This window comes from Aulonocara sp. 'chitande type north' Nkhata Bay, linkage group LG11 (assembly GCF_057382095.1).
Source record: "Aulonocara sp. 'chitande type north' Nkhata Bay isolate Kocher_YH1m ecotype deep benthic linkage group LG11, A_spYH_male_GT1.1, whole genome shotgun sequence".
Taxonomy (NCBI): Eukaryota; Metazoa; Chordata; class Actinopteri; order Cichliformes; family Cichlidae; genus Aulonocara; species Aulonocara sp. 'chitande type north' Nkhata Bay.
The window spans coordinates 33,350,033-33,476,416 of NC_141354.1; the positions used below are offsets into that span (position 1 = coordinate 33,350,033).

Sequence of the window (126,384 nt, forward strand, 5' to 3'; positions counted from 1 at the left end):
TTACGGAAGCGGTTGTGGGATTTATCGGGAAACTAGCGGACGACACAGCAGAAAGAACTATCATCCGAACGTTTCCCAACCAGAAGCCGTGGGTGGATAAAAACATCCGCGACGCTCTGAGATCACGCACAGCTGCCTACAATGAAGGGCTTGTCTCCGGTAATATGGACCTATACAAGGCTGCGTCCTACAACGTGCGCAGCGCGGTCCGAAAGGCAAAGCGGAGCTACGGGGAAAAACTAGAGTCACAGCTACGACAGTGCGACTCTAGGAGCCTGTGGAAAGGACTGCGGACTATAACGGACTATAAACGACCAGCTTCTTCAATGATGAATGCAGATGCTTCACTGGCTGATGAGCTGAACACGTTTTATGCTCGCTTCGACGCCACAGCAATTAAAACAACAAACGGCTGCGCGCGCTCGGAGTGCACCAGTGAAGAAAATGCATTCGTCATCACAGAGCATGCCGTGAGGAACACCTTCAGGAGGGTGAACACCAGGAAGGCAGCAGGACCAGATGCAATCCCTGGCCGGGTCCTTAGAGCCTGCGCTGATCAACTAGCACCGGTGTTCACGGAGATCTTCAACCTCTCCCTGGACCAAGCTGTGGTTCCCACGTGCTTCAAACAGTCCATTATTGTCCCTGTTCCAAAGAAACAACAGCCCGCTTGCCACAATGACTACCGTCCAGTAGCACTGACTTCAATTGTGATGAAGTGTTTTGAAAGACTGATGAGAGATCACATCACTTCTTCACTTCCTGCCACCATCGACTCACTTCCGTTTGCTTACCGGACTAATCGTTCCACAGACGATGCCATATCTCACCTGCTCCACACATCCCTGAGTCACCTGGACACTGGCAGAGGGAATTATGTTAGGATGCTGTTCGTGGACTACAGTTCAGCATTCAACACAATAATTCCCTCTAAGCTTTTCACCAAGTTGACGGATCTAGGACTCAGCTCATCACTGTGTCAGTGGATCCTCAACTTCCTCACAGACAGACCCCAATCAGTGAGGGTGGGAAAACAAGTCTCCCCCTCCATCTCACTCAGCACTGGAGTGCCTCAGGGCTGTGTTTTAAGCCCCCTGCTGTACTCACTGTACACTTATGACTGTGTAGCCACATCCGACACCACCTCCATTGTCAAGTTTGCTGACGACACTGCTGTTGTGGGCCTGATCTCCGACAACATCGAGACGGCCTACCTGGAGGAGATTAGGAACCTGGAGACCTGGTGCCAGGAGAATAACCTCCTCCTAAACATCAGCAAGACTAAGGAGCTGATCGTGGACTTCACTACAAAGCAGGCGAGGAATTACAAACCCCTCATCATCAGTGGCACGCCAGTGGAGAGAGTGGACAGTTTCCGATACCTGGGTGTCCACATCACTCAGGACCTGTCATGGTCCTGCCACATCAACACCCTGGTTAAGAAAGCCCGTCAGCGTCTCTTCTTCCTCAGAAGACTTAGAGACTTCCATGTGCCACTGAAGGTGCTCAAGAACTTCTACTCCTGCACCATCGAGAGCGTCCTGACGTCAAACATCTGCACCTGGTTTGGGAACAGCACCAAGCAGGACAGACGAGATCTGCAAAGGGTGGTGCGCTCGGCAGAACGCATCATTCAATCAGAGCTCCCTGACCTGCTGTCCATCTACACCAAGCGGTGCAAGTCCAAAGCTAGAAAGATTATGATGGACCTCTCCCATCCCAACAATGGACTCTTCTCACTGTTGAGGTCTGGGAAGCGCTTCCGCTCCCTTAAGGCCAAAACAGAGAGAATGAGGAGGAGCTTCTTCCCCCAGGCTATTCGGGGCCTGAACCAGGTGTAGGACTGGACTCTCCCAAACACGTCACCACACGCACCACCACACATTTCCTATAATCCTATAATTCCTATAATTTATAATCCTTATCTTTATAATCTCTTCTGCTATTTGCACATTCTTTACTGTAAATTCCTAAGTTAATTTGTAAATTTTGTAGTAAACTGTAAATTGTAAATATTGTAAAACTTTTCTTCTGTCATTTAATGGTCGGGCATTGTACAGCTACAAGCATTTCACCCCCATGTCATACTGTGTATGGTTGTGTGTGTGTGACAAATAAAATTTGAATTTGAATTTGATACACGGCTCGCCACGACTCGACTCGACCACCTAACGTGCATGGTCATTGTTATAGTATTTTGATATAACTAGTATGCAACACGCTACAGTAAAGATGTTGAAGCGATGATATACCTGCTGCTTGGTCTTTGGCTTTTTGTCAGACTCAGGGATCATGGTGAGGTTTTTTTGAGCTATTTCACTTGTTGCTGGGTTACAAAAATGGTGGTTTGGATTTCTCTAAAGGAGACGCTGTCGTAACTCATGGAGTGATGCCACTGACCAGACAATTGGTGGCATGTTGTCTCACAATGTCCCATTTTAGTACCTGCTTGGATCGCTTTGAACCCTGGCAGTGCAAGTGCTATTTTAATACCTGGTGCCAGGTACTGTGCCCTAAAGGAAAATCCTGAAAACCATGGCGAACCGAGGCAACCTTATTCTAAGCTATGCACTATTTGGTGAAAAGCATGTGATGTTTGCAGTGGTTATCTTCATCTTTGCTTGTGATTGGCAGTTCTGTTTCATTTCCGCATGGACTAAACTACCTTGACGCATAAAAAGCCAATCAGAGGTAACATAATATCTATTATTATATATCTATTGTTATAATCTTCCAATTCAAATTTTTTATAGTAGAAAAGAATACAAGCACGGTGGCACGGTGGTTAGTACCGTTGCCGCACAGCAAGAAGGTCCTGAGTTCAATTCCAACATCAGGCCGGGGTCTTTCTGTGTGGAGTTTGCATGTTCTCCCCGTGTTTGTGTGGGTTCCCTCCGGGTACTCCGGCTTCCTCCCACTGTCCAAAGACATGCAGCTTGTGGGGATAGGTTAATTGGATAATCCAAATTGTCACTAGGTGTGAATGTGCGAGTGAATGTGAGTGCGAATGGTTGTCTGTCCCTGTGTGTTAGCCCTGTGACAGACTGGCGACCTGTCCAGGGTGTACCCCGCCTCTCGCCCTATGACAGCTGGGATAGGCTCCAGCGCCCCCCGCGACCCTGAAAAGGATAAGCGGAAGCAAATGGATGGATGGAGAATACAACCAGCCTATATGCATTAGAAAGTGAACCAAATGATTTTATTGTAGGTTGACCTGTTTTTACCTCACATGGACGCACTTGTCCTGTTGGCAGAGAAAGAGACCGGCACTATAGAAAGATAAGATATATTTCATTCTAACTCCTTTTTTCCAATAAAGAAGTTTGTTTTGGACTCTGCTCAGTAATAGACTAACAAACTCAAAAACAAAAACAACTCGCAGGCAAACAGAATAGAACATAAAAGATATATTTCCAACTACCAAAAAATAAAAAATGCAAAATTACTACATGACAACCACATGAATTACTTGTCAAACGAATGCAGGTACTCACGTTTTATTTAGCACATTTACATTGTGCATATTGCCAGTGGCGTGTCCAGCGGGGTGGTCTGGGGGGGGGGGGCACAGGCCAGTGTACATCACTGTCACAACAGCATTTGTTTTCATTCAAAGTCTTTATGGCTTTAATACCTGGTGGGCCGGTCTCTAGTCAAAATACCCGATTTTCTCTCCCAGTCCAGCCCTGCAGGTTAATACTGGCAGTGTCACCATGCCAGCTGACTGTATTTCATCATCAGCCAGTGTTGTTCTTTATCAATATTACCAAAGTTTATCATAAGCCAGCATAGAAAGTATTTACTTGCTTTCAGGTTTTATTCAAATGTTAGTCTTTTCATTTGTTTCCCCACTTTTTCCTGTTTCAAAATCAAACACCAGTTTGTGAGAAGATTATCTTCTTTTTTTAATAGGCAGATAAAGTTTTACATTGGCATTGGCTAATTTGTCAATTGTTTGTTACAAATGTTCGTATTTTAATATTAAAAAATGTTTTTGCCCAAAACATATGTGCACTATATGTCAGTAAAAATACTATGCAAATATTGATGTCCTTGAATGCTGAGTAAACACTGACAAAGCACTGATTGTATCTCTTGTACTTTATCAACGCAGTATCTAAAAACTTTGCACCGTAGTGGTTAAAATCTCATTCTAATAAGAGTTAAAAGCGCACTCAGTTATTAGATTTATAGGGTTATTGAATTATGGTTAACGGTTGGTAGAATTTTTTTTAAACATTATCTGCCAATTACATCTGCCACCCCTCTCCAAATCTGTGCCCCTACCTGGCCCTCCCAACAAAAATTTTCTAGACACGCCACTGCATATTGCTGAATGAATTTGCTTTTGATCAAAATCTTCAATAAAATTAAAAAAATAAATAAAAGTGGAAAATGACAGACCCTGTGAAATAATCCTGCACATAAGCGTGTTTTTCCCTCAGAAGTTTATTAATTCAGAGAGCAATCATATCGTTATTGTTGTTATTATTGTAGTTTTATTTTCTCTTAATTTTGTTTCATTGCTTGCCATTTTTTAGCTATGTTATAAATTTTGAAAGGTCACTTAGGTGAGATACTCAAAGAGGCTACCTGATATAGGTAAAATGAAATGTGGTCCATTTCTGTTATATAATATTTGATAGTATTTTATGTTAGTTTTTAGTTTAGCATTAGATTTCTCCAGTCGTTGTCATGAGGATGTTTCTAAATTACAGTTTTAATCAGGCTGCACCAAACCACCTCTGCAATGTGGACCACACTCTGGACTCATAATGGGGACTAATAAATTTAGTGTACTGCTAAAGTTTCCAAAATGTCTTGTTCAAATCTATTTTATTTATATAGTGCCAAATCACAACAACGGTTGCCTCAGGGCACTTAATATTGAAAGAGGCTCAGGGAGGGGAAGCCATCTGCCACGACCAGTTCAGGTGAGGGGAAGGAGACATAACAGAGCTAGTGCATGAGGTTTTGGGTTCTGGATCCATTCTCTTGGAGAGGGACACTCCTGTGACAGTGGGTCACAAACCCAGCGACATGACACATCGTTTCACAACCATGCCACATGCACCAGTTGAAGTGGTTGACATGTGAGCTGATAACAGCACCTTAATGATACCAGTGATGGGAACACACCAAACTGCAAGAGATAAAGGGCCATCGGAGTCTAACAATCACATACCTATCACATACCTATCTAAAGTCTGTTCATCAATAAATCCAAATCCATCCATATACAAAAGCACAGAAATAACTTTGTTAACAGCTTTTCTGTTCTATTGAATCATTTGTTTCAGAACGAAAGCATTTAGTTTGTTTAACCACATTTCAAAGATGCACTATTTGATTGAGATCTAGTAACTATAGAGGTCAGGAAAATCAATGTCATGTTCAGGATCCTGTTTAAGATGATTTGAGCTTTGTGACATGGCATATTATCCTGCTGGAAGGAGCCATCAACAAATGGGTCCGCTGTGGTCATAAAGGGATGGCGTTGTCACCAGCAATAATAAAGTAGGCTGGAGTGTTTAAATTATGTTCAGTGGGCACTATCAGGGTCAAAGTGGGCCAAGAGAATTCTGACCCTATCATTCGTATCTCACACCAGGAACTGACACTCATCAGAGCAGACAATGTATTTCCAGTCTTTTATTATCCAACTTTCATGAGTTGGTGCAAACTGCTGTAGTCCATCTGTTTTAAGGTTCAATATGTTCTGCATTCAGAGATGCTGTTCTGAATACCTTCATTGTAATGAGAGTATTTTTGAGTTACCACTGCCTTTTTATCAGCCTAAAGCAGTCTGGCCATTTTCGTGTAATCTCTGGCATCAGTAAACCATTTTAATGCCTTGGATCCAACTTCTGCTCACTGGATATTTTCTTCCAGTACATTAGCAATTTCTGAAATAAGACCTGACCAACTGGCACCAATAACCACACTGCATTAAAATCAGCTGCATTAATAGATCTGTGAAAGAGTTTCTTAATGACATTTACACATTTAATCGTCATTAGAAAGCTAAAAGTACGTGAAGTTCAAAATGCACCATTGGAATATAAGCCTAATTGTTCCTGAAAGCCTCCAAAAATTTGGGGGTTTTTTTAATGACAAATTGATCTATGATGAACGATTCCATTAATCGGATTTTTTTTTACTTATAAGATAAGATAAGATAACCTTTATTAGTCCCACACGTGGGAAATTTGTTTTGTCACAGCAGGAAGTGGACAGTGCAAAAGTTATGAAGCAAAAATTAGAATACAATAAGAATAAATACAGTACACAACTGTACAGAATAGAATAAAATAAAATACTATATACAGTAGAATAAAATAGAATAAAATATACAATAAGATAAAAATAGAATACAAATGCTATATACAACTGAGTAAAAATACAACGATGCCAGAAAAGTATTGCACTTAGTGTTATTGCACATGTGTGGATGTGTGTGTTTGTTCAGTTAAAGTCTTTATTGTGGAGTCTGACAGCAGTAGGGAGGAAAGACCTGCGAAATCTCTCCATCCCACACCGTGGGTGCCGCAGTCTCCCACTGAAGGAGCTGCTCAGTGCTGTCACAGACTGCTGCATGGGGTGGGAAATGTTGTCCAACAGGGATGACAGCTTAGCCGCCATTCTCCTGTCACTCACCACCTCCACTGGGTCCAGAGGGCATCCTAGAACAGAGCTGGCCCTTTGGATCAGCCTGTTCAGTCTCTTCCTGTCCCCGGCAGAGATGCTGCCGCCCCAGCAGACCACACCATAAAAGATAGCAGAAGCCACCACAGAGTCATAGAAGGTCTTCAGGAGTGGGCCCTCCACTCCAAACGACCTGAGTCTCCGCAGCAGGTACAGCCTGCTCTGCCCTTTCCTGTAGAGGGCGTCTGAGTTATGAGTCCAGTCCAGTTTGTTGTTCAGATGAACACCAAGGTACCTGTAGCTGTCCACAGCCTCAATGTCCATACCTTGGATGTTCAGTGGTTGCAGTGGAGAATGCTTGTGCCTGCGGAAGTCTACCACCAGCTCCTTGGTTTTAGTGGCGTTGATCTGGAGGTAGTTCAGCTGGCACCAGTCCACAAAGTCTTGAGTCAGTCCTCTGTACTCCTTATCGTCCCCATCAGTGATGAGGCCAACTATTGCAGAGTCATCAGAAAACTTCTGCAGGAAGCACTGGGTGGAATTGTGGGAGAAGTCTGCAGTGTAGATGGTGAAGAGGAACGGAGCCAGAACCGTTCCCTGTGGGGCCCCCGTACTGCAGACGACCCTGTCCGACACACAGCCCTGAGTCCTCACATACTGTGGTCGGTCGGTGAGGTAGTCCAAAATCCAGGTAGTGAGGTCATGGTCCACTCCAGAGTTCTCCAGCTTGTCCTTCAGAACCGAGGGAAGAATAGTGTTGAAGGCACTGGAGAAATCAAAGAACATGATTCTCACAGTGCTCCCAGCAGTCTCCGGGTGAGCGAGGGAACGATGTAGGAGGTGAATGACGGCATCATCCGCTCCAATGCCAGGCTGGTAGGCAAACTGAAGTGGGTCCAGTGATGAGCTTGTTAGGCGCCGAAGCTGAGCCAGGACCAACCGCTCCAGGGTCTTCATCAGGTGGGATGTCAGAGCCACCGGCCTGTAGCTGTTGAGGTCCTTGGTGCGTGAAGTCTTTGGCACTGGTACAACACAGGAGGTTTTCCAGAGCTGTGGGACTCTTCCCAGCCTCAGGCTCAGGCTGAAGAGGTGCTCCATCACCCCACACAGTTGGTCCGCGCAGGACCTGACGACCCTCGAGCTGATGCCATCTGGGCCCGCTGCCTTCTTGCCATTAATCCTCCTCAGTTCCCTCCTAACCTGGGTGATTGAGAGAGACAGGCTGGAGCCTTGTGTTAAATGTGTGTTGGAAGCTGTTGTTGGGGGTGGGGAGGAGTGAGCAGGGTGAATAGAGGAGGTGTGAAGTGTCTGAGGTGTCAGAGGTGGAACAGCAGCAGTGGGGGTGGGTGAGTCTGCAGCCGATGTTGCAGACTGCCTCATGGCTGAATGAAATCTGTTGAAGAAATGATTCAGTTCATTTGCCCACTTCACATCCCTCCCAGGCAGAGAGTTCTGATGTTTGTGGCCTGAGATGGTTCTGAGGCCTCTCCAGACTTCACCAACGTTGTTTTGCTGAAGCTGGTTCTCCATCTTTTGCCTGTAGCTGTCCTTCCCATTCCTTATCAGTCCACTCAACTCTCTCTGCACCCTTTTCAACTCCTCTTTGTCTTTGGATTTGAAGGCCCTCCTCTTCTGCTTGAGGACAGCTTTAATTTCTGGGGTAATCCAAGGTTTGTTGTTGGAGAAACACCGTACAGTCCTGGTAGGTACGGTGTTATCCACACAGAAATTAATATAGTCAGTAATGCATGTAGTAAGGCTGTCGATGTCCTCTCCGTGGTCGTCACAGATCACCTCCCACACAGTCGACTCAAAACAATCCTTAAGAGCCTCCTCGCTCTCCTCCGACCATCTCTGTACTGTGCGGGTACTGTACTGTTATAGAGCTTTTGATCAATTTGATGTAAAATTATCAGTCCACTTATCTTTCAGATACAAGGACATTTCAAAATGGCCCCAAACTTTGAAGCAAAATTATATTTTGTAAACATCTGATTACATCTTGAGTAATAAGTAGGAGGATATTGCCAAATAACCAGAAAAAACATCAGTGCTGTGGAGAACTGCTTTACTAATTCTTGAAAATGTAATTCACAAGTGAGGAAGTGAAACAAATGTGCATGGGCACAAACCAGTAGGAAGTAACTGGATCGTTTTGAGGAGAATATGAATGTGGTTTCTGATGATTGGTTAGTTGTTGTTCAGCAGAGGCGGAGCTGCATATACATATAAAACACACACAGAAACAACATCAGTAGTTGCGCTTCTCTTTCACTGAATCATCAATTTCCAGGAAGAAGCATCTGCTCAGTCTGGATACTCAAGTAACACATTTCATTTCTTTTCTTGAAACTGATTATCTTTATTATGTTTCTCTATTTTCAGTTTAAATATAGAATTTGTTTTCTTTTTTTTGCTCAATGCTCTTTTTTTGTATCTTTAAACTTAGTAGTAGTTTCAGTGTATAATTTATGATTTTTTTTTTCAATTCAGGCTCACAACAAAACAACTGTAATGTAAAAATATATACATAAACTAATTCATAACTTAAGATTTGAAGAGTAGTAATCCTGTTCAAGGAAAGATCCTATTGAAGCTTGAAAGCCACTTTTTTAATTTATAGAGAATTCCAATGTTTTCATGGTGAGATCAGTGCTTGCTGCTTTAAGTGAATGGGTGATGTACAGGCATATAGTTTGTAGTGGTTTTGGTCACATTAACATTTTTCCCAGTGTCTTTAAAGTGTTTACCACACTGCATTTCACTTCTGACCAACAAAACACCAGTGCACATTTGTGTTTTTTTCTTTCACAAAGTTTCTTTTCCTACAATAACTTTGATCCTAACTATTTCACCTTAAAGGTGGGGCTTAAATACTTTGACACGGGAACCAGTAATAAATTAAATTTGCAATAAAATATTGTTTACTAATAAAATTCCCATCTTTCTTAAATTCAACAGAATGATGAAACTGAATGCTTTCCTTCTGCTACTCCTCCTAGGAATAAGCTCGGTTTCCACTTATCGTAAGTGTGTGAGATATCATAAAAATAAAAACACCCCCTGATTTAGTAAAAAAAAAATAAAAATGCTTTTTTGGGTTATACAACTGGAGAAGTTCTGTTAAATAGCTAGGTGCCATATTATTTAAAATTTTACAAGTGAGTAAAAGAATTTTAAAATCAATACAGATAGAAGCTAGAGTGAAAGGAAAGGTGAAGCAGGTGAACGTAGGCAGAAGAGGGTTAATAAATATGTTAGAGAAAGTCTGAATTGAGCTGCCAGGACAGAGGAACTGAGGAGAACTACAGAGAGGATTCATGGATCCAGTGATGGAGGACATGCAGAGAATTGCATGAGAGGAGGATGTTAGGAATAAGATGAGATCGAAGCAGATAATCCACTTCAACGTCTACTCTGGTGTACCTCGTTATCATTTGGCCGACTGTAACTCGTCCAAAACACAGCTCTTAACTGGAACGTATAAGCGAGATCACATATCTCCCATACTTGCATCATTACATTGGCTACCATATAGTTTTTGAACTATATTTACGATTTAAACACTTGTTGTTAAGACGCTGCATGGAGTAGCTCTTACATATCTCTCTGATCTTCTAACCTGGTATACTCCCACAAGATCTTTAAGGTCTGCAGGCCAAATGCTACTAGTTGTCCCAAGATCCAGATTAAAACACAGAGGAGACCGGACATTTCCGGTGACTGCTCCTAAATTGTCGAACACGTTGCCTTTCATATCAGGACCTCCCCAACACTGGATACTTTAAAAACCCATCTGAAGACCCATTTTTAGTCTCTGGCTTTAAATCAGTATGAGTCTGTTACTACTGTTTTTATTGTCTTATATTTCTGTGATTCTATTCCCTTCCAACTTTATCCTATTTTATGTCTTCTGCTTTGACTATTGTACAGTACTTTGGTCAATAGATGTTGTTTTAAAAGTGCTATATAAATAAACTTGGACTTGAACAAAAGGAAGTTGCTAGTTAACCAGTGTAGGGCAACCCTGCAGCTGTAACACTAGATGCCTCTAGATTTTGTAATATAAATTTGGATTTTTGGAGCTGTGGGTTGCAGGGAAAATTGAAAGATTGTTTTTCTGCTTTCCTGGACTGAACTTTTCTTATTGCAGAATAAATTACAGTCTCCTAGAAGAAGTGACTTTATGAAGCATAATCAAAGCAACAACTTGCATTCACAACCTCTTTTATTTAGTGGCTTATGGAAAGCTATTTTTTAATGTGCAATACTCGCCATTTCAAAAACTCTCTTTGTTTGGATATTACTGTATATTTTATATTCATTGTACATCTCTGATTTGCAGAAAATGTGGCCCTGCGTGGTAAAGCAACTCAATCAACCCGTTTAACTGATAACCCCGTGTCAGCTGCCCACAACGCGATTGATGGAAATCGTAATTCTGAATTTTCGGTTGGGTCTTGCACACACACTAACGAGCAGACGAACCCCTGGTGGAGAGTGGACCTGCTTCAGTCCTACATAATCACATCTGTCACCATCTTCAACAGAGGAGACTGCTGTCAGCACAGACTCAGTGGGCTGGAGATCCACATAGGCAACTCTTTGAACAATGAAGGTTTAGAAAACCCAAAGTGTGTAAATAGAAAGGAGAAACAAATCATCAGCTATACAATGATTCTTTTTTCTTTAATTTTTGCATTTTTACATTTGTAAGCATAAAAAAGTATTGTGGTGTTTACTTCTGCCTTTCTAAAGTAATCACTGGTAGCAGGATTGGTTGCTGCAGGGCTGACTTTGTTAGCTGTCCATACTCGGACCATTGGCATGCTACATAATACTACAACAAACAATTTAATTATAGTACCTGCAATGATTTAACTACTGTAAAAATGCATCCCAACTAAACTTATATAGTACTACAATATCTTGCTGCATTATTATCACGCTGACCATAAAATGTTCTGAAATCTGCTGCTGTGGTAAACTCTGTGTTTCTTTCTCACACTTTCTGTAAGGGTTGGTACAATTTCTGAAGGTCGTACAGGTGAATCCAAATTGACTTTCACCAATCGGGTGGAGGGACGTTATGTAACATTGACCCTGCCTGGTTCAGGTAGGATCCTCACACTCTGCGAAGTTGAAGTCTATGGATACCCTGCTCCAACTGGTGAGAATTTGTGCCATTACATATAATGCTATGGAAAAGTATTTGCCCCCTTCCTGATTTCTTAGAGGTGTTTTGTGTATTGGTCACACTTAAATGTTTCAGATCAGCAAACAAATTTTAATACTGGACAAAGATTACCAAGAACAGCAATCAAGCATTTTGGGATAACTGGATATGACGAACTTTTGCCTACTCTAGGGTTTTCGAGCATGAGGGGCATGTTGAAGGTCATTTTGCAAAGCATCTCAAACTGATTTAAGTTTAGACTAGGCCACTCAAAAACCTTCCATTGTTTTCTGGACTTGTGGTAGTGGTGGTGTGTTTCAAATCATTGTTCTGTAGCATTACCCAATTGTGCTTGAGCTTCATGGCATTGATGTCCAGGCATTCTTCTTCAGGATTTTCTGGACGAAAGCAGAATTTATGGCTCCATCAATTACAGCAAGTCTTGGGGATTATCAAGATATTTTTTTGGCAAACGTTAGATGAACTTTTGTGTTTTGTTTAGTCAGGTGTGGTTTTCACCTCTGAAGTCTCCCATGGATGCCATTTTTGCCCAGTCTCTTTCTTGTTGTTGAACACTGACCTTAGCTGAAGTAAGTGAGGCCTGCAGTTCTGTAGCTGTTTTGTTTAGATCTTTTGTGACCTCCTGGATGAATCTGCGATGAGCTCCTAGAGTAATTTGATGGTTCACTGTTCCAGGTTTTCTCTGTTTGTGGATGATGAACCAGGGTTTGAAGGAGTTTCGTTGCCTTACAAATTATTTTGTAACCCAATTAGGGTTACAACCCTTTATGTAACCCCAGTTTGGTTTGGTTAGGGTTATCACTTTAATAAATTAAATAACTTTTTAAAAATTGCATTTTGTATTGTCTCGGATTATCTTTTGATCTGGAATATTTAAGTAATCTAAGAAATCTGGAAGAGGCCAAATACTTTTTCATGACACTGTGAATAAATGTGGACTGCATGTAGCCTTACCTACAAGCTGTGGTATAAACCACAAAGTTTCAGGCTGATAAGCGGTGCTGCTGCAATAAAGGTTTAATCAATATATATTAATGCAAGCTACAAAATTGGGGAAAAAATCTTTAATTGTTGCACATGTACTGCAGCGCTTCAAGTGACTTAACAAACATGACAAACATCATACTTTTTAAAATTTGTCCTTTTTGCAGATGAGAATCTTGCACTCCAAGGAAAAGCCACACAGTCGTCAAGATATTCATTTGGCATTGCATATAATGCCATAGATGGAAATCGTAACAGCAAATGGGAAGAGGCCTCCTGCACTCTCACAAAAAAATCAATGAGTCCGTGGTGGCGGCTTGATTTGCTCAAAACACATAAAGTGTTTTCTGTTAGTATCGTAAATCAAGATTCTCAACCAGAACGACTCGATGGAGCTGAAATCCGCATTGGAGAATCTCTTGAAAACGATGGCAACAATAATCCCAGGTACTTCACATTTCCCAACTCAACAGAGTTGGGAGTTCGCCTTGTAATCGGAAGGTTGCCGGTTCGAGCCCCGGCTTGGACAGTCTCGGTCGTTGTGTCCTTGGGCAAGACACTTCACCCGTTGCCTACTGGTGGTGGTCAGAGGGCCCGGTGGCGCCAGTGTCCGGCAGCCTCGCCTCTGTCAGTGCGCCCCAGGGTGGCTGTGGCTACATTGTAGCTTGCCATCACCAGTGTGTGAATGTGTGCGTGAATGGGTGGATGACAGGTTGTGTAAAGCGCTTTGGGGTCCTTAGGGACTAGAAAAGCACTATACAAATACAGGCCATTTACCATTCATCATGGCATGTCTTAACAGCTTATACTCTTCTTCTTTCGACTGCTCCCTTTATTGGTCACAGCAGTCAGTGTTGGGAAGGTTACTTTTAAAATGTATTCCACTACAGATTACAGAATACATACCCCAAAATGTAATTTGTGATGTATTCCGTAACTTATCCTGCAAGTTACTCAGTGTGAGTATTGTATTCTGAATATTTTGGATTACTTAATATATTGTCATGCTTTTTACAACTATATGAATATCCTATTGCTCTGTGATTTATTGCTAATACTGAAGGCTGTTCGCCACCAAGCTAACATTGTTAGCTGGCGTTAGCTGAAGTTAGACTGAGGTTAGACTTATTATTTGCAGCTAGCAGGTTGTTAATGCTATCCATCAAGTCTAACAGCCTGCAGTCTATGAACTAACTAACCTGTTGAGAGCAGCTTGGTTCCTGGCAAACAAAGTTTGCATCGTCCATCCCTTTCTTCTTTAAAGCTGAAGTAGTGTCAGAATTTCCACATAAGAAATGCATTTCTGCTCGTTCATAATTAGTGATAATTGGTGATGCAGACAAGACAAACTGAATGAAATGGTGACACCTCCCCACCCTTACTTTTTACTTTTTATCAGGTTATAATTGGAAGCATACTAATATGCTGAGGCAAGTGGGTAATCAGGTCGAAAGTCATAACTAGTCATGATTATAATTGTCATGGTGAGTTTATTTTTGTATAGATGTTAGCATTTAGCCTCACATAATCAACAGTGAGGCTACGGCATAATTCAGGTTTTCAATGAGATTAAAGTGAGAAATTAAAGACTGGAGGAAAAAAACTCACACAATACAGATTTACAAGAAAAACTGATATTTTGTCAGGTTGTAGTCATGAATTTACAAGAAAAAATAATAAAAACATCATCTAGTTTTCATTTTAACAGCATATAGGCATGGTGATGGTCAATGTTTCAATTAATGAAATTATAATAGTGTATGCAGAAGTAATTGAAATAATTCAAGTCAGAGTCAAATGGAAGAGTTGGATCTGAGTGTGCATTAACTATGGCAAACACTCTGAGTGTACATTCATTGTGTGTGTGTTTATCTGACATGCCTGAGATTTGACTCAGTGACTTGATGTGAACTTTTAGGGCCCATTATGAATGTTATATTTGAAACTGAGGCTGAGAGTTGAGTTGTTAAATTCCATGAACAAAACAAGTGTTCTGATCAGAATTAACTAGATCATGTTCTGTTTCTTCTGCCAGGTGTGCCGTGATCACAGGTATTGCAGGAGGTGCTGTTGCTGTTTTCAAGTGCAATGGGACAGAGGGCCGTTACATTAATATCGTCATTCCTAAGAGAAATGAGTTCCTAAGTCTGTGTGAGGTTGAAGTGTATGGCTCGAGACTAGATTAATGCTAAAGCAGCTAAATTTCTCTCTTAAACAAACAAAACAAATCACAGCTTTAATATAATCATGAAAAACAATTGCATCTAATTAAAAAAGCCATAATTTGAACTGCTTTGTTATCCACGATACAGTATAAGTGTTCAGTGATTGTAACATTTTACCAAAGAGTCCTGCAAACACATCAGCTTTAATAGTACTACTTAGCACATATACACAGATAACACTGTATATTAAAAAATGTTCCCATTACTCTTTAGTTAAAACAGCACTTTGTGACAACAATGAAAAACAAACATCAGCCTGCTTATGATGCATTTATTGTCACATGTCGCAATAATAATGTCACAATGTATGTATTTGTTAAGAATGTCTTTACTGAACTTGTGAACTGTGGAAACTTCACTGAAATGAATCATGGTTTTTTCTGTCAGAGAAAAGGAGAACTGATGAAAGGACGTCTCAGTTCTGACTGAACTGTAGAATTTACAGTCATCTGAAAAAAAAAGTATAAGAAAAATGACTTTCCAATTTTTCTTGACAACTAAACATTTGATCCCATCTTTTAATAAATTTGGTATGAATAAACAATATCACAAGTGAATTTATTTTGTTAATAATTTTTTTTCTATTCTGCAAAAAATATAGATACATTTAATATTCGTCTCTGTAAAGACTAAGTACATATTTAGTCTTAGGAACTAGTACGCCTCCGTTTAAGAGAATAACTTTGTTAACTACATCACTGCCGTAGGATAGCTGTCATTTGAATTGTTTCTGTAGTTGTTTTGATTTTTGGTGAAATTACTGAATGCACAATAGATGTAACTATGTCACTGTCAAATTGATATGATGTGATTATATGATGTTCATAATGTGTATCACCTGGCTGAGATCAGACACACACACACACACACACACACACACACACACACACACACACACACACACACACACACACATATATATAAATATAATAGTATCACTAAATCACAAGCTGTTTATCTGTTTTCAGACACCAAGATACAGAAGTCACTGAGTATTTGTAATATGTAATTTGTTAATATTGTATATTAACACCCAGGCAAGTAAAAAAGTACCACTGAGCAGTTTTACTTGATTTGTTCATATTTGGTAACACTACACACGTTAAGGCAGCATCGATGGTAGATGGGTTTAGGATTTCAGAAAAAGTTCCTTTCTACAGCTTGTATCTTGTTCTTTTGGTCACTATGCAAAGTTGATAGTCCCAGGTGAGGTTAGAATTAAACTAGCCACAAAACACTTTCACCTTCTTGCTCAGCTTTCTCTTCATCATGAGAGACACCACAGCTCCGATCTGTCTGTACATCAAGTAACTTGCTTTGAAACCCAGGAAAGGTGAACTCCACACTGTCAAAAAAGAAACGTGTGTCATTTTAGGGAGCATACAACAAATACTTTTTGTTAGGATGCATAATCTGTCTGTTCAGGAGATAAGAGTTGATTCAAGTAATTACTCAGTTTGTTCATTTCATTCAGTTATTTTAATCTGGTTTATAGATTTTTCTTCAGCATGCTAAAAACGGACCTCTTCAAGCCCATTTGAATAAAAAATAAGGTGATATATGAGAAAAGATTATATGAATCAATATTGTTCACTTACAACATTCATTTTTTAATCAATTTAAGGTTAAACAAACAAACAAAAAAGAACTGAAAAGAAAATGTGCTTATCTTCCAAAAACAATTCAAAGTAATCCTACACTTTTGAGCAATAGTGCATGATTAAATCTTGAGTAATAACTGCAAACAGGATATTGCAAAATAACCAGGAAAACATCTGTGTTCTGGCACGCTGGCTGGAAATATAATTCACAAGTATGGAAGTGAAACTGATGTGCATGGGGCACAAACCAGTGGGAAGTAATTGGACAGTGTTGAGAAGGAATATGATATATTTTCTGCTGAGGTAAAGGCAGAAATGCATACAAAAAACAAAAGATAAAAGAAATATCATCAGTAGCAGCTTTTCTGATTCACTGACAGTCCCAAAGGAAACAGTATCTGCTTTGTTCGGATCTTCAGGTAAGACTTTTTATTTCTTGAAAAAATAAAATCTTGATACAAACTTTTCTTGACATAAACCTCCGTGTGCAGATTTCTCTTTTCTCACCGTCTGAATATAGAATGTAGACTGTTACATCGTCAATTTACAGCTGTGAACTTTTCTTTTTCTATTTTGAATTTCTGGTTAAACTTTTTTTGTTGTCAATTGCTTTTAGAGGCCAATCTACTTAAAAAAGAATCGATGCTTAAATCGACAGTTTATTCATGTCAGCATATTTTTTGGCAGCTTTCAACCATCCAATGGGGATTGGAGCATGCAAAGATATTTAGTAGTAGCAGTGCTCACAGAAAAATGCTATTTAGGTTGTTTTATTCAAAGATTTTCACGTGTGTTTTTGCACAAAAGCTTCTCTTAACTGGTGTTGAAAACATAAAATACCTAACAGTTTATTTTCTGTTTCTTTTGAAACCAGAATGATGAAACGGAGTGTTTTCATTTTGCTGCTCCTCCTGAGGACGACTTTGGCTTCTACTTATCGTAAGTGTGATGTTAGAGTCAGTGTGAGATGTGTGTCAGTTATGATTTTGTGTAATGACATCCATCCATCCATCCATCTGTGGAATGCAGTTTGTGGGGTTAAGTTAATTGGTGATTCTAAATTGCCCATAATTGTTGTCTGTCTCTGTTTCTTAGCCATGTGACAGGCTGGCAACCTGTCAATGGTGTACCCCGCCTCTCACCCTATGGTAGCTGGGATAGTCTGCACCCACCCCACCCCCCCACCCCGCCCCGATACACCCACAAAGCCAAGTCCTCTTCATAAAAAGTGTAAATCCAGCAAGCAAACAAACCAAGAACTTCATAGTGCACAACATAGTAGTCTTAGAACTAAAATGCCCCCCAAAGCCCAGAAATGCTTTTTGTATAAACTGTATTTTATTCTTTCTAAGCCCACCTACTGCCCCTTCCCCAACAATCCTATTATCTTTTTGGTATTTAAAATGCCAAAAAGTGTGGACATTAATTTCTAGTCATCTCAGATACACAGCTTCACCCGCCTGACATTCAGCCAACCAACCAGAAGAACGACCTTAAAATGAGGGTGGCTGTAAATGAAGAGGAGCTCAGACAGGTTGTTTCAGAGAGTAGATAAATGGAGGGGCTGCGACGAGGCCTGGCCAACATGTTCTCATCATGTATCAGATACTGTTAACTGTCACCAGTCTCCAATGTCAACATACAACACCATCAGGGAGACTGTGGAGCACATTCTGATTGCAGCGTTGTCTTACTCACTTAATTTACACTTGCTTGTTTCAATGATGCTTTTTACTTTGCTGAAACTTAACTACTAAAAAACTATTTTCTGCCAGATTGAGTGCAAGAGCCAATTAGCCTGAGGTAACAATTACAAAAAACTGTGATAGCAGTGGAACGTTTTGTTTTTGTTGTTGTTTTCATTTGATCTTTTTTATACATTGTAACGGTCTAATTCACAGAAAATCTGGCTACACGTGGTAAAGCAACTCAGTCAACCTGTTACCCGCATGCTAGGGCATCTGCACTTAATGCAATCGATGGAAACCGCAATTCTGACTTTATGGCGGGGTCGTGCACACACACTAATGAACAGACAAATCCCTGGTGGAAAGTGGACCTGCTTCAGTCCTACGTCATCACTTCCATCACCGTCACTAACAGAGGAGACTGCTGTCATGAAAGGCTCAACGGGCTGGAGATCCACATTGGCAACTCTTTGGTCAATGACGGTTTAGATAACCCAATGTAAATATAAACAAATACGTAATTATCAGCAATATTTTGATTCTTTTGTTTTTCTTTTACTCTTTCCTCGGCATTTTTCTCATCTTATCTCTGCAATATTTGGTTATTTGGGGTTTTTCTTTTAAAGATATAAGAAGATAGTCTGCTTATTTATAGCCAACAACACAAAATGACAAGCAAACAAAAACCAGCAATCTTTATATTTATAGGGTTTTTTTGTATATGAATATGTATATATATGGAAAATGTCTGTTACAGATTGTTAAAGGCACAAATAATACTATAAAAATACATCCCAACTTGATTTACGGGGTAAAAAAATCCAATATACTTTTGAGCAGACCTGGATTTGTTGTATTACCATGCTGAAAATTAAATGTTCTGACCTCTGCTGCTGTAAACTATTTAACTCTCACATTTTCTGTTAGGGTTGGTAGAATTTCTCGAATTCGTTTGGGCAAATCCTTCGATCTGACTTTTACCAATCGTGTGGAGGGACGGTATGTAACTTTGACTGTGACCGGTTCACGAAGGATCCTCACACTCTGCGAAGTGGAAGTCTATGGATACCCTACTCCAACTGGTGAGAATATGAGCTATTATATCATTTAATGTGGACAGTAATTAATATATCAGCAAGCTGTGGTATAAACTCAAAATCTTAGGTTGATAAGAGTTAATATCACTTTTTTTTTCACTTGAAACTGAAAAAAAAAAAATCAACTTTTCGCATTATCACAATTTGCTACACGCAACAAACATCACAGTTACTCTTTTGTTCTTTTTTCAGAGGAGAATCTTGCACTCCAAGGAAAAGCCACACAATCCTCACTGTATGCATTTGGCAACGCATTTAATGCCATAGATGGAAATCGTAACAGCAAATGGGAAGATGCCTCCTGCACTCTCACACAGAAATCAATGAGCCCTTGGTGGCGACTTGATCTGCTCAAAACACGTAAAGTGTTTTCTATTAATATAGTAAATCAAGATTCTCTTCCAGAACGACTCAATGGAGCCGAGATCCGCATTGGCGATTCCCTTCGCAACAACGGGAACAACAACTCCAGGTAGCCCGTTTTAGCTATGCCCGTGCTGCATTTCAACACATCTTACAGCTACTGCAGTCTTATTGCTGACAAAAGTAATTCATGCACTTATTTTCTTAACCCCTAGATGCATAAGTGGGTCAAAAATGACCCGCATTCATTTCCTAATAAATTGCATGGGAATGTTTGATTCTTATAAACTATGACTGTCAGGAATATACATTTTTTGGACCACAAACAGTGCCACTCTATATGAAGATTACTTTGCACAGCACTAACAGACAGCATTAATTCAGCATTCAGACAGCGATTCACCTCCCTGTGATGTGTCACTGACAAGCAGCTTGTGCCATGTGTACATGGCATACATTGGGGTAGAGATGTGATGTGATTTGTTAGTCTTCAAAGGACATCCGTGGAGTTCAGTGAGCCAGAACACCACGGACAAATAATTTGTCCTGACTGGGATTAACAAATTAAATTTCTGTTTCCTCTGATAGGTGTGCTGTGATCACAAGCATCGCTGGAGATGTTGTTGCTAAGTTCACATGCAATGGAACGGAAGGCCGCTATGTTAATATTGTCATTCCCGACAGAGAAGAGTTCCTGAGTCTGTGTGAGGTTGAAGTGTACGGCTCTAGGCTGGATTAAGAAAAGAGAAAAACAAACACAAAGCTTGCACACTGCAGACGTTTAATTGGGTATTTATTGCATCTTGCATAGATCAAAACAGTAGATTAATAAATAGAACATTGATTAGTCACTTATGGATCATACATTATAAAAGTATTTGGAAACTTAGAAGAAAAAATGTATGCTAGATTAGAACTGTTACAGTAAAATAATTACTTTGATTCTATGTAAAACATGTTTGTTGTTTGTGTCTACTGACTGTTGATTCAAGTAAAACAATGTGATATTCTAGTACGTGACATTAGTGTGTAATTACAGTACTTTTGATTTTTCGACTTCTCAATTCTCACTGCTGTTGCTTTTTGTTGGATTTTTTGTTTGTTTCATCATAAGCATTTCATATGCTGTAACAATCTCTGCTCCAAGAAAAGTCTGAATTTAATCACTGCAAAAATTACATTATTTTAAAATTCTTGTTGTACTGTCTAATTTTATCGGCTTTAGTCTTGAGCATGACCCCTTTTTTTATGCTGAAATTTCAATGCGGATCATCAAGAATGAGATTACCATACTGGGCTCAGGTTAACAACCACCACATCCGGTGCTGTTGGCCAACAGAGTTGCAGTGGAAACTTGGTAGTGTTGACCAAAGACAAAAGACAAAAGTAAGAAGAACGATGGAAGATGGTTTTGCAGAAAGTGAGTGAGAAGGAAAGGTAGGAGTGTGGGTGTGACAATAGAGACTTTATACAGGAAGATGGAAAGAGCTGGCTGATATGATGGATAGATGACATAACTGTAGAGGTATGGAGATGGACAGTGGACTTTTTAAACAACTTTAACACAATCTGGAAACGTGAGAGGACGCCTGAGGAACAGGAAAGACGTGTGCTGGTGCTGATTGTCAAGAGCACAGCGCTGTACATCACCCTCTTCGCTAGGGATAAGTTTCATGAGCCATGCCATGAAGATATGGGAAAGAGCTGTTGAAGCTCAGTTAAGACGAGAGGTGATGATCAGCAAGCAGTAGTATAGTTTTCTTCCAAGAAAGAGCACTATAGATGGGCTGTTTGTTTTGAGAGAGCTGATGGAGAAGTTTTTGTGGACGTAGGGTAAGAATATGATGATGTACTGCACGAGGAAGAGGAAGGATAGCGGGGCAATGGGCAATGGATGTTCAACCTGCCAGGCAGGAGGAAAAGAGGAAGACGTCAGAGGTGGTTCATAAATTTAGTGAAGTAGAAAACCTGTCACATGTGGCAGGGGAGTGTGGTGGAGAAGAAAATGACTGAAACAATAACATCATACAGTTGCTGCAGATTTGTTGGCTTATGTGTTTCAGTTGGGAAAATGGAGAAGTCACAGTATATGTCATGTTGAAACACCCGGGCAAGTGAAAATGTGCAGCTAGGCATTTTTACTTTTCACTAGAAGTTTGTGGCTTTTCTGGTACTTCTGCATATTTGTGCTTAAGCTGCATTATCAGCTGCTTAACATATTTAACTACTTTTATCTGATTTAAGTTCAGTCTGAACTTTGATCATTGATGGCTCTCTTCTATAATTTCTAATTCCCACTCTAGAACCACATCCACACATTTTCATTAAAAACACTGTTGCTGTTGCCAAAGCCTAGCACATGTACAACTCCAAATATACTGGGCCCAATACTGGAATCAATGATGTCAGTACACATGAGAGGGGCAACAAAGTCTACCAGTAACTGGCACATGAAGTCCATAAATCCTGTAGATTTTCCTCATTGAAATTGCAAAACATGCTCTGGATCCTGTCATGGAAAATATGTGTGTTTAGATTTTTTTTTGTAAAATAACCTCAGGCACAGACCCCTCTATTGAGTGAACATTTTTGAGCATTATTTCATTGTTTCAATGGAAAATGTTTTCATTATGTAGAAAAACAGAAACAGTTATTGGTGCCCTGGAACCTTTATCAATTTTCTGAAAGCTCGAGGCGATCCCGAACTTTTGAACAACAGTGTGTGACGCAAGTACAAGAACAAGGATGTTGCAAAATAATCAGTAAAAAAAAAAAAAATCAAAAAAATCTGCATTACTGTGTTAGAAAGTTAGGTCATGACTGGAAGTGGAACACAGATGCCTGGGAACAAACCACTGGGTCGTGAATAGACAGAGTTGAAGAGGAATATGAGATAAATTTTAATGTTTGGTTTGGTGTGATTCAGCTGAGAGATGAGATGCATTGATAAAAACAAACAGAAATAGCAGCTTTTGTTTCAGGAAAAAGGCAACTGCTTTGTCCGGATCCTCAGGTAACACTTTTCTTTCTTTTATTTATGAAAAGCACAGTTAGAAATGACCATCTGTTACAGACAAAAAGAGGAACTCAATTGTAAGATCACTTTCCAGTATAAATCCCCATCTGTATAGCAACTTATTTTTTTTCTTTGAAAAGAAAACATTGAATGGCAACCTGATTTAACAAATAAATGGTGTCTGCTAGATACTTTACTTCTAGTATTTCTTCAGAGTCTACAAATTGTGCATATTGCTTCCCACCATTTAAGGAAGAAACCTGGAAAAATATTGTTTTAAAGCCTTTGACTCTCACTGACCAGATTCCACAGGGAAAAAAGAGATAGACTTAGCTTATTTCTGAAGAAAGAGTCCTAATGGAATATACTTACAGTAATAACTAATAACTAGGAACTAGAAAGGACTAAATATTGTTTGTTCTCAACAGATATCATCTTTCTTAACCAGAATAATGAAAACAAGTGTTTTCCTTCTGCTGCTCCTCTTAAGAACGAGTTCGACTTCCACTTATCGTAAGTGTGACATGAGAGTAATGTCTTAAATGTTAAAAATGGCGTATCAGCATCATACAAAATGTCCTTTAGCAACAGTCCTTGCCTCAGTAGCTATGAAAATGCCTGCTGCCAAGAGATAATACTCCTGATTTAAAAATCCACAAATGCTTAAGTGGGGGGTTATCACATAATTCAAAGATTTACATAATGCTAATTAACATGAGGCCTTAATGACAAACAAAAAATCACCTATGAGATTGGAAAGTTGTGCAGATGATCTACTAATGTGTGAAAAATGCTGGTGCAGACAGTTTATTTCTATAATATAGCAAAGTACAAAGTACAGGTATTTTCTGTATGTTTTTAATCGCCAGTAAAAAAGACAGGCAATGGGAAAGGAATTTATGCATTCTGATACAGGAGTGAAAAATGAAATCAGAAATCTATGGAAACTATGAGAAATCAGACTACATGCAGATTTAATCCACAGAAGGGTTACGCTATTGCAAACGACTCAACTGAAAACTTTGCAAATCAACAAACTAACTGCATGCGTAGAGAAAAACAGAATATTATTTACTGACACATTCAGAGTGGTCTGCTTGTAGGAGTCTTGTAAAATAATTATACTGACATGCTTGTTCAAAATACATTATAATATCAAATAATGTATCTTTATAATTTGATTGTCTGGACTGCTTAAAGTATTGGTGTTATTTTCTCCAAGACGACTAGTTTTGGACTTTCACAACTCTGGCAGCAAGTGCCTATAAGTAATTCATATACAGTATATTTTGGTTTTTAGAATTGTGTTCTGCATAAAAGTTTGTGGTTTATGTTGTCCTGCTGTAAAAGCTAGACTGACCTTTCTGAAGGTCATACTACAAAACAAACCTGTCTTGCATAAGCTAACTCAGAAAGGAAATAATTATAATACTTTATTAATTCCAGTAGAAATTAGGTCACATAAATAAATACCTCATAACTCATGTGCAACAACTTAGATGCTTGGGCAGTTTTGCTGTCTGTTTGAATGTCTTTCCTATTATTTTATCTTATTTCTGTGACTCCCTAATTCACAGAAAATGTGGCCTTGCGTGGTACAGCAGCCCAGTCGATCTCTGAGGACCACGTCCTCTCAGCTGCCCACAATGCAATTGATGGAAACCGTAACTCTGACTTCAGGGCGGGATCGTGCACACTCACTAGTGCACAGAACCGTCCCTGGTGGAGAGTGGACCTGCTTCAGTCCTACATCATCACTTCTGTCACCATCACCAACAGAGGAGACTGCTGTCATGAAAGGCTCAACGGGCTAAAGATCCACATAGGCAACTCTTTGAACAACGAAGGTTTAGGAAACCCAAAGTTAGTACAAATAAAGAAAAAAATACAATCAATTTATACAGAGAGATTTTTTATCTTTTATTTAGCCTTTTTCTGTTTCTCTTGGTGTTAGCGATCTTGGCTTACCGCTGTCTTTCAAACTGGATCAGTGATAGCAGTAGAGGTTGTTCCTTTGTTTGTCAGTTTTGAGAAAAGGGTTTATATCTCTGGACATGTGGTTATAGTTAAATCAAATATTGATAGTCTGAAAGCGGACAGTTAACAGTTTTGAAGGCTCAACATCTGTTACTTCATTTGCCATCATTTTTGCTCTATAACTTCCGGCTGCTTGCTACAGATATACCACTACTTAAAAATACATCTGAGCAGTATAAAGTCTGATTTGCTCTAAAGTTTGGCCCACAATTTGTTGGATTGACACAATTTTTGTGTCAGTCAAACCAATTTTGGAATTGATTTAAAACAGCTAATTGATATGTCAATGAAGTTAAAACTTCCAGATTTAATTTAAGGGAATAAGTGTATATGAATTATAACGATTTTTAAACACACATTTTCAAAGTCTCATAAGTTAAAGCTTGGCAGGCAGTTTTATGGCCAGGTTAGGCCTGTTCCCCGAGACTCCCTGAGGCTTTTTGTAGTAATTTTAAATATAAGACCGAAAACCATATTATCTGAAAATATACTGGAGGCAATCTGATGGTATAGGCAGTGTATGACTGAGAGTGTTTGAAGATGTTACTGCCATTTGAAGCAGCTGGATGAATCTTGAGGCATACAGGGTACAGAACTGCAGAACTCGTCAGATTCAGCTAAATACTGTAAAACTTACTGGACACTGTCCAAATGGACAGTGAAAAACTGAAGGCAGATAGACCCAGAAACAAGCAGCAACTGAAGGTAGCTGCAGTAAAGGCCTAGCAGAACATCTCAAGCAACTAAACAGCACTTGTTGATGTCCATGGGTTGTAGACGTCAAGCAGTTGTTCATTGTAAGGGGTTAAAAACAATCCTTACTTTTAAAATTATGTTAGTTTGTCCAATTAATTTTTAGCCTGTGATAATATATGTATTAAGACAGATGTAATTCCTAAACAACGATGTAATTTTAATCTTAAATCCCTTGAACCAAAGCTGAAAGCTGCATATCATTTGATTTAAAAACCTACAAAATGTCCAACAACTTATGGAACCAACTGTATTACTGACAATCACATGTTCTAATATGTTACCCTGGTAAGCTACACACAAGGACACTAAAGCTATATATCCTATATTTCTCTCTCACACACTTTTTGTTAGGGTTGGTGAAATTTCTGAAGTTGGTGCTGGCATATCCTTCAGTGTGACTTTCACTGATCGAGCAGAGGGGCGCTATGTTATATTGACTCTGCCTGGTTCAAGAAAGATTCTCACACTCTGTGAAGTGGAAGTCTATGGATACCGTTCTCCAACTGGTAAGAATATGAGCTATTACATAAAGATGGACAGTATGCAGCCTTACAGCCAAATTCGTAGGAATCCCAGTGATGCTAGTCTTATTAGTTTAAGAAAGAAAAAATTGTCTTAGGTAATATTGTTGGCATAGATAACATACATTTTCACTGCTATGCAGATGACACCCAATTTTATTTATCTAGAACCCAGAAAACAAAATGAATTTGTTAAGTTATATCCAATAGACATACTGCGCTGAATGATCTGTAATATTGTTCTCGGCCGGAAGTTTATAAACATGTTGCCTAACCAGGTGCTTACTGTGGACTGTATTACTTTTGTCTCCAGTAACACTGATGTATATTTAAGTCATTTTTGACCAGGATATGTTCATAAATGTGCATATTAAACAAATATGTAAGACTACGTTCTGTCATCTGCACAGTATTGGTAAAATTAGAAACATTTAGTCTCAGAAAGATGTTGAAAACCAGTCCATACTTTTTAGTATTCCAATTACTTATTATCAAATTGTTCTAAAAGATCCCTGAAGAGTCTTCAGTTGATCCAAAACACTAGTACTCAAAAAGGGACTCAAAAGAGAGATGATATTTTTCTATATTAACTTCTCATCATTGGTTTCCTGTTAAATTCAAGATTGAATTAACAATCTTCTCACGAACGAAGTCTGGAATGATCAGACCCCATCACATCTTAGAGCACTTTCATCTCCAAGTGTGGGCTTATTTCAGTTTTGGAGTATTTGTAAGTTGGGTTACATTCTCCGAGAGGTTTATTTTGGGTTTTCTTGTACTTTTCAGTTTTCCCAGTTTAGTTTTCCACAGCCAGTTTTTCTTTTCTATTTTTGTTATCTGCTTCAGTACCTGTTCTTATCATCTTCCTTAATAAACCGTTATAGTTATAGTTATAAATTGTTATAGTTTTGTCTCTCTGTGTTCTGCGTTTGGGTCCTCACGAAATCACATCTTCCTTGACATTACAAAGGTAAAATAGAAAGAGCCCTGGGGTATGAAACCCAGGTATCAAGCTGGTCTACACTCAGGCTGCTGGGGATTTGGGCTAGGAGATATGAGGAAAATAAAACATCACCATATGCTTAAATAACCTCAAAAACAAATCTTATTTTCAAAAATGTGATCACCTCAAATTACAGAAACAAAAGTCTAGATAGTGACTATAAAACGACTGACCAAGAACAGCCACAGGTATCACAGCTGGTTCATGTTTTCTTGGGTGTGGGGAGACGTTGACATGCGGAGTTTAAAACAGCCTTTTTGTAGTGGATGACTTTTCAGCTGGTGGAATAAATTCATGGTACTACAGCCTTTTGCGGCAAAAGTTTTTACAGCATGTTTTGCAAATTACTGCATTTTGCTCGACCTCCTTGTGAAACCCAAACGACAGGGAGTCTCATTCCCTCGCTTGTCTGAAACTCCCACTGTTGGCATATTTTTCCCTATCAGGTAGTATGAAAACATGCATGCTCAGCGTGTGACTTTGATATTATCTCTAACACAGTTAGTGCTTTGTCCTCTTTATTAATCATAGTCTCTATATGCTGTTCTTTTTTGTGTTTTGGTGCTCACCACACCAAAAAGAGCAAATCACTGCACCTGCACTGCAGTCTAGTTCTGCTGGAGGTCCTGTTAAAAAGAAGTTCTTCCTTTCACCATTACCAAGTGCTATTATAGGGGATCACCTGATCATTGGGAATTGATCTCAAATACTTAACCTTGGAACAGAAAAGAAATAATACATTGAAAAAGTCAATCAAATGGCATGCATTTCTTCAAGACTAACTGTAACTGTTAACAGCAAACACATGCAGATGTTGACAGTTATTTTTATCAATTTATTCCTTTTGCAGGAGACAATCTTGCACTTGAAGGAAAAGCCACACAGTCATCGTTGTATGGATTTGGATTTGCATACAATGCCATCGATGGAAATCGTAACAGCAAGTGGGAAGAGGGCTCCTGCACTCACACAAACAACAACATCAGCCCCTGGTGGCGTCTTAATTTGCGCAAAACCCATAAAGTGTTTTCTGTTAAAATTGTCAACATTGACTCTAACCCCGAACGGCTCAACGGAGCTGAGATTCGCATTGGAGATTCCCTTGACAACAATGGCAACAACAACCCCAGGTAGTTTAAAGACTGTTGACTTTTGAAGTCTGTTAAAATCTGTAAAAACACCTGGCAAGTTGCTCCCAGTACCGATGCCAGTTTCACAGACTTTGTGGAAACAACAGAAAAGCCGTTCAGTCTCACAAATGGCAGAAATTCCTTTTATAATATAATTTTAATTGCCATGATGAGAATGGTGGTGTAGACTTGTTTTACTATTTTAGCTCTACCCAAATGTAGAAACTACCCAAAACAAAACACAAAAACATGCATGTGTAGTCCTCCAACAAACCTGAACTGAAAAGTGTATATAGCTCTCAAAATCCCTGTGTGTTTTTTAATTTAAGACATTTTTTAAAATACAAAACTTGCTAACCTTTTTGTTTCATCTGCCAGGTGTGCAGTGATCACAAACATCGCGGGAGGTGCTGTTGCTAATTTCACATGCAATGGAATGGACGGCCGCTATGTGAACATTGTCATCCCGGCCCGAGAAGAGTTCCTTAGTCTGTGTGAAGTTGAAGTGTATGGATCTAAACTTGATTAGGTTCATAACATTCAACTTTTACACATGATCATATGAACCAAAACTCAACTGTCACTTACTAATCACTCATCATCTATCTATCTATCTATCTATCTATCTATCTATAACTGAATTCCCACACAGCTCATTTTAAGTTTTTCTGTGACTGCATGATGAGACTTTAGGATAGAGGACTGAAAATACTTTGTAAGATAAATACAGACAATATAAAAGCAAAATCAGATAAACATGTATACAACCTGCACATTGTGATAGATGTCTGGAAATGTTTTCAGCTCCTAATTTTTTTTCCTACCATAAGCAATTGATGGATTGTCATTGTACCTGCTGAAGAAAGAAAAAGCTGTATGTAATGATTATTGAAATACAATAAAACCATTTAAAACCTTTCTTTTCATTTTATTATTTATTTGTCATTTAGACAATTTTCTACATTTTAAAAATAATAACTGTTTTTATTTTTTTTTATTATGTGCTGTATTTAAAAGGTGTGGGGAGAAATTTAACATAATTTCATTTAGACGTTTAATACTAGAATGTCAAAGTGCTTCCATGTTTCTATGCTAGCTGACCAGTATGAGTTATACAACATTTTAATGTTTAATAAAAAAAAAAGGGACTGGTGGTTTTATGCTATATTTATTTTTATTTTTATTATTATATTTTAGAATTTTTATTTTTAAAGTTATAGTTATTGAGAGCATCGTTACAGTCCATTCATGTGGTGACACTAAACTGTGTAATACTTACCCAAGCAGAGAGTGAGGTAACGACATGCAAATATTTTGATAGGCCTTCATGTTGACTCAACTGTTAAGTACAAAGTTCAGTAATCAACAAAATGCTGACTTTTTGAATTATATGGAAAACCAAAAAAACATAACCTGTAGATAAAGGTGTAACTACAACATCACAATGACAACTGGAAATATTGTTACAGTGTACAACACAACTAATATCGGTCTTTTGATGATGTGTTTAAATTGTGGAAGACAAAAGAGATGTAAAAAGATAAAAGACTTAACGCAGTAATTTCCAGTCAAATAGCACTGTGAAACCTGAATGTGCATTAATGCTCTGTAACATGTTTGCAAGACTATCATTTGATATGACTGGAGGGTGTTGATGACTAATGTGACTTAAAATCCCCCTCCAGAGATTTGACTGCAAGTCGACTCCTTGATCTCAATGAAGAAGTTGTTTGTTCCACAGATGACCATTTACTAGTCATTGGTTCTGACCAAGAATAAATCATTTTCTGTTACTTCTGCCAGGATGCTTGTTTTCCTTTTTTTTCCAGCAGGTGATCTAGCAGATTTTTAGTGTCTTTCCTCACGGTCCCTCTTCTTTTTTTCAACTTCTCTTGTCTACATCTTTCACTTTCCTATCCCTCGGTCATGTCTCTTCCAATTGTAATAACTTAAAAGTAAAAAATAAATTAGTAATAAAGTTCAATAAAGTGGAGCAGTATGGCAAAACCGTAATGATCCACTCGGGAAAACAAAGTCAAATAGTAATATTAAACACGAAAGTGCATTATATAAACATTGTCAAAACATTTCAAGGTGTCCAAAGGTGATAAGTGGTGGGAGTAAACTCTGTAATGTAATGTGATTGGATAGTGTCCATGCTGAATATGGTATTTAAAGTAAATAGTAATGATAAGCTTTGCCTTGCCTGAGAGTTGACTCTTTTTTGATTACGTGAACAAATTCAGGGTAAGAATTAACATTTTTATTTCAACAATTCACTGTATTAAGGAACTTTTTGACAGATTTGCACTTGACTGTGCATGTATTCAGTTTTTGTACTCCAGTACCTGCACATTTGGAAAAACCTAAATTACCTAACCTAAATCTTTTTTTATCTTCTTTGTATCAACCAGAATTATGAGCTTCAGTAGAGCATCTCTTTTGCTCCTCTTTGTGCAGATGTCCTCAGTCTTCACTTACCGTAAGTACGATGTACAAATACCAGCACATTAGGATCAATTATAAAAGATCACTAGATGCAGTAGTATTATTTTTAACTGTAAAACAAATGTGAATGTACATAAAAATGGCATGCTGATCCAATCATAGTAGAATTAAAAAAATAAAAGTGGACATCCTAACTGTATAAAAAAAAGATCACCAAAGTTAATGACATGTATTGATTGTGCAAATTTCATGGCGTTCCATCCAATACGTGTTAAGTCAAATCTGTAAAAAAACAACAACAAAATATTAACCTCTTGAAGATGATGCCCAAAAGCTAAGCAATAACCAAAATGAACTGATCGAGAAAGTCATGTGTGTTGTTACTACTTGGAACCCTAAAGGCTCAACTTTCATGTCAAGCTAATGATCGTAGATTGAACACACAGGTTTTTGGATGATATCAATTCCTCCAAAGGAAAAACAAAGCTGATGAAAATATGTTTATATCTTTTACAGAAAATGTGGCTTTACGTGGAAAAGCCACGCAGTCACGTCTAATCGACCCGGGAGAGTGGGATGGATTTGCAGCAGCGGGTAATGCTATCGATGGAAACCGTAAATCTCGCTTTAATTATGGATCATGCAGTCACACTGCAACAGAGGCAAACCCCTGGTGGAGAGTAGACTTGCTGAAGTCCTATATAATCACCTCCATGATCATCACCAATCGAGAAGACTGTTGCGAAGAAAGGATCAATGGAGCAGAGATTCATATTGGCAACAAGTTACAAGACAATGGCGCTGCAAACCCACGGTGAGTCACTGATAATTTCCAGTGTACTCAGTATTTATCTGAAACTTTTCTGTATAATAGAAAGACTTGAGACTACAGGCTTCTTCCTCTCTTTTAGGGTTGCTATAATTTCTTCAATTCCTGCAGGGAGCTCACACACCATAACTTTCAGTAATCGTGTGGAGGGACGTTATGTCACTGTGCTTTTACCAGGTTCAAACAGAATTCTTACACTCTGTGAAGTGGAGGTTTATGGGTATCATGCCCCAACTGGTAAGAAATTAAACAACACCCTTTTCTTTCTCACCATACTTTTTTGTATGTCTCTACCAGCTTTGCACATCTAGAGACTGAAATTCTTGCCCATTCTTCTTCAGCAGTTTTCAGATCTTTCCACAGATTCTCGATTGGATTTAGATCTGGACTTTGACTGGGCCATTCTAACACATGGATGTTTTGTTTTAAACCACTCCATTGTTGCCCTGGCTTTATGTTTTGGGTCGTTGTCCTGCTGGAAGGTGAACCTCCGCCCCAGTCTCAAGTCTTTTGCAGACTCCAAGAGGTTTTCTTCCAAGATTGCCCTGTATTTGGCTCCATCCATCTTCTCATCAACTCTGACCAGCTTCCCTGTCCCTGCTGAAGAGAAGCACCCCCAGAACTTTGTGCAGTGCACGACTAATAGTTGTCCTATGGACAGATTCCCCCACCTGAGCTGTAGATCTCTGCAGCTCGTCTACAGTCACCATGGGCCTCTTGGCTGCATTTCTGATCAGCGCTCTCCTTGTTCGGCCTGTGAGTTTAGGTGGATGGCCTTGTCTTGGTAGGTTTACAGTTGTGCCATACTCCTTCCATTTCTGAATGATTGCTTGAACAGTGCTCCGTGGGATGTTCAAGGCTTGGGAAATCTTTTTGTAGCCTAAGCCTGCTTTAAATTTCTCAATAACTTTATCCCTGACCTGTCTGGTGTGTTCTTTGGACTTCATGGTGTTGTTGCTCCCAATATTCTCTTAGACAACCTCTGAGGCCGTCACAGAGCAGCTGTATTTGTACTGACATTAGATTACACACAGGTGCACTCTATTTAGTCATTAGCACTCATCAGGCAATGTCTATGGGCAGCTGACTGCACTCAGACCAAAGGGGGCTGAATAATTACGCACACGCCACTTTGCAGTTATTTGTAAAAAATGTTTGAAATCATGTATGATTTTCGTTCCACTTCTCACGTGTACACCACTTTGTGTTGGTCTTTCACGTGGAATTCCAATAAAATTGATTCATGTTTGTAGCTGTAATGTGACAAAATGTGGGAAAGTTCAAGGGGGCCGAGTACTTTTGCAAGCCACTATAGTCACTGCTGAACTGTACTCTGGAAAACTGAGGAAGCGAGCAGCTCTCTTCCAGGAAGATGCCAAAAAGTGTAACCATTAAACTGTTGAGAAAAAATTTAAAAAACAAGTACGGCACAGTTTTTAAAATTTCAGTTGGCTCCACAACCCCCCCCCCCCCAAAAAAAAAACAAAAGTTGTGAGAGCTTGTTTAAAGGTCTCTGCGTTGATCATCTCATCCATTCAAGTAAACTGTCTTGATGTGTCTGTGATGAGAACATAAATCCCTCAACCTTATTTTGCAGGAGAGAACCTTGCACTCCAAGGAAAAGCCACACAGTCATCAGTGCAGACCTTAGGGCTTGCATATAACGCCATAGATGGAAATCGTAACAGCGACCCAGAAAAAGGATCCTGCACTCAGACAAGCTATGACAACATCCCCTGGTGGCGACTTGACCTGCGCAAAACACACAAAGTGTTTTCTGTTAAGATAGTCAACTCTGATTCTGACCCAGAACGACTCAACAGGGCTGAGATTCGCATTGGAGACTCTCTTGAGAACAATGGAAACAGCAATCCCAGGTACTTTACAGAATAAAAACTGAAAGCATTATAATTTAGCATAATTTAAAGCATTATCAAATTGGACCTCAGTTGGGATTTTTGTCTTTTACAGTCTTGATGGCAGCAGCAGTACATTAATCAATACACTCTGTGACTCCAACCATTAAGCAAAAACATTAATAGATTAAACTTGCCAGCTTTCTCCTTCATGGTCAGCTCCTTGTGCAGCTCTAAGTGAAATCTGAAGAACCCAGCGTTATTCAAAACCATTACATCAGAGACATGGTGAAAGTATCCAGGTTAATCAAGTGATTTTTGCTTCCTTTGCCAGGTGTGCTGTGATCACAAGTATCCCTGCAGGCGGCATTCAAGAGTTCCAATGCAACGGGATGGATGGCCGCTACGTTAACGTTGTCATCCCAGGAAGAGAGGAATATCTGAGTCTGTGCGAAGTGGAGGTTTATGGTTCTGTCCTGGATTAGGTGGAAAAATTATTTCACTTACGGAATTTTAACAAATCAAAAGAAATCCATCACTCTATGACAACTGGGGTAGGCCATCATAGGCAGGGGACACAGTGCCAATTTATCAGAATAGAATCAGAAGGCTAATAAAGAGAGACCTGTATTCCAATCTGAGCATCACACACTGACTTTGTGTAAACAACAGCTAAAGAACAGTTAGCTAAAGGCAGTTACTCACGAGACATTCAGCCTCACCATTACAACCAAACAGGTGTTGTGATCAGGTCAGTGGGCGAGTTTCTCCCAATGCTGTCAGGACATATTTGATGCGACTCTTGAATGTCTACAAAGGCAGTGCAGAGCGCAAAGAAAGCATGACGAATACAGCCAACAAAAAAATAAATGGAAAATACACCAGATTCAAATAAATCAATAAACAATCTTTTTAAAAATTCAAATAAATGCTTGATTTGTGCTTTTCACATCTACATTTAAGACAAAGCAATGGTGCTCACTCCAAATATTTTATTTTTTAAATACAGAAAATATAGACAAATAGAAAAAACATCAGAAACACAACGAGGCCAGAGAGTGGAATAAAGTGATTTTGTCAAAGTGTCTGGGAAAGTGTGACAATGGCACAGTTGCTTAAAACCGGGCACTTGCAAGCTCGCTTGTACACCATTAAAATCTTCAGACATTAATTCGCCACATTTATTCACATCACAGAAACGACTTTTTCCCAACCGTGAAGATAACAGTTTTCAACAAAAAAAAAATCTTATCTTATTCCTGATTCCAAAGTCAGGTAAATTATTCACCCCAAGACACATCTTTAATCTGTCAAGAAAACAAACAAAATCAGCTTTTTTTATATAAACTAAAACAATCATTGATACATTTTTATAAATGACTGGAGGAAATATCTTATGAAGAAAAGTGGCAATAGAAAAAACACCTGAGTGGTGACGGTTGAGTTACTCCTGTTGGTGAAGGTGGTTCACTCCTCTCACAGGAATAGTTTTACATTTTTAAAAGAGCCACACTCACCACATGTCTGTATACCAAATATTAAGCTATAGCCAACAAGTTTGTGTCTCACCTTAGCACAAGGACTGGGAGGACAAAACAAGCAAACAAACGAAACTTGAACATGGAATTGTGATTTTGTAGGAAAACATTTTCATCACACCACCTAAGAGCAGCACAGTGCGATAAACAGCTGTTTCTGCAGGTCGTGCACCACGGCGAGTTGTGGTGCTGCAGGGTGTAAAACACAAGTGTACGAAAGTGTACTGTGCCGGTTTTTATTGTCATTTTAATATTAATTACACATCAGTAAAGAAGCTCAGAGATTCATAGATTATACAGAGGGATACAAGTCTGAAAAGATTAAAAAACTCCTTTACCAGGAGTCATGGCACTTATGAATCTTAACAGGCATAAAACTGACTTCAAGGGTTTATTGAATCTGATTATTATTAAGACAAATAAACCAACCAAATCTCTGAAATAGGGAAAACTGCAGCATTACAGGCAAATCCATGTTTACCCAAATTAAAATATTTCAACTTTGATGAGAAATTTGCTTTGCAATGTAAAAATCCCACGAGAATGGTCTCTGAGGTTCGTTCCTGACACCACAGACAATCAGAAATGCAGGACAAGCTTCACTGTTTGTAGGCGGCTGAAGCTGAACGGTTAAACTCTGTACAGATGTATTTTGAGGGAATGAGCAAAATCTTAGTTCTTTATTGTAAATTGTGAAAATATTAATGTAACTTGAGCCATCAGCTGTTGATCAAGCCATCGACTTTTAGACGTGAAGATTCAGGTTTATTTAAACAAGTAATTCATGGCCTAGGTGGTTTTTAGAAAGCTGACCTTGAGTTCGAAGTCACTGGGATTCAAACTCGTCTGAGATTTTTAGCAGACAGACCTACAATATGAATTGAGTGTCATGTTCCCAAGATTCACCTCTGAGCTTGACTTTGAGACCAAGGTCACCAAACTTCTTCCCTAAAAGGGATTCAGAGTTTTCGTTTCAGATTTTTAATAAATGCACCTATGCCATCAATTTGAAAATCAATTGGACTTCCATCTGGAGTCATCCTGTTACAAGATTTTCAGAAAACCTGACCTCTGACCTTGACGACGAGGTCGCCCGCAGTTGTTAGTAGACGCACTTATGGTATCAATTTCAAAATCCTACGTCACCTCGTTTTCAAGTTATCACACTATGACCTGTTATGTTTTTTTCCTATAACTCTCTAAAGGAGCCAGTTAAGCTCTTTTCCCCATTTTCCAGTCCTTTTGCCAAAATAAGCCAAGCTGATCCGCTTCTGGCTATAGCTACATATTTATTAAACAGACATGACAGGGGCATTGTTATTCTCAAGTAATGGCATAAATCAAATGAGGCATGTTTTTAATGTGGTCCGACAAAGGAACCGGCGACTGCTACCATTACCATAAAATTTACTGCTACGAATAACTGATTGGCTGTCACATAAAAATGAATTTTTCATATGCTACAGTACCCTGAATATGCAGCTTTGATAATAAAACTTCCTTTGGCAACAAACAATAATCCAAGAAGCACAAAGAACATTTTAAAGGCCATCAGCAGTTTACAAAACAACGTAGTCAGTATTTACAAAAAAATCAAAGAAATCGATGTTTTCGTTACCTTCTCGGACATAAAAATTATACAATAAACTAACTATTACTGAAGCAACAACAAAAGCTCTGCTCCCAATTAAGCTAAAATGTTTTTTGAGTGAATTCAGTTCACATAGACATCAATGTTATGTACATTTTAAAACACAAGAACATTATTTTCTTCCTAGACTCCCAAAAGCCTCAAAACACTGTTTGCTTGAAAATAAAATGTTTCAACACTTTTAAAGTTGCATAAAAACGGTGACACCAATAAATTATAAAAATAGTGTACTACTGAAAAATCGTTTCATACATCAACACTGTGCATAACAATAGAAGAAGTCAGCTTTTGCCAGGTTTGCAGAGGGTATTGCTTCACAGTATGTGGACATCACTGATTGGTCTTGCCAGACAAAAGTTTACTTCTGAAGTGAAAGTCAAAATCGGGTCTACACAGTAAGAAAAACACTATACAAATGTAAGTAGAGCATCCCTTAAAATAAGGAATATATGTAACAAGACCAATGCCAGGAAGCTAAATGGAGAGCTACAACCACCACCGCCTGGCTTTCATATAATGAACATCACTAGTGACAACAACGCAGCAATAGCTAGTCTGGAAAGAGACTTTGAGTTAAAAATACTGAGAGCTGTGATGCCACCAAGAGGTTTTAGACTCATGGCATACTTGTTTGTTATGTCCAACCTGTTTTTGAGCCACCGTTTGGTGAATCAGAGTAACAAAAGAAATGTGGAACCGGGGTTTTCGGGAAGTAAAAAGCAGCAACGGCAGTGAGTGACCAAAAAATGCACGACAAAGAAGTGACGCAAAGAACAGTTTGGTGTTGAGCCAGTGTGTCCAGCGATGTTATCTGAGATCTTTGGTGGCTTTGGGGACTTTGAGAACTTTGTAAATGTCATTGGAAAAGACTGTGGTAAAGTGGGGTCGAGAGTTCCTGGAAATATGGGTGCAGAGGGGGGTTTTACCAACATTTTGGGGGTCCTCAATATCCCAGATCTCTGGCATGCTGCACCCAGGTCTGATGGAGAGGAAGAATGAGAAAGATAAACAAGAATTAAATAAGATAAAAGGCAATGTTAAAGGTTTCAGGGATACCATTTTGCTGACCCACATCCACCCATCTACATTAAAGGGACGGCTGTGGAGCGTGTGAGCAGCTTCAAGTTCCTGGGAGTCCACATCTCCGAGGATCTCATCTGGACGACCAACTGCTCCAAGCTGGACAAGAAGGCTCACCAGCGCCTCTTCTTCCTGAGGACTCGGAGGAAGAACCACCTGTCCTCAGACATCCTGGTGAACCTCTATCGCTGCACCATCGAGAGCATCCTGACCAACTGTATAACAGTCTGGTACGGGAACTGCTCTGCTTTGGGCCGGAAGGCGTTGCAGAGGGTCGTGAAAACTGCCCAGCGCATTACCGGAGCACCATAAATGACATCTACAGGAAGCGGTGTCTGAAAAGGGCTGGGAAAATCATCAAAGACTCCAGTCACTCAGCACATGGACTCTTCACCCTACTGCCCTCTGGGAGGTGCTACAGCCTCCGGACTAAGACCACCAGGTACCGGAACAGCTTCTTCCCCACAGCTGTCAGACTCCTGAACTCACATTAAACTCACGGACTGAACATACACACACCCACAACCACCTACACACACACACACAATGGACAAAAACAAACAAATGGACAACTGTACCCTCATACACACAATAATAACATGGACTGAACCAACACTCACAACCACTAGCACTTTATACAGCCTCTGTAGAAATTATCCACATATTTCACTTATCTTAACTGCACTACTGTATAATTCTGTATAAACAATCATTCTGTACAATACAATAATTATAGTTCTACAACTGTTTACAACTGTTTATAACTTGCATAGTTCATATTTCTGTATAGTTTCCATATTTATATCCTGTTCATAGCCTATACATACTTATAGTTATTGCATATTCATAACATACCTTCATACCGTGTACATTGTAACATACCTATAACAGACCCATTTCTGTAATATATCTATATTATTGCTAATATATATTTGAAATATATCTATATCATGGCTAAAGCACTTCTGGATGGATGCAAACTGCATTTCGTTGCCTTGTACTTGTGACATGTGCAATGACAAAGTTGAATTCGATTCCATTTTGTTTGTCTTTTTAATTAATCCCTTTTTGAAAATATTCTTCAAATTTTTATTGTGTTGTGTTAACAGTGGTCAAAACAGATTTAACAGCAAACTTAATGGTTGCACTGTTTGCCTAAAAGGAGTAAAAGTTGTCCAGCAGGGTAGTGGTCCCCAAACTCTTTTGCGCCACGGACCGGTTTAATGTCAGACAATATTTTTACGGACTGGCCTTTAAGGTATCGCGGATAAATACAACAAAATAAAATGATACAACCAACACAAAAACTGTGGCATTTTGTAAATATAATAATAAACACAAATTGACTGTTTAATCGTGCAACTTCATTAGCAGCGTGGACTGCTGCAGTAGGGGGGTCGACTTAAGCTTGTCTACTGTGCACACGACAGTGAAAGGAGCAGCGGTGCTGTTGCAGTACCTGGTTCGCCTGGTGCACCACGAATCCTCAAGGATGAAAAACTCTACTCCCAGCTTCATGAGGTTCCTCTTAACGGTTTCTCCAGACATGCGGCTGTACATGGAGTAGACCAGCTTGGTTCTCTCTCTGTGAGAATCAACAATGTTATAAAGTGTGATAAAGCAGTGGGATGAGAACAAAAAGGTAATAAAGGACCTGTATTTTTGATGTGGGGAAAAATTGACCCAACATTTTTGCTTCCAGAATTAAGTTAATGAAGTGAAAAGTAGCACAATCATCATTTGAAGAATGGTCATTTTAAATCTTTTATAGCTAATTTAATGCTAGATTGGAGATTGAAGAAGAGCTGTAGATTCCTCTGACCTCAGCCCAGCATCTTCGTAGTGAGGGTGGTTGACAATAGGCCGACCAGTGGAAAGCTTTACGCTGGCCATGGTGGGCATCGCTCCAGCAAACACAGCATCTGCAATCAAAGCAAAAACCAAATAAAAAGAAAACAAACCAAAAGCAGAGCATCAAACAGGAAAGTTTTCATTCATTAGATTATATACAGTACTTCATAATTTATAACAATAGAATATACCGTAATTGTCGGGCTATAAGCCGCTACTTTTTGCACAAGCTTTGAACCCTGCGGCTTTTAGTCAGGTGCGGCTTTTCTATGGATTGTCCGTGATTTTTGTGATATCGTAAGACGATTTGTTTTGTTTGTTCCGCTGTTGTACGGCACTACGTTGCCTGGCGGAAGGATCGGGGTTCAAGAGTGGTATGTTAGTCACATGTCCGTCCGCCAGGCAACGTAGTGCCGTACGAAGTAGCGCGAAAAACAAACTTCAAAGTAGCGCTACGCGTTCAGCGGGAGGCGTGGATGATGAGCAGCGATAAACTTGCGAAAAGCAAGTTATGCCCAACTCCACCACTGGATTCTGACAGCGTGGGAAAGTGTGAAAACATCCACGATCACCAACGGATTTTGAAGGGCTGGACTGATGATGGAGAGGAGGACACCGCCACGGCCCTTCTGAGGGTGTTCGACTCTGACACTGACAACGAAGGAGAGAAGCTGAGAGTGGATGACGAAGCCATCCTGAGCCTGTTTGTATCCGACACTGGAGGAGAGGACTTTGGTGGTTTTAGTGCGCAGGAAGAAGAGAAAGATGGTGGTGAATGACTGACTTTTCTTCTTGTTAAAGCCGTGTCACTGCACCTGAGCCTAAAAGGTAGTCCGAATCTATTTTTCTGGTGTGCTGTAGGTTACTGTTATGTACTACATGTGCAAATATGTACCCATAACTTGTTTTTCAAAATATTAATAAAAGGGGTGTGTCTCCAAACAGCCATCTCTTTCCTGACAATTCCCTTTGTGCATATTCTCTTACATATGATAAGTCAACATTGAAACACCTGCGGTTTTTAGTCAGGTGCGGCTAATGTATGTACAAAACAGGATTTTCCCCTGATTTTAGCTTGTGCGGCTAATATTCAGGTGCGCTTTGTAGTCCGGGAAATACGGTACTTTAAAATTTTATGCTGCAATCAGGGCGAGCTGCTTATTAATCTTAATACTTGTTTAATACTATTGTTTGCTCGGTAGCGATGAAATCAGGCAAGGTCACTCACTAGGACGGGTGTTTTCCTGGATCCAGTCCAGCAGCTCCTCCTGGGGCAGGTTGCTGAACTCTCCAATGATCGCCCACTGGGCCTGCAGATTGGTCATTCCCTGTATGGCCATGATGGCCAATACAGCAAAAACCACAGTGTGCTGCTTAAACTTCTCCCCAATCCAGCCAAAGAGCTGAAGGGACAGAACATACTCATTATATTTAAGTAAAGAGGAGACTTTGTAAGTAAAACAATATTGAAAGCAGTTTTTTTGTTTTGCTTTTGTGCATCACTGAGAGACAGACCTGTCTGGAGCAGATCAATGACGCCATGATGCACATGTGTGGCGTCAGGAAGAGCTTCAGGCGCATAATGAGGATGGCCAGGACAGCAAAAGCCACCAGCTGCAGACTGTGGTACACCATCTACAGAGAAACAGGTTCACACACAGATCGAATCAAAACGGACACACAGAAAATTAAACAAATCCACAATCATCTACCAGAAACTCTTCTGTAGCCGAGTGTTTCACAAAATCTGTTTGACTCATAAAACACAACTTGACTGACATTGCTATATAAATTCATATTTCATAGTATTTTTCATTGCTGCCTTAATGACTACTTATCACAAAGTGCTTTTCACACTGATTAAAGGGCAGAGTGTATATTTGAACATAGACCTGATATTTTCTTTACTGTCAGGTTCTGCTAAAATATTTGATCAAGTTGTCAAATGATTGAAATTTAAATATATTGTAAGTAATTTAAGAAGCAAAAATTGAGCCATTGTGGCTCAAGAGGGACAGCTGGTTGTCTAGCAACCGCAGTTGTGCTGCTGGACAAGATGCTGAACCCCAGACTGCCCAAACTCATTGAATCGCACCACATGAAAGAGTGCAAGTGGCTTTCAGTAAGAAGCACTTTGACTCCTTAGAGTGGAAAAATTCTATATGTAGATACCAGTTCAAAAAGCTCAATGTTTCATCTGTGGATACAAGCCTACAGTGTGTCCACCTTTGAGGTGTAACAAATATATAGATGGTCTGTTTTTAAATGTATTGCTCAGACAAAAAAATAAATAAATGAATCACTGTAATAAAACACAGAGTCCGTTACGTTTAGAGATATCAATCAGTTCACTTAGGAAGCAGAATCTATTGTGAACCCATTTTACATCCTGAGGCGCAAATCAAAGTAAAAACAGGAGCACTGGAGAGACAACAGCAAAGCCGCCACAGAAAGAGAACGGCTTTTCAGGTGGTAACTACAGGCCATTACTCTCTCTCAGTATCTGTTACTATCCTTCTTACAGTTGGGAGCATAAAAGAGAACCTGCAGCCCAATCAGGTTGCAAAGGCAGTGTGCTATGTCTGCCAACATAGTCTCCAGAGTGTGGAGGAGATGGCCGTTACACGAGGAGAGCTAGTCAGGGCTTTGGAAGGGCATCAACCAAACAGTGGGACCGTATCAACTTTTTTGTGCTCTACATTATGACCTATATTAGGTTACGTGTGTGCATGTTTCTGACCAACGTTTGAAAAACAGACTTTATGAGGGTGGGGTGAGGTCGTGGGGTCTTTTTGTGAGATCTATGTTGATAAACCAGCATTTGCCTGATAAGACCAGAACTGGCAGGTATGCCAATGGCACAAATGACATTGGCATACCTGTCAAGGATGGCAAATGTTACGATGCCTGCAAAATCATCTTTGAACACAAAAATGTAACTATTAAAAAAAGTATTAACAAAACCACTATGTTTTATTTGAATTTAAATTCAGTATTTAGTCTATAATGGTGTGTCTTAATGCTCGCCTTCCTGTTGCTCTCTGTTTTAAATGACAATTAGCCAACTGAGAACTCTGGATTCAACGCCACAGATGGAAAAGTCACAGATGACAGCTGTGCTGTTTACGGACATAAAGTGCAGACGCATTTCAGTAATGTTAGTGTCGCTCATTTGATGTAGGATTGGATTAAGCAATCAAATTTATTTGATCTAAATTTGTGATGCACATACTGCAAACTAAAAAAACAAACAGTGGAAGTTGTCATTAACTACAATCAGAAACAGCACTGCGATCTGCTCCTTAGCTGTGATCTCTTCAGTACATTTTAACCTGTATTTTCCTGCGCAGTGAGAAAGTGTTCCTCTCTGAGCATTTATAGACCATCAGAGCCATTATATAGGCAAGCTTTAGAAACTGAACATCTGAACATTTTACTGCCCAGAGAGAGATATTACAGAAAATGACATGAAGCAGCTGGGAGAAAGCAGACAAAAGGCAGTAGAGTGGGATTTTATAGCAGAAGGGAAAAATGCCTTTGATTTCCTGGTAATGAGAAAAGGGATCAAAATCACTCTGGGGCATAGAAACTGAGCAGACTTCACTGCACGGGAGAATATAATCATATAAAACAGGTTTAGGAAAAGGGAACACGTGGAGGTGTGGTCAAGATAATTTTTATATCTGCATATATTTAACAAAAAAAATAAATGAAGTAAGTATTTTTCTCACCTCTCCTTTTGCAGCTATTTCAGACCTGCAACACAAAACAGAAATATGTGAAGCCAGCTGCCCACTCAAAACAAAAATCAAGCCATTATTTTACTTTTAAAGGTAAGACACTGCATTATTTTAGAGCATTTTATTTTCCCAGTTAAACACAGTTTCTGTTTGATCAACAGAATGCATCAAGTCCTTGAAATCACCCTAGAGAGGAAGCCTCACCCTGCAGCTTCGTCAGCGTCCTCAGTCTTGGCCAACGTCTTCTCCCCGTGCCTCAGGCACCGGACTATATCCTGGATGGTCTGAAAAAGACAAATACTTCGAAGGATATTTCTTCTCATGTTTAAATGCTCTGCATATCATGCTTTGTCAAACTGATTCATGTGTTCTTAGCTTAGCGTGGGCAGGGTATAATGAGATTAAATCATATAAATAGGACTTCCTCAAATATTTTTCCTCTGATGTTTCCCATCTACAAATGTTAGCGTGACCAGAATCGGGGGGAAATCTTTTCATCCTTCCCTTCCTTAAAGGCTTAAATATAAAAATGTATATCAGTTCCTGACAAGTCCAAATAAAACAACTGTAGTTTACTGAAACGGAAACAATAACACCTGAATTTAAAAAAGCTTCTTAGTCTACACAAGAATGGAAGGAAATCTACGTGAACTAACAAGAGCAGACAGCAGCTTTGTCTTTCAGCTGCTGTGAAGCAGAAGCTCACGGCTCAATAAGTGATTTGATCTTTATGTCTGTCTGACTGCTGTTCTGAAAGGTGAGATCGTAGCTTTCATGCTGCAGACACTTTCTGACAGTCATGCTGCATAATTTCTTCTTCACAGAAGAGTTTGAGATTTTTAAAAAAACAAAAGATTTCTTATACACATGACTGTTTGGGCTTTCTTGCTTTTTCTGCCAACATTTCCTCACCTCAAGCTTAAAAATATAAAGTATCTAAGCTCATGAGCCAGTATGTGTGATCTTCTCTGGAGTTTTTTCAGTGAAGGAACCTTTTCTCTCATATGAACCATGGTGTGGTGACGATGTTCACTTGTACCTTTAGTGTCAGTCTGACACCATGATATTTATACAGCCATAAACTGCATATTAATGCTGCTTTCATAAGATTTCTGCAAAATCATCCAGCCTTCCAGACATTCAACAGCTGAATGTGAGAATGTGGACTTATGAAGTCAAATGCTAGCTGTTTGAGCAATTTCGATGGTTCAATATGCAGGAATGTACTGTAAACTGTAGCATAGGCGATACAAGAACAAAAAGAGCGGTGACTAAGACAGATCTTGCTAATTTTCATCCATTTTCCCACAGACCAAGAGAAACCCATAACTGTTCTGAGCAAGGCTTCCCAATACACCTCACCTGATACCGTCTGCTGCTTTCAAAACAAATGTTTATCCTTTTCATAGGGATGGTTTTATGCCTACAAGAGGACTTACCCTGCCAGCAATGAGAGCAACCACCAGCACATTGATGGGCAGCAGCAACGTTTTAAGGTAACGCACAGGAGTCTGAGGCAGAGAAGAAGACAATTCAATTCAACTCAGTTTTATTTTTATAGAGCCAAATCACAACAACAGCCGCCTCAAGACCCTTTATATTGTTAGGTATATCCTACAATAATACTTTCAGAGACAGAGGACAACTATCACATCTGAGCATTGTAGTATATCTAAGCTGAAATAATTTCAAGGAGGTGGCCGGCAAGTGAGAGACTAATGCACAGCAAATTACTACTAAAATACAAACATGGTTATAAAAATAAATAACAGTTTGGGAAATTCTTAATTGAGCACTGCAATAATTAACTGCAAATGCTTAAAGGCCAAAATATTATGAATCATGATATGTTGCAATTCTATATATAATAAACAGATTAGAATAAAACTGCAAAGTGCTAATTAAATAAAATGAATCTTAAAGCATTAAGAAAGTATATGACTGCACTGATTACAGCTGCTTCACTGCATTTTGCTTGAGCCAGCCTGTTCCAAAAGCATGCACCGTTTCCTCTGCAGTGCTGAGAAACCACACACAAAACCAGGCGACTGTCTAGCCCATAACTCAGCCCAAAATGAGCTGCCAGGTTTTGCTGTCAGATTTTGTTTCTTGTCAAATTCAGAGCACAGTTCTGGTTTCTTCCACACTCAGCCCTGCTGTAAGACAATCCAGCAGCTCTGATACAAAGGAGCAGGCCTTTAACAGCATTTCTGACATCTTCACAGCACTGACATTTTAAAAAGTGAGACCTGGCAAGATTTTCCTCAAAAAACTGCCTGAGACTAGCATTTTATCAGGGAAGGCTTCAGCTCAGAATCACAGTGATCACTCGTCATCCTTTAGTGGCAGGGAGACAAATTTTTAGCTCTGACAAAGGAACAGAATTTACCTCCAACTCCATGAAGTCAAATTCAGCAGCACATGTATACATCAGAGTGTGAAAGTCCTTGTAGCTCGTGAACTTAGACTTGATTAATCCACTGATGTGAGCCTAGAAAACATACATTTTTGAATAAAACTTTAATCCACCCTGTGAAAAAATTATTCTTAAATTTTGCATATTTAATTCCGTTCTTAATAATTCAATTTGACATTTTCTGATAGTGAATATCAAACATGGCTCAAGTGCTCCATATGGCTAGTCCATTTACATTTATATTAACTGAGCTACTATATCAGCCCACTTATGAGGTCATTTTTGGTTCATCTACTTAATATCTACACAATGACCTAAAAATGTTCATTTCCATTATTAATGTTGAGTCAAGAAAAAGGGTTTGATTTTACAGACGGGGAGTTAGAGTTACTTACATCATCAGAGGCACCCAAGACTGTGGATAGCAGGAATTTAAGCAGAACTGTTGAGCCGACCCAAGCCAGGCCCTGCATGACCTGTACAGAAAAAAAAACCCCACATCGACATTGGTGGATTGACATGTTCAAATACATACATAAGATTCAGACAGGCGATGTATGGTGGTGAAGAAGAAAGCAGTCAAACCATGAGGCTGACTGGACAACTACATAAACAAAAGCATGCTTACTCTTTGAGATGTTAGCTTCAAATATTTTAGCACAGCAGGGATACCCGACTGTCTGAGAACACTCTATTCTGTTAGATCAACATTATGTGATCTCTCTCTCTCTCTACACACTTGTTTTTGGGATATTCATGCAACCATTTTCTCGTTTTATTTTTTCTTCTCAAAAGTGTGTGAATGTTGTAAGAATGACACAATTACTGTAAAGTGGAAACATGTAGTTGTGCAGTAAAGCATAGATAATAAAACTCTTTAGTACCCAGATGACAATGCCTTGTCTGAAGACTTGAGCAAATCGCTCCCTCATTGCAATGATTACCTAAAAAATAAAACAACAAATCTTAAGTGAAAAGCAAGTGGAATAACTCCACTCCAAAGGAAAAAAATTCAATGCAGTTACTGTTACACATGTGTTACAACTGTGTACTCTTACAAATATGCTGAAATTTAAATCCACCTGCATCACTGATCGGAGTAAACAGGACTGACTTGAATCAATCAATGATTAAACATTCGTAATACAGGAGCCTCCAACTCACCCAGATTGACACTAGTGAAGAGGCGTAGAAGGATGTAAGGAGCATGGAGTTACCAAACATCAGGACAAAGCAGACGCCGAGTGTGATCTGCATAAAGAGGACAAAGAGAAAGCATCATTCCTCACATGAACGTGGTATTCAAACCACTGAGGGCCGTTTAGTGCAGCCCCGTCCTATTTGGTGCAGCATGATGTGCATGACCCGTGTGTGCAATTAAACAATGCTGAACATCCGAGCTTGGCAGGTAGTGCTGAAGTTTAGCCAGTATTTCTAATGCTGCCATAAAAACACTTAGTCCCATGTTTACTGCCAACAGCAAAAAACGTTTCTGTAGCAGGAAGATCGTCAGGGATACAGCGTATTAATAGTCTGCATGCCACTGTTGATGTTGGCGTTTGTATGTTTTTTTTTTAAAAACCAACACTTTTATTATGTAAACATGCATTAATGTATTAAAACATAAATATACTGCCACAACTAAAATACAATCCTATTCAATGACCTGTTTATAATGTTGACAGTGATGACAAACCAGCGGCTTCAGCAGCTGCTGTAATTATTATGAAAAAATGTTGTAGATACTTATTAGAAAAATTATACCGATTATGAAGCCGCTGCAATGCTTTACAGATTGTAAAAAGACTTTGGCATTTTATATATAAAAAGGTTTATTTTTCTGCTTCTGTGGCTTCTGTGATGAGTCTAAACTCAGAGTATTGGAAACGTAAACGGTACTGCCAGATGAACCTCGGTGGTGACAGTCAAAATGTTACCAGTTATTCAGGCACTGAACAGATATTTTTACTGAAACATCATTATTATTATCGTCATATTGATGAATGTTTGCTCTAGAAAATGTCAAAGTGCTTTTCGACTGATCAAAATTGCTTTGATTGCTTAGTACCGTACATAGATTCAGGTTCTCATAATGCTAATCAACACTGAAAATTTAGAGCTTTTCCTTTTCTCTCTCTTACAGTACTCAGTCTCTGCCTTTGTGTTAGCTCAATGAAGAATGAGAGCGGTTCATTGCTCACATACTGAGCTGACTTCTTGCTTAAGAGCAAGACCCCAGATTGCAAAGCCATCCTGTGTATAAGGTTTTCCGCTCAGTGGCTTTTTGAGGGGGAAAAAAAGTCAATTAAGCATCTGGGAAGATTTTTACTTTGCAAAGTCACTAAAATGGCAACAAAAACGTGGGATGAAGCATGATGGATGCTGTAGGAGAGAGAAATGTCTTACATATTTCCACATAAAAAAGCAGCTTAAAAACCTAGAAACCAAATGATATCCGAATAATCAAATGCTGAAGTGCTGCCATTCAGACAGGAAGTATTTCTGGTATTTTTATAACAGTAGCTCACATATTTTGAGGCTTTGTATGCAATTAGAAACATCCTATTGGCATATGAGTGAACACATGTGTACGCTCTGTAACTAATGACAGTTTTCAGGCTCATTAACACAAGCTGGAGGTCACAGAGGACATCGACTCCTGGTTGTGTCTATTCTTTTCTTGAACACACACACACAGTCATCACTCCCAAACTCTCTAAATTATGCAGAGCCATATGCCTTCCTCTGACACAAATCTCCAGCATCTTACCACAAAGGCCCTTCTCCTTATCAGTGGCGCACACAGGCCCTGGCTAACAGCTTGGCATGCTGAGAGGATTAAGGGTAAAGAATGTGGAAAAGAGGGACAAGCGTCCAAAATACTACACCCACAAAAAAAAATATCTTTACACGTTTCCAAACAAATACAGATATCCTTTTGTCCTTGGTGGTGTGAAATAACTTGCCCACACAACCCTCGTCTTTTAGGCACTCATGTATGCACAGTGGTATCCTTAAAGCTTTTTCAAGGACAAAGTCTCTGCTGACTTTGTCCAACCAGCTCATGTGAATTTCTCCTGGCCGAGGAGCTGAGGGAGATAAGGAGAACTGAGCGAGAGCAGGTTACAGCTCAGAGGACAGGAGCAATGAAAACTTTCACTTATGCCCAACACCTGATTCAGAGAAAGTCTACCTTGTACATCTTGGTAAATTCCTTTAAACGAATACATTTCAACTTTATGCAAATACACTAGTGTCGAATACGTAAAGTTTTGCCATTAGAAACAAAATAACTGCAAAAGGAAAAGTTATCTACTGTACCATATGAGTGACGAGGATGGACTGCATCTTAGCAGCAGCGAGGTAGCCCAGAATGTACGAAGCAAACAGAGAAGCCACCTGGAAAACAAAGCGTAGTTTACCTTAACAATTCACTCCACAAAGCTCATTAATGCATCACATACAAAAAAGTCCAAAACAACAATAACATTCCCATGATTATCTTTACATTAAAAGTTGCTAATGTCAAAACTGGATTTGAGCCTTTAGGGGAAATTTACATTCCTTCCTTCCAACAGTAATTTGTAGTATTGTATATTAATCAAGAAAGAACAGGGAAAATGGGGTGCAATAAAACAAACAAACAAACTGTAAAATCTGCACTTTACATGTAACAACTCATTTTTTAAAGCTTTTATGGCATTGCATTACATAATGTATCTTGTGAAGCACTCTAACATAATATTTTTGTTGTGCATTTCCAGAACTTAAACCCAAAGCCTGAATACATCACGGCATTTGAAAGATTACAGTTAAAATAAAGTGACTCTCTAAATACACATAGCAGTTGTTATAAATGTAACCCGAATACCACTTGGATCCTTTACTGCATTCCTCTTCCCTTTATTTCCTGTTGTCTTGTCAGTGTATTTATCACATAAAAACCCTACTTTATATTTAGCATCCATCCATCCAGCTTTCATGCGGTCTGCTCCTATTTGGACATGCTCAAACACCTCACCTAGGAGGCATTTTAGTCATTTACTTGAACCGTCTGAAGTGGCTCCTTTCAACGTGGAAGAGTAGCAACTCTACTCTGAGCTCTAGGTAAATGACACTCTTCAGCTCCAGCTTGTTTCGGCAATCTCATTCTTTCATTCAGTCCCCACAGCTAGAGGCCACAGGATGGTAGGAACGTAGGTCAACTGGAAAATCGACATCTTCGCTTTCCGTCTCGGCTCATTCGTCATCATGACAGACTGGAACAGGATCCACATTTCTGCACACACTGCACCACTCAATCTGGCAATCTCCTGCTTCAGTCTTCCCTCATTTATAAATAAGACCGCAAGATACTAGAACTTTGATTTAGACCAGCAACTCATTCCCCACCTGGAGTGGGCAAGCTACTCTTTTCTAGCTGAGAACGCCTTAGATTAGGAGGTGCTCATTCACATCCCCACTGCAAACCACTCCAGCACAAACTAAAGGGTGCTGCTGAATAAAGAACTACATCATCTGCTCAAAGCAGAGGTAAGACCACCAGCACCCACTGGGAACAAGTCTGAGTTACTGCTGATAATGTAAAACAAAACTAACTACAGTTATAGTGAGCGCTTTAACAAAAAACAAACAAGCGAACAAAAAGAAACAAAAAAAAAAAACCCTGATACTTCAAAGGACCCAGCCCACAGGACACCATGATGGGACGCTGTCCAGTACCTGTTCTTGTGATGGGAATTCACACTCAAATGTAATCAGTTGGAAGGTTTTCTAAATTGGCCAATACAATTACTGATCATAATCAAATTCTGTTTGACCATTGTAATTGCTCAAGGGGGTTACTGTAGGCCTTGTAGAAAATTAACTGTGTGACTGCAAATTTTAAAACAAAACAAACCCCCCCCCCCCCCCCCCCCCCCCCAAAAATAGTAAAACCCAACAACTGACATCAAACTCCCTCTGTACTGATGAGTAAGCAGTGCTTGTGGGTGTATTTGGCCTTGAATTGCATTATGCATGCAGTGGCTGAGGTGAATGGGTTCAATTAGCAGCTTATAAATGTGAAACAAAGAAATAATATCTGTGAAACAACACGTCCCGCGTTAAAGTCCCTGCACAAAAGCAGCAGAGCCCTGAGGGGGCAGCAGCAGCAGCAGCGTGGGCTAAACTGTTAGTAAGCACATATGCTTGCTGCAGTGACCTGTTTGTTCTGAAGTTATTCGACTCTTCTGTCTGCCAGCCCACACACCTTAATTTACTACTTCTTTATACTAACCTAAATGTGTCAATCAGTTAGAAAAATTTCAATTTAAGAATGTTTTTTGAATTTTATATGATTTGAATCTCCTGAGTTTATCCCTTTTCTTTCAGTCTTTCTGATTTTTTTTATTTCTTTGCTATGTTGCCCAGCGTCTGATTTTTTGCACCTGCGCTGCCAGTCCTCTGTTCTCTCCAAGTCTCTATTTTCTCTTTAATCTCTGTGCTCCCTTTCCCTTCCCCTCCACATTCTCTCACAATGTTTATCTTGCCCTGTTTACCTGGGTGAGCAGCACAAACTGGGCAAACTGCCAAGGCAGCATAAAGCACAAATTGGAGATGCCCAGAGCGACCATAGCTGTCCGGCTCGGGTTCCGTGTCCTGGGGAGGGAAGAGACACAGATGGAGGGAAAAGGTGGTGAGAGCAAGGGTGTGGCACAGATAAGATGAGATGTATTAAAATGCTTGAGAAAACACAGATGTACAAACATTCACTCTCACATTAATGGTAATACAGAAACCTGATTATGGACAAAGTTACGCTAAAAAGAAAATAAAACAGAAGTACTTCTCAATTTACTGTTAACTGTGACACTAAGAGAAGTCACAGTATCAAAACAGTTTTCACACAACTTGAGCTGCCAACCACCAGCTGGGTGTTAAAATGAAAAGAAAAAACAGATGCTTCCCCATCTTTCTTTATATTTTTGAAACCGTTCAAGTGCTTGGATATAATTAGGCATGCAGAGTATATACCCAACTAATGCACCATATAATATCTGAGCCGTGTAGGTGTAGGTATTATGAACTGATTACATGAACATGTGTTCAGACATCTACTTGGTGATCGTTTTATCTGGATATTATGCTTAGCTGCTTATTGTCATATAATCTGATCAGACAATCACGTGACGGCAGTGATGATTTGGGAAGTGGAGGTATTTCAGTGATGTTTGAGTATTGCTGAGACTGTTGATTTTCTGGAATTTGCATAACATCAGTCTTTACAGTTCACCCAGAATAATGAAAAACACAAACAAAAAAACCCCCCATCCAGCAGCAGCTTAGCAGGCAGAGATTCATAGCTGATAAGAGGTCAGAGTAGACAGAACGGCTAACTGTGCTGAGCAGAAAAGCGGCTCAGAATTAGCCAACTATCCTTTAGGTAGTTGTGCTTCGATTGCACAAAACCATGCCTGGGTCAACAGAAATCTGAGGCTGTAGCGAACACAAGATCAATCGAACTGGAAATTTTAAGGCTAAAAATAAAAAACTGCAGCTAGTCAAATGATTCTCCACTCTGCCAAAGCTTGAGACAGTATCCAAAGGTCCAGGCTTTTGGTGGTGTGATAGCATTGGGAATGTTTTCTGGAACACTCTGAGCTTTAATTCCAATCACCATTTGAACGCCACAGAGCCGGAGTATTGTTACAGACCATGTACATCCATTCATAGCTACAACTTATCATCTTCAAACAGAGCAGTGAACTGTGTCAAAAATAGGGCTGTTCGATATAACGATATATATCGGATGACGATATAAAAACATCTATCGTTTCATTTCACGCTATCGTTTGTTTCGTGGTGTTGCAAAATAAACTGTTTACGGCAATATTTTTTCACTGTTTTGATGGTAACTGTAGTGGCTATATTCATTTCTTGAAGTTCTCTCTTTCTCTTATATTTAATATAACCACACTACAGACGGACAAGCACGTTTTTATGCGTTGTCGTTAGCAACAACGACGGTAAAACTATCGCGTGTCCGCTTGTTTATTTTCCACATAAACCTTTCACAATAAAGCTCAAGATCCTGTTGAGACTTTTCAAAATAAACTGAATCACGTGAAAGAGTATGCAGAGTGTTTACGGATGAGAAAAGAGCCGTCAGGTGCTAAAAATAAACCTTAGACTCAAACGTTAGAACAAGCTTTTCCCCGCAGCACGCCGTTTCATGCATCGGTTAAAACACTCGACTCCAGGTACACGACGCCCAGCTGGAAGCACTTCACGCAAGTCGAGCTGCCCGAGAATCACAGAATTTACAGAAAATGTAAAATTTTTGTGATTTATATCGTTATTGGGACGATAGATGTCTTATATCGGGATATGAGATTTTGGTCATATCGCACAGCCCTAGTCAAAAAAGTCTCCAAGTATGGATTCCATAAACATGATACTGAGATCAGATTTTGTTGACCTCCCCAGTCACCAACTCTGAAACCAGTAAAGCCCTTTTGGGATGTGGTCATTCAGCAAACAGATTTTGTGATTCAATTATGTCAACATGGAGCAGAATCACAAAAGATGTTTCCACCATCATTTGGAGTTCATTAAGCAAAACAAGGTCCCACACCAGTATTAACATGACAGTTATTCATGATGTGCTTGGGTGTGTTATGATGCCTTTGAACATTCTGAAACACTTTACCAAATTACAACAATATGAATTTAGCAGAGCAGTGGAGACGCTGAGTGAGTTTACCGTAGGATGTATGTGAGAAGAAGCATCTGCAGGACCAGGAAAGGGTAGGCAAAACTCTCCCTCAGAGGCGGAGTCCACATCACTCGAGTGCTCTGATAAAATACACGTGGACAAGAAAAGAATCAAATTTGCTCAAACTCAAATTCACATAGCTCTGATTTTCTTTGAGAGGAAAAAAAACAAAACAGAGATACATTTTACTCCTCTGCAGCTTATAAATAAATCTCAGTTAATCCTATATTGACACAGACTGTATAGTAACACACAGCTTGTGTAGAGATTACAGACACTTAATGTAAGACATCTGGTACCGGTCTATTGGCAGGATTTCTTAAATGCAAAAACACTGTGTGAGGAGGTTTGCATGTTCTTAATCTATGCTGTAGCAGGAGAACACATTTATTGATGAATTCTAGGTCACCTCACCAGAATAAAATAAAGCAGGTGAAAGTTTAAGCCGGTGACTGCATTTAGCTGTAGTTAATCAACTTTAGGCTGATGTGTGACTGTTTCTTTGTGACTGTACTTCATGCTTTTCAGTCCTCAAATAAAGTGATTGCCTACAATCAAGTTTAGATAAATGGATCGCATCTAACTTTCTGAATGTCTACTTTTGACATTGATATGGCTCTATATACTCGCTATAGCATTAATCATGAATTGCATTGTGGCTCATAGCGCAGTAGGTGTGCAGCTCCATAACATGAGATACCATACCGAAAAAAACAAAACAACCCCCCCCCAAACTTCAAAGTAAAAATATTACAAATGAAAGACTCACAATTAAACAGAAAAAACTGAAATAAAATTAAAAGAAATAAAAATAACACCATGTAAAATGCTGAATATAGAATAAGGAGCTCTTGTATTCCAACAAATGATTTATTAATTTGATTCCTTACTCCATTTTAGTGTGAAAACAGGAACAGTAGACTAATAAGGTACAAACTGCACAGTTGCAGCTTTTATCTGTGCACGGATCCAGCGAGCAGTCTGCTTAGGTCCTGCTGTTGAGCTTGATTGAGACTTCTGCAGGAAATCTACATCGTAACCAGAAACTCCTTTTATCCCTATGCTGCAACCTTCCACACCACTCAAGTTGTTGTGGTGTGCGTCCACACGACGTGTAGTTACATTTATCGAGAGGTGAACGTCAGGTCATGCAGAAGGTTACAGCGTAAAGTTAAAATTAGTTTCAGATAATAGAGCAAGTGACGATTTAGATTTCCTGCATAAGCATAATTCACAGGTTAGTGAGCCTGTCTCTAAAGGCTAATAAACACCCACACCTCTATTTTAATGCAGTCAACACTGACCTCGGAGCGACTACCCAGCCAGACTGCCATTTTACTACTTCCTCCGAAAAAGTGGAAATTACAGATGCTGCTGTCACAAGCCGCCATAGCACTCGGGGAAAGGACAGAAATGTGTTCGAGTGTGCGCTTGACTGAAATTTGTTCTGGAGGAAACTTGAGAGAAGAAGATAGGCGGAGGGATTCAGCTTTGAGTGCGAGCCAAAAACAACTCTAAGCTCCTTTGAGGGCTGAAACGAGTCCCTATTAACCATCCTTCTCTTTTTCTGAGGGTTTTTTTTTTTCATTTTGAGTTTTACAGATTTCAGAAGCTTACACTTCCCAAAGCTCCAACATTTGAATATCCTGATAAAGATATTAAAGGAACTGCACTTACCTCACCGTGATTGAAGAAAAAACACAATGTGGTAATAACGCCACCCAGTCGACTGCCACTAATGAGGAAAAATGAAAATGAGGTGGGATTAAAAGAAGAGCAGAAAGCAGCAGACGGATTCAGAGAAGTTATCTTCTTTCCGATAGTTCAAATCTATAAATCTGACCAAGACAGCAGACAAATGGTCTACGCCTGACAGCTTATTGGGATGGACCATTTAAAAATCATCCTCTCCTCACTAGTGTCCATGTGAGCGAGTCAGGAGAGAGTGCTGGGCTGGAGAGGTTACCTGAGGTAGGAGCCGTACATGAAGAAGATGCTCATCATCATGCCGTTCAGCAGGAACACACAGGCCACATAGAAATACGCTGGGTCACCCATTCCTGGCAACAGAGACAGGTAGAAATGCAGTTTTTATCCAGGTTAAATGCTACCAATAGAGTTCTCTGACATATAATTCAGCTTTGATAACATGATAACTGATTATTTTTCCATTGACCAGCTAATTTCCTACATTTCACAAAGACTTATTAGAAAGTAGTAACTTGAGGACATCGTTTGGACATTGGAAATTGCTGATATAATGTTTTACAAATGTAAATGATCAAGAGCTGTACGTCAATATTCAACTACTGGTATATTTGCACGTCGCATAGGATTTGAAACAAACCCATCATCTCTGTCTGCAGTTACTTTCACTTCAGTTCACCTTACTGTTGCTAATTACCTATTTTGTCATGTAGAATAGCACTTCATGCTCCTTTAGCAAGATTTTCCTTGTGTTAAAAAGTGCAACTGGAAAATGTATGAATAATACTGCTAAGCTCTGCCATCCTACTATTCTCTCTCTGAGCAGGAGCACCACCCACATGGAGGCTGAGCAGCATGTGAGAAACATTTGCTTTAACATTTTTTCTATTAGTAATGACTTTGTACATTTATCCATCCATCCTCTTCCATGTCACCGGGGGACTGCAGCCTATGCCAATTAAAGCAAATCCATTATGCACTTTTTTTGCTTGTAGGACTGCCTTCTATCCTTCTCCATCGAACAGGTGATAATTATGCTTTAGTTAACATCACTGATGCAAACATAGAAACTTTGTTGCAAGATTTAACAACTTATTACAGTGAAATATTGATGGGAGACATACCTCCTGTGAGTTTGTGGACTGTGTGAAACATTATTGATTTTAAGTTTCTCTGACTGACTAGCACAGCCAATATGTTTGAACTTATGATTTTAACTTCACCTTTGATTTTGTCAGACCACTTTGCAGTCATCTCACACACCCTAACACCCCTTGAAAATGACTGCAATCACGAAAAGAATGTAAATCTCTGATTACAGGAGTAATCTGAAAACACACCCCCACACACCCCTACGTGTTTAATGATCTGAAAGTCACATTTGCAGGCATTTTGTGTGCAAACTGGGTCACTGCAGATTGAATAAGTTAGGTCATGCAAAAATAACCCATGAAACAGGTAGGATTTCTGTGCTCCGCTTCTGCAATGAAGACACCACAGACTAATCACTTCCTGCAGACTCTGTGTTGCAAAAATTTTCAGTTCTGCTACTTAAAAAATTATAGTAAAAAAAATCCATATGTAATCGTATGTGTGAGATAAATATATGCTACTCAGGTCTTTTATATGTCCTCTCTGTGTCTGCATGGGTTCCTCCCGTAGTAAAGGATCATGAATATTAGGTTAAATGATAATTCTAACTTGACTGTAGGTATGAATCAGAGTATGAATGGTTGTCTGTCGGTCTCTAATTTAGCCCTGTGATAGACCCGGGACCTGTCCAGAGTTTATGCCACCTCATTCCCAGTGTTGGCTGGAATAGCCTCCAACACCTCCATGACCCCGAACTGGATAAGCAGTTAAGCAAACCGATGGGTGACAAAAATAACAGTTTTTATACAGCATCTGAAATGTCATATCTGAATGACACCAAAGTTGAAGCATAACAACAGGAAGTACATTAAACAACATGTCACGATCAGCCCTATCAAAAATAAATAAATAAATAAATAAAAATGTGGGGTTAAAAAAAAACCCAAACAAAAACCATCAAACTGGAATAATACATTATTACTGCACATCCCACTGCAGGTTCCACAAGTCATTCTCTAAATTCTGATGGTGAGATTAAAGTTTGAAACTTTAGTGACAGCAAATAGGTTTTGTTCACTTCACTGCTCAGTTAAATGACATCTCGCTGCTATATTCTTGGCACGATCTCCTCTCAATGATTCCAGCATAATAAGAAGGTACACAGAACAGACCTACACGGCAACAATGACTAAGAGATTGAAGATGCATTGACATCGCTAAGAGCTGCATCGCATCATCTCCGTGATGTGACGGTAAATCACTGGACAAACAGAAAACGGATCTAGCTCCAAAACCGCTTGTTCCGTTCTACTGTGTAATTTTAAACCACACAAAAATAACATACTGGCTGACAGTTACAGGAAATGCAATGCAGCTTGCATCAGGTTTATGTAAACACTGTGAAAACAGCCTGTGTACATCAGCCGTGGGGTGCCACATTCACTAATGAGACCGACAGAAACATGGAGACTGCAGCTTCACAAAGGAACGCTGACAGCAGCTTTTGCTTGTTTTCGCTTAGCAGACTTAATTTCCAGGAAATGTTACTGTGAGCCAACTTTAAAAAAAAAAAAAAAAAAAAAAAAAAAAAAGATGTGGAAAAGGTTAAAAACATTTTTCCCCCTCAAGGCTAGAAGAAAAAAAATCAATGAGTATATTTCTCTTCTTTCGCATTAAATGTTATTCAGTAACTGTTAGTTTTGCAGAGGATGCCTGGATGCCTTAAGCTTAACTACTACTTCTTCTTTTTTTTTTTTAAACCACGGGCCTAAAAATTATCTCTTAGCCGACTGCCGGACTGTTAAATGAGGTCAAGAATTACTTACCAAACTTCTCATATCTGCGATATTTATACTTCTCTGCATCTTAAGTGACAGCTAAACCGTTTATTCAAGCAAAGGGGCTACAACTGTCACCAAGTAGGATGAAATACGGGAACGGATTAGATTTGACCCGTGTGTGTGTGTGTGTGTGTGTCTAAATGCACACAACTGAGCACGTTTCTAGTTAAGACTTACATGCCATGGCAACAGTGTTTACCTTCACAGCTGTCCACAGGAGTGAGTCCCTCTCCTCTGTTGATGGACCAGCACATTTTTGTGGGAATCCCAAAGTAACCCATTACACCTGTGTACATCCGGTACCAGCTGGCCAGGACCACCTGGGGAGAACAGACAGGATGTAAAAATCCTGTTTAAACATCAAATTTTAAATTACTTGTTTTATCCCTTTTATTTCTGAGGAGTAGACACTAGCATGATTTGGATTCTGGTCTATGAGTTTGCAAAAAGGGATCATAAATAAATAAAGACTAATGTGATACATATATACATATATTATTTTATTTTTTTTAAGTCATCTATCCATCAATCCATTCGCTTCCGCTTCTCCTTTTCAGGGTCGCGGGGGGGCACTGGAGCCTATTCCAGCTGTCATAGGGCGAGAGGCGGGGTACACCCTGGACAGGTCGCCAGTCTGTAGCAGGGCCAACACACAGGGACAGACAACCATTCGCGCTCACATTCACTCACACATTCACACTTAATGGCAATTTGGATTATCCAATTAACCTATCCCCACAAGCTGCATGTCTTTGGACAGTGGGAGGAAGCCGGAGTACCCGGAGGGAACCCACACAAACATGGGGAGAACACGCAAACTCCACACAGAAAGACCCCGGCCTGATGTTGGAATTGAACTCAGGACCTTCTTGCTGTGCGGCAACAGTGCTAACCACCGTGCCACCGTGCTGCCTTTAAAGTCATCTAACTGTAATAAAAAATAAATAAAATAAAATAAAAAATAAATAAAAAAAACACACACACAAAAGAATCAATGTTAAGCTGTGCAATCTATAACAACCTAATTCAACTTTCAATTTGGCTTCTCAGAAAATTACAAAAAGACAATGGAGATAAAACGCTGCTGTTTCACAGTCTGTTCTGCAACAATTCTCTACGTTGGCTTTCCAGCACATCTCTTTCCTTTATTTTGTTCCATCAGAGTAGCCTGATTACTCACTCACTCATCTTCAGTGAGCATATTTCTTAACCATCATGTAAAGAAAGAATTAAACAAATCTGGTTTCTCCATCCAGTAAGATTCATTGTTAGGAAAGCACATTAATCTGGCATGTATACCACTTCTAACTGCACTTATTGCTATTTGCTACATGGCAAAGGACTGCAGACTGCAGGGAGAAAAAAGTAGAGGGGATGCATGAAAGGAGAAAATGCATGGAGCAAAATTCAACATAAGCAATCATCTAAAAGACTAAAAAAGTTTAATCACCAAACATCTATTTGCTAAATTCATAAACTGTTGTTATGTAATTCTCCAATTACTTGCATTACCCGATTTGGCTCATTAAATGCATCCAGATTCTTGTACTGCCAACACTTCAAACAATATAATACTAATGAAGTGGGTTTTTTTTTTTTTTTTTTTTTTTTTTTTTATCTCAAAGCTTAAAAACATCTTCACGATAAAATTACCTCACCCTTCAAACCTTTTATTCCTTCTGTAAAAGAGTTTTGTTTGTACTAAGGGATTCACTGTATACATCCCACGAGAATGAAGATTTGATCTTCTTCTGAAAATATTTCAAAGTTATGAATAATTTTAGTCTGAGAGCAACAAATGAAATATGTGCACGGTAATTTGCCAAAAATCAATATTACCTCTGGATAGAGGTTGAATCTCTTCAGTGTGTTAATAACCAGCGGATGCTCTGTCAGCCGATCGTTCATGACCATGTGAAGGCCGTCCAGGAAAGAAGGAGCCTCAATAATTGTCTTGTAGTAGGAATAGTACAGACCCTGGTATCAAAAAGAACATTACATACAGAAGATTACAGAAAGAAAAAGGCAGCAGACGGATACTAAATATAACTCCAGCACTACAACTCCGACAGAAGAAACTGGAATGAGTTACACGGGCTCAGCAGATGGCCATGGCTCGCAGCCCATTTGGTAGCACGCAGCAGGGGGAAGGCAAGACAAGTATTCTGTTTTCATCTGACAAAGTTTTCACCTTGAGCGTCAGTTAAACATCAGCAGCTTTTACACAGAGTGATGGTGATCTAAAAAGCAGCAGTGCTTATAGACACAAATGTTAATTTTGCTTGTGTGCAGCTCTTCATCGAGTGTTCGACGTGGAAAGTGACAGATGAGTAACAACTGTAAAGTCCAACATGGTAAGTATTACTGATTTGATTTTCTCTGAATGGACAGTCATAGTGAAACTAGCTTAACTACAGTCATCAGTCAACAGTAAGTCTTCTTCTAAATATTTATTCTCTCCCCCTTTCACTTCAGCTGACGTCTGTGCAATGGTTATTGTTGACCAACTCTGGCTGGTGTGCTCAAGGGTCAAAGTTCACTTTAACCAACTTTTCATTGGAAATCAGTTTGCATGTCAAATAGAAGCACTGTTTTTGGGAAATTATTACAACATCATCATCTTAACTATGCAGGAATGTTTTGTGATGAGCTTGCCTCGCATTTCTTTATTAACCAGGCTGATCTCATTTTGATGGCCTTTTTAAAAAAAATGCAAACTGCTGTCATATTTTGTTTTACAGAAGGCTAACGTGACAGTGCTTATATGCTCACTGGGGCAGCAGCAAATATTTATTGCCAATAACAATCTACTCATTAAGTTTTAATGACTTCAGCAATGATGAGGTCTATAAAATGTGATGAAAATGTTAAAAAAAAAAAAAAGTGCATGTTGTGAAAGCCAAAGAGTTGTCTCTGCCTGATTCGTGTGACTAACTTCAACACATTTAAATTTTAAGCACAACTACTAACCCCCCCCAAAAAAAAAAATTCCCTTACAAATGATGCATACACTTCTTATGTTGGAAATCCTATTTTAATGCAATACCATCAAGGCAACATCTAATCTGTCTCAATGTCATTTGGTAGCATGACAAAATAAAATATATCATGACATAGTTAGAAAGAATTAGAGGCATAACGTCTCTGAGAAAGTTGTTGGCCCACATCCTACCACAACAGCTCAAACGTGAAGGTTTTTTTAATGAAGATGGTGGAGACCACTTTCTAACACGTGGGTGTAAAATCCACCACATATGTTCATATGGGCTGGTATCTGTTATTAACACAAATCTATAATTCACATCCTCTCATAGCTGAACACAAATCATGGAGCCCTCATGCCTGATGGATGCACTGTCCTCTTGGAAGAGGAGACCACAAAATCATCATCCTGTTTCAGTTACTTCCTTTAGGGTTCACCCTATCCTTATCATCCTCCAACCAACCCTCTACATTCCCTCCTTTGATACATCCATGAATTATCTCTGTGCCATTCTTCCTTTCCTCCTTCCTGGCAGCTCCATATTTAACATCCTTTCTCCAGTATATCCACCATCCCTCCTCAGCACATGTCGAAATCTCAACCAAAACAAAGTTAACAAAGTTAAATATATAAAAATAATCACTCACAATGGCTCTTTATTGATTTTCAGTGACCATGTAATCAAATCAGACAAGTCAGCTAAAAAAAAGAAAAAGAAAAAAGAAAAAGAGAAAGCCACCACAATATCTATCTAAGTACAGCAGAACCACCAAGCCCTCTTAGTGTAGGTCTGATGAGGTCTGTTTTTGTTTGGACATCATTTACGTGTATCTTCAGCTACAAGGACAATAAACTGCTCTGCAACAGGTGTAGTGCATGGCTGAAATATAGCCAAATACATTAACATCATGGGATTGAATTTGGGGTTATTGAAAGACCCAAAATAGTTTTCCAATCTGCTCAAACAGCCCCCCCCCCCCGTTAAATGAGCAAACGCAAGGAACAATTGCTGCTATTTTGATGGTAAAGGGAATCCATGCTAAATATGAATATGATTTAGACCTTGATCATCTTGTTTTGTAGCAAAGGATTTCACACTTTTTACTGTCTTATGTCAAAATAAAGGTAGACGATGGTAAACAACGGCCATACAAAAACTGTGCCCTTCAAGATTCATGATGACAATATTTATCAAAGATTTGTGCATCCTGCTGTTGCCTTACAAAAAAGAAAAACAAATTACCATTTCTGTTCGAAAAGCCATTTCCTTCTCCAGGTTAGACAGGTGTGAAAAGTGCCTGTCATTCTCAAAGAGCTGTGTGAGATGATACCTAATTGCAGGGGGAGAAATATGTGTGAAGTAAGAGCAAGTAAACGCAACAGTAGTTAGTGAACGATAACTTGGTAAAGCCGATAAAAGCGCAGCTTACCAGTGCAGATATCCAGTCAGAGCAGCTGTGAACAGAAAGAATTAACTTTAACTACTGCAGAAAAAAAAGCTACTTCATCACTGAGAAAGGAGGCTAGATTTGCAAAGCCACAACCCGCTGGAGAGAGGAGAGATGACTTTGAGTGATACGGGGGTTATAACTATTGTGCATTTAGAGGAGAACACCAAGCTTGAAGTTTGCCAGAAAACCTGTTAACACGTGTGGAGCTGATGTGGCATATAGGCGGAAGAAATACGGGACACTTTCATTTGATTTTAACGGACAGCAACAGCAGGTAACTACCGCTAGAGAGGTACCGTTAGGGTGAGCTAACGTTAGCCAAGTGATCGGCAGCGGAGATAACTTAATTTAGCGGAGCTGCTAATGCTGCTAGTGTTAGCACTCGTTAGCTTGTGGTTCTGCAAGAAGCTAACGAGCTAGTGGTTCTGAACTTACCGAGGAGAAGAGTGATTCCCAGCTTGGCGGCTGCAGACGGAGTTAGCCCCAGCTTGTGTCTGATGCCCGAAAGCCCGTTTGAATGCGTGCTGTTGAAAACCTTGCCCTCCCTGCCTGGCCGCCTAACGTTACTTTTGCCAGGTGGCGAAACAAGCGGGCTCCTGTCGCGGTCAGTCTGGGTCGCCGGACTCTTCCCGGTTTGCTTTTTGGTTTTAGCCACCATGATTTCCAAAAAGAGACGAGTTAAACCGAGCGGACAGCCGCTGAAGAACCCAAGGGGTGTGAGCTGCGCAGCCCCAACAGACGCTCGTATCTGGTCCTCGAATCTGCCCCTTTACTACCTGAGTGATGCTTTGACTGGTTCCTGCCTGAAATCTTGTGAAACTGTGCCCCCTGGTGGCTGTTGGGCACCACTGCAATGAGTTTGGGATCGTAACCATGGTAACACCAACCGCGAGCGTATTTTTCTTTTTGTAGTGTCAGATGCGAAATAAATAAAATAAAAATAAATAAATAGTAATACATCTAAAATGTGCAACTGCCCGATGCGACAGACAGCAGGAGCTAATCCAGGGGCCTCTCTTGTTGAAAGGTCAATTAAAAAAACAAAAAAACCCTAAAAAGACTGCAAATCTGAAATGACCCCAAATAGACACAAAAAAGGCATAACCGACAAATCTCAATGTAAAACAATCACACGCTGTAAAAAGATTACAAAGATGTCAAACATGAAACAGCCATAAACAGAAAAAAAACGAGTTATATCTCTGCATACCTCTGCAAAGTATCATTTATGATATGTAACATATAAGGAATTCTTATTTTTATTATATTTTTTTGAGCAAGAAAGATTGCTTTTACTTTTTAAAAAAATTATTTTTATTGCTTTCCAAAAAGCTCCAGCAGCATATAACGGGCCTCCATCACCTTATCAGGCACTTTCAGACTGTCCAAATTGCTTCCTCTGGTTTAGATCCAGTGCTCTTTAGAAGTATGCCAAGTTTCTTTCAGAAAGGGATGTGTTCTCTACAAGTGCCACTTTAGCTGCCTTGGCAGCGATGTTTCCACTGCAGACAAATAAAGCTGAAGCAGCAGAAAGAAGATTTCTATTAACGTGAGATACTGAGCTGTAAGCTGACATGATTCACTACCAGAGCAGTAGAGGAGCAGAGCAGCGTCTAAATGAAATCCTGTCAGATATGCAGCCAAAGGTACAGCATCACACACACATAAAAATGATTGATAAATTCAACTCCTCTGATTGATTTTATGATATCGCCAGCTGTTTTCTTCTGAGTGTATGACAGCATTCTGGTATTAGTTAATTAGGACTCTCTGTTTCTTCTGAACAAATGAAGGAGATAGGCTTTGTAGACTGATAACTGGCACTATAATGGTTACAAGCAAAATGAAAATCCGCTGAGTTACAAGACCTGTTATACTGATACTCATTCCATCAAAAACAGGAGATGATGAAAAATTGTGTGAACTTTTGTTGTTTCATTTATCAGTGCTGATGATGACACAACAATAAAAGATACAGACTAGCAACTGGGTTACAAGGGATTAAAGTTCCACTCTTCCACATAGAGATGGGAATTGAAACCCAGTTCTTGTAGAGAGTCGGTTCCCACTTGTCCAGTTCCTTGGAATTGTTGGTCTGTGCCAGTTGATTCCACTTATCGGTTCTTGCACTCCTACACACAGCTGATTTTGGTTGGTATGTTGGAGGAGGAAAACAGTGACACAGGATATGGACATTACTTTTATTTTTATTGCACAAAGGATGAGAGCATGATAGTAAAGTGGAGCGTGCATCCCGGACAGATACAGCTGCATTATGCTGCTACCTGCACAGTCGGCATGCTAACACTAAACCAGCCAAGAACTCTGAGTGACGTTAAAGCTGAATGAATGCTGACCCCAGCCCAGTATCCAGACCCTGAACTTCAACAGGTAATAAACTGATGAGTAGTCAGGCTGCAGCCTTTATTTCTACCTATTTGTGTTTCTTAATTAGAATCACCATGGCGATCAGTTTGCTTGTTTGTGCTGTTGACTTTGTGTTGTACTAATAGTAAGATCATATGTGTCCTCATTAGCATAGCGATTTGTGTTGGTGTATAGGACTATAGCCTATATGTTTATATTGTTAAATGGCAATTATGAGATAAAACAGGTCATTTTACAGAGTAACATGAAAGCAATGTAACGAGTCGTATAATGAATTAGTTTTTCATCACACCTGCGAGCATCTCTTAGTCATCTACTGATCTACTGAAGCGAACATAAAAACCATGGAACACGAAGGCAGTAACACTACATGAATAAAAATGTATACGATTCAAAGTTACAGCTCGGTTTCCAAGACAAACAGAGAGATAACTAGCTTAGCTATGCAGTGGCTGTGATGCCAGGCTGAAATTTATTTTTAAAAGTTTCCATATCACATGATACTTTTGATTCATCAGTCAATTAAGTTCATTTTGAAATGTTTTTCATGTGTTTGTAAGCAATGAAGCACAAGGAGTTAACAAATGGACAATGTAGGTTCAAACCTGGACTCCTCCAGACTAATGAAAAGTGAATGAAAAAAAAAATATGGCGAGATACACAAATAAACACAACATTCAAAAGAATTTGAAACTATTGCAGGAAATGAACTAAAAACTGTACATAAAACCTTAAAAATATGCGAAATACATTCGCAACCTGTATCAATATGAGGGTTGGTCCCAATCAATTTATTTACATTCATTTATTTTATCTTAGAAACAAAATCAATACTGGTAATGAATGTGAGCTTTCAATGTAATCATGAACTCATGAACATGATTGAGTCAGAGACTGAAAAACAACAAAGTTCAAGCAACTGAGTATGTCTGTTTTGAGTTAAACCCGTGCATGGGTAATGAAAAAAGTCATCACTAACTCATAGTTTAAAATATAAAAAAATAAGAAGAATTTGCATATAAAGGAAACTGGACAGAAAGTATTATTGACCACAAAAAGGTCATGTCAGAAAATTGCTAGCACCATCAGGAATAACCAGCAGATGTCACTAAATGACAACAATACATGTGTACCATTAACCCACATTTCATCTTCACATCGTTATCATCATCATCACAACCAGCATTTTCATCAGAGCATTAATAAAAAAAAAAAGAAAGAAAGATAAAAGTAAGGCAGGTAATTACTCCAAGAAGAAAAACAGACACTTTGATGCTGATGTGTTTGAGTTGAGATGTATTTCACTGATGAAGGCAGAGACAATAACATCAGCAAAGATGATTTCATCTCATCTGTTTTTCTTCGGGAAGGACTGACAAGGAGAAAGAAGGAGAAATGGGAGTGACATCATTACATTTCTCTCAATCGATTCCCGCTCAGGGTGGGTTATGGTGTGGTGGGCTTGTATGTGGGTGCAGGGAGCTATAATCACAAGAGATGATGAACACATAAGGCAGTGTGTTTGTTTCCAGTGTCTGGGCACAGCTCTTTGAGATGTGATGAGTTTCAGAGGCATACTACATTTTTTAATAATGGGAAAACAGGAAGTTTAAAACCATGTAAGTCCTCAAGTTGTGTATTCTTCATCAGCAAGGTGTGAGATGGATTTCAAATTCTGCAGCAATTTTAGAAAGGCAGGATCTGTTTAGTAGGTTGTTCAAGTGCAAACTAACGATTACAGGTAGGCTGAGGTGGCTGGCATATTGGCAGGTGCGCAGGCAGGATTACCAGTTGGTTGAAATGCAGAGAGGGAGGCAGGCAGAAAACAGGATCGAACACGAGTCACACAACTGGAGTGTAAGAACAACAGAGCAGAACTAGAATAAAATGACACTATGAGAATGAAAAAGCCAAGATTTCAGGTATAAATACTTGAGGCTGGTGTTGGAACTGGAATTCGGTGAGATGGGTGCAAGTTACAGGTATATTACATGTGAGCTTGAGTAAGTGGACTCATTTCACCACTTTAAATCCTCCCATACGGGACTGTTTGTTCACTTTCCTTACAACAGTTGGTTCTCACAAACTGTAATTCTCCCGACTGATTTAATGTCACAACTTTGTTCAAACAGGCTTTCTCACTGCCTACACACATTTGACATGGTGCTTATTGTTACACCACCCTCTGCAGTTATTTTTGGAGTGCCATCCATATGTGCCTTCCCTGTTTTGCTTGTCCAAAGCCTCGCCTGAAAACCACCGGCACATTTGGACATCGCATTGGAATGAAAATCCTTCCCTGCATGCCACATCTCTCATCATCAACCCCAATTTCCAACCCACCAGAAGCCCTGTGCCCCTACTCGCTACCATAGCTGTATTTTCTTAAACTCCCTTCTGATTAGAGGCGGACAGGCCAAGACAAAATACAATAACTGATGCTGAGCGGTAGCCAGGGCTGTCAGAAATGCAGAGGTTTTGCTGTACGGGACGACGGTGAAGGAGAAACTATTGAAAACTGTTAGCTCCGCTTGTGATTACACTGAGGGAATTTGTTTTTACACCATATACAGCATGACAGAGGCACCAGAGGGGTGAGAGTGTGAGTGGGTATACTGTCAGGACTTTTTGGCTGAGTAAGTGTTGTGGCGTGAGGTTTGACCTCCTGCTAATTAAAGACAGCTAACCTACACAAAAGACAGTTTTTTACTAAGACAGTTAGTAATTAAATGTAGTCATTTCTAATTACATTTTGCAGGCTATGGGCTAATTTAGGGTTTCCAGTTGAATTTAGCTAAAGAAAAGTTAGATTCATTTGTAGATTCCTGAGCATTCACTATACCGGTGACCCAATATTTACAGTTTTTTTTACAAGACTGAAAACACAAGAGAATGTGTAGAACAAAGACAAGCCACCCCCCTCCCACCCAAACATTTACATGACTACTATGTCCACTTCTTGTCCACTGTGTCTCATCCTAAAATTCTTTCTCTTGCAGTCAAATCATTTCAACATGTGCAAACAGTCCTTGTATTTTTAATGAGGTTTTGCAGACATGTGACTTGTAACCACATGGCAGTAGCTTGTTGGCTATTTTTGGCCATGTGCCTTTTGAAACATGCCACTGTAAGGAAAAACTTTTACTTTGAAGGTGAATCTTCTCCATCACCAGCTTGTGTCATACTTTCTCTCTCAAGTTATAGTATTAGTAGTTATCAAGTGTCTAAGTGTGACAAAACTACAGGCAATTGTAGCAATCTGCTAGCTACCAAAGCAATCACCTTGCAGGTTTTTGATGGAGCATCTCTTTTTGCAACCAATTTCGTTCATTGATACCTGGTAACCCTTTAACTGGCATTGTAGTGGTATCATATCCAATGTCATGGCCAAATTCTGTGTGAAAATGATGTAAAATAAGAAACGTCACTAATAAAACGATTTCACAGCAACCACGAGCTCTTATTAATCCTGACAAAGAGCATCTTGCTAGCTTTTGAATTTAAACAAACAATATGTTACAATTTTAAAAGTTTTCTTTTTAATTTGGTGATACAAACCAAAGAAAAAACAATAAGGCCTACCTCAAGAATTTTATCCATTTTCCACACTGAAAATAGAGGCAGTGGAGCCCCTTTACTGCCCAAAGTAAGTCACTGAGATAAATTAACCTTTATATATAAAGCATGTATAAAACATTTAATTAAAACTGAGGCTCTTATACCCTTTTATTTTGACAAAGACTTAAAAAAAAACTGCCTGAGGCTTTAGAAAAAATGACTAATGAATGAAAAGACATTGAATGGTTTCAACTTCCTAGCTGTTTTGCTGGTATATGGATGACAATAGCAGTGATCTGTGCTGTACTTTGAGTTGAAACCTGTTCAGGGGACATGTGGGTCATTTAGATGACTCAATGAAAACACGGTCTGCTGATAAAAAGTCAGAAATGAGCATCTTCTTTAACAACAACAGCTGGACAGAGTGTTTTTATCTCATTTTAAGCCTGAAAGCTTGTGTGATTAGAGTACTAAATACACAAGTAACTTGAATGGATGAATCAAATCACATTTCTTGAAAAAAAAAAAAAAAATTACTCTTTTACTTGCAAAAAAAGCGAAAGTGATCAAATAAGACAGATTATATTACTGCATAAAATTGTTGAGGGTGATAGAAAATAAGATGACAATAAAGGAGAGAGAGGAAAGGCTAAAGCAAGGCTAATGACAAGACTATTTTGTGTTAACAATGTTGACTGTATAGATTTACTTACTTACATCTGCTCTATTTATGAAAACTAATTTGAGTTTCAGGTCCTGACAATGGGGACATTTTCTAGTCTTGCTGGTAGCATCGCTTTAGGCTTGGCAATGGCAGTATGTTGTTCTCTCTGCCTGTCTGAGAGGCAGACGACCTGCTTGATTGAACAGGTGTTATACTTGTCTTCATAAGTGTAATTTAAGCAAATCACATGCGTGCATGAACCGGGGAGGGACTGAAGAGAAGGGCGGAATTAATTTACGGGCCAAATGGCCCCCCGTGCTGTTGTGACATGTTTATAACAGAGCAGAAACACATGGTGTCAATGATCACTCGCTGTGTGAGTATCAGTTATCTGGACATTAAGGCCCATTAGTATTCTCTGGAAACCAATTCAATTAGTGCTCTCCAGGGGCCACAGGGCCACAACACCACATCAGTCAGACAGTGTGTGTGTGTGTGTGTGCGTGCGTGCGTGCGTGTGTGTGATAATTTAAATTAAACAAAAACAAAACTTAACAGTGAGAATATTCTGCTAAATTCTTACTTTAACATCCATTGACTGGTTTGGATAAATATATAAGTATAAGAAGTGTCTCCAAATGAAGTATAATATAACATTTGGAGACACTGTTTGTATTCACACTTACTATGGAGTAATCCTAAGAGAAGAATTCACAATAGGAGTATTTGCTTGAAAACCAGTTCTAATTAATGAGATAAATAAGGATAACTGGCAGTAAATCTGATGGTAATCAGTCAAAAATGCCTTTTATTATCATTTATTTTAATAGCTAATTTGTTGGATTACAGACTTGAATCATAGTATAACATTTTGTATTCGGGATCATTTGAGTTACCACTTCACAATTATAACCCTGCTCATTGACACTTGACAGGTTTGAATCGGTTCCTCTCACTAATGCTAAAACCCAGCCCAGCAGGGCAAAGATGCTGAAGGACAAAACATCAAGGTAAGCGCACTAGCTGTTAATACTGTATTTTGTTTAAAAGTCAAGTCAGTTAACAAAAAATTTGAATTTATGGGCTATGGGCCTCTTGACATTCATTTAGGGTTTATTACAACAAGTATTACGACATTTTATTACTCACAATTTCTTGAAGCAAGTTTGTAGGAACAGGTCTATTTGTGCTGGGTATTTACATTTACTGTTAATGTTTAAATTACAAAAACATTTTCTAGTGTCAAGTAACCACAGGAAAGGCATTTGGACTGAAGCACACTACAAATTCGAGAAAGGTAAAATATGAATGAAGAAGGCACCTGTCTAATTCTGTAGCTGATGGCAACCATGTGATAATATCTTAATTTTATTCTCATGTTCTAATGTTTTCCCTTTAACCCCAGCAGGTGCAGATATAGAACTTTTTCTCTACCCCTCAGGTTGTTGTCATGGCAACACCTGTTTTAGAAGGACACAACGATGGCCTTGGCCTCATCTTAATCCTAGTAACACAGCTGCCTGGATTACCAGGGCACCTTGACCTCGAGCGTTTGAATCCCTCGCTTCCCAGGACAAAGCTGTCAGCCAGTTCACCTGCTGCTCCCTGATGGAGAGATAAACTGACGGTGAGATGTCAGACTTAACATCAGGGCTGGTGCTTCTATTCTCCTTCTATGCTGTCTTGACTGAAAAACTGAATAAAGTGTATGGAGGCTTTAGTTGCATTTATATATTCACATTATATGTCTTTTCTGTTAAATATTTGCAAATTCACATTTTCCATATCGAAGATAAGGAGGAGACGGGGATTTTACATCAAGTTAAGCTGTAAAATTATGAATTATTAATGTGAATTACTCCATTTAAAAAACTCTGAGCAGGTTGGAGGCAGAATGTAAATACCACATGTCCCCCATTAGTGTTGTTGAGACTTGAAACTGAAAATTAAGTCACCAAAGCAAGATAGCAGCAAAGACTGGAACCGTTTGCATCCATTTCATGCCTTATGGACATACTTTATACACTGAAAGTATTCATGGTTACCAGCTCCATGTTTTAAAACAAGGGGCTCAGCTGACCAAAAAAATATAGCATGTGACTTCTGGCTCACAGAAAAGGAACTTGTCAGTCATATTCTGAGCCAACCCTTTCTAATTATAAAGCCATAATTTAAAAAGTAAATAGTATGTAATGAACAAGACCTGACACTTTAAGCTGAGAACTCTTAGGATTTACTGAGATTGAAAATCAAGGGAGCAGACAGTTTTTTTCTCCCCATTAACTTCTATGTAACCAGACATTTTTAAGGCCAGCAGCGTGGCCCCCTCCTGGCCATTAGAGAGAATACAGGTCTAAGATGCTTCAAGTCTGAATTCACTTTTCAGACTGAGAAATGACCACCATCTTTTCTGCACAGTCTGTATTTTCAGAGGATTTTGAGAAGATTGTTTTCTTGTTTGCTTCTTTGTTACTTACTTAACATAAGACCTATGACTTATCCAAGCATCAAAAAATGACACCTAACTCTAGGGACGAACCAGTGTTGTGTCTACACACAAGAGACAACTTAAAAAAGAACCAATTTTCTGTTGGTCTTCCATGGTCTCTTGTGTTCTGGGGGCCTCTGGATGTCTGGAGTTTTGATCTCCTCCATACCCGCTTCACACCCTGGAGGACGGGGCTGTGGCCCCCCCACACTCCCTAGCAGATCATTACATGGAGAAACCTTTGGAATGCAAGCATGCTGATCCACACAGGTATGCACACATGGGTATTCACAGACGCGGACTAAAGCTTTCTTGGCTGCTGCCTCAAAGCACACTGTGCGCTGTCTATCTTGCGTGCTGCACAATATCGTTTATTATTTAGTAAATATTGATATCTATGACTAGCTAGTTTATTGTGATGGTGCTTTGTTTTCTCTATTATTATGTTGCTCTTTGTTGTTTGCTGTCTCCTCTGTTAGTTTTTTTTTGTTTGTTTGTTTGTTTTCTCCATACAGGTGACCCAGGAGTTCTTTTTTTTTTTCTCTCTCTCTTCCCCCCCCTTCTCACCGTCTCTTCTCCCCTTTGGTTTTCTTTCTTTCTCTCCCCCTCTTTCTCTCATTCATTCCCCCTGTCCTATTTATTAAAAAAAAAAAAAAAAAAAAAAAAAATGACAAAGGATGAACTGAAGCTCTGCCATCACGTAATGTCGCATACTGCTGTTTCTGATGTCATTTAAAAAAAAAAAAAAAAAAAAAAAAAAAAAAGAACCAATTTTTCAGTCTTATATTCAGGCACTTATTCAGCAAAGGCCTGGCAACAGACCTGAGAGATGCTTCTAGCCCTTCCATTTAGCTACTGTGGAAGTCCACTACTGTGGAAGTGCGGCTGACAAGAAGCCAAGTAGGGAAATTACTTGAAAAGGCAGAGGTATACCAAATTGTTCTGCATCAGCCAAAATTATTGGACTGAAAATCAGTGGCAACAAGTCTTAAGAAGTGATGAATCCAAATTGTCCTCGATATGTAATGAAGAAGTGCAATGGTGAGTGTGTATGTGACACCTACAAATGTATGGTCACAATTGTAATCTGGTTTAAGAACTAATTGATGCAAAATGCCTTATTTTATTTTATTGGAGTTATGGAGATGTATACAACAGGTTAGTAGTCTGAGTTAACTGTAATGCACATATAAGGACATTAAACCATTCTTTGTCTTAGTTTGAAGAATGTGAATGTTGTAAGAAAGTCTATTTTCACAGACTGAGAGAAAACTGAACTTTTCCACCTGTTGTAATGGGAGCTGCTATTCCACCTGTAGTGCAATTAGATGGCAGGCCTTAGTGCATGTGCTTCATTATGTAGCTCTGGGGAACACCTCTTTTATTCTAAAGTTACTGGAAATTTTACAATTGAGTAACATAACCTTACTTACTATGTTTCTATATGCAAATAGTCTAGTCTATACCGATTTCTGGGCAGAATATATTTGTGTAATGTTTGCATATTTGATGTATTGGTGAATATGTTAAGGCATTAAGAGAGTTTACAATGTTAATAATAAGCAGGTTAATAGCAGCATTGATGCTACTGCACAAAAATATTTTTGAAGCAGGACAGCAGTTAGTCACAGATTTATTGTAAATAAGGAGACTGATTTTGTAGACTTATACATGAAAAAAAGCTAAGTGGGTTTAAAATGAGAACGGGATAAGATGTGATGCTTTTTATCACAAGAGAAACAAAACTTTTGGGGGAAAGAGGAATGTATGTGTAAATGAACAGTAAAGAATGATGTGAAATTCTGATGAGGAAGAGACTCCGTTGAAGGCCTGTAACATCTACAGCTATCTGTAAAACAAACGGGAGGCTTTTCATGGTTCGTGTCTCCATTTCAGCCAGTTGTGTTGGAGATTTTGTCAAAACTGAAACAGGAATTATAAATACAGAAAAATACTATCAGATTTTGACCCACCATGTGGTAATACTTCCATTTCCACAACTCAAAAAAGCATCAGATTGATAACAATTACATTTGTCAGCATGCCACAACACAACTCTATGTCATGGACTGGCCTCCCCAGAACCTGGAACTTTATAGAACAATACTGAAGCCGTGTAGGGGCCATCTTAACAGAAAATGAAGAAAAATACAGCTAACATCCAGAGAAAAGCCTTGAAATCTGAGTTCAGGTTGTGATGAAGATTAAATATACGGACTTTCAAGCAGGTTAGAATTGTACAAATTCTGCTTCCGTCTTATCTTATGTGGTTTGATATGTGTTTCAGGTTTTGCATGTTGCTGCACCTCTTAGCAAAATATACTGTGCAAAGGTTTTTAAAAATTTACTGTATGCTTTGCATTTTTCCTGCTAACTATTTACACAATCAATACAATGAATATGAATGTGAACAATACTTGTGTGTTGTTCATGCAAACATACCAAAGCAGACATAAATCAGCAAATAAATTTCAGAAATTATGTTAAAATCTCTACAGAATAACAAATCAAATTTCCAAATCTGGAAACAGCAATCAATACAAAGCAAAGTTAAACAGGCTGAGAGAGAGAGACCAAGCAAGAGGCCAAGCAGCGGGTTGAGAGAGAGGACGTGATTGGCTTAAGTCAGTGCAGAAAGATTGTTTCCTTTGGCCCTGTGCTGTGATTTCCTGCTCTGTGATCATCTCTTCCATATGATTAGGCCAATGTGCAGAGCATGCAGTCATATGACGGGCTTTGCTGCACACTGGCTGTGCAGACAAATGAAGCAAATGGTAAAATGGTAAATGGCCTGTATTTATATAGCGCTTTACTAGTCCCTAAGGACCCCAAAGCGCTTTACATATCCAGTCATCCACCCATTCACGCACTCATTCACACACTGGTGATGGCAAGCTACATTGTAGCCACAGCCACCCTGGGGCGCACTGACAGAGGCGAGGCTGCCGGACACTGGCGCCACCGGGCCCTCTGACCACCACCAGTAGGCAACGGGTGAAGTGTCCTTGCCCAAGGACACAACGACCGAGACTGTCCAAGCCGGAGCTCGAACCGGCAACCTTCCGATTACAAGGCGAACTCCCAACTCTTGAGCCACGATCGCCCAAAGCAGCGACACAGTCAGCAGGCCAACACACAGAGGATTATCTGTAGCAATGAGGAATACACATGAGTGAATTGCTTTAGCTACCAAGTTGGAACTGTTAATATTGGCTCAGAAATATGCGTTTGCACCTTGTTTGATGGTCAGAGTTATGAATAGCGCCTCTACATGATATTTTGAAAGTTTGATCAGTCGTGTATCAAACCAGGTCCTTTAAATTTGTATTTTAAATAAAGTCTGTACATGGGTGCCTAAAACCAATCCTCACAAACATGGATGTTGAAATTCACATACACAAATATATGCACACACACATATGAAAGTAGACCTAAGGAGCCCTGAGTAGGGTCGATGTAATATAATTAGCCCAAATCAGTGACCTCTTTTCAGACCCTACACAATGCCAGAGGGGCCCTGCTCTCCCTCCACGTCAGCCTCCCAACACACAGACACAAATTCATCTTGCCACAATCAACACAAGCCTCCAGAGTCACCCAGCTGGGACCTTCGGGATAATGGACCAGTTAGCCGTGAGGGACAGTGTGCCAAACACATAAGGGGGAAAAAAGAAAGCCACACCAAAATGTAACACTGAGAAAACGTCATGTCGAGGGATCAAGAAGAAATAAAGTCTATTTATATTACTGTAAAACTAGCCACATATCACAGCCACAAACACTTTCAAATAAAGCAGCATTATCATATATATGTATGTATATGTAAACATATATGTAGTATAAGGTATATTGTACGTAGTATATTTTATTGGCTACATTTTTTAATGTAAAATCTTTAAATGGAGCAAAAAAATCATGTGGAATATTGTTCTGTTATGTTTACATTTCAAAACAATAATAATAAAAACTGAAGAAAGCCACAATAAAAATAGGATATAAAAGTAAAATCAAACTCTGCCTAATAAGAGATGCAGTAGCACAATGTGTTTTGCAGCAGCTGGACAAGTACTGTAAGATACATAACTTGGTTTTCAGAGTATTCATGTGATTACAGAAGATAAAACACAAATGCAACAGAGGGTGAAAAAAATGAAACATCCAAATTCCTGAAGCTCTTTCACCAGATGTGGTTAGTGTCTATGTTTATTTCTCTTTCTCTGTCCTCCCTCCTTGTTCAGTCCTCCGTCCTTCCCATTACCGCAGCGATTTTTGACTAAGCCTCTTACTGCTACACATGTACCTGATCAAGTATTGAGGAAGCAATCTGGAAAGCCAATTGCTTTAATTGAGGTGAAGAGTTGCTGACCATTAGGAAAGAGGGGGGAGTAGACCCAGCACACAATGTGCAAACGCATGTGTGTGAGTCCACTGCTGCGACTTACACACTCGTAAAATTTCTTCTGTCACTTGTCAACACTCTGACAGTTTAATCTTTCCTGCCTGTGCGAGTATTAAAAGATTATGAGTGTTCTGCATGGCTTCATGCGCACTGCATAAGGGCTGGTTCTCCATGGGCCCCTTAGTGAGATCTCAGAGGGGGTGAGATGGAGGCCGATGGGGACAGAGGCACAGAGAAGATGCAGAGGTGATGGTTTCTAAAGACACTAAAAGCCAAAGCAATGATTTTTTTCTATTAGCTTGTTAGCAGGGATTTACTAGTGAGACCTTAAGGGAATACTATTTTAATAATCACTGGCCTGTATTGACCTTTTGTTAAGCTGCAATCAGCCTTTCAGTTTACTTGCTACTAACTTTTGAAGTAGCTGGTTCTTCATCAGTTCTTTGATGGTCTGACGAAGGACCAATAATCTGTATAAAAAATCAGTGTTGAAAAAATATTTATATTGTACAGGAATGGAAGTTGTGTATAGTTAGGTCTACATACAAAAATCACTTGGTTTGGTTCAGGGGGGAAATACCACACACACTAATGTAGGAAATGCCACTTCTACCATGTTAAAGTCCAATGTTTTGCTGAACCATCCACCACAGTCTCCTCCTACTGTAGACGTGATGGCAGTAATAACATTGTAACTACAAAGGCTGCAAAAGAGCCTCTTAATATAAATACCTGAACTACACATTGTCCTTCCCAATAGCAACCCAAGACAAAAAAGAGCAAATCTTGGTAACTCATGATTGTTTATGTAATAACTTCACAGATAAATATTATCTGTATCTTTGAACCAACTTTACTTAAAAAAGCCACCCAAATTGCTAAATCACCTCACTGCGGCCATAAGAAACTGGTCAGATATTTTCAAAAGTAAGTAAGCCAAAGCAAACTTGGCGCATATTTTCAGTTAGTGTGAGATCTGCAGGACATAAATAAAAAGATCTTTACTGGGTTGTATAGACAAACACTCCCACAGTGCCTCCCTACCAATCTGCAGTCTATATTCTTGTACAGCAAGTTAGATCAGGTAAATATAGTGCATGTGTCTTACAGGCAGAGCCAATGTAACTGTAAGTTTTCATTAACACAAGGTCCAGGTAGAGAGACGAGGTGTAATAGGCTCTTTCAGCACCTCAGCTGGCTGGCGTGCTGCGGTGATCTTTCAGCGGCGGGGCTCCCTGCTAACACCTCTCTGCTCACTGCGGTTCTTCAATTAGCAGTTTATTATTGCGGGGGCCCTCGATTTCAGCCTCCCAGGCGCTGATAGCTACATGCCAATACTGCTACTGACAGTGTGTGGCTTATAGGTGTGAGAGAAACTGGGTGCCAAAGTGCAGAGTGACACCTATCAACGCTGATCTTTGGAGTTTTTAAAAAATCTATGATGTGAGGTGATCAAAATGTCCTGTTCTACAATGCAAAAGCATAGATGGGTTGTAACAAACTCAGTATGGTTGGCGAAAATGACTGCCTGATCATTAAGTCATATTGAACATGACTTTTAAAGAATAATAAAATATTTAAATTTTTCTTTTTGTTTACATTTTTTTAAACTTTGTATTTAATTTTATGCAAGAGTAAGACGACCAATAGTAGTCTAATATATCTTATGAAGGGTACTTTAAGAAGCTTAGCTTAGCATATATATAAAAAATAAAAATCGGGTGAACCACATTACCTAGTACTTTCTCCAGTTAATATATAGAACTCATCAAACATCTAGTGTTGAAAAGTTGAAAATTTAAATTGTTCCAATTATGGAAACATAACACTGCTGATGCCTGACTGCCCTTGTTGGACTTTTTAGTAGGGAGAGTCTAACATTTTACTAAATATTAGATCTAAAACAATAAATTTAAGTAAACATTCTCAATAGAGAATGACTAACGAGTAAGAAAAATGTGCCCAAGATCAAACTCGTTGTTGGATGTTGTGTGGCTGTCTGTTAGCAACCATTTGGTACCCAAATTAGTTTTCATTTAAGTTTGACTGTCTTAAAAAAGTGCATTTGCATTCTGAGTTTTTCATTGTCATTTCAACTGTGCTTGTTGTGTGTGTAAGAGTCCATTAAACCGAACTCGGACACACTAAACAAACAAACAAACAAACAAAAAAAGATATTTATGACTTCAGGTTTGCTAAGATGATGCTCTTGGCTTTAGCTGCAAACAAAAACATGTCTTTGGACTCATGGCATTTGACACGATCCATCAAAATTTATGACATGAAATCCTTCTTTGAGATGAATTAGATGCAGTATTGGGGTAACAGGTTGCAAGGTAAGTTGTTATGGTACTCACATTTTTGTTGTAAGGCGTAAACAAAGACATTAGTTTTACAATTTAATTGGATATTTATGTATTTTTAAAAATAAGCAATCCTTTTTTCTGTTGAAATGTTAACCTTATCTCACTGTTCCTTTTGTTGCCACCAAACAAAACAAAATGAAAAATCATTAGCACATCCATTCCAGTGATTAGCTACAGCCATTGTTGTTTGGCTGTATTTGGATTGTTTGGAATTCGTGAAAGGATATTGCAAGGTCAAGGACAGCTGCAAACTTAGCAGCTGTTGGTGGCTCACTAAGGAGGAAAAATGAAGTCAGTGATATAGCTCTGAAAAAGAGCTTTGTGTTCAGCTGATGTCACTCTGAAGGAAATTAACAAGCTTGCTGCTGGTTAGGTGAAGGATGCTATCAAAATCAACCCGTTCTGAAATGAGCTCAACTCAGTTCATTCAGAGGTAAATGTAAAAAGACTCTCTGGAGAATATAACCAACATTTGCAAAGGGATGTTAATGTCAAAGTATGAAATTTCCTTTCACAGTAGGTATCAGTGTACATAAAGTAATGGATTACTTTTTCATGGCAGCAATGAAAAAACTTTTACACGTTAACAAGTTAGTTCTACCCCACAAAGTGACTTGTCCTGGTGGAACATTGGAGGAAGACACCCTTCAATGAGCTGAAACATTAACTTTTTTTTCATCCTGCTTAAAACAGATTATTATGGATTTCAAAATCTTATTTGGTTTTCATATGTAACTATTTTTGGTGATATCAAATTTAATAGCAGGAAATTAATTAGGCATATAATGCTTTTCTTTCTCTCTCTTTCACCACATTTTTCCACAAGTAACCTGTATAGCAGCGTAATAAAACTGAAAATTCTGTTTTTGGTATGCCACCCCAATATTTTTAGTGGGCCTATGTGGCCACAACTATGGAAAAATTCTGGAGCCGCCCCGGTCTGCACAGAGGACAAACTTACTGTCCTCTGTGTATGATCCCAACTATCTTTTTAATAGATTTTTTATAGACTTCATGATACATTTATAAAAATATGCTAATTGGAACCTGTTGCCAGGTATTGTTTTTCCATAGGTTGGCTGTTCTGGACAAATATCTATGAATTTTCACAAATGATCCAATGACTGTATTCACACAATTCATACAAGTGGAAAGATTCGATTATTTACAGCATCATTATCTGTACATGGAAAAATTTACCATGTGTCATTATAATCACCGAGTCATCACCTGTATGAATAAAAAGACAAATATATTCTTTAACTCTTTGAAGCATTTGTTTTTCTCCAAAACATACGGTTAAGTTTAGGGTACGAGTTACCTTCTATCATTAATGATGACTCAGACATCAGGATAACCTTTAAGAAATAAGAAAAGTAATGGCTTTAGTCTGATCTCTAAATAGTTTTCACGGTCACAGTTGGATAGACATCCAGCTGAAGTCCTGTTCACTGCAGGCGTCTCGCATCTCTCTGCTGCTCTGAGTGTTTTGCTGGGTGGGAGTGGGTTAACACACACTACTGGCAAATTGTGAGCTTCTCTCTCTTGTTTTCTGCATGCTCAGAGACTATGCGTGCACAAACACGCACACACAGAGCTGCAGCTCCCTCGCTCTCTTCTCCTGCCAATGCGCTGCTGGTTAGATATTGTTAGCATTCCATTTGCCATTTACATTTTCTCTGCTTGACATAATTGAGGAATGGATGCTCTTATGAAAATTAAACTCGCAGTCCTCCTGGGTTACTGTAACCCTGTTAAAATGTAATGAGATTCTTTATGCGTCGTCTTGTGATTTTTTTATTAAATAGAATATCAGTATGACTAATTCCCTGGGCCCAAATGTGGACTGGGACACCGCATTATTGATAGGCCAGTGCATAAGTGGTCTCTCTTGGCCTGCCTCTAATGGCCTAATAATGCATTATACCAGTATCAGTGGGCCTGCGGCTTGCAGTGCTTATTGTCGTTATTGAAAACACCTGGGCGGACCATTCATCAAGGTTAAATCACCAGGGCCCATCCGTTCATTAGGCTGTCAGTAAACATCTTTATTTAGTTTCAGCTGCCGATACTGACAGAAAAAGAGGCTCAAGGAGCCCTGACGAGCAGCTGCGGCCCCACAGCATCCAGGAAGACACAAGAACATGAAGCCGGTTGTGTCAAGGCTTCCAGCCCGCGGTTTGTCCACAAGCACCGGACCGAAGCTCCCCTGTCAATTGTTGGGATGATAGAGTGGAACGGATCAGGGTGGCCGTTCCTGGAATAGAGGCAATTTTACGATAGCTGTGCATTCACTGTGCATATTTATCTTCTCTGATGATTGTTTTGAGTGTAAGCAGAGGGAGAGGCTGAGAAACTGTCGGCCAATCTCAGAGAATCTGGAGGCTTTTTTTCCCCTCGTGACAGATAGATGAAGGGCCTAATGAAGAGAGATTCCCCTGTTGGAGGAGCCAGTGGAGAAATGATTAACCTCATTGACTCCCAGCTGTAGTTAAAGAGCAACTTGACAAATCATCACTGCACTGGCTGTATTAATATACTAATATGGATATTAAATAGCATCAATTCAAAACGCAGACACCTGACAAAGGACATTAAAATACTCTAAGCCTGAAAAGTTTGTTTCATGTATACTCTTTTAAATTTTTATAATTGATTGATCAGTATTGCTTTATTTTACTTATTTAAAAAAAAAAAATAATAAATAAATATATATATATATTTAAATATATATATAAAAATATGTTTTCCCTCTGGATTCTAATCACATCCATTTAAAGTTTGTGCACTGAAAAAATTTAATTGTTTTAAATCTTTTGAGATCAACTTCTTCTACCTTTGGTAACATTAACAATCATACAACCATGAAGGAAAAAACAAATAACAAAACCCAAACTTTTGGCCTCCCACTGAGCAATAAAACATCATTAGGCTGTACTGAGACATTTGTTTAGCCCTGGTTCCAACATGTATAAATAATTTATCGTCTTTTCATTATTAATCTCTTTACAGCCACCGCACCCTTGTAGCAGAATTGGACAATTTAATGAATAAATTAGGACGGTTTGAGAGAATTAGTGACGTCTACTGCTGTGAGCTGTAACACAAATGGGACCTAAAATGGTTGACCATGACATTAACCATTAATTCAGAGAAAATTGCAGCAAATTAAGCAGATGGGATAAGGTTTAAGGCCTTAATTTTAATAAATAATTTAGGAAAAAACAGAGCATATAGACTCTGCTTTATTGGTTTGGATTCTAATCTGGAAAATGGGCTAAAAATCAAACCCTGCCATCACTGGCTTTTAGTTGCTTTGAAACAAATGATGTGGGGGGGCTTTTGAAGATTACAAAAGCACGGTGGTAAAGAATTTGCTGACTTGTGGCCCAGTGAAACAAATGATGTGTTGCTTCATCAGTTTATCACTGACACTGACTGTCTGGAAAATGCACATATTTACCAGAATCATCAGCGGGGCTCTTAATAAATGTCATTTCTTTTCCCTTTCTTTAAATAATCACTCTTCTCTTTAGCAGATGACAGTAAACTGTCCTGCCCTACAAGAAACTCGGGCTTTTAAGATATTTACCGAACATATTACTGCTATACAATAAATATCTGTCAGGAAAATTTTAAATATTTTCAATATGTATTGCCATTCTGCCAAGATTGAATCTGTTCCGTAATTAGCTGTGCAGTTTCCCACTTCAGGGCTTTTAGTTTCCTGTTTCACTGAAAGCTGAGTCTAAAAAATGTAATATGTAAATATGTGATTGCCACCACAAGCTCAGTCTAAATAAAAATACACATATTTCTTACCCCAGTTTATGCAATTCTCTGCACAAAGCATCCACCTATGTAGTTTCCAGCTCTTCTTTATCATGCATGGACACAGTAACAGATGTACAGAGTTTGACCCTGTAGTGTGTAGTTTAAACAGAGTATTGTCGCAGCATTTTCGAAGACTTCATGAAAATGTATATTCTTCCTGAAGATTCCCTCTTTTTCTGAAAATATACCCTTTAATTAAAGAAATCAGCTCATCACTTTTATATATACACATATACATTTTAGAATATTCATAACCCATTTTGACACAGGTGGTGCAATTTTGCTGTGTAGGTTTGCATTGCATTAAAAGTACAAATTATTATTTTAATAAATTGTGAAGCTTTGGAAATTTCCTGCTAGGTGTCCAGAACTAAAGCATGATTTTGCATCTGGAATTTGCACATGTTGTGACACGTGCATCAGTCTGATTTGAATGAAGTCGTCATTTAGCTGTAATGTGTTGTGTAATCTCTACTTGATGCAAACTCAGGGGTGACGTGGCTTACACACTGCACAGAGGTCAAGAAGTGAGTGTGTATGCAGATGGTGTAGGCGTCGGCCCCGGCTTCAGACGGTGAGGCTCTACACACACATACAGAGACATACACACTGCTCCAGCACACTTGGAAGAAACTGCTTGTATGAAATGGTCAGTTGCTGGTGTTGATAAATTGATGGGGCAGGCAGCTCAGGACACACAGCTGGAATTCACGGGACACCAAACCTAACAGAGATCCATATATCTCTCAGAGGCGGAGGCGCGTTAAAGAGCTCCACGTATCTGTCACTGAGCTCGCCGGGCCCTGAGACCTCAGACCAAACACAAACAAACTGCAACAGCTGGATCCTGCGCACTTTGATGCAACAATGTTGTGTACATAAGAGACTCTCACACACTGCTCAGACTCATAACCTGGATTCAAGTTATCGTGCATAACAACTGCTTATTTGAAGGAGATCACACAGCTGGCTATGGGAGAATGATTTTTATTGTGGCTATTGAATTTAACAAGCTCAGTAACATTCAGGAGGAGAACTAGCTGTCAGTTATCGTCAGTGAGAGTTTATTTTTTACTTAAACCTGCTGTAATTTATTTTTAATCCCTGAAAGTGTTTCTTTTAAATTGGAAATACATCTAACATAACTTGGGTTTGTAACAATGGCCAACTGTTACTTACTGTTGTTGGTTTACTTTTTTTTTTTTGTTCAGAAGGATTTTGGCTTGATAACAGTGCAATGGAAAATGAATAGAGGTTGCCCATAAATTTGGCAACATCAGGTTCAACAAAAAGAGCTAATCTGAAACGTCCTTTGAAGTTGATACATACAGAATGTGTGAGCATCATACTTAAAGCCATGTTTCTTGAATATTCGCATTCTGCTTAGCCTGATTGTGTTTTTACCTAAGGCCAATGACGGTCTCTTTAGTAATTAAATGCTCTATTATACTCACCGGTGAACTGCTATGCGTGTTAGTGGTGAGCGTGTTGCACGTGTATGTAGCATTTATTTTATTTTATTATGTTTATTTGTTTTTAAAATTGACCTCATGAGAGCGGTGAAATAATTGGGTCCATTGCAATAACGTACATGTGATTAAATATTACTAAAAATACCAATTACAGCAGAAACAAAGGGGAAAAAACCAGATACAAAAAGTCTGAATTCCCAAACTTTATTACATATTACATACATATGATATTATATTTGGTCATTCATAAGTGATCAGACAGTGTAGCACACAAAGAAAACAAGAGGCAAAAAAAGTAAGCTAAAGGTCATGTGTTAGAAAACTAGTGAGGAAACACGAGAACAAAGCTGCACAAAAGAACACTAGGAATGCCAGACAACAGCTTAACTGCTGCAAGCACTGAGAAGATGGAGAAGCTGAACACAAATGATGCTAATCAGGGCGAGGCAGGTAATCACAAAAGACGGGAAATGAACTAAAGACTGGAAGCAAAACAGAAATAAATTTCACAATGAAGCTGGACTTCACAGGAACTGAAGCTCAAAACCCAGACACAGAGCTCACCATTGAGTATTTATTTAGATTTTTTTGGGATGATACAGGATTTGTTCTGTCAGAGAACACCTGAAAAAAAATAAATATTTAAATTGTTAAAGTCTATGTCTTATAAGCTCATGAAACCAATTTATAAAATCTATTTCATTACTGAATTTCTATACATTTAATCTGGTAATGAAAATGGATGTTTGAGGAGATTGGAATGAATTTGATATACATTTTTTAACAAACAGCAAACAAATTAAAAAACAACAACAGTTGTGCACTCCTTCCTCGTTGTTCTCCGAGCGGTGCTGGAAGGTGCTGCGTGTGCTTGTGATTCCCTAATGGACCTCTGGGGGGCGATAACAGCTTGAAAAGCGCTCAGCCCTTCAAGAAAAACAACCGCAGAGGGGGAAAATATAAGCTTTCAAAAAACTGAAAAAAGTCAGAGATGGAAAAGTATTTTCACCTTCATCTGATTTTAAAAACATAATTTTGTCATAGTCGTTTACTTTTACTATTTTTATTTTATTTTTTACTATTTATCCACATTAAAGCAACAGATGCTGTTTAGAAATATATATAGGACAAAGTGACCATAAGTCAATGTGTAAGACCTATATATATAAAAAAGAAAAGAAATAAAGCTGCACTTTCTTTAGTATTCAGGTTCCACTGATCCTTTTATCTCTTTTTTCCTGAAATTATAAGAATGGCATATCTCTGTCGTGTCTTTACAACAGCAAAATTAATAAATGCTTTCTGCCTTTTCTCCTCTTTCAGAACAGTGCCAACACATTTTTCCAAGGATCTGCAGGCAGACAGGAACAATTAAAAGCTGTTAAGTGACTTTGTTTGGCAGCGGCAGCGACAGCACACAGCTCTCCTGGCAGAGCAGAGTGAGGGGAGAGCGAAGCCTTCTCGACAGCGTTCGTCATCCCAGTCGGCCCTCGAGAACTTCTGAATGAGTAAAATGATTTGATTACGTTGAGGCTAATGACGAAGGGCATACTTAAATCCATCTCCACGGTTTTCTTTGCTTCTGTCCCTGATTCAGTACCCTGTCAGCAGCTTGTTAGACAGGTTTTTCACTACACTACAGCTGCTCGCTGGCCTCTTCTTACAAATACTGGGAAAGAACTGGGAAAGAGGGAGTGAATGAGAGGCATGAAGGTAACGTAAGAAAGGGGAAAAGAGGATTAAAAATGATACAGAAGCTAAACGAATGTTTAACCCGTGTTTGATCCACTGAAATTGGCACTCAAGCAAATACTTCACTGACACCACGGCTCTGATCTGGACTTTTAAGTTACCGAAAAACTGAATTCATAAAAATAAGAAAAATAGAACAATTTGATTCTCATCTGCGTGAGAAATATAATTTTTAAACAAAAACATTCCCCCCCAAAACGTACAAATATTAAAAAAGGTAAAAGACAAAGAAAATCCCCAAAGACAATATAATTTACAATGTACACACAACAAAAATAAAAGGTAAAAAAAAAATTAACAATGATTTCTAACATTAATTTGGGGAGAGTGTCTGGTTTTAAGCTTAAGCAGTGCCATAGTTTGTACTAAATTTGTACTAAATTTAATAACACAGACTTTGATTGTCAGGCTATCAGAAGGGACAAGTAATACCACACACACACACACACACACACACACACACACACACACACACACACACACAGAAACACACACACACCTACTGCCAGTTTAGAATTAAACAAGTCTTTTGGTCTGTGGAAGGAGGAAATATCATTAAAATGGTGGTAAAACACAACACTTGTGTCTTCATCTAAGCTGCAGCAGCAATGGTAAAAATTTGAGAGGTGCATGATCGGCAGAAACAGCGTCAAGCAACAGCAGATGTGACCTTAGCAGGTATAATGGGGCCCCATTGTTTACGTAAAGGCTGCAATAACTGCTCAGAAACAGACCAAGGCTTTGCTCCAACCCATATCACAATCCAATCTAGACTTTGCTGAATGTCCCTGGGCGATCGTGGCTCAAGAGTTGGGAGTTCGCCTTGTAATCGGAAGGTTGCCGGTTCGAGCCCCGGCTTGGACAGTCTCGGTCGTTGTGTCCTTGGGCAAGACACTTCATCCGTTGCCTACTGGTGGTGGTCAGAGGGCCCGGTAGCGCCAGTGTCCGGCAGCCTCGCCTCTGTCAGTGCGCCCCAGGGTGGCTGTGGCTACATTGTAGCTTGCCATCACCAGTGTGTGAATGTGTGTGTGTGAATGGGTGGATGACAGGTTGTGTAAAGCGCTTTGGGGTCCTTAGGGACTAGAAAAGCGCTATACAAATACAGGCCATTTACCATTTACCATTTAAAAAGTCAAATCCACAGCCACCCCACACTGCAGCCCACACAACCCACTGGTGCCAGACATCACTGCCAAAAGGTCCCGCATGTCTCCACGCCCCAGCAGGTCAGCAACGTTCAGTAACTCAAGATCGACCTAGACAATATTTGGGAAGGTGTCTTTAACTTTGTGAATAATTGAAAAAAAAGTAGTGTTGTTAATGTGTCTCCATAACACAAAGTCATTTTGGAAATACCCTTAATCATTAAAAGATGCTAAAGATTAAAAGACGTCATCTATCTTTCAGCATGTCCATACACAAACTATGATGCTACTGTCAGCAGCTGGCTAAGCTAGCTTAACACAAAGACTGAAAACAAGAAGGGACAGCTCACCAGTATCGAGCCCAAGGTAAGAAAATTCACCTAGCAGCACCTCAAACACTCAACGATTAATATTTCATAGCTTTTTTATTAAGCGATACAAGAACAAAGTATAACAAAATGTATCAAAATGACCATTCCCTGGCTGATGGACTCTTAGTTCCCCAGAATCACTGACTTATTATTGAAAAACTGGTCCCAATTTGAATATCAATAAGATCAGTCAATAATGATTTGGTATGTGCTACTAAACCCACGCATGTATGTGTTTAACACAGACAAATACATGAAAGAGACGTTAACATATGGATGTTAATTAGCGTCCCTGGTGAACGTTATCAATTGAGACCATATGGAGGCATGGGATCCTTTCTGCTGTAATTGACAAAAGTTTAATAACAGGACCAAACCTCTACAATCAGCAGTGTGTAGAGCTGCACATTGATTGACATGTCGAAGCAGTTGAACAAAGCTGGTGACTGCCAGACAGTGACCCTTGCTTCCTGCCCGTCAGCACAACAAAGATACGCATTTACAGACAGCTGCCGCTCATGACACAACGTTAGGCTGACCTGAAACAAATTACTGTAAAGAAAAGGAAATCACTTTAGGGACAAGAGTGGATATGAGGAAAATTATAGCCTGCTGTTCTGATATTAGCTGTTCTATTGTTGCAGGTAAAGCTGGGCCTGCTGGGAGCTTTTGTATTTACTACTTAGTGCAATGTTTGGTACAATTTGTGTGTGTTTTGTTGCATGTCTGTTTCCCCAGAGTCATTAGAGCCAATCATTATCCGGTTACTGTCCTGTCTACTATTGTTTATGTAACTGGACCAGACGGATCTATTGAGCTCTTATTAAATATCAGGTATTGGTCAGTCAGTAAATTGACAAGATGAAAAAGAAAAAGGAAAACAACCTGCAAAAGGCTAAAAAAATGTACTTTTTTCTAAGACCAAGTTAATATAACCCCAAAATAACTGATATATTTCTTTTATTTCTTTTATTATAATATGTCCAGTTTTCATTTTTGTTAACACAATAATCTGCCATGAAATCCATTATTATGGCACCTGTAGAAGTCTGAGTAGCATTATATTTATGTAGGCTTTGGTTATATGGATATAAGGAGTGTATTTGACGGCTATTGTCTGATGACAGTTTTGTTTGTCTTCCTTTTTTCCAGATTTCACACACAACACATATTGATGCATATCGGCTCATTTTAATTTTTAGGAAATCATTTCCAACACAACTTAGTTACACACAAGGTGTCTTTTGGCACAGCAGCCAAGAAAATGGTGTTCAAGGGGTAAAGGTACCTATAAATAATGGTTAACTTTAAAAATAAACAAACCTTGACAATGAAAGATAAAACCAATAAAGGTGACTAAAACCAGTGCAGTGGTTAGCACTGTTGGCTCACAGGAAGAGAGTCCTGGGCACAAATCCACCAGCTGACAGGGGCCCTCCAGTCTGGGGTTTGCATGTTCTCCGTGCCCCAAATTCCTCGCACAGTCAAAAGGCATGGAGCCTAATGGGCACCCAAGACCAACGCTTCTCTACCTTGGTCTTGGGTGTGAATGAGCGTCTGTTTCTTTCTGGTGACCTGCCCAGGGTGCAGCCTGCTCTTTGCCTCATGCCAGCTGGAATAGGCTAAAGCCTCCGTTAAACCCTGAATTCAGTACAATGAAACGGATGGATAAATGGCGTCTCAATATGGCGAATATAAATTTAAAAAAGCATCAAAATTGGGCAAAAGTAACAAAAACAGACAGGCGATTCTTTAAAATGGTCTCATTGGTCTATCCAACTAGCGAGACAGACTTCTTATAAGGTGGGGTCACCAAAATAAGATTAAACAACACAAACATAACTGAGAGTTTTTTTCAAATTTAGAATTATTGATGTGAAGAGCTGCATTTTTATCTCAGGTCAGGACCTTTTTCTGAAAATTTCCAAGTAGTTTGTAGTGCTTAAAACTGCAAAACACAAAAGCTGAATAGTATAAAAAAATGAAAGAAAAAAACAGATCCTGGCTCACAAAACTGCCCATTAAACTGCCGCACCTTGCTAGTGTGTTTCATTAGCTAACTATTCAAAGGCTATTTTTCATGCAGACACGAGGAAAACTGTAGTTTTGTGGACGTGAAAATGTCAGTTCTCAAAAATCCGAATCAATCAACCTCCGTATCTCCCTGCTAATGTGCCTGCTTCCCTGCATCACAACCTGTTAGTCTCTCAGTGCTATCGTCACTTCCTCGACTGCCACCGCCCCATGACCTGCCATGGTGAAAAAGACAAAGAGGGAGTGCATGGACTGAGATGGAGAAGAGGAGGAAGAGGATGAGGGAAAAAAAGAAACGTTTCACCGCTTTCAGAGAGACTCCACTGGTGAGGACCCTCCTCTCCTAATCACATTACCCGAGAAAACTTTTACTTATGGCTAATGGAATTCGCTTAAAATTGAACCGCTGGGCTGAAAGTAGATTTGCATTGATCCAGATATGTATAGAGCCAAAGTCAGTCTATCTATTCTTTGAAGGAATTAAAGGCCGCTAAGCCTATAGAGCCAGACTGTATAATCCTATGTTAAAAGATCAATACTGGCTGGAACCCACATGAGCTTTTTTCATCGTGTGTGTTTTTGTGTGTCTGCCTGAATATACAACCATGTGTTTTTTATCCACAGTGTATATTTTAACTGTAAATCATTCAGCTTGTGGTCTGTTTGCTCCTTTGCTTTGTGCGCTTCATCATGAACGAAGGCTTTTTTTGGACAGATTAAAGGGGCGTTGTGATGGGGTTTGCAGTCTGACTGTTAACACCATACAAATAAACCTGACTGCCCACCGTTTATTTAGTCTGACGCCCTCATCTAGTATGCCCCCTGCCACGTTTAACCAGCAGAAAGAGCAAACTGTCTCGGCGGCTGGGGTACAGAAAAGCCCTGGCTGGACTCTAAATATACTGTTGCATCATCCACCCCTGCTGCTTATTTCTGAGCAAACAAGACCCTGATCTGGAGCCTTCTGTGCTCAAGTCTTAGACTCCACGGTAGCTAAAATTTACACTTGGGTATACAACACATTTGTAAAATCACTATTTGGTGTGTCTTTTGGTAAAGAAGACAAGCAAAACAAATGCCTAAAGATGCTTTTTTTTCCACTTACGTTGAAAAATGTAGGTATTGTAACAACCCTTATTATGGCATAGCGTAAGAGCATGGTTGCCAGTTTATTGATCTTTGTATTATCATCATAAAATCAATTTTCTTGACACACAGGTGCATGTTTAATAACCTTTAAAGGCTAACAAAAGGCTAGCTAGTGCACTGCTAAAATGTTGTGGAAGTGTATGTCAACACAAATGTACAGTAACTATTTTTTCACTGTGCAACCAAAGAAGGCTCATCCCAAATGGAAAGTCGCCCGACAGGTTCAGGAGGAAAGCATTCCTGTTGTATCTGTGAAAAACATCACTTTAAATGCCAGGGTTAACATTTAGAGCAGATATGTTTAAAGGAAACATTTCTGACCACTGAGTGCATTGCTTCTTTGTTCATTGCATTCCAACAATTTCCAAACATGTCAGTCAGACTAACCTTAATATAGTGAATTCGGGCAACAGAATGACGAAGTATGTTAGACAAACAACTTTGTGACATAGTGATATGATGATGTTTCCATTTTCCTTCCAAGGAGTCAGACATTCTTGTTATTCTCAATAGCTCTGCAAGCTTTCAAAAATGAAGATCTTTCAAAGTTTTTATTTTTTTATTTTTTGGACATTGGCTACTTTTCACAAATTTTCAGTCCAGTCTTAGTATGTGACCATTTTTAGAGGATTTTTTTTGTTAAGTCACTTAACTTGACCTATGAATCGTCAAGCATAAAGAATGCCTCTGGTTCTGGGTCTACACATGACAGAAAGAACCAACTTTAAATTGCAACTTTCAGCACTTTGTAAGTAACAGCTTGTCACAAAAACATGTAATTTGTTTCGATTCTTTTTAGCTGAATCTACCAAAAAGGTCAAAGATAACACAATTTAACAGGCATAAAATAGAATTTCTTTGCCATCAAGGCATGGTGATCACAAAGAGGTATTAGCTAAAAATCTGAGGAACCTGAACAAATGGAGAGAAAGTTTCAGGCATTAAAAAAAAACAAAAAAAAAAAAAACACCTAAAATAGATCAACAGATCTGGAAAGGCTTATATGATTTACTCATGAAAGTGGCCACTTTCTCATTACTTTCATATATTGTTTTAGGAAGTATCCAAAACATACAAGTTTCATTTATATATTTTTTCAAGGGATCTTATATCTGTTTGTATGCTTTTCATACAAGTTTCACACAAGACAGATACAAACTTTATAAGATTTATATATATATATATATATATATATATCTTTTCCATATGGGGTAATTCAGTTCATTTGTTTGCCAAAGCCTCATCTGAAATGTTCTCAGTGAAAGGGTAGCCAAGTAGCCAGGAACGAAGACGTACAATAGTAAGTGTGCAGCTATCTGTAAAACATTGTTGAGGCGTATTCATGGTGTGGAGCTGGTGTGGAGCACCACAACCAGTGGTGTTGGGGATCTTGTCAAAATTAAAGGAATTATCAGATTTTGATCCACCATGCAAACCAGAAAGTGTCTAAGCTTGGAGAACTACTCCTTAAGATTACTTAAATCACAAGAAAACTGATAACTGTACATTTTTCCATTTTCTTAGAAAATATAAGGGGTCACTCAAGACCTTTGTGCTGCAATGTAATTTATTTAAAATAAAGGCGAGGAGCATGTTTCCATGTTCAGATTGGCTTTTATCTCTGAAAAAATCACAGTAATATTGTGTAAATTATTCACACTATTATCATTATTGTAAAATTTCAGTTTTACGGTTTCTACCTCTGCGTGTGCTTAACATGACATCAAACAGGGAGATTAGCTAAGTGGTCAAACCTAATGAAATCACAAGGTTTTAACTGGGTGACATTGATTAACTGGGGAAAATAATTCCTCCTGGCAGTCCATCAATCTCATCCATATTCACTCCCCCCTCCAACATCTCGACAGTTTCCCCCTGCAAACCCCGAGAATGTGCTAAATGACCTCAAACACTGACAGCATCGCTGCACACACAGTTGATAGTGACCTCATTGATGAGCCAGCTGCTGCCAATACTGTAGCACACACTCACACACAGATGCTCATCAGTCAGAGGGTCACTGTGACCCCCATCATCATCACGCTGGCAGGAATGGGCAACAGTAGCAGCGCAGCAATGGCATTGGCCATCCATGGTGAATCTGATGACTAAGAAATCCAAATATGGGATTAGCCCTCCTGACTATCCTGCTCCTAAGTGCCACTCCACACAAATGGGGCCCTAAGAAGATAATAACTGTACAATTGCTTTTATAGGGAGGGAGTTATTCAATTACAAGCCCCTGGAGTGAAATGTTGCTATAACTGTACCTTGGCCGGACATGGTTTGGAGAGCAGCTATTTTAATAATATGTAATAAGAAGTTTCTAAAAGAATGAATGAAAAAAAAAAATTTTTCATTTATTTTTTAACAAAGGTACTTCATGTTAATAACTACAGTTAAAGTTGTGCATACAGATTCAAAGTTTTAAACGGTGCTCCTTCTTTAATAGAAACAGTGCAAATGTTTAAGGTTGTGTTACTTAATAGTTAGTTAACTATTTGAATGGAAATGAAAGTGGCACATTTAGAGGCACACAGTGCAGACTACACTATGATATTTGTGTGTTCTGCGCTGCTGGATGTGGTTATTTTTGTCTACTTGAGGTATGAACAGATCACCTAGACATGGGCATTTCCTGTTTATTAATTCTGTTTTGTTTTTTGGGGGGGCACAGGGTAGACCAAAAACAAAGCAGAGGAGATGTACAGCCAATCAGAATGTACTACATTCAGTTTAGAAAACCTGTCTTAATACAGATATACAGTGGGGCAAAACAGTATTTAGTCAGCCACCGATTGTGCAAGTTCCCCCACTTAAAATGATGACAGAGGTCAGTAATTTGCACCAGAGGTACACTTCAACTGTGAGAGACAGAATGTGAAAAAAAAATCCATGAATCCACATGGTAGGATTTGTAAAGAATTTATTCGTAAATTAGGGTGGAAAATAAGTATTTGGTCACCTCAAACATGGAAAATCTCTGGCTCTCACAGACCTGTAACGTCTTCTGTAAGAAGCTTTTCTGTCCCCCACTCGTTACCTGTATGAATGGCACCTGTTTGAACTCATCATCTGTATAAAAGACACCTGTCCACAGCCTCAAACAGTCAGACTCCAAACTCCGCCATGGCCAAGACCAAAGAGCTTTCGAAGGACACCAGGAAAGGTATTGTAGACCTGCACCAGACTGGGAAGAGTGAATCTACAATAGGCAAGCAGCTTGGTGTGAAAAAATCAACTGTGGGAGCAATCATCAGAAAATGGAAGACATACAAGACCACTGATAATCTCCCTCGATCTGGGGCTCCACGCAAGATCTCATCCCGTGGGGTCAAAATGATCATGAGAACGGTGAGCAAAGATCCCAGAACCACACGGGGGGACCTGGTGAATGACCTGCAGAGAGCTGGGACCAAAGTAACAAAGGTCACAATCAGTAACACACTACAACGGCAGGGAATCAAATCCCGCAGTGCCAGACGTGTTCCGCTGCTGAAGCCAGTGCATGTCCAGGCCCGTCTGAAGTTTGCCAGAGAGCACATGGATGATACAGCAGAGGATTGGGAGAATGTCATGTGGTCAGATGAAACCAAAGTAGAACTTTTTGGTATAAACTCAACTCGTCGTGTTTGGAGGAAGACGAATACTGAGTTGCATCCCAAGAACACCATACCTACTGTGAAGCATGGGGGTGGAAACATCATGCTATGGGGCTGTTTTTCTGCCAAGGGGACAGGACGACTGATCCGTGTTAAGGACAGAATGAATGGGGCCATGTATCGTGAGATTTTGAGCCAAAACCTCCTTCCATCAGTGAGAACTTTGAAGATGAAACGAGGCTGGGTCTTCCAACATGACAATGATCCAAAACACACCGCCCGGGCAACAAAGGAGTGGCTCCGTAAGAAGCATTTGAAAGTCCTGGAGTGGCCTAGCCAGTCTCCAGACCTCAACCCCATAGAAAATCTGTGGCGGGAGTTGAAAGTCCGTGTTGCTCGGCGACAGCCCCAAAACATCACTGCTCTCGAGAAGATCTGCATGGAGGAATGGGCCAAAATACCAGCTACTGTGTGTGCAAACCTGGTAAAGACCTATAGTAAACGTTTGACCTCTGTTATTGCCAACAAAGGTTATGTTACAAAGTATTGAGTTGTATTTTTGTTATTGACCAAATACTTATTTTCCACCCTGATTTACGAATAAATTCTTTACAAATCCTACCATGTGGATTCATGGATTTTTTTTTCACATTCTGTCTCTCACAGTTGAAGTGTACCTCTGGTGCAAATTACTGACCTCTGTCATCATTTTAAGTGGGGGAACTTGCACAATCGGTGGCTGACTAAATACTGTTTTGCCCCACTGTATTACATGAAAGGTTGAACTGTGCAAGAGGGTGAAATTAATATCGCATTGAAGCCATTATACTAACGGGTTCTTTTCACCTGTACAGTGGTCCCTCATTTATCGCGGGAGTTACGTTCTAAGAATAACCCGCAATAGGTGAAATCCGCGAAGTACCCAACTTAATTTTTTACAATAATTTTAGATGTTTTAAGGTTGTAAAACCCCTCACTACACACTTTATACACTCTCAAAGTTCAAACCTTCGTAGAAAAATAAGTCCAGTATTATAGAATGAAACCAAAGATCAAACCCTGTTTTCAGGTCCAGAACATGGAAATAGAGCGGCTGCCAGAGAGTCAATGGTATGGAAGTAGGGGAAGCAAGAAGAATGAGTTGAGTATCATTTGACTTATCTTCTGACTGTTTTGTTTCGCTTAATGCGCCTTATAATCCGGTGTGCCCTATGGTCCGAAAAATACAATAACTTCTACCTTCCTTTAGCATGCCCAGAAGTCCAGCTTTTTGTGCGATGGTTAACATTTTCCTCTGCCTTTTTTGGTGCTACTGCAGGTGGATTGGTCGGTGCAAAGTGTTTCGTCGACATTGTTGTGTTTGTTGGGGAGAAAACTTACAAACATACAGTACAGCACTTCAGAGTCCCACTGCTAGCGGTCGAAGATTTATGTAAATTTGACAAGCCGAACCATTCTGTACTGTGCAGAAGACACGGAACGGAAGAGATTGCTGTAACTGTTACAAGTAATTGCTTCCCTTGTCCTTGGAAGTATTCAAGTTAACTAATCTGCAAATGAGTGATTCAGAATACAAAGAGAACACATTTCACAACCAGGTGTGTGCAGATCTATTGCCAAACCTGATAAGCAAATTCAAAATGCTCATGAAGGCTATATAATCAAGCTGTAATAAAAAGTTGAAGGCATAGTCAAGCCGCATACTTAAATATATATATATATATATGGTGATGTTTTGAGTTCAGAGACTCAGCTTAGTAAAAGTGTGGGCTTGAAAAACACCACTGGATACATCAGCCTGTGTCAGAGTCTAATTGTCAAAGTTTTCATTCGGTTTAAACAGGTTAGTGAAAAATGTTCACCTCTAATACAGATTATGCAGTCCCACGTTTTAAATATGTTTATTTCTGCTTGATGCAGCTGATTGGCTTTTAGTCCCAGCCTCAAGTGGCCATTCAAGGAACTGTAGTTTTTCCTGTCTAGTTAATCACATTTGGTTTCAATTTGCATAACAAAATTCTTGTTAATGTCACCAGATTTAATTTTTCCTTCCACATTGAGATGCATATGCAGGTAATAGACAATAGACAGAGCTGTAATACCGTCTCCCTTTCCACCAATGAGAATTAAGTGCTGCTGCATGGCTGACCACCCAGATAAAGAATGAGCATGTTTGCCCATTCTTCGTTGGCTCTTTGGCAGCATCCCCCCAGAGCTGTTGAAAGTCCAGAGCAAAGCTGGCCCTCTCCCCAACCTGCTACCTTCAGATTAATCCTGTTTGCCTCCGTTTACCAGGATTGAAGTGGATAGGTCGCTCTGGATGCCCCGGCTACCTCCCCCTCTTAAAAACATTTGCTGCACCACATCTACGTGCCCTGCTCCAGGACAACTTCTATTACTTACAAATTACGGTCTCAGTAACCCAGTTACCCACAGGGGCTTCAGTTCTTCTATAAATTGACATGGTTTCTAGGGGACGACGGCTCATCCAAGGGCAATCCACAACTGGCCATGTCGTCTTCATAAAGGAAGATGTTGAGAGCTGAGACACAAAATTGTAATCCAGGATTTCTCAAATGTGGTTCTTTTTCACCATCTTTCAAAGTAAGACACATGGTTGGTTGATGGCGAATCAGATCCACAAAGTATCCCACATCTAAAAAGTCAAGCCTTACAAGGTACAGTGACTACAGATAACAAGGTTAATCTGATCAAAATATTTCATGTGCTTCTTTTCACATAAGTATCACATGATAATCAATTGTCTTTCACTCTGTCCTCCCTAGAGCGTTTCAGAAGCCATTAAAACTATTGATTAGTCATCCAAAGACACCTCTTGACTGTTTAGAGTGAAAGGAGGAATCGTGCCAGAGGGTAATTGCTCATAAACTGCTTGGGTATCAGTGATTAAGTGTTGATGCAAGGATTTAAGGGAAAATCCTATCAAACTATGACTGAAAGGAAATTGGAAGAATTGCAAATAAATAGCAAAGGTGCCACCTGTCATCAAACTAAGGCCTTCAGTTATTAAGACACAGACTTTCTTTCAAGTGTCCAAGTTTCACATTTTCTTTTTTCTTTTTCCTACACAATGATATCCAAGCTGTTTTCACCAGACTGTGCGACCACACACTGGGTCAGCCTGGGTGCTGATCCTATGACACAATACCCGGATGTTGCACTGTTTAGTTGATAAACAAGGCTGTGAATCAGTGGTGAGGAAAGAGGCAGCTTAGTGACCTGGGCAGTCTCCTCTTCCTATAGCTGCTATTTTTATACCCACCTCTTGAGTTGCTTCAGTGTCATTATTAAAAATGAAGGTTGACCTAAAAGTTCTGAGCTGCATTTTCGGCGACAGTCCTTTGACTTGCCGTATTTCATTTTATGGTTTTCCATTTACCAACGTAACACCCACCAAAAAAAAGGAAGAAAAAACACAAACAAAACAGCAGAAAATCCACCAAATGTTAGGTCTGAACAGACTCACAATGTTTGACTTGTAAACATCAATTATACTATTCAGTATTCAACTGATAGGTTTGTTAGTCTTGATTGGCTGACTTGCTTAAGCATGATATGAAGTAGACCGCCAGAATCATACACATTCCTTTTCTTGGAAATCTCTCACGCACAGTCTGTCACAGATGGTAAATGGCCTGTATTTATATAGCGCTTTACTAGTCCCTAAGGACCCCAAAGCGCTTTACACATCCAGTCATCCACCCATTCACACACTGGTGATGGCAGCTACAGTGTAGCCACTGCCACCCTGGGGCGCACTGACAGAGGCGAGGCTGCTGGACACTGGCGCTACCGGGCCCTCTGACCACCACCAGTAGGCAACGGGTGAAGTGTCTTGCCCAAGGACACAACGACCGAGACTGTTCAAGCCGGGGCTCGAACCGGCAACCTTCCAATTACAAGGCGAACTCCCAACTCTTGAGCCACAATCGCCCCATATCTCAGCCACAAATAAGCAAAATTTTATGTCTCTATAGGAAGAAGTTGCTCAGAAACCTGGTAGTAGGTAAGCTGTTGTCCTTGCAGATAGACAAAGTCTCAACCATTTCCTGACTGCTTTCAAACAATTTTCAACCTCATCTGCGGCAGCAAGTACAAAGAGTTTTCCACTTCTCTTGCATATTTTTTATTTCAGTGTGACACTCAGTCTTTGTCCAGGTTGCTCCAGGTATAGACTATACTTATAGCATGTATAGGAGAAGCTGCTAAATTTCCCATTTCCATACATGCATGATTGCAATCTTCACAAGAAACTTTAAAATGTTTATTTTCAGAAATCCTATAGTGGACCTTTTGCACATTTAATTCCAGTTAAGTATCAAGAGACCACAGCGAATATTTGTTTTACACCTCAACTGTGATCTTAACACCATCTGAATCGGCTCAAGATGCATTTTTCATCTAAACCCTGAACATTGCCACACTTTTGAGGTTGTGCTCTTCTTGTTAGCATTCATTTGCAGAGCCAGGACAGTGCAGCAGAGACTTTGAGCTACTGTGTGATATATGAGTCTTCATAAGCGCAGAGGTGTGAAGATCTCAAGACATGCAGATCTGTGAGGTTGCCCGAGTGGTGCGCTGGCCTCCTGCGAGAGGGGATTAGGTTAAACTAACTCTCGGTCATTTACAGTTTATCACAGACGGGGCTGTGTCTGCCAACTACTTTAGAGCACTTTCAACAGACAAGTTAAGTCTGGGAAATTTCACACAGACTCAGGCTTTACTGGTGCCTTTCTTATCAACACAAACAGTCACACAGATGTATGTGGGCAGACGCAATTATTAAGTATCAAGACAAATTATTCAGGATTTAACAGTGACTCAAAAACTACTGATCTCAGCATGTTTGTACATCTTTGTGCTACTTATGTAGCTTAAAGAGCACGTTTAGCAAACTGCTTTCTGTGTAGACATGTTCTAACTTGTAACATGTGAGCAAAACTTCCTCACTTTCAAGGCCATATCTCGACATGCACCTGCCCATTAAAGAGCACATGCATAGAGTTCACGTTTGCATGTTTGTGGAGTTCAAAAGATTCTTGCTAATTACAACTTTACAAAAAAAATCTTCATATGACAGAATAACAGCATGAATTGATCTTGCTGGAATAAGTGATATATTTAGACATACTTCTATTTAAATGGGTGTAAATTGCTTGATTGTTAATGGTTTGTTTAAACACACTTTTATAGAGTAATTGTTTTAACTGACTGCATAACAGTGGTAAAGTTACAGTATTTAATTCGTCATTTCCAACAACAGATGAAAAAATCCCGAACACAGAAGGTGGTGAGTTGTGGAGCAGAGAGGGACAACACAGCGACATATTTTCAAAGTGACCTGCAGAGTTGGATTTGTTTTATTGCCGGATGCATCCCCAAGTTGTAAGTTGTAAGGCTACACAATATTTTTCTTTTTCAAATTTTAAAATATACAGTTTTGATATTTTTTCAGTCAGAATATTTGTTGTACATGAAAGATTCTACACACACACACACACACACACACACACACACACACACACACACACACACACACACACGCACATGCATTGATACACTCTTACAGTTTATGTCCTGTTTTTTGTGCTGATTATTCATTGCAACTGATTGGAAAGGGTTGTTCCTAAATTATAGGAACAAAAATCAAACAAGAAATACCTGCCTGAGTTGGTATTTCAAAACTAGATTATGTGATAAAGATGGAATAAAATCAGATTTTTGTTGCATTTTCATGTTCTTGCGTCTGACTTTATTCTCCCTGATGGACAAAACTAAATAAACAAAAGTTACTTACACAATTTCAGTTCAAATCTAAAATTTGTTAGATTTGCATGCGCACTCACACCCAGAACACACACCGTTTAATTAATTACACACTCACCTTGTGTCTCCTCCAGTTTACCTTCCCACCAGCAAGCTTGGAGGGCAACAAGCACATTAAGTGGCTGCGGGCTAATTAGCTAATAACCTGCTAATCAAATCGGCGGCAGCCGCCCCTTTAAAGGCTCAGGGTCAGTCCATTAGCATCAGTGACTGTCGTCAAAGCTCTGATGCATCCAATATTCAACCAAAGAGCTCAACATTTCTCATCCAGCATTGCACCTTTATCCATTCACAAGTCCTGCTGATAACAGCCTTGTGGACTAAAATAAAAAGTCCCTTTGAATGTTTACAGTAAACGACCCAACGCACACACACACAGTGACACACACACTGCATTTAAGAGCAGAGAGCTCTCCTCGCCTTCCCAATTAGGCCTCTAATTTGGCTAATGGAGCATTAATGGAGAAAGAGGCTGCTGAAGACCCGAGCTCAGCACAATGTCCTCCAAACCAACGTACACACACACACACACACACACACACACACACACACACACACAGCCCAGTACAACACACAAAGATTAGATTTCAGCAACAATAGTATCAGAATGGCGCTCTCTGGAGAATACACACATACATGATTTTAAGAAAGACACTAGAACGTTTTAGTTGTCCTGCAACAATCATGAAATTGTGCACATGATTTACTTACTGCAGGATCTGCTGGGCAAACATTATTCACCAGTATGTTATAAATAATAAGATAAATAAATCATAATATCAATTTTAGGAATTTTTATAAAAATTAAATGACAAAAAAAGCAACATGAAATATCTGCTAACAAGGAATCTTTAGAGTGCAGTGCACAAATTATGTACTTAGCATTACCAGCATTTTAATTCTGCGATAATAATATGAAATATATTTATAACAGTGCCATTAAATGTTAATAACATAACATCAAACAGTTTTCAGGTTATAGAATCAGAATTCCTCAAATTCAACTTCTGAACTTTGTTCTTGGGAGTAGCATTCCCTTTACTATGCTTTACTATTTCCCTTTCATTTAATAGGAGCAATGTAATAGTTCCAATATAGAAGAGTAAACTCATGTGATGAAAAACCAATAAAATACACACAGTACAATGCACATATAGCACATCAATTTACCTTAGTAATGTTCCAAATTTGTTCTTTCCTGTTCGAGTTAACCTTTCATCATCATCAGTTACTGCTATGGTCAACCACTAAGTTCAGTGACACATTATTAAGTAAGGCAATTGATACAAATTTAAATTTAATTACATAACAAACCACCAAAGTAATTTTGCAATTCTATAAGTCACTGGTCTTTTAATTCAATACTATTTTTTTCTGTAAAGTCCTGAATTAGTCAGGAACAGCTCACTTATACACATTTGTTTTATTTATTTTCCATATTTTAAAGTGCTACCTGCTACTTGTCAGCCATGGCAATGCATGACAGGAACACCTTCTAGTGAAATGTTGACACCCACTAAGACAGAGTTTGTGAGGGTACTTACAAAAATCAGTGTCCTGCAGAATTCATCAGATTAAAATTGTTACATCTTAAGACTATACAAAAGACAACTTAGAGTATTTATACCAGGATGAATGCATTTAGCCATTAATGTTGCTGATTTGTTAAAAAAAGAGAAAAGAGTCATTTTAAGTTTTAGAAATTGTAATTTAAAAAAAATGTTACTTTTAAAAACGTATTATAATGCAGCTGAAAGCTGGAGAGATGCAAATATCCTTTAGAGTATTTAGACACATCATATTATTATATAAAAGTATTTATCATCATCATTGGTTTACATATTCTTTGGTGCTTTTTTATCTTTTTAGTTATTGACTTATCACACTTTGAAAAATATATACATATAAACTGTCAAATGAGTCTGAATTTCCCATTTAAAGTAATGCTACTTAAAGTAAATAAAAAAAACAATATAAGTACACACATCCTCTCGTACTCATTAAATGATGCAGACAGCATGGGAACTGCTGCAGCACTGCTGAGAGGAGGATCAACATGGCGCCATCAGAGCACTCCTTATCAACCACATACACACATATACTGGTGGTTATCTACTGTACAATATATATACATAATCCCATATAATATGTGAACATATATAATCTGACTGTCGAGGCTTTGCTTTATCTTTTGTATCTCGCGTGAAACAATTGCAACTCTAGTTTTGTCGAATTTCTCACTCAAATTGATTCCATCTTCAAAGCTGAAAATATGAGGTCATTGCCCAAAACACGCTTGTTGAATATTGACCAAGTGCTGTGATGAAGCCCTCCCTTGTTGCTGGGTTGCGTTGGAGTTTCCGAGGTATGACGGCGCTGGCGACAGCCATATCTGACACTCTGACCCTTTTCAAGTCTGCCGCTAGCACTTCATTCTCTCTTTTTTTGATGCTCACACACACACACACACATCCTCCCAGCATCTGTAGATAGTGTCACTGCTCTGGTCTCCAGGCCCACGATAAGGGGAGGGGAGCGTGGAGTGCTCAGTCTGCCAGTGGAAACCCAGGGAGAGTGTGTGCAGTCATCCTAATCTTTAACCCGGCTCCATAAACACTGCTGTGGCCTCACAGAGCCAGATCCTGAGCAGCCCAGCAACTCTTTGGCTCCAAGACTGATGTAACATCACGTCACACTACTACCACTACTGCTGGTCACCAACAAGCCCAGAATAGTCCTATCTGATGATGTCATCAAATGCTGTTTTTGGTGACCGAAGGAAAAAGGGTACGGAGCTGGCTCTAGAACGTAAAATAGACACAGAAACACAGAACTGCAGGCACATGATGATACAAATGTCATGGTCCAGTTTACTACGGTTCCAGATCACTGGATCAATCAGGTCAGACTCATGACTCACACCCATCTGACTGGACGCTGATCCAGCCAACGCTACTCCCCCCAAGGCATTTCCCACCTGCTTGCCAAGTAATCCACCAAACCCCGTTCATTCACATCTCGCCTCGCCTTTGTTTCCCAGTGTCCCAACTAACCCCTCTCTCACTCTGTTTCAGAGCCTTCATGCTCGAGATCTCATTTCCCTTGTGTCAGTGCTGATACCTGTATTGCTCAATAAAAGTTTAAGCTAAATCTGATTACTGATTAATCTTACTGAATCTGCTTTTGGGTTCACATGTACATACTGTCCTCTGGGCCACCTTGACAACAAATGAGAATGTTTTGCAGGAGTTTAGGCTTCTGTAGCATCTTGTGTGAAATTGCAAACCAAGGATAACACTGTTTTACGCATGCATGTTGGTTTTCCAACTCTGGGCTACTGTAGGAACATAGTGAGTCTCTTGGACACTGGTAAAATCAGATATCTGCATATATCTGCATACGGTATGCAGACTCTGTTGAGTTTTGGCAGTGGAACCTTTCTGGTTTGGGCTGGTTCTGGTGACCAGTCACAAGTAGTCTTTGGTTCCTTATAGGAATACAGTTCACGTGGAGAAGAAGAAAGGGATTGAAATGATGAAATATTCATCTATAAAAAACGACTTAGCTATTCATTAACAGCAGACAGAGAAGACCCGGCTATCAGATGTATAAATTACAACCCCAGGCGAAACAGCCAAAAACTGGCTTTTTCCCCTGGTGGCCAAGTTAGCAGACTAGCTGATGTTTCCTCTTCTGTGACTGATTATAATGTCATTCTGCATATCTGAGTAAATACTTACACAGAGGCAGACTAAATAAAGGCTTTCAAAGGTACTGTCAAAGCTATTAAAAAACACTCACTCTGCGTGGTAAAACTTAAATAAAAAGTAAAAACTTGAAGTTGACATAAACTACAATCATCAAATTCAAATGTATGAATTTGTATAGTTTCCTTTCAGTACTTTTGATGATTTTCAGCTTTGGGCTGTTGATTTTATGATGCCACTCTGAGATTTTATTATTACAATTACATTTAAGTGAGTACAGAGAACTGTCCAAACCAACTGTCGGGGGGAAAAAAATCATAATTCAAGGGTTTCTGAAAAGGCTATCCACAAGAAGCAAAACATTATTTGTCCATTTGTTTTATTGTAAATTAACAAAATTAAACATAATTTGAGGCCATTTTTTGCAAAATTATGGAATGTTTTTTTTAATTTTTTATCAGAAGGTCATTCTTGAACTTTTGCCATGTTACTGCAATAAACTTGTTGTTGCATAAATCACATTCCTTACTTTGGTTAAATGATCACAACTAAGCAACAAATCGCAATTTGCTGATTTCATCACTAGCTCAAACAGTTACCCACTCATAGTATTGTAGCGTCCTATAGTTTTGTTTTCAACTTTTTACCCACTATAGATCTTAAAATCAAATTGAGCTGTTATATGGTATGACATCTCTAGCGTTTACTCTGGAGGCTGGGTGGTCTGGACCTCGAAGAACAGGAAGCTGATCTTCTCCTCATTCACCCATAAAACATGACACAAGCAAAACAACAGCTTAACACAAACAGCACCCCACTTCCCATGGCATGACTGAGCGAAAGTGTGAGAGAGCGTGTGCGTCTTGGCCTGATGGTTTATTACTGCTGCCAGTTGTTGTGTTTGCTGTACAATGTTTTGTTAAGGAAGAAAAAGTGTTGCGCTGATGTTGGTTCCCACTCGAGTGCTTTTGTCCTGAAAGTGCAAACTTCTCATTCATCTTAGCTGAAAAGTCAAAGCAGTTTAAAATCCACATGACTGAGTCAACACTGCCTCAAACAGGAAGAACTGATGATCTACTTCCTGTCAAATGAGTCAATGACAGAATAAAGCCTACCCAAACACACCAGGTAGAGTAAAAGTTGAAACTTTAATAGATTTCTAATTTTGAACATGCATGCACTGGTGTAAACCTAAAATATGGAAGTGTAAAGTGTAGAAGTAAATTTACATGCCATTTGATACACAAAGAGGTGCCTACAAAAATTACAGAGCTAGTTATGTACCTATTTGGTGGTGACATGTTTTGATATTTACATGTTTACACATCTGAATGTTAACACATGCATGTTCAAAGCAGTAATAAGTATGTGTTGAATATGTCTAGTTGTTTTCCCTGCATTGATCCGAGTATAGGGTTTCCTGGCTTCTGAGTGGCCAGTGAAGTATTCATGCACTGGACATGTTTGGTTGTTGTTGCTGTGTGCTGAGAGTAAAGAGGCTGCTAAGAAAGTTATCCGTTCTTATCTTGCTGTTACTAATCATTCAGAGAGATTCCAAACCACATAGCGAACCCTCATGTTACACAAGTTTAAGGTTTTACACCAATTTAAAAAACATTGCTGTTTACATAATATGGCTTAATCACACTTATTTTTATGTATACTCTCCAATTTGGTCAAAACCATCATTTCTAATGTATTAGATGAATTTCATACAAGATGAATTCCAGTGATGGATGTGTTTCATGTAAGGTTGTGTTTCATGCAAGCCCTGAAATGTCACAATATCATTTGTAAAACATCATGTAAACACAAAGTAAACTTCAGAAATCCAAGGTAATCTAGAAGTCAAAGTAATAAAAGATCAGGCAATGGAGAAAAATGAAAGGATTGTCAAAGACAAACTATACATCATATCTGCAGGGAAGAGGCAAAAATTAATGGTTGCAAAACAGGCAGTGATCAGTAAAAAACATGCATGCTTGACTGGAAAGGACAAAATAAACTGGCAAATGGAAAGAGCTACACAAGAGGGATGCATACAGAAGAGAGTAACTGGCTAATTAACATAACCTAACAAACCTAAATAACTCAATATTTAGTAAAACTCACATCCAGTCTGTTCAAATCAATAACATCTAACTCACAAAGAATCTGTACAACTGGAATAAAAAGTACAACTGGAGTGCCACAAGGACTGATCTTAGGACCTCTACAAAAAATGTAAATCTCACACTGAGTGTTGATAACACACTGACAATATATTTTATGAGAAAAACTGTTTTTGTCAATGATCATTAATACAGGAAGTTCAATATTTAGACATTATTTTCTTCATCCTTCACTTAGCTTTAAATAGCAAATCAAAAAGATGTGTAACATACTCAAATATAATTTAGTTACTTTTTTACAAATTTGTAATGCATGAGAGAAACATTGAGGGTGTGCTTAAAACAATGATATTTCATCACATTAACTAATTCTGTAACCAATCAAATCTCTTGATAATCAAGCTTTAAATATCTGTAGTTTAGATCTGAAACTGTGGAAATTTCTTTAAAGTAAAATATCTTCTAAATATAAAATTTTCAGTGTTGAGAATTTAATTCTTTATTCCGATGTGCAACGTGATTTTAAAATGATGTATAGTATTGCACCCCAACAAAGAACAGACAACCAAAAACTTGGAGATCAGGGGCTCAAATGTGTTCTAAATTTCCTACAAGAAGCATTGTTTCTCTGTCTCTTTGAATCAACTTTTTTATTTAACGCCATTAACCTTTTACATTCATAGTGTCTCAAGTAATTTCCAGTTCAAGAAATCAGATCTGTCAGCATTAACCATTTAATAGCTGTAGTGTTTCTATGTAGTAATTTTTCTGATATATAATTTGATGTATTTATTATTTATGTGTTATTGTTATTCATATATGGGGGTGTGGCATCAGAATGTGTGTTATTTTATTTGAAGAAATTTTAGCTGAGGTATTTATGTTATTAGATGGGGTTTCTCTGTTCAGTTTGTATTACTATCATTTGTTTCTTGATGTTGTGATTTTATGTATTTATTATTATTGTTTGACCTTCCTCCCAGACTGCAAGTGAAAATTAGTTAGCTGTTAAATCTGGTACTGTGGAGGTAAACACAGACGACACGAGAGCTCTCGATAAACACTGCTCGTTTATTACTCATCACCACAGAACTGAACACTTTCCCTCCAAAACACAGCAACAACACTTCCTGAGAACTGGGTGTGAGTGGAGTTTGAATTTTACACTCAAAATAGCAAATCATGTTAGAAGGCACAGGTGTTATCAATTTGCTGGTGTGTGTTAGTGTCCATTGAAACTGGAAAAAAAGCCACATCTCTTGTTCATGGCTGTACAGTTAGAAAAAATGTAACAAGTATGGCTTGTTTGGGAGGATTTTAAGGAGAAACATTTCTGAAAGAATAGCAGTCCATCCATCTTAGGTTTCAAAGTGACAAACCAAAAGACTTTTAGAGCAATCTCCTTTGGACAGACAGAAGAAGTGTAGATGAAATAATGAACAGCATGGCAGCAATAACATCTCATACCAACTGTGAAATACGGTGGTAATGATTTGGGTTTGTTTGGGGGTTTTTTGCAGCCACAGGACCTGGACACCTTGCAGTCACAAAGTTGATGTTAAGCTCCTATATATACCAAAATATTCTCTTTTTGTCTAGCCTAAGTAGTCATGCAACAGGACAGTGATTCTAAGCACATCAGCAAATCTATATAATGGGTGAAAAACACTGTTCCAGGAGAACAGTCAATGCCCAGATCTCATGCCAGTAGCAGTACCTTAAGAGAACTTGTATAAATGAATGTCTGCAAACCTCAATAAACTGAAGTAACATTGTAAAGAAGAGTGAACCAAAATCCCTCCACAATAATACGAGACACTGATAGCGTCATAGAGAAAACAGTTACTCTGATTTCTTGCTGCTAAAGGTGGTTCTGCATACAGGCCTGTGAAATACAAGCATATTTTTTATTTATGTTGAACATTTCTATCATTTCTACTACACTGCTCCTCAGGTTCATGTTATTTTGTCCATTATCTCTGTTAGCATACCCTCCAGTATTTTGTATGCATATTTGTGATACCACTGTGTTCCTTTGAGCTCTGCGTAACATCACCTCGGCTGGGGGCCTGTTTTCTCATGTGCTGTGTAATGACTCAGATGGTCAGAAACTCACCTAAATAACACATAAATGCATAAACTTAATTTCATGGTAGAAAATAAAAATAATAACATTGTGTTTGTGGTTTTTCTAAGACCTCAGAGTAATGTCTGTGTGTGGTAGGGGTGTATCAAGAAACGCAAGGAATGCTAACAGACGGTTAGTCTTTATTTGGTCTGGCCCTGAGTGTTATCTAGTTCTGCCAACATTGTGCTTGGTTGTAACCAATCACAGTCAAGTTTAAGTTTCACTTCAAATGGGAGCAGACTAAGAAAGGCAGATCTTGTTTTCTTTTGAATGAGAAATCAAGTGTATACAATAATAAGTTCAAAAGAATGTAGTTTGAGATAGCAGGAGAAAGGGATACAAACATACCGTCTACATGATATCACAGCAATGAACAGGCAGCAGTTTGAAGCATTTTACTCTAAACCTGTATTTAAAGCTGCAGTGTTATAGAAGAGAAGGATCACTGTAGATAGAAAAGTATGCGTCTGTTATTATGTTCTATTAAAGGGTTTATTACAATTGCATGAGGTTAGTCTTGAACAGGCAAGCACAGGAAGTGCCACTGGACAGACATGTGAAAGAGCGGATGTTTCAAAGAACAGCAAGTAAGCTGAGTTAGCACACGAAAGCTCGAAAGCAAAACACGTGGGCACAGAATTAAGTTGCTGCTGCACTGCTGTGAAGTGGTGGAGTGGTCCACTGCGGTTTATACACAGCAGCTGTCTCAGACATGGTGAAGGATTACTATATACCTAAAATGCAGGAAAGAGGAGGAATGCCAGATGAGTGACAGTCAAGGATCCACAGGTGCATTCTTTTTGGAAGCGCTTTTAACCTTGACACATAAAATAAGCACGCTGTATTTCTTGACTATTCAAAAAAACAAAATAGAAAGAGGAGGCTTTAACAAAGACTTGTTTGTATTCATAAGTAATTTCAGTTCTTTAAGATGATCATGTGTGTTAAAACTTTCTGTCCTTAAACTTTCTAATCTTGTCCATCCAGGTCACTCCCAATGAAAATCTCCACGTTTTTATCTCTGCCACTTCAAAGTCAGCCTTGTGTCTATTTGTTAGTGCCACCATACATCATACTGTAAGAGGCCTCACTACCATCTTGTCACCCCTGACACTTCTCTCCACCCTGCCTGCAGTCCCTTCTTCACCTTTCTTGTGCACTGTCTGTTGTTTAGGTTGATTTGTGTTCATACACTTAAAAGTTGCTCAAATGAGAGCTTTAAGAATAGATAAAATATATAAAAAATATATATAAAATATTGTAGTAGACTTTAATATACAGGTATGATATTTAGTAGCCAAGCTACTAAATTTAACAGATACTGCTATAAGTTCGTGGCTCTGCAGCATTTCAAAATATCCCATTTCTGCCTCTTCCTCAGCTTGCCCACTCACATTGTTGGTAAAAGGAATTAAAATGGAAGGAGTGGAATCAAAGATGTACAAACTGAGAAATAAGAGGAAGTGGGGGTTCTATTGCTTACATTTGAAAGCCTTAAAGAAAATAGGGTCACTAACTAAATTAAACTGGAAAAGAAACCAAAAAAAAAAACAAGGAAACTTGGATATTTGGGTGTAGTCTGACTATTACTCCCAAAAGAAACAATCCACTGAGTCACAGGTGTGTAACTCATTTGACTTCATGACGTTACATGCAGCCCACTTGATTCTTAAGGGGTCTGACCAATAGAAATCACTTTATAATAACCTATAAAAAATTCCATTCCTTCAATTATGAAGTTTTTATAGAAAAATAAAACATGCAATGAATGAATCATCTATGTTATGAAAAATAAATGCAATTTCAGCCTGTCTCAATTTCTCTGTTTTCCATCAGTCTGCTGTCATTAAAAAAAAATAAAAATAAAAAATCCTTGTGAAAGAACTGTGTTGGCAGGCTCTTCAGCTTATACAACTTATACCTTAAAAATAAATAAATAAATAAAATAACTTTGTGATTTTTACTATTTGCCAATCCATCCAAGAGGGTGGACTGGACTCTTTGGCCAACCACTGTAGTGTTGAAAAGGCAGATGAATTAAATCCTCTCTGAAGACCTGCTACAATGGGCTTGAATACGTGGCTACATGCTTAACAATGCTGATGTTCACTGACAAGCCATGACTTAACCAACTATTTTACCTTTGATCACTCAGGTTATACCTTCGTGTTCGCACCTCTTCTGTGAGCACGTCGGTGTGGTGTTAACAGACAGTTTTAAAGAAAACACTCTGAGCGAGAGCTGCTGGCATCCTCTGATCCTCACACTTCAAAGACCATAAACATGTCTCTTGTATTGCAGCACAAATTGCCATACGTACCATTTTGGTATTAATCTCTATGGATTTAAACAGTGTCTGTGTTGTTGAGGGTGCAACTGCAGCCACGGCCCCGGGGAATCCACTGGCTGAGAGTCTCAAAGCCACACAAGAGGAGCTAAGCTCTGCTAAAGAGAGGCTGTCATCCTCTCCAGGCTGCACCTGTGGAGACTGGCCTGCTTCTCCAAAGTCCTGGACGGGAAAGAGAAGGGAGCTTTGGGAGGATTTGGGTGAGAATGGGAGCCCACTTTGCACCATGACACTGTAAATTCCTTGAATGGATCAAAGATCTTCAGGATCAGGCCCTGCGGGGAAGAGATGAAGATGACACTGGAGCCACAGAGCTTGTACAGCTGTACAGACAGGAACAGGATGATTTAACTCAAACTAACTTATTATTCCATCAGATTGTCACACATACTTTTACAAGACGCACGACTGATTGTCATCAGTGGATTCTGAGGGGGACTATTTGTGAGTGCATAAATACAAAATGAATAAATCCACCTAATTTTCACCACTGTACAGTGTTTTTCTTTTTTTGCCTGCTATTCTTTTTTCTCTGTTAAGTCCATGGGAATAATTCCCTGCTAAACAACTCTACATTGTGTCAGGGGTCTGCGGTGGCAGACCTTGTGTTTCTGTCAGCGGACCCAAACGCAAACACTTGAGGCAGGAACAGTTCAATAAAAGGTGAGCCGTTTATTAGGAAGGGTGAAGATAACAACTAAGACAGGTGGATACTAAAGAAAAACTTAACTAGGACTAAACAAAGAGGAACTAAATGGTAGCTCAGAAATATGACGTAACACAGCAGAAAAACCAACAACAAATGACAGAAAACTCACACACTAAATACACAGAGAGGAGACGAGGGGAGTGGAAACACCTGTGAAACACAGCTGAAACACATGCACATGATGCAAACAGGGGAAGCAAAACTAGACACACCAGACATGAAACATAAGACTATCAAAATAAAACAGGAACCATAGTGACGTAGACTGACACATGAGCTTGACACAGGAGGAAAGGCAGATGAGAAAGGGAGCGAGGGAACACAACAGAGAGGGGACGAGAAAGCACAAGAGAGAGAGACATGACGAGCTGGGGAAACATGGAATAAACATGGCCGACAGGGGAGGCATGGAATGACATACAGGAAGGGGACACAAGACATCTCGACAAGACAACGGGAAACGGAAATATAACTAAGCAATAAAGAGAACTCAATACTAAAAAAAATAGAAAACCCAAATATTACAACACACAAAAAAACATAAACTCAAAATCTGGGTCAAATGACCCAGAAGCATTACACATTGTTATATGTCTTTAAAATAAAATGTCAGAGTGACTCTAAGCAGTTATAGTAAACTTTTTCCGAGATTTGTAGCATAAATTGTTGGTGCGCCATAAGCTGCAGCAGGACAGGAGATTATTTTTTGGAAATTTTAACTATGCTATACTATATATATTGCTCATAGTCTTCCAGGTACTCTCGATATTGTAGTTAAAAATGTTGAAACAAAGTTACAAGCGAGCAAATTTTAAATGATAAAAGCTCGAGCTAATTTGTTATTCTTGGAGGACAGATGTAGTGTCAACACTGAATAACTATGCATCTGCAGAAAGCAGCACCAAGTTGATCTGATGCCTAAATAATGAAGCCTGACACTAAGTATGGCTATGGACTAAGGTTATGGTGGCAACACTGAGGAGGAAGAACTCCCTTTTAATGGGAAGAGCCATCTGCCATGACTGGTTTCTTTTAATGTTATCAGTCCTTTGAATTGGTGTCATTATTGGTAATTAGCCCAGGAGATATGGGTCAGAAGACACCAACTACCTAGTCAGAAGGTTTGTTATCATCAATTCACATAAAACTGGAACAGATGAAGACACCAGATCCAGTCCAAGGATTAACAGCCTGTGCCTATAAAAACATAACTCAAACTATGGTTCAAGATCACCTGATCAACCTGATTTATACCTACAAGCTTTTTCAAAATTAAAAGGAAAGCTTTAAGACCCATTTTAAAAGCACAGAATGTGTGTGTCTCCTGAACCCAAACTGGAAGCTCATTCCCCAGAAGAAGGCTCTGAATCACAAAGAAGTCTGTGGTGCTATTACTGAGATATGTTATTATAACATCTTTTTTCATGTTCGCTTCTAAAAAAGAAAAGAGACAAAGTATTTATGAATCACCACTCCTGCTTGCCTGTCAAAATGTATCTAGAAGATATCCTCACTAAATCTGCACAGGGTGTTTTAATCCTAAATAAGAAATGAGAGGTGAAAATTGATCTTAAACAGTTTTATATTTTTGTCTCACTAAAACGTGCCTACTTTTATTTAACAAATCAGGATGAACACAGGTCTGAAACCAAACAGTAAGAAATATATTGTCATGTTTAATGGCAGTTTATTGTTAGTTTTATTATGGCTTTTCTCACATGGATGAGTTAGACATACATGGCTTTAAATTTACTTGATTTTCCCATCTTAATCTCTCCACAGGAGAGCATTTCACAGTCTGGTACTGAAGACATGTTTACACACACTTAAGCCTCACTGTATTTATTACCAGCACGATTCCCAGGTACTTATTCAGTCAGCCCAGAATTTAAAAACACTCCAGCGCACACTCTGACAAATAGGCTCACACACACTTATGAATCTCATGAAAACCACATTTTGTACACACACACTTTTTTCTCCAAACATGCAGCTAAGTATGCTGCTCCAAAGTACTTAGCGCATTAGAGAAACAAAACAGATCGACCTCTCAGCACACACTTTAATCCTCAGGCATCCAGCTCTGGGATGGTGTGAGAGTGTCTGAGGCTGAGCTCTGTATCCCAGCCGGTCTGCGCTGACAAACAGCGCTCTCTGCAGAGAAACAGGTCACCAGTTCATGTGACCTGTATTTGGATCGCCATGCTGTTAATCAAGCCATCCATCTTTGATATGCTGTCATCAGGCAAGTTAAGCCAGAAAGTGTAAGGAAACATGGTGATGAAGGTTGGAGTATAAAATTATCTCTAAACATACAAAATTAGTAACGAAAAAGTGTTTGTTTTTTTGTTTTTAACTAATGATAGCTCTGTATTAAAACTCTCTGCTTAAGTGCTCACAGCAGATCTTTCAGTATCTTGTGTTTGGTGTATGCATCTCATGTTTTAGCCACTGAACATACAACCCTCAAACCCTCAGCCCGACTTGATTTGACAATTGTTTTTAGGGTTTTCCATTATGTGGTAGTACCTGGTACTACATACTTTTTCAGTACCTGCTCAGCCAGGGTTCCAAGTGAGCTGAACCGATCCAAAAATGTGACGCTGTGACGCCATGCCACCAACTGGCCAGTCAATGACATCACTTGATGAGTCATGGAAGCGACTGTTACTCAGCTTGAGTTAAATGACTAGTAAAGAACTTTTTTGCTTTATAGTGGATATAAATATATAGTTGTGTTTAGATGTGTAAAAACATTTAGTTAAGGTCAGGATTTCAAACCTAAGAACACTGTGCCAACTGTCAAGCATGGTGTTGGTAGCGTCATACTCTGGGGTCTCTTTTTTACTGGCAGCGGTACTTACCTCAAATCACTAGCTATCAGAGTTGGGTTGTTCCAGTGACAGCCATCAATGGCAATGCCCCCAAACACATATAAACTGATTTTGGAATGGAAAAGTGGGCATTTTCATTGCGTTTCTGAAATTGCCCTCTCATTAACCTTGCTGAAAATTTGTGGAATATGCTTAAAAGCTGGATCTATGCTATAAAACCAACCTGTATGAATAAACTCCACCAAGCCAAAGTGCAACTTGCTAAGAAACATTAGACCAAATATCAGTGGAGCTCTATGTATAATTTTGAGGGATGTGTTAAAGGGAGAAAATCCCAAATAAACTTTGTGCACCCAATTTCTTGTTTTTTAAAGCCATTCAATTTGTTCAAAGAAATCATTCATTACCACACAATTCATGCCTATGATGAATAAATAAGCATCAGCGTTAACTTGTGATGATTTTAATGTTGGTTGATTTAAATGTTGGTTGCTTAACCCACAGATCGCCAGCTAGATGGCTGAAACTGATTTAAATGTTGGTGGCATCATCAAATTCCTTTAAGCTGCATACACACTGGAAGAGATTCATGGCAAAGAGGCGACAAGAGACCATAGAAAATGAGCTATATTTGACAACTTCATGTGACTACGGGCGAAAAAAAGTGCTGGTAACGTGTAGTAGGCAGGACATGCGAGGACCCCTTCTCAACTTCCAGGTGAGTGACTGAAGACACTACCCAATGAAACCGGAGAATACTGGTGACATATTATCTTCTTTGAACTCTTTTCCTTAAGCATTATTTTCACCTTTGATCAATTTTGAGTATGCTTCAAACATGCTAGATTAGTTTAAAATCTTTAATGCTTTCATCATTACAGCTGGGTGGGTTAAATCATAAAGTATGGATGTAAAACTAGAGGAAAAATAGCAGGCTTTATGTCAAACATGCAGCTGAACCAGGATCCACTCAGTTACACCACATAAAGATGTTTGCTGCAAGAAGTGGATGTGGACAGTTTGAGGAATGGAAGCGTTTATAATCTGTGCAGGAACAAATGGAGGGCTGAACGAGCACGAGCAAAGTACGTGATCGATCATGGAGCGGGAGGAGAGGATCGGAGGCGGGGGGAACGTGTGAGTGAGAGGCTGGGATGGAGATGGAGAGGCGGCCAGGGAGTGGAGGAGTCAGGGGGCTGTGTAGAGTGGGTGGGTGCAGATAAAGTCGAGCTCTGGAGGATTAACTTGTCTTGAGTATGTTTCAGAGCCGGCATGGTTGAGGGACAGGCACTCTGCTCTTGGAGGGCTCTGGATGTTCTCAGCAACATCCAGACGCCCTGTCTGCCTTCTCCCATTCACATACACAAAGACACACAATCAGAAACATAAAAATAACATCATGAACACCAAAACATCAAGATACAGACGTTCAATGTATTTCAGACCGAGTTTTAAGCCTGTTTATCTGCATGGCCCTAATTTTCTTCATTCCTCTTGGTAAATGGAAAACATGTGAATGACTAAAATAATCTATTTTATATTTACTGACATTTTTGCTGTGATCAAGACTTGGAAGAAAAACCTTCCCCTTCATCATTACCACCACTAACGTACCCTTGAATGAGACATAAGTTGACTGGTGACCCACATATTAGATTGTGGTCATCTTTTAGCACCCTCCAGCATGTCATGTGAATGAAAAACACATCTCAGTTTAAATGTCCTTAAAGTTTTAAAACTATTCCCCTGCAACTTATAACATCTCTAATACTCTTGCATGATTTTCCCGCCTCATAACAACCATTCAATCTCTCAGTAGCTTTAAAGCAGTCATCAATAGTATTGCCTTTATCAATTCAATTTCAGTTCAATTTTATTTATATAGCGCCAAATCATAACAACAGTCACCTTAATGTTAAATAATTTTTAAAGAGTCACACAAAAGTGTATGATGTCCAACAGCTCATAACTCATCATGTGTGCTATAGTGTGCAGATGATCTTCTGGTAACATGAAGGTAATTTTAGCGCCTGCCTTCCCATCACCTTACAGGTAAGTGGGTCAGAAATGTCAGAAGTAATTTATGAGTAATGATGGACGGTTTCCCTGTTTGCAGATATTTGTGGACGTTTAACAGATCTGATCCGTGCAGCCTTTAATCAACCTAACATGAGTTAGCAGGTCTGTTTCACACCGTGACACTCTTGGCTCTGGCTGCTTCACAGGTGTCAGCTGAGGAAGGTGACAGGCGACCGTGTGAAAGTGCTGATAGGAGCGTGCTTTTCCAGAATGTTCCCACCCGGAGCATCTCCAGAGCCACTGATGCTGACAGCACAATGGGTACCGAGTCGGCCATGCATTCACATTGCTCCCGATGACAGTTAATTGATATAACATTGACTTTTCTGAGTTTTGCATCAATAAAAAAAGCATGGTGGTGTCTAGGTGGTGAATAAAGCGATGGTGGGTAAAGTCTCACTCAATTATGCCGAAAAAGAGCAATAAGTAAGGCCTTGCATATTTGTAGACTACATGGAATGCAGTTAAATACATTTTTTTCACTTAAAAATAAACAGAAATGTGTTTAAGGTCTAATAAATTTCAAAGGGTGTTGGTAAATATAAATAATCCATGTATTTATGGCAAAATGCATGTATGATTCAGTAATACAGACCATTTTATCTGCTGAGTGGACATGATTGGAGGAAAGATTCTGATTGTCTGCTAGAGGAAAAACTTTAATACAATATTGTAAAAATAGTGAATAGTGGATTAATAGTGGATCTTTTGTGTGTGAGGTAAATGTGATAACTAAACTATAGAAGCCACAATATGGCTGAGATGGGACTACTGACTAGTAGTAAGATTTATTTATTTATTTATTTTGTATCTTGATTGCTCCTGCCCACTAAAATTAACCAATTTGTCAAAAGTGACATGTTCAAATGTTAACAACAATGTTTAAAACAAAAAATTGCAACTACATTTATCAGAAAGTAAAAGTATAAAGTATCTACTTTAAGGTGTGCATATGTTTCATTTTATGTGCACACAATATGGGAACTCATCCTCAAGAGGAAGTCAGATTCAGACAACATGAAACATACAGTGAATTGACAAGCGTGTGTAAAAATACACAGATTCACACATACAAAGACACCTGCAGTCTGGATTATGTCTCTATGTAGAGTGTGTCTGTTTTCTGTGGAAGGACCTGCACTGTGTATGTGTGTGTCCAAACAACACAATTTGTGTGTTGTTTAGATGGTCATTATGGTCACAGTAACAGCGACACACACACGTAGTGCTGAGAGGACGGGTGTGTGAGAAGCCTCAGGCTGTGACAGGCAGCTAATTGAACCATTACCCTGTTTAGATAATCTCTCTGCTTTATAATCTGACTGATGGACAGTATTCATATGAAAAATATTAGTTAGCATTTATGACTGTGAAAGAGACGGCTTGTATTTATGTTGTGGGGACGCAAATCTTTTTATAGTCACATTGTGGGAAGTTGATATGATAACGAGCAAAGACAATTACCAAAAGCAAGTCCAGCTGCTGATTGAGGAGCTGTGCTGTGCTGAGAGTAACACATTACAAAGCACAGACTCCTCAGTTTACTTTTTTGTCCTAACAACTAACATAAAATATTACTGTTACCGTTCAACAATTCTTTCTTTTGATACTTTTACAGAAACACAGTGTCTCATTGGGGAAACTTTATCATGTTATCTGAGTTTTCTATTTTTTCATCATTTTTCAGAACAATTTGTTTTCTTGCCGAAATTGCCGAAAGGTGAGTAATTTATTTCTGTATGACTAAAGCTTACAAATGTATTCTTCTCATATTCTATTCTTTATATTTTTCTATACAGTCTGAATTAACCTGTTAAACTAGTAATCTCTGATGTTCTCCTGCATTATAATGCTCTTCTACTGAGGAAGCAAATAAAATTTCTTGAAAAAGACCTCTTCCGTCAGCCTTTTTCTGCAGTGGCTGTTCGCTCTATTGTGTCTGTGATTTGTCATCTCTTTTGCTTCAGGACACTTGGCCAGGGGACAGCGGCCTTTGTGCCGTTCTGGTGTTGAGCCCTGGTGAAAAGGCAACAGAGACGAGGCAATGAGCTAAGTGATATTTAGCTCTTTGCCTGTCTGAAACTGACACACAAACACACACACACACACACACAAAGACACACAACTACATCTACAATAGATCTACACAGACACAAAGTGCACACGCAAAAACCCCAAAACACTCACAAAGTCATGTTAGTACACTCAGCAGCTGTCATGGCTGGCTCCAAACCTTCATGAGCACACACACAGACTCACACACACATACTCGGTCAGTCTCGAGTTGACGTTGACAGGCCGCTCTTTTGTCCATCATTCACCCGCAGACGAGAGTACAAACAAGAGAGAGAGAGAGAGGGAGAGATAAAAGCCCTCCCCCCTGCCCGCCGTAATCCAATTACAGGCCTGCAAATTTGATTGGCGCCCTGGGAGTGTGCCTTCAGCTGTCCGTCATTAGCGACTAGAGAACAGGGGGGCTCGCTGAGGGTGCTATAAGGGAGGTGTGTGTGTTGGTGTGTGTGTGAGAGAGACAGAGCAGGACTTACATTTTATCTCTGTTGGCTCAAAAGCGTCTCCTCTGTCTTCATGTGCCAACGTCCGATGTATACTTCCCATTAGTGGCCATTAGAAAAAATAAAGCGCATTGAAAAATGCCTTTATTAAACATTTGTCAGATTATCAAATGTTCTGTAGATTCCTTTGCCAGGCCACCTATTCGCAGCAGGAGTAATAATGTATATATAGAGTAATAATATATATATAGAGTAATAATAATAATATATATATATATATATATATATATATAGCTAGCTTGGGAGTCACCGCACCTAGTGCTCCTGGTAATCGGAGCACTAGGTGCGGTGACTCCCAAGCTAGGCGAGTGGCTCCAGCAGATCCCGGGAATAACATCGGAGATCTCTGTCCAGAAGAGCACAGTCCTGGGAACAGCTAAGATACTGCGCAGGACCCTCAAGCTCCCAGGCCTCTGGTAGAGGACCCGAGCTTGAAGGATAAACCGCCCGCAGGGGCGTGCTGGGTGTTTTTTTATATATATATATATATATATATATATATATATATATATATATATATATATATAAAACAAGGCAATAAATGCAGAAAAAAACACAGGGCATTTTCTGTGGTTTGTCTGATAAATCTCAAAAGTCCTGGCAATCTGGTCAGCTCAGCGTCGCAAACACTGAAAAGAAAAAACAGCGGAAATGTAAGAGATCTGGAAACCGATTGGCTAAGTGAAATGGCCTCAGTAGAAGCTTTGAAAGACTCACTTTATGACTGCATTTGTTTTTTTATTCACAGATTAATCATAAGATAAGATAAGATAAGATAACCTTTATTAGTCCCACACGTGGGAAATTTGTTTTGTCACAGCAGGAAGTGGACAGTGCAAAAGTTATGAGGCAAAAATTAGAATACAATAAGAATAAATACAGTACACAACTGTACAGAATAGAATAAAATAAAATACTATATACAGTAGAATAAAATAAAATAAATATACAATAAGATAAAAATAGAATACAAATACAAATACTATATACAACTGAGTAAAAATACAACGATGCCAGAAAGGATTATTGCACTTAGTGTTATTGCACATGTGTGGATGTGTGTGTTTGTTCAGTTAAAGTCTTTGTTGTGGAGTCTGACAGCAGTGGGGAGGAAAGACCTGCGAAATCTCTCCGTCCCACACCGTGGGTGCCGCAGTCTCCCACTGAAGGAGCTGCTCAGTGCTGTCACAGTCTGCTGCATGGGGTGGGAGATGTTGTCCAACAGGGATGACAGCTTAGCCGCCGTTCTCCTGTCACTCACCACCTCCACTGGGTCCAGAGGGCATCCTAGAACAGAGCTGGCCCTTCGGATCACCCTGTTCAGTCTCTTCCTGTCCCCATCAGAGATGCTGCCGCCCCAGCAGACCACACCATAAAAGATAGCAGAAGCCACAACAGAGTCATAGAAGGTCATCAGGAGTGGGCCCTCCACTCCAAACGACCTGAGTCTCCGCAGCAGGTACAGCCTGCTCTGCCCTTTCCTGTAGAGGGCGTCTGAGTTATGAGTCCAGTCCAGTCTATTGTTCAGATGAACACCAAGAGTAAGAAAAACGTTTCCACATGTGACCACATGAAAATTCGTCCTCTAGTTCACTCATTCACAAGTTTACCTCATTCACAGTAAAAAGGTAAATCACAGTAGTGATAATTTTCATTATTGATTCAAGATTTGTTTCTAGTTTTGTGCATCAAATTGAAAAATGCCATAAAGGCAAGGCTGAATACCCAGAGCCCAAAGGGTCCCAAAAGCCCAAAGGGTCCCAAAAGCCAATTGAATTAATCACACATTTGTCAGAAATTTGCATTACTTAAGTCAATTTAAGGTTAGCCATCAGTCTGTCCATTGGCCTCACTCATGCACAGAGACCCTCACAAATCAAGCAGTTTTAGCTTATGTTGACGCAATTTGTTGTTTATGTCCCCTAACACACAGCTGGTTTTTTTTCTAACAAAGATAAAGTACAAAAATAGTTTTCAAACACTGTGACCATGCCCAACAAAGTTTATTTGGGGCAAAGGGTGTGTTTGTATGGGATAATGTGGGACGAACTAATAATGCTGCAATGATGTAAACAATTTTTGATACACCTAACTATACAAAATATAGACTTTGAAGGTTATGACAGTTAAAGGTTTGGCATCAATCAATTACAAATAAGTATTTCTTTTGAATGCAGTCTTCTTACTTTTCCTACAATAAGTAAATAAGTTAATCTTAAATAGTGAATAAAGGTGACTTTGCAGGCGTTATAGCATCATGATTGAAACAGAGCACCGATACCAAAGCAGCTACACGCCCTTGTTTCATTATTAGAGGGTCTGCATATACTTTTCTGTACTCTGTAGGGGTTGGGAATATCTGTTTGGTGCATGTCATAATTATCCCCATAAGAGCGTAAACAACAACATCAAATCAAGGTTTTAGTCTTTATTTGGAAAGTAAATTAAATCTAATTATTTCAGCTCTAGGCTGCAGGTTGGTTTCTCAGTGCCTGTGTAATAATAAAACTGCCATGTCAATAAGGATCCAGCAATGTAATACCTTCTTCTTCTTTCCAGCTTCGTTTAGCTATACAGAAAGAAGGATTGATATTTGGTGACTTAAAAGTTTACTCTTTAAACTTCCAAACTACGTATACATTTCTTGCTGAGGTAAAGATGCTGTCCCAGTTTGTTTAAAATCCTGTCTGAAGAACTATGCCTAACGACCTTAGTCATAAACCTTTCATTATACCTGATATGAATGATGAAAATAACACCATGAATTCAGGTTCAGCCTCAGATAGGCCTTGCTCTTTGCTTGAACACCTCCATGTGAGCAGTGTATGTTTGCTTTCTCTGTGGATGCCAGTGAGACGCCAGACATATCAGTGCGGTGCCTTGTATCTGCTAAAGGAAGATCAGTGAGGAAGTCACAGACATGCCTAAGGTCTTATCTTTTATTGGCTGGCTCCTCTGAGGCTTATCTTTTATTGGCTGGCTCCTCCGTCAAGCTTATCTTTATTGGCTGGCTCCTTCTGAGGACAGCCTGTAAGCTGTGCAGGGCTGAGGTGGAGCTTGAGGGGTGCACTGCCTGCATGACTAGGACTGACACAGATAGCTCTATCACCAGTGTGGGAAAAACACGCAACCTTGTTTCCACCTTCAGGACAAAGGGACAGTCACTACTGCTTCTCCTCACTTCCTTTCCTTCCTAGCTCGTCATCTGTCATTGTTTTGACCTCACACCAATTTTATGTTTCCCAGTTTTTCACAAAACGGTAACAGCAGTGTGACATTTTTTTTCTTAAGGCTAAGTCATCCCAGACTCTGATAAAATGAATACAATCTGTCTAAAGTTTTTGGTAATTTTTGAATTTTGAAACATTTCAAATTTGTTTTTGTTTTTCTAAATCAATAGTGCAATAATTTTATCAAACTGTCTTTACAGTCTGTGTTTATCATTGCATCTCACGACCTTCTACTGTACAAGTCAAGGCAAGAAACACATTTAGCATTTTGCTAATAATTCATTACTTAGTAAGTCACGGTTAAATAAACTTTCACTTTTTGGAAATAGAAAAATAACAGGCCAGAAAGTAAATTTGTAAAAAAAAAAAAAAAAATTATTATAACTTTCTAACAAATCAATTACTTTACAAACAGTTACACGAAAACAAATGTTAGAAAAAATAAATAATAAAATATGTGTTCTGACCATAACTCAACTTATTGGCTAATGCTAGCTAGCTTGGTTACAAAGGTGGCTGTGCACTGTGCACATGCTAAACACATGCATGCATATCTGCTAGTAAGTAAAAACTGATTTCTTTCACCTTCAATAAAATGGTCAGTGCTCTCCCAGGTGTCACAACAAAGTTTAACATCCAGGCATCCATGAAAAACAGGATTTACAAAGTTCGTACGCAGTTAAATTTTAGCAGGAAGTTAGCTCGTTAGTTTCCATCTAAAGCTGATATACCATTCTGACTGACAAATTTCTAAATTACTAAAATGCACAACTTTGCTATCACTTTGGACATAAATGAAGACAGAAATTTAAACAGCAGCAGTGTTTGTAGAGTTTCTGAATTTGGATTAGTTGGCGTATAATGGTGTGTTACCTGGTGGGTAACTACAGAACTATGGTTAGGTACACATAATCACATTAGCATTGTGAAGCTGGAGGATGAACATTAGCTTTTTTCCCTCAATAAAAGTTCATGTGAGAGTCTCCAATGGGAAGAGACAAATACAATCATATGGGAGAAAAAGATGCTGAAAATGGACCAAACTTCATTCAGGGGAACACTTGAGGATGGATGAATGTACATTAAATGTTATAAACAGAGCATATGCTTTTTGCAGTGAACCTAATAATAGAGATTATATGAGAGACAATACCATCATAATACTGCTGACATTTTGCTTCTAAAAATGCAAAAAGGTATTAGCAATATGCTAAGTGGGTACAGACCATATATCTCTGGTTTAAGCATACTTTAAAGAATTATTTAGAAATTAAATGGACAAATGTCCCTGTAAAAGACAATGTTTGCTGTGTTGTCTATTTTCTGATTGCTTTTTTTTTTTTTTTTTTTTTTAACATTTCCTCTCAATATCTCTGGTTTCCTTGAACAAACACAGGCTGACAGTCTGATGTGCTGCTTTCAGTCAGCAGCCTCCTTGTTGCTCATCACCTGTGGGATCACTCTGTCCTCTGTTAATGTGTGTGCGTGTGGCTGTCTGTGTGAAATGACAAAATAAGATGCTATTCTCAACACTTGTTTCCTGGAGTCTGGCCTATCAGCGAGATAAACAGCAGATATCCTTCAGCAGGTCTGTTACAGGAACTGCTGTTCACAGGCATTACGCTTTTATCATCCACAGGAAAGCTGATAACTGAACCCAGCAGACCCCAACTAAGTGTTAACAATAATTAGCATTCTAAGAAGACTGAGACACCTGCTGCTATTGTACACTGTGGAAAACATGATAGTTTCTAAATATGCAAACACCCTTACAGTTTGTATTGTTTTCAATACATTTTAAAAGGAATAACCTTCTGTCACTCATTATAGTCTGCAGATTTAGTGACAATTAAAACTATACAAACTGGATGTAGCCAGATGTCTAGTAGACATCTACTAAGGAGCTCTACTAAATTTTAAATGAAACTTTTAAAAAAAGAACATATTTTAGCCCAGTATAATAAATAAAGTCGGAAAATGTCACCTGGAATGCCCGAGTCTTTTTTAGAAAGTCAAGAGTGTTTGAATCCTGAAACAGCTAGCAGCAAGAACAGGAAGTGACTAGCGGCAGTGTGATGACAAGAGACCATAAAATGACAGTGTCCGTACAACAAGTGAAAAAAACCACTGGCAAGGTGAAACAGATGAGTGACAAGGAAAACATCTGTAAACTTTGAGGTGAGAGCTCCTAATGACTAACAAAATATACCACTGATTGCCATTTGAGGAGATAATAATTACGTTACCTCGGTAACCCGAGCCTGACCAGCCATCAGCTACAACGTGATGATTAGATGGGGTTTAGCTGAACAGATGTCCCATAATTTTAATGACTGAAAGATTTTATTGTTATAGAAAACTGTATATTTTAAAAAAACAGCTTAAAAGATTGATTAGTTATCAAAGCAACAAAAAATATTCTCTCTATTGATGTTCAATTGTTCAGATAAATTCACATTCAGGGACAGTGGTCAGTTTTGATCTTAATAAGAAATTCTGGCCCCCTGAAGAGGTTTCTCTGCATCTTTTATCCTCTCTGGCTGTCCTGTCAGCTCTCAGTGAGGGGCTACCCCCTGTGCTCAGGAACCCAAGACCTCTTTATCAGCCCCACAACCAGCCAAAGTCCCCTTCAAACACCCATTTCTCCAAAAGTCCAGATAAGTGAGCGTGTTTGCATTATTGTGTCCTGCTGTCGCCTCTGTCTGTCTCCATGTCTGGAATGACATCACTCGACCAAAAAAAAGGGGAAGTGTGTCTGGAGGTGGTGGCTTGTCTCAAGGTTGCCGTGACAACAGCATCATCCATCCCGAGGGAGGGAGAAGTGGAGGCTTATCACTCTGAGAAGCTTTTAAAACAGAAAAAAAGAGTTGTGGCTTTAGGAAGCAGAGCCTGATGGGTAAATAAGTTAACCAGGATCCATGTCCGCCATTTAAGACCAGTTCCCGTATTCTCTCATTATTAACCGAATACTGTGTGAGGGTGCGCTTTTGTGTATCTGTGAGGTCCAGTCAAATTTCTTTCAACTTTCAAAAAAGGACAATGAACAGTAAATGTGTGCACATTTTAGAAGCAGACAGTAGAAGGAAATGTCATCTAGTGCAGAATATTCACTTTGCTTTATTTAAGGGGCAGAGCTGCATCATCACATGTGTTTCATTTTGTGATGATAGAAAATAACCACGATGTGATGTGAAATAAAGGGGTGCTTTAGGGCACAGCATGACAATCATGTCATGAGTTGTCATTCCAGCTGTTATATAACACCATTTTACCAGATGTCACCTGTTACTAACCCTTATCTCTACCCTCTTGATAGCGCCCCTTGATGCCACTACCAAGCCAGCAAGAGACCCTCTTGGAGACTTATAACATCCATTTTAGCAGACTAAAGAGTTGGTGGTCTCATAAGTTTCTGATTTGTGATGCAGGTGATCCCCGTACATATTGTGTTGGGAGTTTTCTGTTGTTGTGTCATTTTTTTAAACCAATGATCAGTTTGTCCTTCCACAAATGCTTAATAGATGTGGGCACTGGAAAATACTGTGATTTCCCGTAACAACTCACCACATTCATAAAGTACGAGTTAAAAGTTACATTACCTTCTCACTATCACCACAACCCTGAGTGTTCTGTAACACCACCACCAAAGGATGCATGCCCAAGTGTGACACAGGTGGTGTCTTCGAAAAACAGTATTTGACAACAACAACCAAACTCAAAGGCGAGGCAAATCAAGCCCAGTTTGTACACACAGTCCCAAAGAGAGGTCTAATAAAGCAGTTGAGTAAGGCCATACTCACACACAGGCCAACGTGTCCACGTGATGGACCGAGCTGAAAAAGCAGGAGTCACAGGAATTATTAGAAAAATAGGGTTTCGGTTTATTTAACCCCCAAAAAAATGGCTGATCAGACCACTGTGACACACAAGGTGCAACTAAACAAAAGCACAATTGTAAATAACAAACAATGCAGTATAGTCTGGTTTGTTAATAAACTAAACACCAAAGAAGAAAATAAAAAAATACTAAACCCTAAATTCAAATATTTAATTAAGTACAAATACTTTGTTTTTAATTAGAGAAAACACACATTCTCCACCTCAGCAGGAAGTGGTGGTGCGGTCCAGTTATCCCTCTTTGTATTTAATGGCTCTAAACCCTGGCCACCATCTTTTGTCTGGCACCTCCCAGGGTTGATGGCAGGTAAGAAGCAAATAAAGAAACAAGGATAAATCAAAAATCAAACAAAGTAATAAACTGGTATGCATACATAAGTAAACTAAATGTGCGCGCTTACAAATAGAACAAATGTACCCAAACCAATCAATAATCTTATTGGAAACTAGTGTGTTATTGTGTTCAAACAAAGGAATAAAAATACAAGAGTTACCGCCTTTAGAGTGTGGCCATGGGTTTGGCCATCACAGCCCGGGTTCAGCAATCTCACTTCTCATTGAGTTTGAATGGACTGACATCATGCACTGCCAAATTGAATTGTGGATCTGTTGCTTCGCTTTGCTTTTAATAGAATGTTAAGAGGAGTTTTCAAGCTGCAGCGTAGCTCCCAACCAATCAAATTACATGACTAGTGGCATGACTGATCGCTGCTATAATCACAGCAGGCTCTACCACAATGAAGTGTACATGAGTTCTGCTTAATGCATTAAGCGAAGGGTGCAGTCAGTCTAAAAGAAAACATGTAGTACAACTGTCATTCTTTCTGGAATATTTTGGCTAAATGAATGCAAAATATGTGTGAGCGCCTCTTTCAGCTTTGTTTCATTGTTTAAATAGTATACTGGTGCAGATCCTAACACGCTACTGCCATAAAATTATGTTGTTTGTTTATATTTTAGATTCGTGGAGCACACTGAGGTCACAGTGTTCAACTCATGACATCTAACATCACTTCAACTTACACATGATGGAGATTCTCTGTTCAGTCACGTTATTGTGAGGGGTTTTCTGTGAGATTTTGTGGCGTTTTTTTCTATTTCTGTAGGTTTTTATTCTACTTCCATTATGTTTTGTGCGCTTTTGCCACATTTTTCTGTTTTGCCAGTGTTTTCTTAAGTTACAGTGCATTTAACCTCT

At 39.2% G+C, this 126,384-nt stretch overlaps 5 protein-coding genes across 8 annotated transcripts; 4 read left to right on the forward strand and 1 right to left on the reverse strand.

Moving 5' to 3' along the window:
- Positions 1–8,913: 8,913 nt before the first annotated feature.
- On the forward strand, positions 8,914–15,595 carry LOC147319548 (fucolectin-1-like). The gene is made up of 6 exons (XM_086312258.1): positions 8,914–8,969; positions 9,607–9,671; positions 10,991–11,279; positions 11,664–11,815; positions 12,994–13,273; positions 14,862–15,595. The coding sequence occupies exons 2-6, from the start codon at positions 9,608–9,610 to the stop codon at positions 15,010–15,012; spliced, it is 936 nt and encodes a 311-aa protein (XP_086168384.1). The 5' UTR covers positions 8,914–8,969; position 9,607; the 3' UTR covers positions 15,013–15,595.
- Positions 15,257–63,616, reverse strand: dpy19l1l (dpy-19-like 1, like (H. sapiens)). Of its 4 annotated transcripts, XM_086312248.1 has the most exons (23): positions 62,938–63,616; positions 62,482–62,506; positions 62,295–62,382; positions 59,908–60,045; positions 58,268–58,388; positions 55,395–55,488; positions 55,106–55,163; positions 53,417–53,508; positions 51,213–51,312; positions 48,994–49,071; positions 46,837–46,923; positions 46,557–46,616; positions 46,068–46,148; positions 45,646–45,747; positions 44,696–44,767; positions 43,461–43,540; positions 43,248–43,272; positions 41,032–41,151; positions 40,745–40,919; positions 39,488–39,587; positions 39,125–39,250; positions 16,296–16,396; positions 15,257–15,500 (listed from the first exon to the last, which is right to left on the reverse strand). In XM_086312248.1, exons 1-23 carry the CDS (start codon positions 63,158–63,160, stop codon positions 15,265–15,267), a joined length of 2,382 nt encoding a protein of 793 aa, XP_086168374.1. In that variant the 5' UTR covers positions 63,161–63,616; the 3' UTR covers positions 15,257–15,264. The 4 variants fall into 4 exon arrangements, with proteins under 4 accessions (XP_086168374.1, XP_086168376.1, XP_086168378.1 ...); XM_086312249.1 differs by lacking the exons at positions 15,257–15,500; positions 16,296–16,396 and adding an exon at positions 34,021–37,564 and having other exon boundaries at positions 62,938–63,606; XM_086312250.1 differs by lacking the exons at positions 62,295–62,382; positions 62,482–62,506 and having other exon boundaries at positions 62,938–63,075.
- Positions 16,677–20,993, forward strand: LOC147319550 (uncharacterized). Its single transcript, XM_086312259.1, has 6 exons — positions 16,677–17,071; positions 17,527–17,591; positions 18,554–18,839; positions 19,268–19,422; positions 19,630–19,909; positions 20,389–20,993. Exons 2-6 carry the CDS (start codon positions 17,528–17,530, stop codon positions 20,537–20,539), a joined length of 936 nt encoding a protein of 311 aa, XP_086168385.1. The 5' UTR covers positions 16,677–17,071; position 17,527; the 3' UTR covers positions 20,540–20,993.
- Positions 22,593–29,929, forward strand: LOC147319551 (uncharacterized). Its single transcript, XM_086312260.1, has 6 exons — positions 22,593–22,813; positions 23,245–23,329; positions 24,394–24,679; positions 25,961–26,115; positions 27,984–28,263; positions 28,642–29,929. Exons 2-6 carry the CDS (start codon positions 23,269–23,271, stop codon positions 28,790–28,792), a joined length of 933 nt encoding a protein of 310 aa, XP_086168386.1. The 5' UTR covers positions 22,593–22,813; positions 23,245–23,268; the 3' UTR covers positions 28,793–29,929.
- On the forward strand, positions 30,377–34,325 carry LOC147319552 (uncharacterized). The gene is made up of 6 exons (XM_086312255.1): positions 30,377–30,510; positions 30,678–30,745; positions 31,228–31,525; positions 31,623–31,777; positions 33,138–33,417; positions 33,731–34,325. The coding sequence occupies exons 2-6, from the start codon at positions 30,682–30,684 to the stop codon at positions 33,879–33,881; spliced, it is 948 nt and encodes a 315-aa protein (XP_086168381.1). The 5' UTR covers positions 30,377–30,510; positions 30,678–30,681; the 3' UTR covers positions 33,882–34,325.
- Positions 63,617–126,384: the final 62,768 nt, after the last annotated feature.

Coding starts and splice junctions, on each gene's coding strand:
- dpy19l1l (XM_086312248.1), bottom strand. CDS start 63,160: ATGGTGGCTAAAACCAAAAAGCAAACCGGGAAGAGTCCGGCGACCCAG. Junction 60,046..62,294: donor TGGCTTTTCGAACAGAAATG/GTAATTTGTTTT, acceptor TTTTGATACCAG/GGTCTGTACTATTCCTACTA. Junction 55,489..58,267: donor TCCTGTGGACAGCTGTGAAG/GTAAACACTGTT, acceptor CTCTGTTGCCAG/GAATGGGTGACCCAGCGTAT.
- LOC147319552 (XM_086312255.1), top strand. CDS start 30,682: ATGAGCTTCAGTAGAGCATCTCTTTTGCTCCTCTTTGTGCAGATGTCC. Junction 30,746..31,227: donor GTCCTCAGTCTTCACTTACC/GTAAGTACGATG, acceptor TATCTTTTACAG/AAAATGTGGCTTTACGTGGA. Junction 33,418..33,730: donor AATGGAAACAGCAATCCCAG/GTACTTTACAGA, acceptor TTCCTTTGCCAG/GTGTGCTGTGATCACAAGTA.
- LOC147319548 (XM_086312258.1), top strand. CDS start 9,608: ATGATGAAACTGAATGCTTTCCTTCTGCTACTCCTCCTAGGAATAAGC. Junction 11,280..11,663: donor GAAGGTTTAGAAAACCCAAA/GTGTGTAAATAG, acceptor ACTTTCTGTAAG/GGTTGGTACAATTTCTGAAG. Junction 13,274..14,861: donor GATGGCAACAATAATCCCAG/GTACTTCACATT, acceptor TTCTTCTGCCAG/GTGTGCCGTGATCACAGGTA.
- LOC147319550 (XM_086312259.1), top strand. CDS start 17,528: ATGATGAAACGGAGTGTTTTCATTTTGCTGCTCCTCCTGAGGACGACT. Junction 18,840..19,267: donor GACGGTTTAGATAACCCAAT/GTAAATATAAAC, acceptor ATTTTCTGTTAG/GGTTGGTAGAATTTCTCGAA. Junction 19,910..20,388: donor AACGGGAACAACAACTCCAG/GTAGCCCGTTTT, acceptor TTCCTCTGATAG/GTGTGCTGTGATCACAAGCA.
- LOC147319551 (XM_086312260.1), top strand. CDS start 23,269: ATGAAAACAAGTGTTTTCCTTCTGCTGCTCCTCTTAAGAACGAGTTCG. Junction 23,330..24,393: donor GAGTTCGACTTCCACTTATC/GTAAGTGTGACA, acceptor CCTAATTCACAG/AAAATGTGGCCTTGCGTGGT. Junction 24,680..25,960: donor GAAGGTTTAGGAAACCCAAA/GTTAGTACAAAT, acceptor ACTTTTTGTTAG/GGTTGGTGAAATTTCTGAAG.